Genomic DNA, 128345 nt, shown 5'->3' on the forward strand with positions numbered 1-128345 from the left:
TTGTGGGGACCCACAAGGATAGTAATACCAGTAGATTTTGACCTTGTGGGGACATTTCTTAGGTCCCCATGAGGAAACAGGCTTATAAATTATGCACAATGAGTTTTTTTGAGGAAGTAAAAGTATGCACAATCTCCTGTGAGGGCTAGGTTTAAGTGTACGTGTGTGTGTGTGTGTGTGTGTGTGTGTGTGTGTGTGTGTGTGTGTGTGTGTGTGTGTGTGTGTGTGTGTGTGTGTGTGTGTGTGTGTGTGTGTGTGTGTTTGTGACATATCAGGACACAAATTTGTGTAATAACATGGGTATGACATAGGTATTACAAGGAGAGGGTGACTTATGAGGACATTGCCCATGTCCCCACTTTTCAAAAGGCTTATAAATCATACAGAATACGTTTTTTTGAGAATATAAAGATATGCACAGTCTCCTGTGAGGGCTAGGTTTAGGTGTAGGGAAGGTGTAGGGTGATAGCAAATATCGTTTGTACAGTATAAAAACCATTACGTCTATGGAATGTCCCCACAATTCACAAAAACAAACATGTGTGTGTGTGTGTGTGTGTGTGAGACCCTGGACCACAAAATCGGTTATAAGGGTCAATTTAAAAAATAAAAATGATATAATATCTGAAAGCTGCATAAATAGGCTTTCCATTGATGTATGCTTTAATAGGACAATATTTGGCTGAGATGCCGGCATTTGAAAATCTAGAATCTGGGGGTACAAAACAATTTAAATATTGAGGAAATCGCCTTTAAAGTTTTGATATATTTACGGTAAGAAATTTACTAAATAACTTCATGGAACATGATACTTTACTTAATATTCTAATGATTTTTGGCATAAAAGAAAACTTGTTAATTTTAACCCATACAATGTATTTTTTGGCTATTGTTAGAAATATACCCATGCAACTTAAGACTGGTTTTGTGCTCCAGGGTCACACATAACACTAGAGAAAGAAGAACATAGAGCATTTAAATAAGTAAAAATTAAGAAAAAAAAAATAAAATAAAAATAAATGAAAAAAACAATAAAGTAATTTGCATTAGATCTGGCGGTTTATGCACAGACGTGTACGTTATGTACTGTATTTACAACTGTATGATTAAAAATATGTATTTACATATTACCTAATGCTACAAAAGCACTGAATTATAGTTTATGACAAAGAGCAGGTTGTAAAATTGGTGTGTTAGTTATTTAATGAATAGATGGCCTTGGGAACATTTTGGTTTCTAGATTTTTAGTGTTGTAGATCTGTAGCGTCTGCCTGAGGATAGAAGTGCAAAAAGGTTATGGCTTATGATGCTACCTGTCCGTTTCTTCATTCTGGAAATGCACAAATCCTGAAGGTTGGGCAGGTGCACACCAGTTATCCTCTCAGCTTAGTTTATGCTGTGACTGGCTAAAACTAAACATGATGAGTTCTTTAATTAAACATGACATTTAATTTCTTGGTAAATGTAATTTTATACCCTGTTTTCTCCAATATTTTAAGTATTAGTAAAAAATATATATATTCTCATGTCACCATGAACATTTTTCATGCATCCCGAGCAGCAGAGGACGCTGTATCGCTAGTCATTTGTTTAGACTGTGGAGGGAAAGTTCGAATCAGAGGAAGGATCTGTCAGAGAGCTGATACAGAAATCAGAATTGTCCGTGGCTTTTTACAGTAGCTATGAAATGTTAGGTAACGTTACCATTTGACTGCCTCTGTTTCCAGTCTTTGTCATGTCTTTCGTTCCCTGTTTAGTTGATAGGTGGAGTGAGGAGAATAACAACATAATTTTAACTTGGAAGGTACTGTTGTGTTGCTGAAATTAATATTTTGTCGTTTACAGTAATGTTAATCCGTTCGCAGAAATACTCATGTGTTACTGTTTCAGCAAAATGAACGAGGCCTTGAATCAAATCAGAATGTTCGGAAGCGATGCTGTTCGGAAAGCCTTAAACTGCTGCAGAAAATTCAAGGTATTTTCATGTTACTTTTAATGGCTTAGTAAAGCGATATTAGAGACTCATAACCTTATTTTGTTTACACAGGAATACCAGCAGCTACTGAACGACTTAAACTTGAAATGACGGTTTCATATAATACGTTTTTATTCTCGTTGAGTTTCTCCAGCTCAAGTGAAATAGAGGAAAGTCTCACCAATAGTTTATTAAGAGGTAAATAACTTTGTGTTATAATTCAATTTTAATATTATAAATATATGCAGTATTTTATACGAGTTTTATCTTTCCTCTGCCTTTCTGTTTTTCTGTAGCTTTAGAGGCTGCTGGATCTCAGGTTTCCTCTTCTGATCCGGTTCAATTGTGGGAGGCTGTTCTACAGACTTTTGGCACCTCAGTCTATGTGCCATATGTCCACAAGCTTCTGCTGATCCAGTGGATGCTGTGGCTCATGCAGTGTCAGTTAGAGAGGGTTCTTACTCTTCTGACGCAAACTAATCGCAAGGTATTATTTTTGTAATTTTTATCAAAATAATTTTAAGAATTATTAGGTCTCCCTTGGAAGTTTTCCGAAGGCTCCTAATGTTTCCCAGCCCTCTGGATGAGAAGTACTTTTTGACAGAACAATGCTGCTATTGAGGAATTGTGTCTGTAAAGTCAAACCTGAAATTGGTTTAGACACCTTTACCATTTCTCACATTATCACAGTTTATTTGCTATAGAGACAGAGTGACACACGTCATAATCTGAAAACCACACCCGCCGGGGGAAAAACAATCCAACGCTCTCCATTGACTTTGTATTGCGGGATGCTGCCATTTCTGATTTATAACAAAAATCAGAACAATGTCTAAAAACTGCTATGTGACAAGGTGTAGAGTTAAAAAGCTAAAAAAAAACACGACAAGCTGTCGACCTAAAAAACAAGCGTTTAAAGATTAAAAAGTAGAGCTGAGAACTACGCCCGCTGGAGGGAAATTTAAAGGCAACAGTAAACATTTATTATTTTTAACCATGTCAAAGGATTATTTCACCACCCTGAAAGGAGGAGATATATTGAGAAACTAAATTTTATTGGTCTATATCAGTGCTCATTTTCCTTACTTTCCTTTTGTTGGAGAAATGATCCAGCTGAACGGCCCAACGTAAAATAACCTGACATCTACAACTATCTATGTCCTTAAACACTTGTTTTTTTTGGGGTCGACAGCTTATAAAAACATAGTTGTGTTTTATTTAGCTTGTTTACTGTACACCTTGTCACATAGCAGCTTTTAGACATTGTTCTGTTTTTTGTTGTAAGTCAGAAATGACAAGATGTCAGCTTCCTGCAATGCAAAGTCAATGGAGAGCGTTGGATTGAGTTAAACTGTCAAAAAAATCTTGATAATGTCAGATAACTTTGATAGAAAGGTATGTAATGAATTATACTTAACCAAAAATTCAGACAACTGTTAGTATGACATCATTTACACAACTATCAAGACTTTGTTGACCAGTTTCCAAGCAATGCTTGTTTTTGTTCAGTCTGTGATGTGAAAAGGTTAAATTAAAGAAAAACATTTAAGCAAAATATGGTCAGATTAAAGTGTCTGAATAATATTTGATTCCAAATTTGTATCAGTTTTACTGGTAGTCCACTGTATGAAGAATTTTTGGGTATAATATGCCACAGTTCACTTTATTTTGCCATCCTCACTTACATAAATGAACTATAGTGTCCTGCACCCACTAGTAAAAATATCAAAAATTATAGCTAGTGTCTGAATAATTTTTGGTTTGACTGTATAATTTTGCACTCCTATTAAGTCCCCACCAGTCAAAATGAAAGTAAGGGCAATGCTTATCTTTTTGCCTCCATTTAAAGACAATTAAGTCAGGTCTCAAACCTGAAAAGTTCTGCTGTGGTTACACCAAATAAAGTAAAAATGACATAAAATAACATAACAGAGGTAATCACTAATTAGTAAATTCACCTCTATTGGGCCACTTGAGATAGATTGACCGCTTGCAAACAATAATGTCACAGTATTTTGGAGTTAAACAAATCAGATGTCAACATGAAATTGGGTTAGTAATGTGACCAAAGATTGGTTTATATTGTTCATGTAATACTGTTGTTTTTTATGACGTATATTTGACTGCCGTCAGTCTCATTTCCTCTCAGAGGGAGAATTTAGCACCTGTGAATCTACAGACAGAAACCCGAAACCTTGCTTTGAGCATGGAAGAAGACTCCTCGCTAATGGTTGCCATGGCAGCAAAGGACCTCAAGGATCTTTTGCACATCTGTACTGTAGTATGTCAAGGTACAAAATGGCTAAACTAAGATGTAGACAATTTGATCAAATGTTTATGTAAATATTTTTACATTATGTAGGTCCATATATTAATATCACAAGAAATGCTTCTTACATAAGAGTTGTTAAATGATAAAACACTGTATTAAAGTAAAAAGCAATACAGATCTTGTTTCTTTGCCATTTAAAACAATAAATAGCAGAACTGCCATTAATCGTAAAAATTGGTTTGCTGGTTTAGGGGTGGAGCAGATGAAGATGGAAAAATATTCTGAGGCCCTTGAAGCTTTTCAGGAGGCTAAAGGCCTCTCAAGTCCCAGGAGTCTCTTGGCACAGATCCACAGCCTTACAGGCCAGAGTTTTGCTAAGCTGGTAAGAAGCTCTGTTCTACAGTTCCCATCCAATGAACCCTGAACTAAATAGACCTAAATAGACAAAATCTTGAATCAACAGTTCCTGAAGAAAGTCCTGTTTATATTTGATCAATTTAATTAAGTGTGTTTGTTGCATTAGATTAACTGATTCGTGTGTGGTATGTAAGAAGTTCAATCACTCTCAGTGGCTTTGTTCCTTATGTTTCTGCAGGGCCAGCCCCATTGTGCTCTCCACTTTTATAGGATGGCTGTGGAGGTGGATTGCGCTTGCCATAGTGCACTTTATCAAAGTGCTCTGGTGTTCAGACAGCTTGGCAATCCAAAGGCAGAAATGGAGGCCTTGCATCTTCTTTATTCAGTAAGTACAGTCATTTATTGATTAATTTATTTATTTTCAATAACAATTTTTTATTTTCTGCAGTGTACCTTGTGCTTTACAGCATGTTTAAAAAGTGCATTTGCATACATTCATTAAAGTGCACCCAAATTTCAGTTTTTCCTGAAAATTTGCTCACCTTAAGTGTCGGATGAGTTTCTTCATCAGAGCAGATTTTAGCATTACATCATTTGCACCTCTGCTGTTAAAGGGTGCCATCAGAATGAGGTCTAACAGCTGATAAAAACATCACAGTAGTTCCAGTCCATTAATTAGCATCTTGTGAAAATTGTAATAAACAAATTCATCATTAAGACATTTTTAACTTCAAACCGTTGCTTCCAGCTTAAATGCAAGTCCTTTATCCATACTATTGCATTCCCCAGTGAAAAAGTCTCATCTGAATTAGTTACCATTTATAAGTCCAGAGCTGTTCCAAACATACAGTTGAGGTCAAAAGTTTACATACACCTTGCAGAATCTGCAAAATGTTAATTATTTTACCAAAATAGGAGGGATCATACAAAATGCATGTTATTTTTTATTTAGTACTGACCTGAATAAAATGTTTCACATAAAAGATATTTACATATAGTCCACATGAGAAAATAATAGTTGAATTTATAAAAATCACCCTGTTCAAAAGTTTCCAGGTGCTTGATTCATAATACTGTGTAGTTACATGAATGAATCACAGCTGATTTGTTTTTGTTTAGTGATAGTTCATGAGATCCTTGTTTGTCCTGAACAGTTAAACTGCCCACTGCTCTTTAGAAAAAGCCTTCAGGTCCCACAAATTCTTTAGTTTTTCATCTTTTTGTGACAATGACTGTTGACAGACTATTACAGAAGGTTCAAACGTTCACTGATGCTCCAGAAGGAAACACAATGCAATAAGAGTCAGGGGTGAAAAGCATAGACTGTAAAAAATATGGACATAGTGTCCGTGACGTCACCCGTAGGATTCTGAAGAGCGATTTTGAAGCCTATAGTGGGCGGGAGTCTGCCGTCGCCATTCTGGAATCGCGTCACCGCGCGTCACTCCCGGATAATCGAAAATGGCCAAAAAGGCGGGGCGTGGGTGGAGCTGGTTGCTGAAACCACGCCCGCCTAGCGTGACAGTGGTGACAGCAGCGGCAATCCCCCCGTCACTCAAGTGGCCACGCCCTTAATTATGCAGAACTTTAAGTCTTAATATAACTTAAACGGATGAGTTATAAAAAAAATTCACCCCCCTCACAGTTGACATGAAGGGCAAAACTAGCAATATAGACCAAAACCAATTTTTGAACCAGGCTGTAGACATACTTTTTTCTGCTGTAAAGTTGGGTTTTTTAACATGGGGAGTCAATGGGATTGACTCTCTTCTGCAGCCAGTCTCTAGTGGCCAGTCGTTGAATTGCAGTTTAAGTCACTTCCGTGTTGGTTTCAATAGCGAAACCGGGAGGTTGCCGCTTGGTGAAAAGTTATTGAATTTGAAGATCAGGATAAATTAAATTATTTTGTCTTCTGGCAAACATGTAAGTATCATGTAAGTGGATTTTGATGTGAGAGGACAACAGTGGGTGGACTTCATTTCTGGAGGAAATGTTATGAATTATGGACTGGTATTTTGGCCCAAAGTAACAGTTTAAAGTTAAAATGCCTTAATAATGAATCTTTTTCTTGTAAACACCCGCCTTTTCTCTTCACAAGATATAAATTAATCAACCATAGTCGTGTGAATTACTTGTGGATTATTGTGATGATTTTATAGGACTTTTATAGGACATCACCCAATTTACGGCAAATGAATGTTTCACATTCTTTTGTAATTTTCCAATGAATATATTTCCTGTATGTTATTTTTAAATGTGTTTGTTAACTAATGCTTTTCTTATGCTTTGTTTACAGGCAGTCCAACTGCAGTCTGATAAAAGTTCATCTAGTGCTTCACTGGTGTGTCCAGCCACGCTGCTTGGCGGTGAACAGATGACCTTCATTAGCAGAATCCCTTCCCCCTGTCTGATTCTGCACTCTTTGGCTCACACTTGTGTATTCAATGGCAGGCAAGTGATTCCACAACGATGACAAATGCTTGAATCATATATTAAATTTGAATACAGTATCAATCAGCATTTTAATCAAATCTTGAAAACTTGTACATCTAAACAAAATAAATACCTTATGTGGCAATCAGTATTTCAGATGGTGTTGAGTACTATCTTGATCTGTTGGCATCACTGCAGTCAGATGGCAAAGATCTTGTAAGGACTGTCATTTTTCCCCCTTGCATTTAGAAATGGTGCTTATAAAGCAATATAACTGATTCAGAATGACCTGTCTGTGTTCCAGATACTCACAGGGGATGGCATGTCTTTTCCCAGAATCCCAGTGGTCTACCTTGAAGCAGGATTTGCTTTATTAAAAGCTAAACGTTATAATGATGCTCTTGTGGTCTGTGAGGAGGTCATTACCAGTACTTTGGACTTTATCCCTGAGAGACTGTTGCTTGATGCTGAAGACAAACAAAATGTAGCTGACTCTGAAGTTGTTCTTGAAAATGTGGACTTTGTGTTATGGGCTGGTGCCGCTCATCTCCTTCAAGCACAAGCCCACCGGAAACTGAAGGACACCAAAGAAGCTATTACAAATTTCACAAGGTGCACTATCAGTGCCTGTTTCATTTAGTACCTAGGTGTGATGGCATGTTTTATGAAATGTGTCAAATAGTTTATGTTCTCGTTCTTTCCTTTCAGAGCGATTAATCATCTGGTGAAGGTGTTTATCAAACAGAAAGGTAAGTAATCTCTCTCAAGACTGTGTTCTTATTAATCATATCCGTTTTTGTTTGTGAAGTAGATCCTTGGAAAAGCAGACTTACAGATATATTTAGCTATACACAAATATTTTTATCTTGAGGCCTTCATGGGGTATCTATTAATAACAGATCTACTTTCAAGGGATGAAGTATGCTATTTTCCTCTTTTTAGCTTACTGGGGCAATGTCTAATGTAGTGCATTTGCTTTATGTACCACTTTTAGACTGGAAACAAAAACATCTTGGAAACACTGAAGCCATGGTTGAAAGAATGGGGACTTTGGAAGCAGCAAAAGGGCAAGCACTAGCTGGCAGAGGGCTCTGCTTTCTTGAAAGAGGTCAATTGAAGGAAGCCCTGAGAGATCTTCATCTGAGTCTCCAGATGACACCAGGTATTCACCTGATATGATGTTATTATAGTGAATTTGAGTGACTTGTTAGTTGTGGTTAGTCTGATACATTGCACTATCCATCTCAAATTTACATGTGGAATTTAATTTCACTAGGTTGTAAGAATATTAGGATGTGGCTGACTGAGGTCTTGTGGAGGCTTGATCGTAGAGAGGAAGCATCAGCATACTGGAGGGAAGCTCATAATACTTCAGATGCACCTAAGTCAGTGTAAGCTATTGGACAAGTCAATATTGTTCACTTGTGTGATAATATGCACTACCAGTCAAAAGTTTTTGAACAGTAAAATTTGTAATGTCTTTTAAAGAAGTATCTTCTGCTCAACAAGCCTGCATTTATTTGATCCAAAGTACAGCAAAAACAGTACAATTTTTACTATTTATAAAAACTGTTTTCTATTTGAATATATTGTATCGGATTTCAAAGCAGAATTTTTAACATCATTACTCCAGTCACATGATCCTTCAGAAATCATTCTGATTTGCTGCACAAAATACATTTATTATTATTATTAGGCTGAGTAGAATTTTTTTCCAGTTTCTGTGATGAATAGAAAGTTCAGAAGAACAGCATTTATCTGAAATGGAGATCTTTTGTAACATTATTAATGTCTTTATCATCATTTATGATCAATTTAAAGCATCCTTGCTAATTAAAAGTATTAATTTCTAAAATTTCTTTCCCAACAAAAATTTATTTCAGATAAATGCTGATATATGGATCTTTCTATTAATCAAAGAATCCTGAAAAAAATTACTCAACTGTTTTAAATATTGATAATAATAATAATAATAATATTTTTTTCTTGAACAGCAAATTAGCATATTAGAATGATGTGACACTGAAGACAGGAGTAATGATGCTGGAAATACAGCTGTGTATCACAGGAATAAATTACATTTTAAAATAAATTCAAATAGACAGCAGTTGTTTAAATAGTAAAAATATTTCAAAATTGTACTGTTTTTGCTGTGCTTTGGATCAAATAAATGCAGGCTTGGTGAGCAGAAGACTTCTTTAAAAAACATAAAAAAATCTTACTTCTGACTGGTAGTGTGCTCTTTTCAATTCATCATTGGAATTGAAAAGATTGTAACTGCTATGATAAATGTTCAGTAATCTTGTAACTTGTGTTTCAGAAACCTACCACTGTATTTGCAACTATGGCCAGATGACACAGCTTTTGACTTCAGTGACTTGAAGAAGAAGATGGAAGAATACGTTCAAGTCAAAACGACATGAGAAATGTCAGAAAGGATGCCCTCTATTAAATTTTACTAAATTGCACTCTAACTAGAACTACAAACAGAAAAGACAGGTTGTGTTGTCTAATTTCCTTTTCAGATGTAACCATGTAGCATTCCACTCATCAGGATGAATGCTTTGTGGGCTCAAGAGAATGCATTCAGACTGGTATCTTATGCTTGCCAATTTTTCTGATTAGCATCTTGTTTTTGAAAAACACATGAAACCATTTTATATATGATCTTGACAAATAAATAGTGTTTACAATGAAAAGGATTTGAAATGAATAAGCTCTTAAAAAACATTCAGATTAAAACTATTATATAACTTGGCTCTTATTTCAACCCAACAGAGTTACACAGCACCTGTAATACATTATATTATACCAGTAATAAATATGCATTTGCCACATTGCTCTGCCTCACAGCTCATTTAAATGATTAACGTTACACAGCATGTTCTCGAATACGTACATTTGGCGTTTAGTGTCTTTTTAAGATTGCCTAACTTGTTGGGAAACGTGGCCTATTTGGCAATAGACTTGCTGGTGGCATTTTGACACTTCGACTCAGCTGAGCAACAGTTTAATAAGAGCGTCCTGAGCCAATCCAAAAGAGACAATTCACAACGCAGCAGAAAATAAACCAATCACAAATTAACAGTAACAGCCACCCGGACCAATGATGTTTGCGCTTTACCACGCTTGGTCCGCGATTGGCCAATCCGTCAGCGCAAGAAATCACAACGCGTGCTCTGATTGGCTCGCCATTCAATGGGCGAGGAAACTTTTCCCCGCAGAGTTTATGTTAGCAAGCTAATCCAGTGCAGAGGTAAAAAGCTAGTGTGAAGGTTGGGGAATCGGTCACTCAAGAGAGCTACTCATTTTCATCAGCTATTTATATCTTTTTTCGGGAGAAGCAATATGGCTTCGGGTGGAGAGTAAGTACAATTTTAGTGATGTGATATTTAGTGAGGTCGTTGCTGTTTTGTTTTTTGCCGAGTGCCAGTTAGCATTAAAGCTAAAATACGAACGCATCATAAACGCTGATCAATGAAAAGTGCGAATTTAAAAGCCACAGGTCTCTCGTCCGAGTTCACACGTAATTTGATATAATTACATCCTAAACTGATACTAACCGTCTCATCACTCATTAATACTTTTGCGGGAGTTTAAATGCGACTATTAGCTGTGTTTAGCATTTAAGCTAACCGGACTGAGTCATCTCCGCAAATGATGGAGGCTTTCGGCCCACCGGCATCACCGGCGACTGCTCGGATAAACACGCACAACAATCCTAAACAGCCCGCATAACGCTTCAGAAATATAATCACCTTTATTTCTCTATAGCAGTGAAAATGTAAATGATATGCAACAAAGCGAGCTAAAGCGTCAAACTGGCTTTGTGTAAAAGCATATAACGTTAGCATCAAGTGATGATCTTTTAAATCCCGTGATCTGGGTATTTCGCCCATCAAACCCAAAACGATTGAGAGGATGTGAGGTTAAAACGTGAGATACTCGTTATACCAAACTCAAGAGATTTTACAACCCCTGAAATACTTGTTTTCAGCAGTTTGAGCTTCACATGTCACAGCAGCATTTGCTGTGTCATTGGCCACTTGGAGATGGCTAACAACTGCTAGCTCTCACATCAGCCACTCTGAGAGGAATATAAACCATACATCCATCCATCTGAACAATATATGTTTAAATAACAAATAACACTTGTGTGAGAGGTTTAACTATTTAATTAATCGTACAGTTCAGTAGTGTGTAAAGAGTTAACGTATGTTGTCTGTTAGCTATGAGGATGTTGTTAGCTTGCTCACACACACGCACGCGCTGGCCGCAGCCTATTCACGTCTGTCTAATAACCGTTTTAGATTCTTTTGTCTATTGTCTTTTAAGGAAAACCCTATAAACGGTGTAAAGCTTAAATTGTTGTGTTATGCGGGATCAACCACACCAAGGCCTTGCTCACGGCTGCATCCTGGCCTAAATCTAGTGGATCATTACGGCTTTTAGTCTAGTGTTTTGTGGAAAGCTCTAGAGTAACCTGAGCTTGACAAACGAGCAGAAATGCACTTATCCATCGACTCCATCACGTAATCCTCTCGGAGCAGATAGGATATGTAATGTTTCTTTTCTTTCTATATGAAACTACTACTAGATATATAAAACGTATCAATCTTTCACTTTCGTCTTAAGTGATACTGAAATACCTAAAATAGCAACTATCTGTCTCTGGTAACCACCTGAAAACTGTCCAACGATGTTATAGGGCTAATTCACCTGACAGTGAGAGTTGTCTTTAATCGCATTAATTTAATTCCAAACCTTTGAAAATGTTTTTTGGGGCACAAGTCAAAGTTTGTTCAATAACAATCTTAGTTACTATACATGTTTGTGTGTATATATTTTTTGTAAACATCATTAAAGTGAATTGTGACTCAGGTTGTCATCCTGAGGGTCCTTTGTTTCACAGAAGGGCCTCAGCAAACTTTCAGTGGGGCACTGGATTATTTCAAATTATTTAATTAAAAAAAATCAATTTGAAGGCTGAAAACCTTAGTTATAGAGTAAGCTGAGATCAGATTTCCCTTTCAATAGCTAATGTTTTTATGGAAGATTTAGCACTCCCTGTTTTTTATTTTTTTTTTTTATAAGCATTTGTGAACCAGCAGCATTGTCATAATTAAGCCATTTTACAGTATTTGTCCAAAGCCAGAGTTGGAAATGTCTGGAAAAACATCGTTTTCCAATGATGACATGTTTCGGTCGTGGGATAACACCCAAAAAACAAAGATTAGATTAGTTGAACTTTATTAATCCCAAAGGGAAATTAAATCCTCATGGTGAGATGTCACTACTGAAATGCCTCCAGATGTTTTGGTAGTGACAATTTTAGATGCTGTTGAACCTAGATCAAAGATTCTAATCAGTACATGGTTAGCTATCATAGTTCAGAACAGTGGTACCATATAAAACCTAAATGTTAAAGTGTGCTTAATTGCAGAAAAAAAGGTGTTCAGTAGGTACTTTCTCTAGTTACACACATTTGTCATACTTTTGAACACATTTACCTCAAAATGTCTACTCAGCATGTGGCTATGAGAGAAAGAGACCCATTAATATTTCCTATGGTCATAAATGTAGGGATGTAGTTAAAATCAGTCTCAGCCAGTAGACTAAAACACTGTTTTGGTAGTGACATAAATTCATTTTTTAAATAATTTCATAATTTACAAAGAAAATATTAAACAACAATCTTCACCAAAAAAATGCTTTTATAAACTACAATGGAAAAAAAATATTTCATTTCGTTTGCATAAGTTGAAATTTAGGGGTCAGGGTTCGGGACAGCCACCTCCCAATTGAGAATACCCAATAAATGATGACTTTTATTTATATATATATATGTACACACATTTAGCTTACTGATGTTTTAAATATTATTGTGGGTTTCAGTAGATGATAGAAGGTCTTAATAAACATCTAAGATTCGAATACTTAAATGCTTTTTAAATGTAATTTTTAGTTGTGGGACAGTAGTCAGTTTGCATCAATTCTGGCAAAATTACACTAGGAATACCAGAGGAAACGTTGTAGCCAGTGTAGGGGGTTATCTGAATATTGTATTGGACAATGAGTGATTCTTTGCCACTGCTTTAAAATCTTTATTTCTACACAGATCCAAAAATGATGATCTTTCCACTGCCATTCTGAAGCAGAAGAACAGGCCAAATAGGTTGATTGTTGATGAATCCATCAATGAAGACAACAGCGTGGTGTCTCTCTCTCAGGTACTATCTTCTGTTAAATTTTAAATGTATAAAATGATATCCTCCTCTTTTCACTGGTATGAAGTCTTCATGTGCCCATCTCATTTTCTCTGCTGTTTCAGGCAAAGATGGATGAGCTCCAGCTCTTTAGGGGAGACACAGTTCTGTTGAAGGGCAAGAAGAGGAGGGAGACTGTTTGCATCGTCCTATCTGATGACACCTGCTCTGATGAAAAAGTTCGCATGAACAGGGTGGTCCGCAACAACCTCAGGGTGCGCCTTGGAGATGTCATTAGGTGAGTGTTTTTTGTTTAAGCTTTCTTTTATATATGCTGACCGAAAGATCCTGGGAGTGTTGTTTCAGCAGTTTAAGTTATTCTGATTGATGGGGCTATAAATACACGTTATTTTAAAATGTATCTCTGAATATAAATAATAAATGGATTGTTTATGGTTTTCAGTATTCAGCCATGTCCAGATGTGAAGTATGGAAAGCGCATACACGTTCTGCCAATCGATGACACAGTGGAGGGCATCACTGGCAACCTGTTCGAGGTCTATCTTAAGCCTTACTTCTTGGAGGCTTACCGACCAATCCGTAAAGGTAACCATCTCAAAAATTTGTTCTTATTAAAGTAATAAGATTGTAAGATGTTCTTTTATTCTGTTCACTTTAAGGCAAACGTTTAGGGTCAGTAATTATGTTTTATACATTTGTTTTGATTTGGGGAAAGTTTTAATTTGGCAAAGATGCATTAAACTGATCAAATGATAATAGAATTTTATATCGTTACAAATGATTTCTATTTTTATTTTATTAATGGATGCTGAATGGATTCAGCTTTATCACAGGATTAAACTAAATTTTTAAATTTATTAAAATCAAAGTTATTTTAAATTGTAGCATTTCGAAATGTTTTTTTACTGTAATATGTTTTTACCATTTTTTGATCAAATTAATTCAACCGTGGTAAGCATGACTCCAAAAAAAAACTCCAAACATTTGTCTACATAATTTGATTTTATAAACCGTTCTGTTTTTCCTTATACACTAATAGTCAAAAGTTTTTGAACAGTAAGATTGCATTTGATCCAAAGTACAGCAGAAACAGTACAATTTTAAAATAATTTTTAAAGGTGAATTTTTTTCACGTGATTCTTCAGAACCCGTTATAATTGCTTCTCAAACATTTATTATTAATATGATGTAGAAAACAGCTAGATTTTATTTTTTTCTTACGTTTCCTTGAGTAGAAAGTTCAGAAGAAAAGCACTCATCTGAAATAGAAATTTTATGTAACATTATAAATATGATTTATTCAAATTGATGTTTCTATTCAAAGAATTCAGAAAAATTCTTTCTTGAACGGCAAATAAGCATATTAGAATGATTTCTGAAGGATCATGTGACACTGGAGAAATGATGTTGAAAATGTAGCTTTGATCACAGATATAAAACTAAACTATTCAAATAGAAAAGTTATTTTATATGGTAAAAATATTTTATAATTTTACTGTTTTTGCTGAGTAAACTGACTTAACTTTGTAAGCAGAAGATGCATCTTTAAAAAAAAAAAAAATAAAAAAAAATCTTTTGACTGGTAGTGTACATTTTTGCACTTCTGTGGATTCAAGTAAAATTGAACTGGCATGAATTCTGATTTGTCACCTGAATGTTTTGATATTAAATTTGGTTTGGCTTTATTTCCGTAGGTGATATTTTCCTGGTCAGAGGAGGTATGCGTGCTGTGGAGTTCAAAGTGGTGGAGACTGACCCCAGCCCGTACTGTATTGTGGCCCCAGACACAGTGATCCACTGTGAGGGTGAACCCATCAAGAGAGAGGTGAGTAGATTGACAAATGTTTCAGATTTTGTCATGATATGAGGTAAGGGTAGATGTATGATTGATTGTATCTGCACGGCTGTTTGCAGGATGAGGAAGAGTCTCTGAATGAGGTGGGTTATGATGACATTGGAGGGGTAAGGAAACAGCTTGCCCAAATCAAAGAAATGGTGGAGCTGCCTCTGAGACACCCAGCTCTCTTCAAGGCAATTGGAGTGAAGGTAATTACCTGTGCTCTGAGACTTCCACACATTAAAGTGTTGTGAGTTTGCAGTCTGAGGTTCAAATCATTTCTTGTTTGTTCAGCCTCCCCGTGGCATTCTGCTGTATGGACCCCCTGGAACTGGAAAGACTCTCATCGCTCGTGCTGTGGCAAATGAAACTGGAGCATTCTTCTTCCTCATCAATGGTGCGGATTACATCACATAATTGCTACTAATGTTTTTTTAAACACTAAGCGCATTCTGAAATTGACGTAATGATCTTGACACAAATGTTTAATGATCCTAGGCCCTGAGATCATGAGTAAACTGGCAGGTGAATCTGAAAGCAATTTGCGCAAGGCTTTTGAGGAAGCAGAGAAGAACGCACCAGCCATCATCTTTATTGATGAGCTCGATGCTATTGCACCAAAAAGAGAGAAGGTAAGTTTTCTGGGTGTTGTTCAGTCATTACAGAAGCTATTGTAGCAGTTGCTTTGCATAAATAACCACTCTGTATTTATCCATCAGTAAAGCATTTAATTTGTAACGTTTTATGTGTGAAATTAATTTTTAAAATCACTTTTTTGGCAAGAGCTGTTGCAGCCAAAACATTGTTACAAATTCTTGATTTCCCCCCGATCCCACAGTGTGAAAGACAACAATAAAACACCAAGTAGAGTTGTGCTGATAGACTGTAGTATCGTGCATCGACGATAGTCAAATGTTGCCTGTGGCTTATGCCTTTGATGTCAAGACAGTTATTTTATTTTTTTTATTATTATCATCAGGCTATTATTATCTAAGTATTATTAGGGCTTATTTATTTTTCCATGTTTTTACAGAATTGCACGTTATCTCACATGTTTCTGTTAAGTTTATAAATGCAATGGAAATGCAAATTCAGATATGAATTCACTTTACCTGATCACCAGTATTTTTCAATATTTCAATATTAAATGTTAATAAGAAATCAGCTCTGCTGCATTTTATTTTACAGTAACATCTTCTCTGGGATCTATGTGTATGAATGTCTAATTAAGGGTTATTTCATTAAATAGTTCTCATGTTTTCTCAGACTCATGGTGAGGTGGAGAGGCGCATTGTGTCTCAGCTGCTCACTCTGATGGACGGACTGAAGCAGAGGGCTCATGTCATTGTCATGGCAGCCACTAACAGACCCAACAGCATTGACCCAGCTCTCAGGCGATTTGGTGAGACCCCTTTTGCTCAAGTGTCTATTCTGAAGACATTTCCAGTTGACGTTATAAGCAGTGCATCCTAGAAGGGAACATCTTGTGTTGATGTTATGACTCTCTTGATTTCAGGCCGCTTTGACAGAGAAGTGGACATTGGCATTCCAGACGCTACTGGAAGACTTGAGATACTTCAGATCCACACCAAGAACATGAAGCTTGCAGATGATGTTGATCTGGAGCAGGTGTGTTTCTGAGCACTGAATGTTCTCAGTGATGATTCATGTTCAGTTAAACTGGGTCTCCTTAATCAGGCACTGGCAGAAGCATCATGCCCGTTTAATTCTGCCCCCTCAGAATTTTAAGCCAAGTGATTTACATTTTAAATGCATCCCTACAGAATAATGCCGTTTCATGTCTCAATTTTGTTCTGTCATTTGGTTGCATTTAGGTGGCAAATGAGACCCACGGCCATGTGGGTGCTGATCTGGCCGCCCTCTGCTCAGAGGCTGCCCTGCAAGCCATCAGAAAGAAAATGGACCTGATTGATCTGGAGGATGAGACCATCGACGCAGAGGTTATGAACTCCCTGGCTGTAACAATGGATGACTTCAGGGTGAGGATCTTGATCTGTTACTCTTAAAAACATGAGGAAATTGCATTTTGAAACTTGACATTTATTGATTTGTCACCCTCTTCTACCTAACAGTGGGCCCTCAGCCAGAGCAACCCATCTGCCCTGAGAGAGACAGTTGTGGAGGTGCCCAACATCACCTGGGAGGATATTGGTGGCCTTGATGATGTCAAGAGAGAGTTGCAGGAGCTGGTGCAGGTACTGAGCACACAAGCCTTGTTCTAATTTGTTCTGACAAAATGTTCTCACAGCTACAACCTTTTGATACATGCTTACCAAAATATTTTCTGTCCTTTTTAGTACCCAGTGGAACATCCAGACAAATTCCTTAAGTTTGGCATGACCCCATCCAAGGGTGTGCTGTTCTATGGACCACCAGGTTGTGGTAAAACCCTGCTGGCCAAGGCCATTGCCAATGAGTGCCAGGCCAACTTCATCTCAATTAAGGGCCCAGAGCTGCTCACCATGTGGTTTGGAGAATCAGAGGCTAATGTCCGTGAGATCTTTGACAAGGTATGTCATTTCAGTTTCTGACTTAGTCCTGTTTGTTAAATTTTCAATGTGTACATTGAAACTGAAGTTAAACTGCTTGTTGTTCTTCAGAAAAATCCATCAGGTACCACAAATTCTTTGGTATTTCATCATTTTTGTGTATTTGAACTCTTTCCAACAATGATTGTATGATTTTGAGATCATCATATGCAACTATTACAGAAGGTTCTAACATTTACTGATGCTTGAAAAGGAAAAACAATGCTTTTTTTTGTATTTTTTTTTTATACAGAATTTACTCACCCCCTTGTCATACAAGATGTTCATGTCTGTCTGTTGTAAAGACAGATTTTTTTTTTTTTTTTTTTTTTTTTGGAGGAAAACGTTTCAAGATTTCTCTCCATATAATGGGCTTCAGTGGTGCCCGCGAGTTTGAACTTCCAAATTGCAGTTTCAGTGCAGCTTCAAAGGGCTTGAAAAGATCCCAGCAAAGGAAGCAAGGTCTTGTCTTGCAAAACAATCGGATATTTTCTAAAAAAAAAAAAAATTAAGTGCAAATTGTGATTATTTTGCTAGATAAGACCCTTTCTCCTCGACTGGGATAGTTTAGAGCCATTTGAAGTGACATTTAAACTGCTATTTTTGGAAGTTTAAACTTTTGGGCACCATCGAAGTCCACTTTATGGAGAGAATTCCTAAAATGTTTTCCTCAAACATTATTTACAATTTAAGGATAAAAAAGACATGAATATCTTGGATGACAAGGGGGTGAGTAAATTGTCTGTACTAGAGGTCGACCGATGTATCGGTTTTGCCGATTAATCGGCACCGATAGTTGATTGGCCGAACTATCGGTTATCGGCAAAAATCCTTGCCGATAGTTTTTCCGGGTTGCGTTCTTTGCTGAAGCGGCTCACGCTCCGCTGTCATTGAGTATGAGAGGTTAAGCCCTAGACCAATGTTTAATGCCAGGATTGTTACCATATATTTGTATTGATTTATATCCAGCAGTTTATATTCCTAGCCAGCAAAGTTGCAGGTGTAAAGACATGAGAAAGCAAACTGTGTTCATTCAGCCGACAAAATCAGTCACAGCGCGCCATAGTTTTACATTACACATCTTTCCTACATCGTTCATAAAGACTTGACCCTGTGCTGGAAAATTGAGTATTGTGCATTTAAGCAAACTATTTGTATTTCTGTAGCTCTAATTAAGTCTGTATGCTTAATACAGAGCTATAATTTATGTTTTAGCCTTTTCTTCAGGCCGTTAAAGCATGGTGAGTTTGCATCTTGTTACGCACTTTATTTCACAATGCCATTTTCCTGTTCCTATTTGATTTTAAAAAATGATCAACAAAAATATCTATTAAAAATTAAGATAAAAATAATACAAAACGAAATTCGTTAAAGAAGGGATTTTCCACAAATAAAAACGTACGAAGTTGTCAAAAATTGTGTCTGACCCTCTCCAATTCTCCTGGCCTATTGCCGTCCAATTCATACCACGTCCTTTATGACATTTACAAATTACACAAACTTCTTTCGTAATTAACATATTAAACTGAAACAAAACAAAAACAAATAATATTTTAACATAAATGTAAAACAGAAAAGAAATTGTTTCTGAAATGGCTGCAATATAGATCGCACTTTCTCTTTCCGTTTCATGTTTAAACTAACCTTTGCCGCTTTTTTGATCATTCTTGAAGTAAACATTTGCCCGTTTGGTGATTAAATAAACTGTTTTAGATTTATGCTTGAACTATACAACGCGTCCTGTGTGTGTGTGATACCTGCAAGTTGTCCGCGCAACACAGCGCTGCACTTTTGTTAGGTTCATTAAAGGGTGGGTGAAAAATAGATTCTCCGACGCACCTCAATCCTCTCTTCAATGAGCGTGTGTTTTTCCCGCATATGGCACGCGTGCACGCCAGAAACGCGGCTGGCTTCATTGCACAGAATTTCCACAGTGAGCTAAGTGTATTGTTTGACAGTGTGAGCTATCAATCGCAGTTTTTGACTTTACATGTGCCTTCATTTCTGCCGTTTATAATGCAGTACTATTAGATGCACTGACAGACTTTCAATTGCTCTTTGTGTTTGTTCGTCCTAAAAAGCTTGATTGCAGATGCAGTTAAATGCACTTGGATTTTCAAATACTTTTATACGAAACTGATGTACACACAGTCAGTTATGTTTTCAGAGCAGGACAAAACATCTGATACATCGAAATAGATCTGTGCATTCGTTTGAATGCAGCCTGTTAAAGCTGCCTCTGTCTGATCTCATCTGTAATAATCAAACGAAAAAGAAAAAAACTATTTCTGTAAACTTGCCGACACTTAAAGAACACTAATTTTAAATAAGTAATTATTTTAAAAAGCAGCCTGCTTATATAATAAAAAAAATGTTAAAATTTAAAGATTCCCACCCCTTTACAATGAGCCCATTTGTAACATCAACTAAGATTGATGAAAGCTGTAGAAGTGTTGTTCCTTGTTAGAGTGTTAATTTCAACATTTACTGATATATTGTTAAATTTCGAAGTTCATTTTGTTAACATTAATGAACTATGAAATAACTTTAATGATCAATTTATAATTAATATTAATATTTTTATTCATTTACAAAGTATGGTTTAGTATTTATTTTTTTAAATAGTAGAGCACTATTTTAGTTGGCCTTCAATATCCATTTTCAAAAACTATCGGTTAATTAATCGGTATCGGCCAGCGTGGTCCAACCTAGCTATCGGTATCGGTAAAAACCAATATCGGTCGACCTCTAGTCTGTACATTTTTGTTCTGGAAGTGAACAAGCAGAATTTGAGGATCAGGGTATGTTTTGACTTCTGGGAAACATGTAAGTAGCTTCTGAAGGGCAGTACTAAATTAAATAAAAATAAGATATTTAGGCAAAATAAGAAATAACTACACATCTTTCTGTTCAAAAGTTTACACCCTTGGCTCTTAATGCATAATTCTTCCTCCTTCAGTGAACCTTTTGTAATAGTTGCATATCAGTCCCTCAGTTGTCCTCAGTGTGAAAAGATGCATCTCCAAATCATAGTCATTGTTGGGAAGAGTTCAAATACACAAATGCTGAAAAACAAAAAATTTGTGGAACCAGAAGGATTTTTTCTGAAGAGCAGTGGGCAGTTTAACCTTTCAGAACAAACAAGGGACTCATGAACAACTATCTCTAAACAAAAAAAAAAACAAAAAAACATGTTGAACAGGGTCATTTAAAAAAAAAAATCAATTATTTTCTATATGTAAATGTATGTTATGTGAAAGATCTTATTCGGATCAGTACTAAAAAAAAAAAAGAATTACATTTGTATGTTCTCTTATTTTGCTAAAATTAACATTTTGCACATTCAGCAAGGTGTATGTGAACTTTTGACCTCAGCTAAATTAAGGATGCATTTTTAAAATGGTTCTGCTGTCTCTTTGTCGTCCTCCAGGCTCGTCAAGCTGCTCCTTGTGTGCTGTTCTTTGATGAGTTGGACTCCATTGCTAAGGCTCGTGGTGGAAACGTTGGTGATGGTGGCGGTGCTGCTGACAGAGTCATTAACCAGATTCTCACAGAAATGGACGGTATGTCCAGCAAGAAGAACGTCTTCATCATTGGGGCCACCAACAGACCAGACATCATTGACCCTGCCATCCTCAGGCCTGGCCGACTGGACCAGCTTATCTACATCCCACTGCCTGATGAGAAGTCTCGCATTGCCATTCTCAAAGCTAACCTCAGGAAGTCTCCAATCTCAAAGGTAAAAGTGGATGTTTTTTGTTTTCTTTAAATGTTTTTTTTTTTTTTTTTTTCTTACTATTGGATATTAATGTATTCCTTTTTGTATAGGACGTGGACGTGGACTTCTTGGCCAAGATGACCAATGGCTTTTCAGGTGCCGACTTGACTGAGATCTGTCAGAGAGCCTGTAAACTGGCAATCCGCGAGTCCATTGAGAATGAGATCAGACGGGAACGTGAGAGGCAGACCAATCCTTCTGCAATGGTGAGATTTCAGTGAAAAGTTTAGAGAAGCAACCATTTGGACAAAGTTATTTAAGTGCAATCCTGAATACTAAGGGGTGATGCTTTAAAAACTGGCATGGTAGTTTGGATTTTCTAACATGTTGGTTGATTTGTCTTGTATATTCAGGAGGTGGAGGAGGATGACCCAGTGCCTGAGATTAGAAAGGACCATTTCGAGGAAGCCATGCGCTTTGCCCGCCGATCCGTCAGCGATAACGACATCCGCAAATACGAGATGTTCGCACAGACCCTGCAACAAAGCAGAGGCTTTGGCAGTTTCAGGTGGGATCTTAAATCATGTTTAGTGCTAGCTTTTGTTATGAAGGATGTTTTTTTTGCTTTTAGATGACAGTATGTGCTCCGAGGGCTTAAAGTAATAGGATAAGATTGTCAGGATGTCACTCAGGTGCTAAATGTTATTTTTTTTTTTTATGTAAAAGATTCCCATCCAGTAACCAAGGAGGAAGTGGACCAAGTCAGGGCTCTTCGAGTGGTGGCGGAGGTGCCATCTTCAATGAGGACAACGATGATGATCTTTATGGATAAATGTGATCACGTGGCTGACCCTCAAAGGCCACTCTTCATACAGGCCGCCATGTACAAAAGACAAAAAATAAAAAATTCCACATTTTTAGGACTGTGCTTTTTGTTTATTATTTTCCGCTTCTCTCATGCCCATTCCCCCTGTTTTTTATTCGCCTTGTTCTCCTTCTGTCCACCCCCTCTGTTGATAGAGAAAAGCATGTAGCTGCTTGTGTTTTGCTCTGGTTTGTGAAAGGATGATTTCTGAGAACTTTGATCTTAACATTCTGTGGGTGGGGGTGAATTTCAGTGACAACCATACACGATAGTGATTTCATTAACTTTTCACAAGCTATGTGAGCAGCTTTAGTGGTGGGGTTTAATGCTAGGCTGTTGGAAGGATAAAAAAAAAAAAGAAAAAAATAATTGCTAATGAGTTCATTTTTTTTATGAATGTAGCATATAATGTATTACAAGTTTGAAAAAATGTTAAATAAAATTCACGAAATGGACCTGGTGTTGTGGTGTTTAATTTGTAGGGGTTTGCATCTGTTAACATGTACAGATAATGGCATCAAGTGGTCTACTAAATGCTTTTTGAGAAATTGTGGAGAAAATAAATGCGTTTTGGATAGTATGTAATTACAGATTTTTTTTTATTTTTTTTTTTAAGGAAATGAACTACTGAGTCAGATGTCAATTAAAATGTGTGTCATCTTTATAAAAGGCTCATTTGTGCTTGTTTAAAAATCACCTAGTGATTTTCTCTAGCAAATAACTTGCTTTATAGTTTGAGCTAGAGTAGGTCTTAGTTGTTTGCTACTGTCATGTTTATTATACTCTAGATGTGGTCACCATAAAAATCATAAGAAACAAAATGATTTAAATCGTAGTTTATTTCAGTGAGTAACTACAAGACATGGCAGCTTCAATTCTAAGAGGTTTACACATTTTTCTATTGTATTTATCAATATGGATCACTGAAAGGAAAATGAGGGTGTTTTCCATCTCTCCAAACCTTTTGCCCATCTATCTGTGGAGTGAGACAGCAGACATAAGAAAACAATAACATACTTTTTTTTATTGACATAAGTATTTATACCCACCATTATAGTTGGAATGATAAGCCTCTCATTCCTGTTGAATGATTCGATCACCCTCATGTCTTCATCGGTTAATTTAAAATCAAACACCTGTGTGCAAAGGTGAGCGTTAATTATATTTACATAATCATCATTGGAACTCTTCATCTACAAATCATGTCACACCAGGTTTGATGTCAAATATAATTGATTCTCATGGCTCTTACCCGATCACACATATGAGCTTTGGAGGGGAAAATATGGACTAAATATTGACCTTAATTTCTTTGGAAAAACATTTAATTTCTGGGTGAACTTTCTCAACAACTTTGCCCTCTATCCCCCCTTGCTTTTCATTACAGCTCTTGTCCTCCAGGTGTCTCTATGTGCCCTGTCTTCTGTCGACATTCTGAATAAGCACTAATGGTGATTGACCTCAAGGAATTATTTCAGTCATGATTTAGTTTCATGGAGGCTCAGTGGTTAAATAACCTGCCAAGGCATTTAAGTTGAGATGTGAGATTTCAGGTGCATGTGCTGAAATGATGAGTCATGGAGGAGGAATGATGTTTTAAAGCTGAAGTGTAGAACTTCCGTCACAGATATGCAGGGCCGTCGGCAGAAAATTTTCATTGGGGGGGCATTTCGTTTTCATAGGGGGGCACACTTTTTATGATCTCATAAACAGACATTAGATGTACTATATATATATATATATATATATATATATATATATATATATATATTCAACAATAGCCGATCACAGACATGTCTGCTAATTGCGCAGCTGAGCAAATGGATAATTTTTTTTAAGGAATCGTGTAGGCTGTTAACATATGCACTGTCTAATATTTATCGATACATCACTATAATATTATATGCGACTATATACTTTGCTAAAACAATATTCTTGAATTCAACGAATTCATGACAATATTTTACATTAAACTACCCAAAAAGTTATAGTTAAAAGTTCCTTTAAAGCGTGTAAAGTTAAAAAACGTATTTACGTACTTACTAGTTTTAAAACACTTACTGCATGAATTTAAAAAAAAAACTGCTATACACATATCAGACAAAATTGTATTGTATTAAAAAAACAGTTGTTGTCGACAAATCCTTTAAATTTTATGGTAGCCTATTCAGACAGAAGAACATAAAAAATATGAGCAGCTACAAGATTATAGTACAAATTTATATATAAACATTATGAAATAAATCACAAATTATAATGGCATTCGTTATAAACACCATACAAAAGTCTAACCATATACGATTTTAAAGAGAAACTGAAACGCATATAGGCCTATGCATCTTTCTGCAAGAATACAAATATTTTCCACTTCTAGAGGCTCCAGCGCGATCGCTTAGATTTTTTTCCTTATAGCGGAACCAACATAAATCACCTAAATAAGAATAAGACATTATTCCGAACTGTAAAAGGTTAACTTCTATTTGCACTTACTATAAAAACAGCTTCTCTGTTTCCTTGAGCTTGCTACGCGGTCACTAAATGAACCAGAACTCAGTGTAGACATGTCGCACAGTTTTTTTTTTTTTTTTGGTTTGATAATATGTTAATTACTATAGCCTATGATCATTCTTGTATACAATAAATTACAAGCTTCAGAGCGCGCAGACAAAATGCAGTCATGTTATATTATTTCAGAGCCTGCTGTTTGGGAAAACAGTTCTGGGAGTTTATTATAACGAAGCACTTTGAGACATTTCTCAAGCATTTTAAAATGATGGAACTAGAATTTAAGATGCTGTGCAATGAGATCGGTCCTTTGGTTGGTCTAGTTACGCTATCACATCGCAAAGTCACGTCAAATTTTTGATGCGCATCAAGGAATGTATTAGGTAAAAGTGTTTCCATCGAGTTTATGTGCATGTTTTCTTACCGGATAAGAATTTTATCCTACTTAGCACATACGTTTTTACAAGCATTTTTAGAATTTATGCGCATCTTGGTGCTTCCATCCAGTGTGTTTATGCAATATCCCAAATTGTACATAAAAAAGGTTACGGAAATGATTATTTATTAGCTTCATATTAGTTTACCGTTGTAGAGATTAGTGCTCCTTTAGAGCTAGATAGTTTGTTTGGCAGTATTTAATGCTAGATCAATGTTTTTCGTTCTCAAAAGTAACCCAGCAAGCAATTTTGCGTTTAAAAGACGCCTATTAGCCGTTCAAACACTACACGAACGACTACATGTATATGTCTAATAGACAGTGAATATGGGTCTAGACTAAAACAAGTCTGAATTTGGGCTGTCAGTGAAAATTTAATAGACGTATAAACAAAGCCCAAGAATAGACTAGACATCAGTTAGACGACTATTGAACGACTACATGTATATGTCTAATAGACAGTGAATATGGGTCTAGACTAAAACAAGTCTGAATTTGGGCTGTCAGTGAAAATTTAATAGACGTATAAACAAAGCCCAAGAATAGACTAGACATCAGTTAGACGACTATTGAACGACTACATGTATACGTCTAATAGACAGTGAATATGGGTCTAGACTAAAACAAGTCTGAATTTGGGCTGTCAGTGAAAATTTAATAGACGTATAAACAAAGCCCAAGAATAGACTAGACATCAGTTAGACGACTATTGAACGACTACATGTATATGTCTAATAGACAGTGAATATGGGTCTAGACTAAAACAAGTCTGAATTTGGGCTGTCAGTGAAAATTTAATAGACGTATAAACAAAGCCCAAGAATAGACTAGACATCAGTTAGACGACTATTGAACGACTACATGTATACGTCTAATAGACAGTGAATATGGGTCTAGACTAAAACAAGTCTGAATTTGGGCTGTCAGTGAAAATTTAATAGACGTATAAACAAAGCCCAAGAATAGACTAGACATCAGTTAGACGACTATTGAACGACTACATGTATATGTCTAATAGACAGTGAATATGGGTCTAGACTAAAACAAGTCTGAATTTGGGCTGTCAGTGAAAATTTAATAGACGTATAAACAAAGCCCAAGAATAGACTAGACATCAGTTAGACGACTATTGAACGACTACATGTATACGTCTAATAGACAGTGAATATGGGTCTAGACTAAAACAAGTCTGAATTTGGGCTGTCAGTGAAAATTTAATAGACGTATAAACAAAGCCCAAGAATAGATTAGACATCAGTTAGACGACTATTGAACGACTACATGTATATGTCTAATAGACAGTGAATATGGGTCTAGACTAAAACAAGACTGAATTTGGGCTGTCAGTGAAAATTTAATAGACGTCTAACCATAGCCCAAGAATAGACTAGACATCAGTTAGACCATTATTGAACGACTACATGTATACGTCTAATAGACAGTGAATATGGGTCTAGACTAAAACAAGACTGAATTTGGGCTGTCAGTGAAAACTGAATAGACGTCTAACCATAGCCCAAGAATAGACTAGACATCAGTTAGACGACTATTGAACGACTACATGTATACGTCTAATAGACAGTGAATATGGGTCTAGACCACTGATCTATATAATGACTGGATTGCTCATTGCGTTCTAAACTGCCGTTAGACAGTGAAGCCACCGGAAGTGTTCGATCCGCCATCTTACTATTCCCTACCTGCAGAGAGCGCCATTGAGTCACATGTAAATTGCTGACCGAAAATCACCCAATTTGAAGCGTATCTTTCACACAGGATTAGTTTTTAGGATATGTGTATGTAAATTAATTTTTACTTAAGATGTTTTCTGGAATGTTTATGGTCTTTTTGGGCTGGATAAGCGATATATTGAAATCGTTCAGGTGGGTGTGTCAGCTGCGCACTTACAGAGACGGGTAACTGATCCAACACAAAATATATTTCTTTATGTACCTAATCATGCAGGAAATAATACACAGTACCATATATCTGGTATTAGTATCTGAAATTGATTTGATTATACAGTAAATAATACAATACAAGTCTCTGTTACTATATTGCTCGTTGTATTGAAATTCAAATCTTTGAAATAAAGCTTATGTCTTTAAGTCCGTACCATATGTAGTCAGCGGTGTTCTCCGAGTCATGGTGTGTATTTTTAATGTGCCTGATTGAGCAACATCTATTTCAGACTCTTCAGATCAGCAAATTCTGTAATGATTTACTAACATTACCGTTTCCATCTGAGTAAAATGCTGTGTATGTTGAATTAATTATTAATTTAACGAACAAATCATTAACGTTACCTGCTTCGAAATGAATAACGTTACTGTTAAGTATTGTTGAAACATGCAGTTAGTCTACTGTACGAATATAAACAACAAAACGACATAAACCGTGAATAACTGTACTAAGATCGTCCAATGTTTATGTTTATCTGATGTACGTGACTGTAATGTAGGCTATGAACGTACATTTTTAATAAGCAGAGGGAATTCCCGACAATAAACAAATAACCGTTTACATGCTTAGGACGTTTGCGTTGTGAAAATGTACAGTGAGACTTCAGATATCAAAACGCTGACTTGTTATGTGATGTTTTCTCAATGAAATCATATAATTTCCTATTCATTCAATAGAATGTATGCGAATACTAGGGAATACTAATATGGCGGCGCGGTGGCTTCACTTTTATGACGTCATGAGCAATCCAGTTCTCTATTATAGATCAGTGGTCTAGACTAAAACAAGACTGAATGTGGGCTGTCAGTGAAAATTGAATAGACGTCTAACCATAGCCCAAGAATAGACTAGACATCAGTTAGACGACTATTGAACGACTACATGTATACGTCTAATAGACAGTGAATATGGGTCTAGACTAAAACAAGACTAAATTTGGGCTGTCAGTGAAAATTTAATAGACGTCTAAGCATAGCCCAAGAATAGACTAGACATCAGTTAGACCATTATTGAACGACTACATGTATACGTCTAATAGACAGTGAATATGGGTCTAGACTAAAACAAGACTGAATGTGGGCTGTCAGTGAAAATTGAATAGACGTCTAACCATAGCCCAAGAATAGACTAGACATCAGTTAGACGACTATTGAACGACTACATGTATACGTCTAATAGACAGTGAATATGGGTCTAGACTAAAACAAGACTAAATTTTGGGCTGTCAGTGAAAATTTAATAGACGTCTAAGCATAGCCCAAGAATAGACTAGACATCAGTTAGACGACTATTGAACGACTACATGTATACGTCTAATAGACAGTGAATATGGGTCTAGACTAAAACAAGACTGAATTTGGGCTGTAAGTGAAAATTTAATAGACGTCTAACCATAGCCCAAGAATAGACTAGACATCAGTTAGACCATTATTGAACGACTACATGTATACGTCTAATAGACAGTGAATATGGGTCTAGACTAAAACAAGACTGAATTTGGGCTGTAAGTGAAAATTTAATAGACGTCTAACCATAACCCAAGAATAGACTAGACATCAGTTAGACCATTATTGAACGACTACATGTATACGTCTAATAGACAGTGAATATGGGTCAAGCCCGCTTTCCGGAAATGTCAACATATGAGCGCATCAGTGCACACGGGGCAAAAAGCGCCGTTAGAACACAGGTGCACTATCGCGCTGATGTGACCTGTCCGAGCCCGACCCGAACCCGAGCATCCTTTCTAAATATCTGTCCGAACCCGGGCCGGCCCGTCGGGTACCGTCGGGCTCGGCTCGGGTATCCATCCTCTAGTATGAATGTTACGTTTAACAGCTTGGGGGATGTATGTCCAAATGGATTTAGAAAAATAATTACTGTTTTTTAACAGGCTTCCTGGAGTCAGTGTTGAGGCTGTGATTGGATGGTCTGGATAATCATTAAGTTTTGCTGGCAAGAATCACAGGGCCTCATTCATGAAATTTTATATGTTATATGATATATTAAGTAGGGTGACCATACGTCCTCTTTTACCCGGACATGTCCTCCTTTTTGGCTATAAAATTATGTCCGGGGGGATTTTGTAAAATATCATAAAATGTCCGGGTTTTTTTTTTTTTTTTAACCTCATTAATTCAACACTTTAAATGCAGCCACTGCCCACTGGCATTATTCTGAGGTACCTGCAGGTATGAACTGGCCATCGGGAGCACCGGGACATTCCCAGTGGGCCGATCACCGAAGCGAGGGAGACCTCCCTCATATTAGGCGCTATTTTAAATTATAGCGCATTCAAAACCGCAAATAGCCGAAAAGTGTGAAGCAGTGGGATCAATCACCCGCACAGTGCTGACGAACGCGCGCTGCGCTTCTGCCACGATGTACAGTGATAAACAGTGTAAGTTGCTTGATCCATTCAGATAACACACAGAATTGTGTTATACAGTCATGGGATATGAGAACATTAAAGGATCTGTAAGTTCTGCTGGGCTGGCTGAAAACAGCCACGACACTGGATACTGCATGATGAAGTAAAGTGGAAAATGCCAATAAATAATTACTGTCAAAACAAAATTATTACAAATTTCATAGTTTATAATTACTATTTAATTTTATAAAACCATATAACTAATGTTTTCTTGTGACCACCGTCTTACTACTAATATTCTAATCAATAATTTCTTTTAATTTTTAGTTGTAATTCGTTTTAATTGGAGTAAAATGTTAATTCAATAAGAGCCTGATTAAAGAATTAAATATGGGTCTTATATAAATTAGGTGTTTACTATACATAATAAAGTTCTTAAAGGGACAGTTTACCCAAAAATAAAAATTGTCATCATTTACTCAACATCATGTAATTTCAATAATTTCAATCCTGTATGAACTTTTTTCTTCTGTGTAACAAAGGTAGATACTTTGAGAAATTCAAAACTTTTGTGTCTATAGAGTAGAAATCAAGGGTAACCAAATATGTTTGGTTACATTATACAAAATATCTTTTGTGTTCCACAGAAGAAAGTAAGCCATACAGTTTTGGAACGACATGAGGGTGATGATTTTTATTAATGAATGTTTTTTTATTACATAATTTATTAGCAACAAATTTCCTGCATTCTAGCTCAAAATCAATGCTTTACTGCATGCATTTCTCTGTGACAAAAATGTAATTAAGTTTGTTGAATTCAGCAGTATTTATCATTATTTGTTTAAATCCTGTTTTATTCATTCATGTACTCCAATTAAAGACCCTATAACCCTGCTGAAATAAACAGCTTAAACCAGCCTTGGTTGGTTGACCAGTTTAGGCTGGAAGTAGCTGGTTTTAGCTGGTCTTTTAGTTGGTGGTTTCCGAGCCTGACCAGCTAAGACCAGCCTGGCCAAGCTGGAAAAGTGGTCAAAACCCTTCTAAAACCAGCCTGCTGACCAGCTAAAACCACCCAACCAGCACAGGCTGGTTTTAGCTGGGGTTTTTTTTCACCAGGAAACCCAAGAAAACTTTCATGTGGAACTTGTGGGCTGGATGGGCTGAATTTGTCCAGGGCCGAATTTTAACCCCAGTCCAGCCCTGGGTACCTGTCTGATGACGTGAAAGACCCAATTGTCAAAACAATACAAAGAGGAACTGCGCTGCAAGAGCTGTGTGTCACTAACATGCCGAAACGCAAATGTAGTTTCACAGAAAAATTGGAAAAAAAAAAAATGTTTTACAAGGCAATTCTTATTTAAGCATTTTATGTATTATTTATGTTTGTATTAGGCCTGTATAAAGAAAAGACTAAGAGAGATGATATTTTTTACAGGGCAATACGGTTTTGATATAAGATTTAGTTCAAACAGAAAGAGAATTTAAATAAATGTGTGATTTCTAAAAGCGCCTTGGGTGGGGGGGGGGGGGTGTCCTCTTTTTGGATTCTCAGAATATGGTCACCCTATATTAAGTATATATAAGTATAGGCCTATATATTTAGCCGTGGATATTCCAAAATCTTTGCTACCAAAGCGTATCAGCTGGAAAAAGCTGTGCCTTCAAAGCGTTCACAAGCGCCACTAGCTGGCCGTTTTTAGAAGAGCGCCTGGCATTCTTTTCAGCTGGCTAAAAACGCTTTTGTGGACACATGGTAACTGAACATTAATTTTGGCATATGGACTATTTTTTTTGCATGTGTGCTATATACTAAACTCAATACGCAATTTGCATAACGTTAGCTGTTATTCATAGGCTGGGACTATAATTGTGAATAAGTGTGTACATTTGTGAATCGATTGTGAAGGATTGTTTTTGGTAAGGTCTGTTTTTATGGGCAAATTAATCTAAATTTACTCCTATATTTACGCATGTTTCAGGAATAAGGCCCATTGTTTGTATACTTTTTAGGAATGTTAACCCCTTATAGAGAGTTGCACTTGCATGACGATTTGTTCAAATACCCGGATGTGCGGCCTTGTTGGGTATACGCGGATGTAAACAACAGCATGGATTGCAGCGTTAATGTACTACTTAATATGTTGCTCTGCTAATTTATGCTGTCTGAATCATGGAAAAAATGCATGGAAGCTGCTAAATCATATAGGACTTAGTAAGCAGTAAAAGGGCGCAATATTTTACCAAACTAAAGTTAATACGTGGTAAAGATATGTAGGAGTAGTTCACTTTCAGAACAAAAATTTACTGATAATGTACTCACTGTCATTCAAGATGTTCACGTCTTTTTTTCTTCAGTTGTAAGGAAATTATGTTTTTTTGAGCAAAACATTTCAGGATTTCTCTCCATATAATGGACTTCTATGGTGCCCCCGAGTTTGAACTTCCAAAATACAGCTTCAAATGGCTCTAAACGATCACAGCCGAGGAAAGAAGCTTAGCTTATCTAGTTTATCTAGTTATTTTCTAAAAAAAAAAAAAAAAAAAAATACAATTTATATACTTTTTAACCTCAAATGCTTGTCTTGTCCAGCTCTTTGTGTACTCTGTGTAGAGATTAAAAAGTATGTAAATTGTAAATGTTTTTAGAAAATAGATAAGACCCTTCTTCCTCAGCTGGGATCATTTAAAGCCCTTTGAAGTAGGGATGCAACGATACCATTTTTTCAAAACCGATCCGATCCGATCCGATCCGATACCAAAAATTATGAGTATCGGCCGTTACCGATACCAGGCCGATATCTGTGGGGGTATTTTACCTTCAAAACTAAAGAATGTATACAATTCACTTTGTCATTAAGATTTATTTGTTTTAGGTAAAGAAAGAAATACCAAATCTGCTTGCACATTGTTGGATAAAAAAGGGGGGAAAAGAGAGACATGCATGAGTGCAATCAAATACATACATTCATATTAAGATTAATGTTTTAAAAAATAACATTTTGAAAACAGAAATATTACAGATATAAAATAACTGAACAGATCTGCCAGCAGATGGCGGCAAGACACTGATTTAATTACTGAATCATTTCATTGATTTGATTCATTCGAACGGATGGTTCATTCAGAAATAAAGCAAGTGACTCTCTGTTTGAATGGGAAATTGAATCATTTCACTAGATTAGTTTAAAAACGCACATTCATTCATAAACGAAACACCGCTGTGTTTGAGTGGAGATGCGCAGCGGCTCAGTTGTGACTTGTTTCAGACTACTTTTGACGACGAAATAGAGCAAAATCAGGCAATAGTGTTATAGTCAGACAATGAAAGTCATTTAATCATAACTTCTTATGCTGTATTAAACAATATCTCGCTTACAAAGTATTTACAATGAAAGTATTAAAAGCTGTCACTCGGTTCGCGAAGTCCTTGTGTTCTTTTGCGTGATGCTTTTGAAGATGCTTGATTAAATTTGTGGTGTTGTAATTCGAAACACTACTTCAACCTCTTGAAACTTTGGCTTTGCAAATATTACAATTTGCAGTGCTACTAGATGCTGTATCAAGATTAAAATGTTTCCAGAAGATCAGGGACATGTTTACCGCGCTGAGGTACAGTAGATGTTGCATGTGAAAGTTCCCTCTGAACTCGTCTCTCATTCATTCACGTCTCATGTGGTTGTGTAAGCAGCGCAACGTATTGTAAATGTATTTTATTTTTAAGGCAATGTTTTAAAATAATTGTGTTCTTGTATGAATTATTATAGTTTTTACAGTAGACCATTATTTCTTGCTATTTATTTAGTCAAACTCTGGTAAAGGTATCGAATTTGGATCGGTCACGCATCACCGATATCCGATCCATTCAAAAAGCTTGGATCGGCGTCGATACCGATCCAGAGTATCGGATCGATGCAACCCTACTTTGAAGCTGCATTTAAACTGCATTTTGGAAGTTCAAACTCGGGGGCACCATAGAAGTCCATTATATGGAGAGAAATCCTGAAATGTTTCCTCAAAAACATAATTTCTTTATGACTGAAGAAAGAAAGACATTAACATCTTGGATGACAAGGGGGTGAGTACATTATCTGTAAAGGATAAAAAGAAATTATAAAAACAAACAGGGACGTGTTTATGTAATGGGGTGTCCTAAGCAAACCTCTGGGAGGGGGCCCCGTAATCACGTCAAATAATCCTGAAAAAAATTAAGTTTTAAGACTTTTTCCAGTCTACCTCAATGTTCTGTTTGATCCTGGATGGAGTGACACTTTTGGGGATGCAAACGACACCTCTTTGTACGTGCCATCTATGAGTCAAAAACAAATCCAGAAGTGTGTAAAGGACATATACTCGAAATCACACTTATAATACTAACATAAAACTTGTGAAATGAGGAATCCCTACTTAGCAGACAATGCTGGTCTATTCTTAGATCTGCTGACCATACTAACCTGATGATGACCTGAGCAGGAGTCTTGTTATAGCGCTTGGCCAAACCGACCACCCTTGGGTCATCCAGCAGATGGGCTTCTCCAGATGTAACCCATGGGCGATCAGGAGATCCCAGAGGACTGTAGGCTGTTACTGCTAGCCCTCGACTCCAACAGTGACATACCAGCTGAGTCTGAACCAGGTATGGATGGCACTCCACCTGAAAATATTTTGTAATGAAACTTAAAATACTTAAAATAGTTAATAGATTTACATTTGTTTATTCATTCATTTGTTTAAATAAACAAAACGACAGAATAGTTACAATGGTAAAAAAAAACATGTGATACCACATACAAAGAACCAAGTTTTTGGACAGTAAGATTTTTATTGTAAAATTGTACAATTGTGATTTTTTATTTTATTTGGATATATTTGTAAATGAAATTTCAAAGCTGAATTTTTAGCATAATTACTCCAGTCACATGAGCCTTCAGAAATCAATTTATTATTCTGATTTCTATTCATCGGATAATCCTGAAAATGTTTTAAATATTGATAATAACAATAATAATAATAAATGTTTCTTGAACAGCAAAGCAGCATATTAGAATGATTTCTGAAGAATTATGTGACACTAAAGACTGGAGTAATGATGCTAAAAATGTAGCTTTGATCACAGAAATAAATTACGTTTTAAAATGTATTCAAAAGCAGTTATTTTAAGTATTAAAAATATTTCACAATATTATTGCTTTTGCTGTATTTTGGATCAAATAAAAGCAGGCTTGGCCATACAGACCATACTGATCAAAAACTTTTGACCAGTAGTGTAGGTAAAGTAGTTGTACAGTAATACCTTTATTTAGTTGTTAGTTACCATTAGTTGTCAATGGCAAAATAACACAAGGACAATCCAGTATTACAGTCTTTGCATACCTGGTTGACCACTGGCTTGTGTTTAGCAATGCTGAGAATGTCATCAATCTGTCTGGCATTGAAGTTTGACAAGCCAATGGCTTTTACCAGGCCTTGGTCAACTAGCTTTTCCATGGCTGCCCATGTGTCTCTATAGTGAGTGTCATCATACAGAATGGTGCCATCAGATCGCCTGGGCATCAGCTCATCTCCTCTCCTGGAAGTATTGAAAACACATTAGTTATAATATTTTCTGGTAAACTTGAAGTTTTGCAGTTTCAAAACATTAATTCAGCTAAAATCATTTGGTTTCGTAAGACACCTGTACAGCCTGATTACACTGAAACTTTTGCAGCACAGCAATATATTTTATCCTACTGAACTGATTCAAAAAGTCTGGAGTCAGTAAGATTTTTCTTACTGAAAAAACACCTTTTTAAACACTTTTATTCATAGAGGACATTAAATTGATCAAAAGTGGCAGTAGAGAATTTTATAATGTTACAGAAGATTTGTATTTCTAAAATAATATTTTGAACTAATCAAAGACACCTAATAAAGTATCACAGCTTCCACCAAAATATTAAGCAGCACAACTGTTTTCAACACTGATAATAATAGGAAATGTTTCTTGAGCAGCAAATCAACATCATTAGAATGATACAGATGAAGTCAAAGGTTTACATACACCTTGCAGAATCTGCAAAATGTGAATTATTTGACCAAAATAAGTGGGATCATACAAAATGCATGTTATTTTTTTTATTTAGTACTGACCTGAGTAATATATTTCACCTAAAATACATTTACATATAGTCCACAAGAGAAAATAATAGTTGAATTTATAAAAATGACCCTTTTCAAAAGTTTACATACATTTGATTCCTAATACTGTGTTGTTACCTGAAAAATCCACAGCTGTTTTTTTGTTGTTGTTTGTTTATTGAGTCCCTTGTTTGTCCTGAACAGTTAAACTGCCTGCTGTTCTTCAGAAAAATACAGGTTTTCACCTTTTTTGTGTATTTGAACTCTTTCCAACAATGACTATGAATTTGAGATCCATCTTTTCACACTGAGGACAAATGTGGGACTCATATGCAACTATTACAGAAGGTTCAAACACTCACTGATTCTCCAGAAAGGAAACAATGGATTAGCTTCTGAAGGGCAGTACTAAATGAAAAAATTTGATATTTAGGCAAAAAATGAGAAAATTGTACACTTCATCATTCTGTTCAAAAGTTTACACCTCTGGCTCTAAATGCATCATGTTTCCTTCTGAAGCATCAGTGAGGGTTTAAACCTTCTGTAATAGTTGCATATGAGTCCCACATTTGTCCTCAGTGTGAAAAGATGGATCTCAAAATCATATAGTATGTTGGTGTAATTCATTTAAATTGCTCTACTATCCAAGAGCTTGATATGAAAACCCAAAGACTTACTTAAAAGCCATTGGCCAGTGCATGAGATACAGGTCCAGATAACTGAGCCTCAGATCTGACAAAGACTTTTTGCAGGCCTCTTCCACATCATCTGGATGGTGCTTGGTGTTCCACAACTTGGAGGTCACAAAAATGTCTTCTCGCTTCAGAGGCTATATGGCGTTTGTAACAGTACAAATTTCATGTGTGTGATTTATTAATGATTTAATAGTAAAATGTCTTGGATGCATTTCATGTATAGTTTTATCTACAAGTACCTTTCCTGCTCCAAGTCGTTCACTCAGGGCCTCTCCGACCTCTCGCTCATTGCTGTAAGCCGCTGCGCAGTCAATGTGCTTGTAGCCACAGTCTAAAGCTGCCAGTACAGCCTGCTTCACCTACGGTAATGCACAATCCAGTTCTGCCTCAATTAATCAATAAACTAATACGTACAGAAATAAGATACATTGGAGACTGTACAGTACAAATTTAGGGCTGAATGAAACTCTTTATCAGCTTGTGTTTAGTTTGTCTGACACACCTGTCCTGGGGCACTTTTCCATGTTCCTAAGCCCACCGTTGGCATTTGCTTACCCGTGGAGAGAGTGATTGTTGCCATCATGGTTTACTTAGAGCACGTTTTCCTATATAAAAATAATAATAATAAAATAATAATAATAATAAAAATTCAGATGAGTCAAACTACACAAAATACAGATCTGAATAACTAGACTAACTAACAAAATAGTGATTCTGATAAATGCATTGTTAATGGGTCTGTATTTTCATTTAATTTGCTGTCTAAAATAAAAAAGTGTATCTATAAAAGCTCTTTGTGGTGTAATTTTAGTTTAAGCATTACTAAAATAAAAAAAATCACATCAGTCAGTGTAAAATAGTATTACAAAATCATGTTTTGTTTCAAAGTACAGCAAAAACAGTACAAATTTAAGGTATTTTTACTATTTAAAACTATTCACTATTTAAAATAACTTTTCTATTTGAATATATTTTAAATTGTAAGCATCCTTACTTACGTCAAATGATCCTTCAGAAATCATTCTAATATTCTGATTTGCTTCTCAAAAAACATTAAATTATTCTGTTATTATTGTTATTATGTTGAAAACAGCTGAATATAATTTTTCAGCTCTTTGATGAATAGAAAGTTCAGAAGAACAGCATTTATCTGAAATAGACATTTTTCGTGACATTATAAATGTCTTTATCATCACTTTTGATTAATTTAAATTTATTATTATTTATGCTAAATAATATTAATTTCTATAATGATTTTTTCTTTATCTTTACCAAAAAAAAAAAAAAAAAAAAAATTATACTGACTCAAATCTTTTGAATGGTATAGTATATAATGTTACAAAAGCTTTTTATTTCAAATAAATGCTGATCTTTAGATCTTTCTGTTCATCAATGAAATCCTGAAAAAATGTAATCAACTGTTTTAAATATTGATAATAATATTAATAATAAATGTTTCTTGAACAGCAAATCAGCATATTAGAATGATTTCTGAAAGATCATGTGACACTGAAGACTAATGATTCTGAAGATTTAGCTTTGAACAGAAAAAAATAAATACATTTTAAAATATATCAAATAGAAAGCAGTTATTTTAAATAGTAAAAATATTTCACAAGATTACTCCTTTTGCTGTATTTTGGATGAAATAAATGCAGGCTTGGTGAATTTTTTAAAACACATTAAAAAACTTTTGACTGTAGATAAAGTAGTTGTGCAGTAATTTAATTTAATTTAATTTAAGTATTTGTTAGTTACCATTACCATTCCTGCTCTTTTCCAGAGTTTGCATAACACTGAATATTTTCAATTTTAAATTAGACTGATTATTTCAGGTTTAATTTGTTTAAAATAGAACCACTGAATATTAAACATCATAAGATGAAAAAATAGAGATAATATTTTTCTGAAATCCCCAGAATGACAGATTTAGTTCATATCTTACCTCTGCTCCAGTATGCCGACTCAGACTGACACAGTTACTGAGCTTTTATATACTCAGGTCAAAGTCTTTGTTTACTTATTTCCTGAAAAGCTGAACAATAACCAAAAGCCATCCACACAGCTACAGCTATCTGAGAAACGTCATATGACAAGAGCATTCAAACATATTTTATATTTATACTGAATGCTAAACAGCATTGGTGTCATCACTTGTCAGAGTGGCTTTGGGGGGAATGGAGATAATGAAATGGCTTGGGTCAGGAAATGGCATCTGTTTATTCTGGATGTGTTCACAATGGAGCCGTATATCAAAACAGTTTAGAGTCGGTCACATTCTCACATGCTCAGGTTTAGTTCTCAGCTGTTATGTCCCTCCTGCTGGATAAATATAGAGCCAGCGAATCACTACTGTCCGAGTGTTGTGACCTGGCAGCGCGCTCGGCTCAAGGTCCACTCCACTTCCCTTATGTGGTCAGACTGAACGATTTAGTCACCTCACAGAGGGGGAAAAACCCTCCACAGCCCTGAAGAACATTCTTGATTGTGGAGTCACTGGCAGTCTAATAGCACCAATGGCTCATTTTAAAGTGAGGGTACTCTCAGAACACTTGTAATATATATCAATATATATCTGCAGTAGTTTGGCGGAAATCAGATCATTTCCATCCCAATGTTGTACTGGATTAAAAATTTAAACTACTGACTCTGCATACTATAGAAGCCCCTTTCTGCCACTGAATAAAACATTTAAAATAAACATAGTTATTACAACTTTTTATCTTACAGTTCTGTCCTATAAGTTATAGTCTAAATTTAAGGGGAAAAAGAAATGTTTCCAGAATTGGTATATCTCACATTTCTGACTAAATAATACAATTATTTATTTACACTATTATTATTTATTATACTTAAAACAAAAAGCCACAGTTGTGAGATATACACTGGCAATTCTGAGAGAAAGTCAGAACTGTGAGTTAATATCTTGCAATTCAGACTTTTTTTCTCAGAATTGCGAGATACAAACTTGCAATTCTGACCTTTTCCGCAAATGTGAGAATTGTGTGATATAAACTTGCAATTGTGAATTATAAAGTCAGAATTGCGAGATGAGACAGAATTGTGTGATATAAACTCGCAATTGTGAATTATAAAGTCAGTATAATCTCACAATTCTGACTTTTTCTCAGAATTGCGTAATATAAACACAATTGTCAGAATTCTGACTTTTTTTCTTACAAATGCGAGTTTCTATCTGGCAATATTATTTCTGGCAATTCTGACTTTTTTCTTAGAATTGTGAGATATAAACTCTCACTTGCGAGTTATAACGGCCAATTTTGAGGGAAAAAAGATTGATATGTTCCCAGAATTGCAATCTCGCAATTCTGACTTAAATCATATATAAAGGTAGAATTGTGAGATATACTGTAAGCTCCCAATTCTGTGAAAAGTCACAATTGTGAGATATAAACTCGCAGTTCTGAGAAAAAAAAAATCTGAGTTGTTTATATGTTTATATTTTGCAATTCTGACTTAATTTCTCAGAACTGCAGGTTTATATCCCACAATTCTGACTTTTTTATCGGAATTGCGTGATATAAACTTGACTTTTTTCTTAAGAATTTCGAGATATAGACACAATTCTATAAACTTGACTTTTTTCCTCAGAATTGCATGATATAAACTTGCAGTTGCGAGTTATAAAGTCAGAATTGTTAGATAAAAACTCCTTTTTTCTTGCAAATGTGAGTTTGTGTCTTGCAGTTCTTATTTCTTATTTCTCAGAATTGCAAGTTTATATCTTACAATTCTGACTTTCTCACAATTGCAAGCTTATTTCTCAGAATTGCGAGAAATTGGTAAAGCAAACTTGTAATTGCAAGTTATAAAGTCAAAATTGTGAGATTCAATTCTGACTTTTTTTTTTCTCGCAAAAGCACATTTGTATCTTGCAATTCTGACTTTTATCTCAGAATTGTGAGATATAAACTTTGAGGGGGAAAAAGACTATGTTCCCAGAATTGCAAGTTTATCTCAAGCTTATCTCACAATTCTGACTTAATAACTCGCAAATTGAAAATGTATTGCTATCTCACAATTATAAAAAGTCGCAATTACTTTTTCTGTTCTTGTTCATTGGCAGAAACGGGCTTCCATAGTATACAGTGTTTATATTTATATAATTTTTAGTTTTTAGATCCCCACGAACAAAATACCAGCAGAATGCCTCAGTAATAATTTTTTGCTTAATTTACTTTTTTTTTCTTCATGAATTTGTATTCTGGTATTAAACAGTAAGGGCCATAAATCTCATGGGTGACATCGGGCTAGAGCATTAATGAGGCAGCAACACTTCTGGGAGCACAAACAAAAATAAATGCATTATTCAGTTGAGGAAATGAGTGTTTCAAAAATTTGAAAAGGGGAAAACGTTCCTCCAAGGGGCATTACAGACCCAGATTTCTACTTCTAAATATTAGTGACGCTAATCTGAATATCGGAGGCCTTGTTTTCCCCTGAATGTCTTTGGTTAGAGTTACAGACCTACTTTCCAACTCAACTGAAAAAACTGAGTATTTTCAACAATGTCAAATAATTCAGATGAAAAAAGGGGACTTTCATATGTTCAGGTGATAGTGGTAAATGCACCAGTGACATCTTTGCCAGCCAGCCTTGGAATCTTGAGGCTTATTTATTTATTTCAATTTGTCAGTGCTAATTTCTCAGATCATATAGTCAGCGGCAGATCCATCAGAGGAATGCAGTGCAGTTAATAGAGCTGCCATGTCTGACACAGATAATCAGACCCATCAAGACACACAGTGAACCATGAAATGTTCTGCTATTTTTAATGATCACTAAGAGAGATAGAGACTTCATTAGCAGTACATCTATCAACTGGACATTTGTACTTGTACTTTATGAAGAAATAATTTAATTAAAACCTTTAGTTCATTTAACTTGTGAAATAATGTTTTTTGTATGACTGAGGCAAATGCTCTTGGTGACTGAGAATGGTCTGATTCACAAGTTAATTTCAGAGGAGGGATGAGGATCATTTCTGAGTCAAGCGATGTGGCATGAGCCATTTGTCAGACTTATCCGCATAATGAAAGCGTTCTCCATTCATGTCACGTAGACTTTACATAAGGTACTTAAAATAGATAGAAGCAAACGTTTCCCCCCAAAGATTATACATCTCATTTTGAGAGGGAAAAAAAGATTGATGTTTCCAGAATTGTATGTTTATATCTTGCAGTTCTGACTTTTTTTCTCAAAATTGAGTGATATAAGCAATTCTATAAACTTGACTTGTTTATATCACAAACTGCAAGATTAAATTGGAATTGCGAATTATAAAGTCAGAATTGCGAGATGCAATTCTGAGAAATGAATTCAGAATTTTGTGATATAAACTCGCAATTGCGAATTATAGTCAATTGCAAGATATAAACTCACAATTCTGACTTTTTCTCAGATTTGTGTAATATAAACACAGTTGTCAGAATTCTGACTTTTTTCTTGCAAATGCGAGTTTCTGTCTCGTAATTCTGATTTTACTTCTTGCACTTCTGACTTTTTTCTTAGAGTTGTGAGATGTAAACTCTCACTTGCGAGTTATAAAGTCAGGGGGAAAAAAGATTGATATGTTGGTGGTGGTATAAACAATTCTATAAACTTGACTTTGTATATATAAACACAATTGAGAGAAATGAAGTGCGAGATACAAACTTGCAATTCTGACCTTTTCTCACAAATGCGAGAATTGTGTGATATAAACTTGCAATTGCGAATTATAAAGTCAGAATTGTGAGATAAGACAGAATTTTGTGATATAAACTCACAATTGCGAATTATAAAATCAATTTATAGAGATATAAACACATATATATAATATTTATATGTAAACACAATTGTCAGAATTCTGACTTTTTTCTTGCAAATGAATTCAGTCTTGTAATTCTGACTTTATTTCTCGCAATTCTGAATTTTTTCGTAGAATTGTGAGATTTAAACTCTCACTTGCGAGTTCAAAAAAAAAAAAAAAAAAAGATTGATGTGTTCCCAGAATTGCAATCTTACAATTCTGCCCTACAAAGCAAAAAGGCAGTAACTGCATTTTTGGTCAAAAATGAGTTATTATCATTTTCATGACATTCAAGGCATCTTTTGTTATGTGACAAAATATCTTATCTCAAATGTGTGTGATTTCGCGGCATCCTCATGGGACGGTTTTAACATTGGATCACAGGCTGGATGACAGGATAACTTTAAAGTAATTTTTCTCAGTTCTGCACTCGGCGTAGTTACTGCCTTTTTGCTTTGTAGGGCAGAATTCTGACTTAACTCTAGTCGTGTATTGTAAAGGTAGAATTGTGAGATATAAATTCCCAATTCTGTGAAAATTCACAATTGTAAGATATAAACTCGCAGTTATGAGAAAAAAAATCTGAATTGTTCATCTTTCGCAATTCTCACTTAATTTCTCAGAACTGCAGGTTTATATCTCGCAATTCTGACTTTTTTTTATCAGAATTGCGTGATATAGACACAATTGATTGGTTAACCTGAGTTTTGGTTACCTTTTGTGCCCAGTGTCGTCATCTCATTTGGACAGCTGCCAGTATGCCTTCTACTGTACATTTCATTCAGTCTGAAACACAGTGATCCTTATTATTTTCTTTTCTGTCAAGACTTGTTTTATTTCTTGTTCTTATAAATTATTCATAAAGCACCAAAAATGTATACTCTAAGTGTACTGAAAAGTTCAGTAGTACTTCACACACTCTTCAAGGCCTGATTCTCTCTGAATCACAGGAAACTAACACACCACTTGCATTCTGCATTGATTTATCCTCCCAGTGGGCGCAGGGAGCTGCATTTAATACATGAGGACATAAGTAATAAACATGAGACTTTTCAAATTTGACAAATTCAAAACAGAAGTGGCTGGATGTCCAAAAGTCTCTTGAGTACAATGGTACAATATTTCAAACATAGACCAGCACATAATAAAACATCATGACACCAGGCCTTAAAAAGGGTATGTTCCTCCGTACTTTCCTTTATCACCAAATACATTAATGAATAAATGACAAAGTTATGACTGAATCCTAGAAGGATCCCTATATATGAAAATTGTTGTTTATATAGAAAATACTGTTACTTAAAGGCTGCTGTTACTGTAGAAAGATGGTACATCACAAATCGATTAAAAGGGAGGTGTTGCACTTTATATAAATCTAAACTAAAATACAGAGAACTATTGCAGATTATTTCACATTGCACACACTTTAAAAGTGTGAAATACAGTATACTGAAACGGTTGTAGTAAAAAGCTGTTCAAAAAACAATTCCCTCATAACTTCGTAAAAAAGCTATAGCTGTGCTTACCGAACAATGAAGACCTGTATTTCAAAAAAGAAACAACTTGTAACATCACAGTTCTCAGTTTCACACGGGTGAGCATCAGATCAATCGTCAAACACTTTTATCAACATGACGTATCATACTTTCTTTAACCACTTTCATTTTTTTCATATAGCCTACGATTATAAATGGTTGCTTCGACTTGACTGAGACTGCGACTGTCATGCTGTACTTGATGTGCATATTAAAATAAATGAATGACCACATTCCAATAGCTATTTGCTTCAAATATTATTTAAAACTTACGTTGCTCAGATGATGTTATTTTTCCATGTAACACAAAAGATGTTGTTTAGGCTGTTCATGACTATGAGGGGTGCCATTATTTCAATGATGTGAAATGGTTGTACTAAGTGAGCTACTGGGGCTACATGTTGCTATTTTTACCACAACACAACTCGGAAAATAAAATACTGATACGATGACCACAGCTACTAAAAGAACTTACAGGTGGTGATGGATAAAAGCATAGGCTTAAACTAAATGCCGTAACATCGATTTTTCCCCACAAGGAATCTAAACGCCCTGGATATCGAGTAAAATCCTTGCCGAGAAACTCCTTCAGTGGCTGCGGTGATTTACATCCTGCCAGAATGGCATCTAGCATTTTTTTCTCTGCCGTTTGTGAGCTCTTTCAGTACCTGTGGTCTACTTAAAGTCTCAAAGGCATCAGGGCTAAAGTGGAGAGAACAAAGACGCAGGTTTTTAGGAAATTTTATTGTGCAACTTCTCATTCTTTTCTCCTTATCTCTAGGAAAAGCAGCAAAGACTTACATTGCTTTTCTTGCCCTTTGACAAAAAAATTACATCCAAAGGCCTCACGATGTGGCATCTTTCAGTATTTTATTTTCTGAGTTGTGTTGCGGTAAAAATAGCAACAGGTAGCGCCAGTAGCTCAGCGAGTGCAAATATTTCACATCATTGAAATACTGATGCCCCCCATAGTGCAAAATATGTATAAAACCATGTGGATTTTTAAAAACAGCATAGTTTTTTATGGGTTTTCTACTACAAGACATGATTTTTGTTGTATTAAGCCATACAAGTCCTTTAAATTAAAAGACGGAGAAACTTTCCTACAATAGAAAATAGTACTTTTAATCTTTTTAGCCATCATCTTCTTTTCATTGTCTGGAAAATCCACCTAGATATTCTCCCAGCTAAAGGCCTGTCCACACCTAGAATGATAATGATAACTATAAAGATCTAGAAATCGTTTCAAATTTAAGAGAATAGCAGAGTTCATACCACTACTAAAACGATAGCGATACAGGGGGACAATATCGTTGGGATCACTTTCAGAACGTTTTTTTTTTTTTAAAGCTGATGAACGATAAAACACTGACAGCTAATCAGACTTCATTCAAATTGAAACGGTGTGTGCATTTTAAAAAGCAGGCCACATTGCAGAGAAGCACACTGACATTGCACAGCAAACAGAGAAACATAAAATATAAAATTACCTCAGGAATTCAGCGCTAGTTTGGACATTGACTACGTTAGAGATCAGATAGTTTATGCTAGATTCATTGATTAGATGCATTCGAAACATGCATGCTGAGGACATATAGTGGTTGAAGTCGTGTAAATGCAACAAAAACAGACAGCTATTGTGCAAATGTAGTTATTGTTGTATTTATAGTTTATCGTTATCGCTCTTGGTGTATCCAGGCCTTCTCATGTTTCACAGAAACAATAACATCATATGTTTTTAGCAACATGAATTTGACTACATGACCAAATTATCCTTTTTTGAGTAAACTATCCCTTTACTGATGGTTACTGCCATACATTGTTTTTAGATAATCTAGTTAGAGTATTTGTTTCAATAATACTCTTAATTTCTGCTAATGAAAATAAAAAAGCTGGTTTAAGCCACATTAAGGCACTCAAAATTTCTGTGACCACCAAAGGTTTGCCATAATTGCTAGTACCTGGTACTTCAAGAAGTACCAGAAAGCACCTGTAGACTGTTGAAATGTGTGAGGGAGTGGAAATATATCAAATAGTTACCAAATGGCTCTGCTGGTGCTCAAAAATCCTAAAAGTCCAGACGTCTCCAACACTTACACAGACCACTTCTTTTAAAGGCTAAGCTCACTTACAGAATAAAAACTTTCTGATAATTTACTCACCCCCATGTCGTCCAAGATGTTCATGTCTTTCTTTTTTCAGTCGAAAAGAAAAAAGTTTTTTTGAGAAGAATTTTCCAGGAATAGTGGACTTCAATGGTGGCCAACGAGCTGAAGGTCCAAACTGCAGTTTCAGTGCAGCTTCAAAGGGCTCTACACGATCCCAGGCAAGGAATAAGGGTTTTATCTAGAGAAATTATTGGTCATTTTCTAAAAAAAAAGTAAACATTTATAAACTTCTGTAAACACTGGGTCGGTCACGCATGTGTAACTACGTAATGAGTGAGTTCGGGCTAGTGCAAGACAAGCATTTGTGGTTAAAAAGTATAAACATTTGTATTTTTCTAAGAAAATCGATAGGTAAGACCCTTATTCCTCTGCTGGGATTGCGTTGAGCCCTTTGAAGCTGCATTGAAACTGCAATTTGGACCTTCAACCAATTGGCTCTTGTTGAAATCCAGTATATGAAGAAAATGTCCTGGAATGTTTTCCTCAAAAACTTTCATTTCTTTTTGACTGAAGAAAGACAGAGATGAACATCTTCGAAGACATGGGGTTGAGTAAATGATCAGGAAATTTTCACTCTGGAAGTGAACTAATCGATTATGATTATTACAAGGAAAGGGAATTTAATCTGCTACAAAACAACAGATTCAGATTCAGAATAAATAGCCAGTTGTTGTTGGATTGTTTTCATCTCCATCATTACACCAGAAATATTAACCTTCCATTCAACAAATCAGTCATTTTGTCTTTCTTTTGTTTGTCTTCAACATGTTGATAAAGAGAATAAAAACTGCTAAGGGGAAATAACAAAAAAAAAGTCCTGGTTGTAAGCCTCAAACTACTCCACCATCCCAAAAAAATCAGATAAATTGATAATAAATTAAGTAAAACTGTAACAAAATATCAAATGAGCCTCTGGTCCTTACGACATATTTGTCCCTCTTCGAATTCAGCGTCTGTATTTTTGGGGAAAACGTGTGTTTGAAAAACGTAACCGCACAATGTATCCACTGATGTTCCTCTAAGACTGTGGTAGGTGCTGTTTGATGATCTCTCTGGACTGGGGTGGTATTCTGTCTGGGAAGCGCACCTGGAACTCCACTATCAAATCCCCACGTTGAGATGGATTTTTTGGGAAAGGTAGGCCTTCTCCACGCAGTCTCTTGATTGTGCCTGGTTTGATGATATCGCTGCAGGGCAATGTGATCGCTCGGTTGTCAATGGTGGGAATGTTCACTGTACAGCCACACAATGCCTATTAAAAAAAAAGCAAAGTGAAGTCAGCGCGAGAGCCGTTGATGGTATTTCAACACTTAAGCACAAACTCTACATGGCGACATAGAGACCTAGTGTAAGATGCCTCTATGATGTTACAGGCACAGGGAGCACATGTACAGTATATAGTTTATATAAAAATTGTATGTGTATACACTACCAGTCAAAAGTTTTTGAGCAGTAAGATTTTTTATGTTTCTTAAAGACGTCTCTTCTGCTCTTCAAGCCTGCATTTATTTGATCAGCAAAAACAGTAAAATTCTGAAATATTTTTACTATTTAAAGTAACTGTTTTCTATTTGAATATATTTTAAAATGTAATTTATTCCTGTGATCAAAGCTACATTTTTAGCATCATTACTCCAGTCTTCAGTGTCACATGATCGTTCAGAAATCATTCTAATTATCGATATTTAAAACAGTTGAGTACATTTTTTTAGGATTCCTTAATGAATAGAAAGATTCAAAGATATACCAATTAAAATATATATATTTGGGAATGAAATTATAGAAATTATTACTTTTATTTAGCAAGGCTGCATTAAATTGATAAAGTTATGATATTTCTATTTTAGATAAATGCTGTCCTTTTGAACTTTCTATTCATAAAAGAAACCTGAAAAAAATCTACTCAGCTGTTTTCAGCATAATAATATTAATAATAAATGTTTTTTGAGCAGCAAATCAGAATATTAAATTGATTTCTGAAGGATCATGCATGTGACTGAAATTCAGCTTTGAAATCACAGAAATAAATTACATTTTAAAATATATTCAAATAGAAAATAGTCATAATAAATAGTAAAAAATAGTTCAAATTTTTACTGTTTTTGTACTTTGGATCAAATAAATGCAGGCTCAGTGAGCAGAAGAGACTTCTTTCAAAAACATTACAAATCTTAATTATTCCAAACTTTTGATCTCCAGAATGAAAATAGTTTTATGATTATTCAAGTAGAGTTCAAATAGAAAACAAATAAACAATTACATTCAATATATTTCAATTCACATTTGATTAAAAACTTCATGCAAGAGCTGTGAAGTTTGGACTTGGATTGTGTGAATGTGGGCAAGCATGTGGGGATGTCCAAGTGTGTGTGTGTGTGTTATGCTACAGAAGGGGTAGCTGAGTGCACAGAAAGCTAATTCTGGCCACTGCTCTCATTTCACAGAGCTAATGAAGCAACTTAAAAAATCAGCTGAGGACATAAATTACAAGTCTCAAATCAGAAGTTGCCATGAAACTAAAATTAAATTCCTTCCACAGATGAAACATTTTCAAATCGTTGGAGTAATTTTCAAAACAAATAAGCAAAGCATAATAACACCATAGTAATGTCCTCATTTGTAGGTCGCTTCGGATAACAGCATTTGCTAAATTAATAACTGTAAATCACATGGAAGATGAAGCAACTCTTAGTTTAATGTTGAGAATATTCTCATTTCATGGTACTTGCGAGTATTGCCTTCATAATGCTAGCGAGACGCTGGGGCCAGTTGCATAAACTGATTAGACTAATCTTAAAAAAGTTAGTGATATATTTTTTTCTTCAAGACTGGTCATTAACTTTTTTATTCAGTTACAAAATGGTAGATTGGTCTCATTTGAATCCGCAAATTAGTTAACAGCAAAAATAATTACAGAATTCATGACTTCACTGGTTCATATAATCCTACAGTACGATTAAAGTAAACAGATTCGTCACACTTTTTATTACAGGGCTCCAGCTCTAGGATCCCCCCAGACCATCTGATAACAGTATAAATAGATCACATTTAGAAAAACTAATTACAAAAAATACAGGTTGTAACACTGGAAGGATTGTCACTGCAGTGAGGGAAGCAGCCACTTATAAAAGCTTGAAATTTACAGGATTAGATGAACAAAATCCTCCTACACCACCAGTCAAAAGATTTTTAATGTTTTTTAAAGAAGCCTCTTCTGCTGACCAAGCCTGCATTTATTTAATCAAAAAAAAAGTACAATTTTGAAATATGTGTACTATTTTTTTATTTGAATATATTTTAAAATGTAATCTATTCCTGTGATCAAAGCTAAATTTTCAGCATTATTACTCCAGTCTTCAGTGTCACATGATTCTTCAGAAATCATTCTATTATGCTGATCTGCAGTTAAAAAAAACATTTATTATTATTATTATTATTATCATCATCATCAGTATTCAAAACAGTTGAGTACATGTTTTTCAGGATTCTCTGATGAATAGAAAGAAAGATCAGCATTTATCTGAAATAAAAAGCTTTTGTAACATTATACACTACTATTGGTAGCTTGGAGTCAGTATAACTTTAGGGGGGGGGGGGTAAGTTATAGAAATTAATAATTTTATTTAGCAAGGCTTTAAATGAATCAAAAATGATGATAAAGACATTTATAATGTTACAAAGATTTATATTTCGGACAAATGCTGTTCTTCTGAACTTTCTATTAATCAAAGAAACCTGAACAAATTCTACTCAGCTGTTTTTAACATAATAATAATAATAATAATAATAATAAAGATATATTATTAGAATGATTTTTGAAGCATCGTGTGACTGGAGTAATTATGCTAAAAATTCATCTTTGAAATCACAGGAATAAATTACATTTTAAAATATATTCAAATAGAAAACAGTTATTTTAAATGCTAAAAGTATTTCAGATTTTTACTGTTTTTGCTGTACTTTGGATCAAAATAATGCAGGCTTGGTGAGCAGAAGATACTTTTTTTTAAAAAAACATTAAAATTCTTACTGTTCAAAAACTTTTGACTGGTAGTGTATATTCACTTCTGGAACTTCATATAACTTTATTTCTTTCTCATCTTCTAATAGAGGGGATGTTTCTCTGTGTTAAAGTGATAGTTCACCCAAAAATGAAAACTGCATTGACTTCCATAGTATTTTTTTTTCCCATACTATGGAAGTTAAGTGGGGTCTGCTTCAGCGACCATGTGGACATCTCAACCATCTGAACATGTGGACCAGTTTGGTTACTCACATTCTTTAACATATCTTCATTTATGTTCACCAGATGAAAGAGAATCATTTAAGTTTGTAATAATGTCAGGGTGAGTAAATAATGACATTTTTTTTTTTTTTTTTTGGGTAAACTATTCCTTTAAACATCAGGATAGCGAATAAATCAGGAGCACGAAATGGATAAATTCAAGACTTAAAGATTAAAGCTTGGAGCCTGCAGTTATTGCATGTGAGCTTATGCTGGAAAAGCTTCTCGTGAACTTTCTGCGAATACCAAGCACAAATATTGCCAGACAGCTCTGCTTAGCAGCTGCCTCAAGGGATGAGAAAATGTGTTTGCAATGACATCAGCTCCTTCCTACAGACAGCAGCGGTGTGGGTTGGGGGGATGGGAGCCATGGGATTCATGGAAAGAAGGGAGTAGCAGATACTCTCACAAAACAGTTGACCATGACAAGTTGCCAGGCATCTCCTCAACTCTGGCTAATGATGATGTTTCCCAAAGAGCAACTAGAATCAAGCAACCAAAGTTCTTGTTAGAACTACTGCAGAATTAAACAAAGACTGCTGGTGAACATAGTCTTGTTAAAAGAGATTGAAAAAAATGTTCTGGTCCACAACTAGGTCTGACAAAGAGGTTTGTCATTAAGCTGGACACCAGTACAAACTAATAACTGTATTCTAACAACTGCTGTGAAAGGCATAGGTTTAGCACAGTGTACGTCACGTTTGCACACATTAAAGCTGTATTCAGTAGTTCAGTGCTAATTTTAAAATGCTGTACACGTTAAGAAATAAACTTATTTTATCTTCTGAAGGGCAGTACTAAATTAAAAAATATGATATTTAGGCAAAATAAGAAAAATGCTTTTTTCTTCTGGAGCATCAGGTAAACATTTAAACCTTCTGTAATAGTTGCATATGAGTCCCTCTGTTGTCCTCAGTGTGAAAAGATGGATCTCAAAGTCATACAGTCATTGTTGGAAAGGGTTCAAATACACAGACATGCTGAAAAACCAAAGAATTTGGTGGACCTTAAGGATTTTTCTGAAGAACAACTTTTCAGGGCAATCAAGGGACTCATGAACAACTATCACTATACACAAAAACACAGCTGTGGATCATTCACCAACACAGTATTAAGAATCAAGGGGATGTAAACTTTTTGAACAGGGTCATTTTTATAAATTCAACTATTATTTTCTTTTGTGGACTATGTGTAAACATCTTTTATGTGAAATATCATATTCACGTCAGTACTAAATAAACAACATGCATTTTGTATGATCCTTAGGGCTGCAACTAACGATTATTTTAATAATCGATTAATCTGTCGATTATTTTTTCGATTAATCGATGAATCGGATAAAAAAAGGATTTACAACCCTTTATTCAAAAACAGAACTAAAATCTTTAGAAAGTGCACGAACATGTTGCTCCTTGAACTGTTATAATAATAATAATAAAATAAAAATGGACTAACACAAAAAACATACACATGTATGCTTTACATCTGCCAAATATATAGACTAAATAAACTAAAATTACTATCCGTCAAGACAGCGGCTTGCTGTGGTGTACATGCTGCATTTCCCTCAAGAAGCCTCTCAAATTAAATTCCTCAGTGCGCATTAAAAAAGTCATGTGACTTTGCACGCTGGAACGGGATAACTTGACTAACTCTCTGCTACATTCATTCTGCCATGGCGGTGTTTAGTGTCCTGCCATCAGCAGCGACCAGCTGGAAGAGTTCCGCATTCAAATGCACGCAAAACTGGCCTCAAAGCCCCAGCAAAAGTAATTACCATGAATGTGTCAAGGCAAAAATTAAGAAAATATTCGAATTACTTATTAATAAACTAGTATTTTCTGATTCAGTGTTGCAAAGATGAAATTGACGATCCTGCCATCTGCTCATTAATGCCTAATGCATCTTTATGGATTAGCTAATGAAAGAGTTTTGTTTTCGATTTTAATTATTTCGTTTTATAGTAAAATAATAATTTAAAGCTTTCTATAGATATTGTGTTTGTGAGGCAATTACCTGGGTTTCGGTTAATTATTGTGAAGCGCTCCTGTTTAAACCAAAGATATCAAGCGTATTCTGTTTGTTTTCTTTAAGAGCACATTTTGTTGATACTGTTAGTACACACAAACTAAGGTAGACCCTTTACAGTTCCGGCCCGGGTGGTAAATTACTCTTACCTTTATGAGCAAAAAAGAAATTCCACATTGCACTGGAGTCTCCATGCGCTGCAAAGCGCGCTTCTCTCCGCACAAACTTTGGAATTATCTTGATTGAATGATTAAACTAATATTGTGATATGTTTTAAGTTTTTTATATCAATGGATTTTAATTTAAATCGCGATGAATTAAGCAGGCTTTTGATCTGTCTGCCGCTGTTTGCTAGGTATAACTTTAAAAAACAAAAACTTGAATTTAACAAACAAAAAGGGTTCCAAATATATCTCTAAATTAACTTTATAAACTAAACGAACGAAAAAAAATGTAATCACTTTGCTATTAAAAACAGCAGCTGTGTAATGAGGAAGAGAAAGAGAAAAAAAGACGGCCAAATTCAGTCGGCCAAAAATTGATGAGCTGTCTGACATTTTTACAAGGAATGTTTGTTTAATAGCCTATTTAATACTCTTAGGCTACTTTCTTAATTAAATATATTATTTCTTTGATTTATTTTAGCGTTTTTAGGCTGCTTGTTTGCTGACTGAAGTGTAGGCTATATATAAAAAAACAACGTGCCACCGTCACAGCCCTATTCAAAACTGAGACGATTTCACCTCAGCAGAGCTCCTCTTTCTCCTTACGGTTGTGGTATGTTTTCGACACATTATACAGACAGACAGTGTTACAAAAACTATAGAAGTAGTTTTCTCCATCTCCACTGTCCAACGACCCGTACAGCAGCTGTTTTGCGATCGAGCATTGGCTGCTGTGAAAGTACGCTAGCCAAAGTAGGCTTAAATATCAAACATGTTTGATATAAATCGGGGCAGCATATATATATAATGTAGAAACGGTGCTTTATGCTCAGATGTTCCAGTTTTGCGCATAAGTTAAATTCGCATTTTTGGATGGAAACAGCTTATGAGGTGCCGAACTCTGCTGGCATCAGTGCGGGAGAGAGACTGAATGTGTCCACTCCGCTCTGCGCTCAATTTTTTTTTAAAAATATATATAATAACAACCAAATGTCTCTGCGTCGCGCGACACAACGAATCGATTATGAAATTCGTTGCCAACGCTTTTAGTAATCGATTTTTATCGATTTTATCGATTCGTTGTTGCAGCCCTAATGATCCTTTTTATTTTCTTAAAATAATTAACATTTTGCAGATTCTGAAAGGGGGGTGTAAACTTTTGACCTCAACTGTATATGGCGCAGGTCACCTCTCAATGTATTTCACCATTTTGAAATGACCTGACCTGCTGTGTTTCACTTACAATGTCAATCCAGCCCCAGTCACATGTTCTTGGTTAAAAAAAAACAGTACTTACACTATCAGAAAAAGACAAAATATATATATTTTATATTTTAACATTAACAATGTAATCAATATTCTATTTATTAAAGTCAAGTAGGAATCAATTAGTTGGTATTTTTAAGCATTTTACATTTATTCCAAAATAAAAACTCAAGGCAATAACAATCTAAACAGTATATTCTATTTGTGAACTTATGTTCGTTTAACTATTTTAGAATTTTTCGGATCATCTGGTCACAGACACCGAGATTTACTTTAAATTTCACCAAGCTGATTGCTCATTAAAAACTCCCACAGATGTTTTCGTGACATTTTAAGTCTTACTTTGACGTAACAAAGTGATAATATCTAAGTGTGCAGGTTGTTTACTTACTTTTTTAAATTAGTTTTCCCAGTAACTCCATTTTATTGTTCATTCAGACTGAAATGCAAATGTGCAACATGCACCAACACACAAGGCGGGATTTATCGCATGAACCAATCACAGCCTAACAAAACCAGTCATATCCAATCATATCGCGATGGAGCCATTGCCTTCTCTCACGTGCCTTTCCCTCATTTATTTTCAAATACCCCCCACTAAACCCACCACATGCTTTAATTTCTGTTTGAAAATGTTTCTGTAGAAAAAACAAGTGATTTATACACTTTTTAATGTTATATTTTGTAATATTGGTGTCGTTTTTTCTCATCCTATATTTAGAAGAGGCACTGCCTCCCTCGGAGAAAATCCCATCGGCCAGTTGTGTAGTTTGATAATGGGAAAAGCAATGTATTATCGTGTTTTACCAGCTTATTATTTATTTTATTATGATGTTTATTAGCAGAAAAAATGGAGGAATTAGTACCTGTATGACCGAACAACAAGAAACACTCATAAACAAGGTAGAAAGATTTGATTACAAAGAAAATCCTGAGCAGTGATGGCCAAATAATGTCTATTTTTGTTGGACAGGTAAGAGAATGTATTATTATGTAGATTCCTCTAGAATTACAGAACTAGTATCAGTGTAATTTACATAAAACTCAGAGATGATCAAACTGATCCACACTGATAGATGGCAGTGTAGCATCTACCACCATTGTGCCATTAGTACTTAAAGTAAATGAGAAACAGCAATGCTAATGTATGCTGAATGCACCTTTAAGACACTGTGCTCACATTAACAAATTAACTTCACTGATGCGAGATCACATTTGGAGCTGTCTTGAATATTTCAGCGTCATCATACAGATAGCATCATGTGCCCCCGTGTTTCCTCAGCACCACTGCTAGGGCTCTGTAGTTCTGCTGATGAGTAATTACTAGGTGAATGGGTTTGGAAATTACCAGCAGACAAGGACCTTATAGCTGTCTTGCTCTTGTACAAACCCATGGTCATTACCAGCATGCAATTAAAGCAACTCTGAGCTCTAATTAAAGCAAGTGCCTTGGGATCATCCAGATCATCTCTAAATGAAAGGTGATATTGAAATGAAGACAATGTGCCCCTGAGAACCGTCTAGATCCATGCTAAATCTGTCCTCTGAATGTGTCTACAATAAACAGGCAGATGAAAATTTGTGGGGCAAGTTGCCATCAGTATGCATGAGATGGTACCAGATGGCAAAACAGTTTGTGATGTTCACTGCCACTTATCAAGTTTCATTCTGGGCATCCAATGAGCGAGACCTTTAAAAGTAAATCACTGCCCTGAAAACACCTCAGAAACTATTAGCAGACAGATCAAATAGGCACTGCCAATGTAAAAGTTGTTGAAAGTAAAGTTAACAGAAAAAGACGTTTTCACCGGTGCTGCTCTGAAACACATCATGCTCACTCAAGACTGACATTAAGGCTATTTCTGCTGATGTCACTGATGTCAGTATTAACTGACAGTGGTTTTCTAGGTCACTAGACAAACAGAAATATATGCAGTTACTGTAGGCTCTAGTTATTATCCTCAGTGGGTCAGCCCATGAAAATCCCATTACATCTAGGCAACATCAATAAAATATTGAAATTATTGCTTTGATTAAAAAATTCATCAAATTTCAATGTTTGATGACTTGAGGCAGAATTTTCTGAGCTTTACTGAATCCCCTCAGGCCAGTACTGCAGCAGTGGCGCTAAGAGCGGTCATAAACACCTAAACCTTTATAATTAATTCCATGCTATGAAACAACAGATATATAATTCACAGGAATCTAACTTTTCAATTACAGTTGTGATATTCACCTGCTTGTGTAGGACTGGGTTTGGACTTCTGATTCACAAGCTTGCATTAGTTGAGAAAAAAATTCTCTCAACTAATGCTGTAAAATATACATGAGAGTCAGTTGGTACTACATTACTATTACAAACGCTTAAAATACACTCAATTAAGTTTTTATAATAATAAAGTTACAGTTACATAATTATATTTCTAATCCAATTAGTTTTTTGAAATTTAAACATGATGGCTGTCATAAAAACTTGACAAATTTATTCATACATAAATTAAACACTGAAGAACAGTAAACAATTATAATAGATTTGTTATATGGTGCATGTATTTAGAAAAATACCCCACTCTAGAGTTCATTTTTCTAGCTGACTAAGAAGTTTAGTCACCAAATATGTTTTTTTCTGAAGTTTTTCTGAAGTAAAGATTGACTGACTGACAGGATATGGATTTCGGTAAGTTGTACTCTTTCTTTTAATATACCTTTGGATGTTTTTTCATGTTAATTTCAAACTGAATCTGGTATTAAAGCAGAGGAGACTATCAGTTCACATGTACTTCGCGCTGCCGCTTCTATCATTCTACATAAACAGCGCCAAAATGGTATGTACTGTTTAAATATTTTAATAAAATGGACAGATTTAAAAATTTGAGACTTCATATCAAAAGTAACAAAGCACAAATCTTATTGCGATTTATTGGGAGGCGCGTTACAAAGTTCTGTGTTTTAACTGAAAACAGGCTAGACTAGTAATTAATAATGTTTCATAAAAATGAGGACCGATTAAAATTGAGAAATCTATATTTTTTTTATCCAGGCCTATTTATGTACGAAGAAGCAAACTGTATAATCAGTAAAGGTGATGTACTCAGGGCAACTGTTTGAGCAATGTTGCCAGGCAACTTTGGGCAATGTTGCCATCAATTGCAGCCAGGTGATACACAGGGCCCAATCTCAATGGAAAAGTGCCCAAGCAACACTGTTAAAAAAAGTTGCCCAGCAACATTGCTCAGAAAAGTTGCCTTGTGTATCATCACCTAAATGTATCATCTTATTTCAGGCAAATGAACATTCCACGTGCAACCTGAAAAAACACACTTGGTTCAGTCACATGACAATTTTATCGCAGTTTAACTCTGCAGGGCGAGTTCAACTCGCTTTTTCAAAGCAAGAACTCTGCTTTGGCGTATGACACCGCACCATGACATTCCTGTGCTCTCACACTGAAGTGGGAGAGAGAGTAAATCAGCAGTGACGTTGAGCCATGGAGGGACACTACAGTCACCAGGCATAATGTGCCCTATTAAGTCCTATAGCAAGTCCTATATATTAAGTCCTAATATGTATTGCAGAGTCTGCAAAATGGTAATTATTTTACCAAAATTAAAAAGAATCATACAATATGCATGTTATTTTTAATTTAGTACTGACCTGAATAAGATATTTCTCATAATAGACGTTTACATTTAGTCCACAAGAGAAAATAATAGTTGAATTTACAAAAATGACCCTGTTCAAAAGTTTACATACACCTGATTCTTAATACTGTGTTGTTACCTGAATGATCCACAGCTGTGTGTTTTTTGTTTAGTGATAGTTGAACAGTTAAACTCTCTCCTGTTCTTCAGAAATATTCTTTGGTTTTCCAGCATTTTTGTGTATTTGAACCCTTTCCAACAATGACTGTATGATTTTGAGATTTATCTTTTCACACTGAGGATAACTGCAGGACTCATATGGAACTATTACAGAAGGTTCAAACGCTCACTGATGCTCCAGAAGGAAACACATGTATTAAGAGTCGTCTTGTATGTTAAATATCTTATTCAGGTCAGTACTAAATTTAAAATGGCATGCATATTCCATGATCCCTCTTATTTTGGTAAAATAATTAACATTTTGCAGATTCTGCAAGGTGTATGTAAACTTTTGGCTTCAACTGTAAATTTATCCATATATACACACATAATAATGTTATGCAATAATATGTTTCCTAATGAAATGGCAGGGCACAGAAATTGCAGGGATAATGTAGGGCAATAAAACCAACAATGGTTTGCATGGGGAGAATAATGCAGCCAAATTTAGCAGCTGTGCAGGTAAACGAGGTCAGCACTTATTTTGGACTCAGTGGGGTTGATGAAGCCAAATGAAGCCCATTAATTTACCCTGTAAGTCCATGTGAATGAGGGCACAAAGGCCAAAGGGTGGTCTAGTGTTGAGACTGCAATAAACCTGTCTAATCTAAGTCTGGGTCTGTCTATTCTTGGGCTACAGAAGCCAACTGATAAAACAACCCAGTCTGCTTTGACGGCCAGTCAAGGAATGTCAAGAAAGCACACAGGTGCAAAAACTGACTATTATCCTGGCCAATAACCAACACTGTGTCTAAACGATAGCACATACCTCCTTAAGACCGATCTTGGCTGTGTAAATGATGTTGGATCCATCCCTTTTGAAGAGTGGGTGCCCTTTGTCTTTGAGCACAAATGCTATATCAGCAGGAATGTTCTCAGGTGTCTCATCACCCTCTTTGGGGAAGGTGATCTTGGTCCCTTCCTTCCAGCCTCTCTTGATGACAATGTTAAGGATCTTGTCCTCTGTCCTCATTGTCCTTCCATCCGGGTTCAGTCGTCGGCGAGTGATTCGCATCCGCTTGGTACATCCATGGAAGATCTCCTCCAGAGACACTTTAAGCTCATGTACCACCGGAGGGTCCTGTAGTTTCCTCCGGCCGCCGTGAAGGGGCTCGTTACGATGCCTTCGACCTCCGCCGTGATGAAAACCATTGATACCATTGAAGCCAAAGTGGCTGAAGGAACTGAAAGGATCATCATCTCCATCCATGTCAATGTCCATGTCGTGATCGCCACTATGATCATTAGTGCCATTAGTGGTTCCCCGCTGGCGTCCAGAGCCAAAGAAAATATCAAAAGGGTTGGAGCCTCCAAAGAAAGAAGCAAAGGTGGCATGTGGATCCCCATGGAAGGTGTAGTGATATGTAGTCCCTTGTCCAGCAGATGAGCCTGTGCCACCTGTTTTCAAACCTGGATAGAAACAGACAGGAGGAACAAATGCATCAGGGTTTTCAGTATTTACAAAGTTATTTTAAGTTCTGCTTAATTCCACAGGTGAGCATCTTCTTTGACAGTTTCAGGTTAGCAAGCTTTCTCTAGCTTACAGTAATGATATCCAAGTTTTTAAAAAATTATAGCTTTATGTCATCTCATAAGTACACCAAGGATTGATGCAGCCATATTAAGGGCATCACCAACTTAGTGAGTCTGCCACAGCTGTGCGAGAAAAGTGGATTTAGGACTTTGCTGGCCTTGAAAAGTCAATTCTGCTTGAGACTGATAAAACCTAAGCCTACCAAAATAGGATGACTTCTAACTATTATGGCCTACTGCATTCAGTATTTTAGGAAGTGTATAAATGTAGATTTCTCAGTGTAAAATTACTTTTTTTCTCAAAAGAAGCAAGTACACTACCAGTCAAAAGTTTTTGAACAGTAAGATTTTTAAGGTTTTTAAGGTTTTAGTCTCTTGCTCACCAAGCCTGCATTCATTTGATCCAAGGTACAGCAAAAACAGTAAACTTGTGAAATATTTTACTATTTAAAATAACTGTTTTCTATTTGAATATATTTTAAAATGTAATTTATTTCTTTGATTTCAAAGCTGTTTTTTTTTTGCATTATTACTCCAGTCACATGATCCCTCAGAAATCATTCTAATATTCTGATTTGCTGCTCAAAAACATTTATTATTATTATTATTAATATGTTACAGCTGAGTAGAAATCTTTCAGGTTTCTCTGATGAATAGAAAGTTCAGAAGAACCGCATTTATCCAAAATAGAAATCTTCTGTAACATTATAAATGTCTTGATCAATTTAAAGCATCCTTGCTTGATAGAAGCAATAATTTATATAATTTATTTCACCAAAAAAAAAAAATAATAATAATAATAATAATAATTTAGATAAATGCTGATTTTTGGATCTCTCTCTATTCATCAAAGAATCATGAAAAAATACTCAACTGTTTTAAATACTGATAATAATTATATAAAGGTTTCTTGAAAAGCAAATCAGCATATTAAAATGATTTCACTGAAGACTAATGATGCTGAAAATTTAGCTTTGATCACTGGAATAAATTACATTTTAAAATATACTCGAAAAGAAAAGAGTTATTTTAGAGAATTAAACAAAAACATTACAAATCTTATTGACTGGGAGTGTACATTGACACACAGTCCAGCTGGAACTCTTTATCAAAACCAACAGATGCCAACTTCCAAATTATTCCTTGACTCATTCCCTGTCCTAGTTAGAGGACACTCTACTTTATTGCATTACATTATTTGAAAGAGCCAAAAAACTCTCTCTCTATGACCTCTATTTCTATCTGTTTAGGGAAAAAAGAAAAACTGACTGCAACTTCTGAATTATTATATTAACAACCCTACAAACAGACTCACTATAATTGCCAACTGAGATGTTAATTCTGAAGTCCTGCTGGATAATTATCAAGTGCTAGCCTACTCCATGACGTAGCATGGAATAGCATTTGATTTAGTCTGCAACTGCTCACACATCACCATTTTGGGGTGTAAAGCTCAACAGAAGACGTGCCAAGTGTTTCTCTATTTCTTTTCTCCACCCCCGCTCAGTTTGGTTACAAATTCAAATCGCTGGACAAAGAACAGGAATACGCTCTTAAACAACCAGGGTACTTAATTTCTATTATTGTCCCTTAGCTGGCTTCTCTTAGTGGCCTGGTTATGAAAACATATTTTGGCAAGAACATGGAGTACAAATCCTGAGCAAGTGATGATCCTGTATGACTGAGAGACCAAGTGGTAGCTGACCTGTGTTTTGAGGTTCACTGCAAAACTACCTTCTTCACATTAGGATCAAACAATCATTTATTTTGTGCTTTTCACTTCTGTTAAAAACCATTAACACCCATGTGTTATGGTGGCTGATTGATGGCTTGTAACAAATGCACTCCTTCTAATGATCGCGACACAAGCTGACTCATCTTTCAGCTTCACATCTTCAACTCTTCAGTCTGCATACTTAATGCAGACATCTTATAAAACATGTTTCCAACTCATTCTTTGCAACTTCAATGAACTCCTCAGGCCACAACAACTAACACACTTTGATGATTGTTAAAGTGGGTCATTTGGTAATAACTGATTTAAATTTCTTATAATGCAAATTTTAAAAAACATAATACCTGAGTGTGAATCTGTGTTAATAGAGCCAAATTAGCTTGCTGCTGCCACAGCCTTTTGAGTGAACCTAATGGCTCTTTTTGCAAGCATTATGGAACAACGCTGCACTGATGCAAGGACCTGAAGCAAAGACTCTAAAAACAAAATTATTGCTTGAAAAAATCAGGAGTAAAGGAGGAATTGGCAGGTGAACCAAGTATAAAGACTCTTATTTTGGCATCTCGCCTGGAGTTGTGTTGTGTTGGCATAAGTGGGAACACTCGTCTTTGTTTCAGCAGACATTTTTCTTATTTTGGAACAGTGCCATGTTTATAGTCCTTGCATTTGTCAAAGAACTTTTCTGCATCATCCAGCAGTGTGAGGGAGTTATTTTGATTGTTGGGAAAAAGCAGAGGTGGTAAAGCTGCATTGACATTGTATAAAGAACAGTGGTCCAGCCACGTGAGCCACGACAAAGATTCTTTTAAGGACTGTCCTATTTGGTATTAAACAGAACTGTGCCTGGGTCCATTAAGTCTGGTTGGTATTAGCATGTATTGTTTTATTACAAAATATATGTTGGAGTACTTATTATGCACTATTTTAGACTGTAAATATGATTAAAACACCAATTGACCCTTTGCAGGGAGTTTGATTGACAGGCGATCTGACCAATCACAACGCAGAATCTGACATTTTTTGTCCGACAAACAAATCAGACAAGAGAGCAGATTACAGTTTTTTACAGACGCTAGGACACATTTCTCAATACTTAGGTCACTTTTGCAAAACTCTTCACACAGTGAGCACAACAGAAGTCTATGTGGGCTAAACTGAGGATCAATTATCATTGTTTTGGCACAAAATGCATTCAGTGACTACATCTCTCATATTTCATGAAATCTTTTCTCACTCAGACACAACAACTGCCAAAAATCTTTGTACGTACAGGACATTTTGCACGTGCTTACATACTGTTTTCAAAACTGTTAAACTTATGTTCAAAACAATAACATAATGCAAAACTGAATAAGACAGCAAAATTCAACAGTGATATTTTATTGAAACATATTTCAAATCTAAAAATGCAGTAGATTAGCATTACTATTGTATATGTATCAGTGGATGGTGTGTATACAAATTCTTGTATTTTGGAAAAAAAAACAACAACATAAAATATTGACGAATTCTGCATGTCTGATTCATTCCAGTAACATATATTGCAGTTCTAAACAATATATATTGCAGAGATGTGAACAGACAACAGAGATGTGTCCTTGTTTTACACAAGAAAACACTGTGTAATGCTACATGTTGTTAGTGTTTTTTAGGTCATTGTTTTGTGGGTGACAAAGTGTGTTTGTCGGCTGTCAACCTTTGCTAGTGTTCTGGAAGAATGAGTTTATTTGAGACCTGAATAAAGTGTTTTGGTAGTTTTAGTGCATTTTGAATGTGAAATGAACTGCTTTGCCAAGCTGAAAGTTAGTTAGGAGAATTGTGTGAAGAGTTTTGCAAAAGTGACCTAAGTATTGAGAAATGTGTCCTAGCATCTGTAAAAAACTGTAACGTCAGTGGATTTAAACTTGAAAAATAGTTTGTTTTGAGTCATTCTGTGGTTAAAACAAGATACCTTCTGATGCTTATTCATGTTTATTTCATGCTATAACTAGTAATAAACTTTCACGGGCTGCCTGAACTGAGGCACTAAAGTGATCTGTCGCGACACATTAAAGAGCCACAAAATAGTATTTATTATTTGAATTTCTTGAAAAATGACTAAATTTGAAAGCTGAGACTTTGTTTTATACATAAAATAACCTGCTCTGTCTTGTCTGTCTGCGTGTTACTCTGCAATGTATTTTTCACTGAATCCTGGGTTGTTTCATATTTCACACCAGACTCACAGTTAACCTGAGGTTAAAAATGAATCCTGGGTTTTCATAATCAGACATTTCACACTATATATTCCTTAAACATAGGTTACTATACAAAAAACTGTATTGCATATGTGACCCTCTACCACAAAAGCAGTCTTTAGTAGAACAGGCATATTTGTAGCAATGGCCAAAAATACATTGTATAGGTCAAAATTATCGATTTTTCTTTTATGCCAAATCATTAGGATATTAAGCAAAGATCATTTTCCATTAAGATATTTTGTAAATTTTCTACCATAAATATATCAAAATTTAATTTTTGATGAGTAATATGCAGTGCTAAAAACTATTTTTTTTATCCGTATCTCGGCCAAATATTGGTCCTAACAAATATTGGTCCTGTCCTAACAAACCATACATCAATGGAAAGCTTATTTTTTGACAGATTATGACTGGTTTTGTGGTCCAGGGTCACATATGTGAAATTTTCTTCTACCCAGGGTTGAAAGCAGAGTTTACAACAAAGATAACCCAATGTTAAGCACACTGTAAAAAGATATAAAGTTTAGTGTGTCCACAGCCATAAATAAACAGAAAACTGGCTAAATACTGATTATCAAAAGACAATTTCGCAGAAAGCTAATTATGGCCCAAGAATGAGTCTTAGAATCTGATAAGGTTTGGCTGTGGTTCTTCTGTAAATGGACCCAAGCATACTTACCATCCTCGCCGTATTGGTCATAGATGACTCTCTTCTTTGGGTCACTCAGAACCTCATAAGCCTCTGCTATCTCTTTAAACTTCTCCTCAGCATTAGGATCCTTGTTTTTGTCCGGATGGAACTTTAGGGCCATCCTCCTGTAGGCCTTTTTGATTTCATCCTCATTAGAGCCTGAAGGTATGCCAAGGATCTTATAGTAATCCTTCCCCATGGCTTTGATTTACAGATAGAGTCCTTCCAGAACCACCAAATTCTCTACAAAACAACGCAGAAAATAAGCAAGGTGAACAATAAAGTAATAAAAACACATTCAGGTTATACTGAAGATTCCTTTAGGTGTCAACATAAAAATAACAAAATTTTCATTCCGGTGTGGTGAGAAATTGAATCCGCCCTGGAATACAATGATGTAATTATACTATAAAAAGTATTTCAATAACTTATAAATGTGTAATTATCCACAATGATTTCTTTATTGAAAAAACTTATTTAAATGCTATAGCACTATAACGTCTGATAAATAATGCACGAGTAAATCAATTTCTAAGTGGTTTTAATTATCATTTGCTGTATATCTTGCCTCAGCATTGCTTCTGTATATATTCTTTCAGTTAGGAGACGATATGAAAGATGAGCAAATGCTAATTTATTTATAATATATCCATTGTATTTATGTTAAATGTATATTCAGAAAACGAGAATAATTCACTTGTGTTGAGTTCAAATGTTTATCCCACAAAACCAGCACGTGGACTAATAGGTAACAAAATAATTGCATTTTTAAATGTAAAATTTGCATGAAAATTAACAATTACTTAAAGGAGTAGTTCACTTTCAGAACAAACATTTACAGGTAATGTACTCACCCCCTTGTCATCCAAGATGTTCATATCTGTCTTTCTTCAGTTGTAAGGAAATTATGTTTTTTGAGGAAAACATTTCAGGATTTCTCTCCAAATAATGGACTTCTATGGTGCCCCGAGTTTGAACTTCCAAAATGCAGCTTCAAATGGCTCTAAACAATCAAAGCTGAGGAAAGAAGGGTCTTATTTAGCAAAATGATCGGTTATTTTAAAATATATATATATATATATATATATATATATATATACTTTTTAACCTCAAATGCTCGTCTTGTCTAGCTCTGTCTGTACTCTGTGTAGAGATTAAAAAATATATAAGTTGTAAATGTTTTTAGAAAATAACCGATCGTTTTGCAAGATAAGACGCTTCTTCCTCGGCTGGGATCATTTAGAGCCCTTTGAAGCTGCATTTAAACTGCATTTTGGAAGTTCAAACTCGGGGGCACCATAGAAGTCCATTATATGGAGAGAAATCCTGAAATGTTTTAATCAAAAAACATGATATCTTTACGACTGCTAAAAGAAAGACATGAACATCTTGGATGACAAGGGGGGGTGAGTACATTATCTGTAAATTTTTGTTCTGAAAGTGAACTACTCCTTTAAAGTTTTGGTTTGTTTTTGTAACACAGAAACAACTTAACTCTTGTAACACTGTTCTATTATGTTTTAAAAACATAATTCTACTATGCAATTTAAAAGACATTAATGCTCATTATAACGAATTTTTAACTATAAAAAATAACGTGATTTCGCAGGTATTGTAATCAGGCGCTAAAAATAATACCCATTAAAAGTCAACTGAACCAATAAGATCACTTTGTGTCCTAATGGACACCCGATTCCGGGTGGGGACTGGATTTCTCATGACACTGACAGAGCCAGTCCTGAAGTGTTTGTGTTTGCAGCGCTCACTGTGAAGTGTAAAATGTAAAATCCGAAGCGGATCTACAGTAGAAAGATTCCAAAATGCTTTGAACTCGAGGAAACTCTGTCGCTCCAATCCACTTGATTTGTTCCACTCCGGGTTTCTGTCTCCGTTGACATTTTAGAGCTTGAAGCTTTGCTTGTCTTCTTCTTTTAGAACTATTTTCATTGACATGGCAGAAATATGCTAATTAATTTGCCAGTTTGTGTATTAAACGTAAATTACTTGATATTACCTCCTTGTCAAGTAATATCACACTCACAATCTTTGGCATTTCAGCTGTGCTGACATAAAAAACAGTAAAATTACTTGTGCCTAGAGCTTCTGCTGCAATCAGTCAGTGCTCACGATATCCATAGGAGAGAAGAACCAGACAAAAATAAAACACCGTAAAATTCGACAATTAAAGAGTGTTTTACACAGCATCGTGTATTTAAAACTAAACTGTACGGAATAGCGTTGAGAACATCTAGATCATCTGAGCGTGTCGTTTGGGCGGCACTGCAGACTGGAGAGAAACACTAACAAAGACTTGATGTTCAGCATATTATACAGAGCAGTTTCGATTTAGACATAAACACACATGCATTTAAAAGAATGGAATATTGCAGGCTTGTTTTTTTTTTTAATCTCTTTTGCGTTTGACTAAAAACGCTGTTTAAAATACACACACTACCATAGAGGCATTCGCCAGATCAGAGTCAGTAAAGCTCACCAGTTACAATATCTGCAGAACAATGATGCCGGTTTGCCGCATCCGACAGGAAATCCTCATCGCTATATCAAAACCTCTGAGGTCTCCCGGTATTCCTCTCCGGTATTTAATGATGTCATGGTGACCACCAATGAAAAAAATAACGGATGACTGGTGACTGAGTGATATCTGACTGACGTCAGTTAGACAAGCCTGACCTCTTTATGTATTCTTCGCATAAAAATAGATGTTTGGATTATCCGCGTCTGCAGCAGCAAACAGCTATAAAGGCTCTCTCTGCAGAGTGTGCACACCAGAGTGCGATTAAATTAGACGCAAGCAGAGATGAAATCAATCCCCAAACCTTCCGAGCTGTCTAAGCAGAAGGCAGTGAGGGTTTGAGACATGCACTTTTATAAAAGTAAAGATCACCATAAAGATCTAAAAGCCTGATGCTGATTACAGTCTATAATCTGCTATTATCATATGTTCAGTATTGTATCAATATCAATCATCACTAAGAATTCATAAACCCACACCGTATTTTTGTGTAATAATTCTCGGTGAGCTACTCAAGTTGTCAAATTCCAGTGAGAACCACTAAGGCTTTTTAAAATCAGACTAGCTTTAAAAATCTCACAGTGAAATCAAAAGGGGAAAGATAAAGACTGTCAATCGCATTTGTATTTTGGAAGAAACACAAAATAGAAAACAGAGCTTACCGTATGAAAGTATCCTTTAGCTGTCTGCCGGTTCGAGCTGCATGACATTCTACTCCATTCGGTAAGCCACGCCCCTAATTTGCATAAGGACAGCCCTGTACACTCAAATAAATCACTTCAAATACATTCCACGAAGCCAGTACCATCTTTAAAGTCATAACTGCCTCCACACATATGTATACAAATCTATTGTATATTATTGTGTGTGTGTGTGTGTGTGTGTGTGTGTGTGTGTGTGTGTGTGTGTGTGTGTGTGTGTGTGTGTGTGTGTGTGTGTGTGTGTGTGTGTGTGTGTGTGTGTGTGTGTGTGTGTGTGTGTGTGTGTGTGTGTCTTTGGGTCTGCTTTTAACCTTGAGAAAATATGGGAGTGTATGCATATAAGTGACTTAATGCAGTATCCACTGTGATTTCTATTGCTTATACCTCTTTTTACTTCCCAGCATGTGCTCTTCACTCAAACAGAACCTCAAACTTGGCTAAGTGGGCTCGATACAGCTGTCTGGCCCTGGATCAGGCTTTAACACGGCAGGGGACGAGACTCTCCACTGATGTCTGGAATCTTACTCTAAGGTCACTCCACAGTTAAAAGGTATTTCTACATTCAGCCTGCTTTGTGTACAGACTTTATTCAGGAAGGCTGTTATGTAAGTTATGTAAGCTTTTAGATTTCAAAAACTAGATATTTACACTTAAGTCAATGTTATGCAGTGCTCTGAGAGTTAGGTATAAATTTGTACATTTTGTGCTTCTGCATTCTAAAAAATGCTGGGTTACAGTTGAAATCAAAAGTTTATATACATCTTGCAGAATCTACAAAATGTTAATTATTTTACCAAAATAAGAGGGATCATACAAAATGCATGTTTTTTTTAATTTATTACTTACCTGAATAAGATATTTCACATACAAGACATTTACATATAGTCCATAAGAGAAAATAAGTTGAATTTATAAAAATGACCCGTTCAAAAGTTTACATATACTTGATTCTTAATACTGTGTTGTTACCTGAATGATCCACAGCTGTGTGTTTTTTTTAGTGATTGTTGTTCATGAGTCCCTTGTTTGTTCTGAACAGTTAAACTGTTCGCTGTTCTTCAGAAAAATCCTTCAGGTCCCACGAATTCTTTAGTTTTCCAGCATTTCTGTGTATTTGAACCTTTTCCAATAATGACTGTATAATTTTGAGATCCATCTTTTCACACTGAGGACAACTGAGGGACTCATATGCAACTATTACAGAAGATTTAAACACTCACTGATGCTTCAGAAGGAAACATGATGCATTAGGAGCCAGGGGGTGAAAACTTTTGAACAGAATAAAGATGTGTACATTTTTCTTATTTTGCCTAAATATCGTTTTTTTTTTTTTTTTTCATTTAGTACTGCCCTTCAGAAGCTACAGAAGAAACATGTTTTCCAAAAGACAAAATAACGCATTGTGTTTTTTTCTGAAGCAGTTATTTACTGTAAATATAATGTATATTTTACTGCATGTTTACTATATTGTTAAATATGATTACTTAACAGTATAGGCTACTTTTCCCTTAACAAATTTGTCTCTCTTTTTTTTTTTTGGATAAAAAACTCACTCTATTAACATGCAGATGAGTCATGCTAAATTCAGCGTCGTGCTGTATCCCATTTATTAGTTTGTTCGAGTGAAATGTCATTGCAAAATCCTCATGTCTTGGTTATTTGTATAAAGTTAGCTTACATCTTTAAATAGACAGAATTGAAGAGCGGGCTGAACGAGGTGGACTGATGGGAATAAATGCACCTGAATCATCAGAGCACTTGAGTGTGGAGGAGAAATGTAAATGATTGAGTGACTCAGAACCTCCCACAGGTGACAACTTAAGTGCAGTGACTTTGCCATATTACTGATAGTCATTTAACCCCTTACATGCAGTATGAGAAGATGGGTCTGAGCAAAGTAATTATTTTTATTATTATTTAATTGCAAGTTGTAATGGCAGATATAACACTGGTGTGGTTTCCTCATCAAAAGCCCCAGACCAGGCTAGTCCAGGACTTCCCTAAAGACACCACATCATCCAGAAATACCCCCAACCCACAGTTAGAAAAGCATCTCTATGGTAACCTGCCCTACAGACTGTACCTCCACTGTCCATCCACCTCTTCAGCACTTCACATGACTAAACGACTAAATGACTTAATAAACAAATAAATAAAATCCCACTCACATGTCTAACTGAATGATTTCTTGCAGTGCAGGGGTGGCATATACAATTCCAAAAACCTATTTCTCTTTGAATACAATAGCACCTGTATGACACAATGTACGTCATTCTGTGGTCACGCATAGTGGGAACACTGTCTGTACAAATGGGGAGAAGAGAGAGAGAGAGAGCGAGACAGCACGCTGTGTTTGAACACTGGGTAACAGAACAAATTTCACACACAAAATGTACCTCGACACCAGACAGCATAATGGTAGCCATGACAACTGGACCCAGAGCTAGACAGTGCATCTATATCTCGACGCCTCTGTCAGCGGCTTCTGATACCACTGACATCTGTCAATACAGAACAATACGTAACAAAAGTCTGTTTCATTAGGGAGATTAGAGATGACAGTTTAGTGTAATTGATGATGTTCTCTGAATTCCATCAACTAATAAAGGGGGACATTGAATGCAGATAAATGTGTCTTAGCAGTGTGTGGACACAACCACCCACAATGATAAAAATCCATTCACTTTTCTCTTTTTTTAATTCCCAAAAAATCTAAACAGTCTCAATTATCAAGCCGTTTTGATTTTCTGAGCAGTATGATGTCACACTGCTCAGGCTCCGCCCACTGCCACTGACAGACCGTTCTGTATTTGCATATTTCTGCCATTAGCCAGTTGTATGTTGTCCACCATTTTTGAGAAATAAACTCAGAATAGCAAGTTTATATCTTGCAATTTACTTTTTTCTCAGAATTGCAAGTTTATATCTTGCAATTGTGACTTTTTTACTCAGAATTGCGAGTTTATATCTCACAACTGTGACTTTTTCTCTCAGAATTGCAATTGTGACTTTTTTCTCAAAACTGCGCATTTTATCTAGCAATTCTGACGTGTTTTCTCAGAATTGCGAGTTTATATATCACAATTCTGACTTTTTTTTATCAGAATTGAGTGTCTATCTTGCAATTGTGACCTTTTTTCTCAGAATATAAAGTTTATATCTCGCAATTGTGACTTTTTCTCAGAATTGAACATTTATATTTTGCAATCGTGACCTTTTTTCTCAGAATTGAAAGTTATATCTTGCAATTGTGACTTTTTTTCTCAGAATTGAGAGTTAAGTCAGAATTGTAAGATGGACTGTCCGGTATTTGCATATTTCTGCCATCAGTTGTATGCTGTCCGCCATTTTTGAGACATAAAGTCAGAATAGCAAGATATAAACTCAGAATAGCAAGTTTATATCTTGCAATTTACTTTTTTCTCAGAATTGCAAGTTTATATCTTGCAATTGTGACTTTTTTACTCAGAATTGCGAGTTTATATCTCACAATTGTGACTTTTTCTCTCAGAATTGCAATTGTGACTTTTTTCTCAAAACTGCGCATTTTATCTAGCAATTCTGACTTTTTATATATCGCAATTGTGACGTGTTTTCTCAGAATTGCATGTTTATCTCGCAACTGTGACTTTTTTTCTTAGAATTTAAAGTTTATATCTTGCAATTGTGACCTTTTTTCTCAGAATTGAAAGTTATATCTTGCAATTGTGACTTTTTTTCTCAGAATTGCATGTTTATATCTCACAATTGTGACTTTTTTTCTCAAAATTGAGAGTTAAGTCAGAATTGCAAGATGGACTGTCCGGTATTTGCATATTTCTGCCATCAGTTGTATGTTGTCCGCCATTTTTGAGACATAAAGTCAGAATTGTGAGATATAAACTCACAATTCTAACTTTGACTCCCAGAATTGCAATTCTGACTTAATTTCTCAGATTTTGACTTCAGAATTACGAGTTTATATCTTTTATGTCAGTGGCAGAAATGGGCTTTCATAGAACAGAGCTGTTTTTGACAAGGCAAAACAACCATTGAGGAATTTTAACCAAAGTATGTTGCAGACATTTCATGAAGACCCTAAAGAATCATACCAACTTGTTGAAAATAGGCAACCGATGTCCTCTTTAAAGGAACAGTCCATCCAAAACTGAAACATCTGTCAGCTTTTCTTATGCTCATGTTATTCCAAATCAAAATGGCTTTCTTTCTACTATAGAACACAAATGAAATAATTAATCAGAATGTCCAAGCTGCTTTTTCCATACAGTAAAAAAAAGGAGCTGCTTGAGGACAGAATTAGCCTTTTTGAGTCAGTTTACTCTCATATTCCAAACTATCCTTATAACTCTATATAAGAATAGTTATTATAAAATGCGTAGTATATAATGATAATTTAAAGGTGCCATAGAATGGAAAACTGTGTTTACCTTGGCATAGTTGAATAATAACAGTTCTGTACATGGACATGACATACCATGAGTCTCAAACACCATCATTTCCTCCATTAATCTGGTGTTTGCAAAAGACCACTGAAAAATAGGCTAATCCTAACATAACAGCGACTATTATGTATGAGTCGCGATCATAGTTACGCCCTCAACATTTGCATAGCCCAATCATTAGAAGCTCTGCAGCTAGGCTATTGTGAAAAAAACAAAGCGAGGACAATAGCGAAAATGGCAGATCACGGGAATAAATGTTATGTTCCAGGTTGTGCAGGAGATGTTAAGTGCAGGGATGGGTTGGTGTCTGTAACTTACTCAGAAAGGCAAGGAAAACAAACAAGGCAAGCCACTGAAGAGACATGGTTAGCTTTCTGCTAGCAGTAGCCTGTTATATTGTTGTATGTAAGATTTCACTCATCACATAAACGGAGAGCTTGGAGAGATGACTTCGCGGATCCAGATCCTGAGCATCACTAACAAGCATCTAAACTTATGCGGTAAGTACTGCCGCTGCAGTATAACGTTACACAGAGCACATGTGATCACAAAAGTCAAAGTAAAATGATCGTGCATTCAGAACGGCAGTTTCAATAAACCGCATATTAATAGCGGCTCGAGCTCCGTGATTAAATATATATTTTCCTCCATGTGCCAGCTACTTAAATGAGCCACTCTGTGAAACAGCAAATCAGAGCAGAGCTCATCATTATTATTCATGAACCTTCCAAATAAGGCAATAACAGACCATTTCATTCTAACAGACCACAAATCCTAGGGTTGTAAATGGACTTGTAAAACCGTTTCTGGAGAATTTTTGCCCTTACCTAAGCCTTATACCTTCTATGTAGATATCAGAGAACAATTTAAAATATTGTATCAATGCATTTTATGGCACCTTTAATCACTCAATATACAATAAAACAAATCCTGTTTAATAAATCTAAATATCTAATATTTCCTGAAAATTGATATAGCACTTGCACAGAGAAAGTACTTTTTGACTCAAAAGACATTTCTTAAGTACAGCTAGTCATCACTCAAACAGTTCTGTGGGCTGCAGACCTAAAGGTTAGCATGACATCTATTAGCATGATTCAGCTGAAAATGTGGTGCCGCAGGGACGGAGAGATTCTTGTCCCTGTCATTATCAAGTCTATGAGAAATATAGACACAAATACAAAATCCTACTTGTTTTCTTGGCGGCAGATGTAACTGAAATCTGTTCACTTCAGAAACAAGTGGATGACACAACTGGTGCTATCTTTGATGCTGGTATGTTCCAGCTGTAAATATATGTGGGTAGCAGAATATCTGTTTCAAAACACATTTATAGAAGTACATTCTGTCTCTATGACGTGAGTGTCTGCTCATATAACAAATTGTGATGGAGACCCCCTTATTTGATAGCTCATGGGGATTTAACATGAAATCAACAGTCATGGCATGTATATGTTATTACCTTGTCACTTCTTCATGCCATACTCATCAGATCATTTCAGTATACACCAAGTTATATAGTAACTAATATTAAAGTCCGTACACAAGAAGGTAATCTCTGATAATAATATATACAGTGTCATAGTAGAGTGGATGTCCCATAATTACTAATGGAAATTCTGAGCCATGTTCTCGCTCTCAGTCACGGCGCTTTCCCTCTGGTAAAACATGCAGCACGATGACTCACTCTCTGCTCCTGTTCAGGCTCACTGGACTGCACTTTTCCAACTCTGTAAAACTTTCATTCAGTACACTCATAAGATAATCACTGAGAAACAATTCTTCAAAGAGGGTTGTGTGAATACCCATAGAAGGAAGGCTTTTCTTAATAAAGCTCTTCAGAATTAGAAATGTGGCAACTAATGTTGGCTGATATATTAAAAGAGATCCATCACTAACAACTGTCAGTTAATCCTCATAAGTCAAGTGTTTCATTAGTGCTGTATTGCAGATAGGATCTCCCGTCTAAGTGCAATGCACCGCCAGCACTCGCCCAGTTTTCAGCGCAGGATTTATTGTTTCTATAATATACTGGACTATTTACCAGTCAAGTAAAGTCTTTGAGGCATCAAATAAAAGCTCAAAGTCTCTACAACATGTGTGACCACAGACCACAAAACCAGTTGTAAGTAGCACAGATATATTTGTAGCAATAGCCAACAATACATTTTATGGGACAAAATTATCGAGTCTCAGAATTTAAAGTTCATATCTCGCAATTGGGACTTTTTTCTCAAAATTGAGTTTATATCTTGCAACTTTTTTTTGTCAGAACTGCACTCTATCTGGCAATTGAGACTTATTTCTCAACATTGAAAGTTTATATCTCGCAATTGGGACTTTTTTGTCAGAATTTAAAGTTTATATCTTGCATTTGTGACCTTTTTTCTCACAACTGCACGTTTATCTCACAATTGGGACTTTTTCCTCAGAATTTAAAGTTTATATTTCGCAATCGTGACTTTTTTTTCTCAGAATTGCGAGTTTATATCTTGCAATTGTGACTTTTATTCTCAGAACTTCACGTTTATCTCACAATTGTGACTTTTTTCTCCAAATTAAAAGTTTATCTCAATTGTGACTGCACGTTTATATCTCACAAATGTGACTTTTTTTTCTCAGAGTTTGTCGCAATTCATATTACTTTTGTTAGAATTGCAAGTTTATATCACAATTGTGACTTTTTTCTCAAAATTGTGAGTTAAGTCAGAATTTTAAGATATAAACTCGCAATTCTGAGAACATATCAGTTTTCTTTCCTTTAAAATTATACTTTATGAATCGCAATTTCAATTTTATATATAAGATATAAACTCGCATTTGCAAGAAAAAAAGTCAGAATTGAGAAGAAAAGTCTCAATTACCAAGCCGTTTTGAATTTCAATATCAAAACTTAATTGTTAATTAATAATATGCATTGCTAAGAACTTCATTTTGGACAACTTTATTGATTTTCTCAATATTTAGATTTTTTTTTTGCACACTCAGATTCCAGATTTTCAAATAGTTGTATCTCAGCCACTTATTGTCCTATCTTGTTAAACCAGAGGTCAACGGAAAGCATATTTATTAAGTATGACTGGTTTTGTGGTCCAGGGTCACATATGATTCTGTGTATATCACATATTTCACCTTAAGTCAAAAAAGCCCAAATTCAGTTGTTGAAGGCTAATACAGAGGCCAAACTCTTCATCTGCTGTTTTAGAAATCTTTTGATGCCACAGAATCAGGGTGAAATAAGATAACTTAGATGGCTGTTCAAACTGCAGAACAGAGTTTTTTTGGGTTAGGATGAGGTCAGTTTATTAAAGTCTCAGCCGCACAGACTCACAGCCCTTTAGCGCTGCTGATGTTCACCACTAACACACTCTAGAGATGGAAAATGGACCAATGAGCCTCATACACTGTAGCACCGGAGTATTACAAACCCTGAAGGAAAACAAAATGTATCATAAGATCGAATTTGAGCTTTTCATTATCTGAATAATATTTTGATGTAACTTTGAATATACTGTATAGACAGACATTTAATCTAAGTCTAATCCAATAAATTCTTTAATTAAGCAAGGACACATTAAATGGACTGACAGTAAAGAATTTATAATGTTATAAAAGACTGTGTTTTTGAACTTTCTATTAATCAAAGAATCCTAAAAAAAATAATCACCATAAAAAAATGATTAAAAACTGCTTTCAACACTGATAATAATGTCTCTTGAGGAGCAGCTTAGCATATTAAAATTAAGAATTCTGAAGAATCATGTGACACCTGAGACTTATATTACAACTTGTAAAATGGGGCATAATATGTGACCTTTAAGCCATCATTCATAAAAAGAAATGTGTTGTTTTGATATAAGGCTGCAGAGCCCAGCTACATGACTTGGAAAAATAAATAAATTAAGTGAGATATGTAATTAAATGTGGTAGACTGTGGGAGAAGTGTCAGAATATCGAGCTGGCACTGCGTTAGATACAAGCTTTACAAGTTGATGGCACATGGTCAGATCACCATAAGCTGCTTTTTGTTTGTATCAACATGTTTTTGAGGACGAAAACATCCCTGAGTTATAGCAAACTTCAGATCTCACGTGTTAACATTACCGCCAACCCACAGGGAGCTGATGCAGAATTCACAGCATATGCATTTTTGATTCTCTTCTGTTTACTTCTCTAATATGTGCATACCTGCTGCCGCACAGCTACTATTCACAGATACTCCAGCGTGTCGTTCTGGCTCAGATGTGACAGAATGTATAAACAGCTAAACATAAGAAAAGACACTGGCATGCCACATCTCAGTCTCCCATCTGCTGTCTGGGTACCCTGATAACACTCCCTCTGTACCATCTATTAAAGTGGATGAGATCGCCATGGCAACTGCCATATCCTGGGATGTGGCAAGTCTTACACTTGTGACAGCCTGAGAAGGGTAAGACTGACCAATACTACTTTGGCACAATAATATGGCCTTTACTTAAAGGATTAGTTCACTTCCAGAATAAAAGTTTCCTGATCATTTACTCACCCCATGTCATCCAAGATGTTTCTTCAGTCAGAAAGAAATGAAGGTTTTTGAGGAAAACATTCCAGGGTTTTTCTCCATATAGTGGACTTCAATGGGAACCAGTGGGTTGAAGGTCCAAACTGCAGTTTTAATGCAACTTTAAAGGTCTCTACATGATCCCAGCCAAGGAATAAGGGAATGATTACGTAATGCGTGAAGACACGGACACGCATCGCAGAGCTTGAGCATTTGTGATTAAAAAGAATATAGTCAAGCCCAAAATTATTCATACCCCTGTCAAATTCCGACTTAAAGTTACTTTTATTCAACCAGCAAGTTTTTTTTTTTGACCGGAAATGACACAGGCTTCTCCCAAAAGATAATAAGACTATGTACAAGAGGCATCATTGTGGAAAAAAAATATTACTCATCTTTTATTTACATTTGAACAAAAAGTGGCATGTCCATAATTATTCATACCCTTCTCAATAATCAATAGAAAAGCCTTTTTTTTGGGCTATTTCAGAAATCAAACGCTTCCTATAATTGCTGACCAGCTTTTTGCAAGTCTCCAATGGTGTTTTTGCCCATTCATCTTTAGCGATGAGCTCCAACTCTTTCAGGTTGGAGGGTCTCCTTGCCATCACCCTGATCTTTAGCTCCCTCCACAGATTCTCATTTGGATTTAAGTCAGGACTCTGGCTGGGCCACTGCAAAACGGTAATGTTTTTGTCTGCTAACCATTTCTTCACCACTTTTGCTGTGTTTTTTTTTTTTTTTTTGCATTTCATGCTGAAATGTCCACTGGTGCCCAAGTTTCTCTGAAGACCGCCTGATGTTTGCTCCTTTTTCATGGTGCCGTTTACTGTGATTAGGTTCCCTGGTCCACCGTCTGAAAAACACCCCCAAAACATTAGGTTCCCACCACCATGTTTGACAGTGGGGATGGTGTTCTTAGGGTTGAAGGCTTCTGCTTTTTTACGCCAAATGAAGGCTACATCATTGTGGACGAACAATTCAATTTTTGTTTCATCTGACCATAAAACAGAAAACCATAAGTCTTCTTTGTCTAGACCAGTGGTTCTCAATCCTGGTCCTGGGGGACCCCTGCTCTGCACATTTTGCATGTTTCCCTTATTTAACACACCGGATTGAGATCATCAGCTCATTAGTTCAGTTCATGGATCTCTCTCTTAATGAGTTGATGATCTCAATCAGGTGTGTTAAATAACATGCAAAATGTGCAGAGCAGGGGTCCCCCAGGACCAGGATTGAGAACCACTGGTCTAGATGAGCATGGATGGCCTTGGTGGTGATCCTTGGATTCAGATATGGTCTTATAGCCCTTTCCTGACTTGTGGGCAGCCACAATGCGCAGCCGCAGGTCCTCAGTGAGCTCCTTTGACTTAGCCATGACTGTCCACAAACCAACAGCAGAGAGTTTCTGTTTTTCACCTGTTGATTTGATTAAAACAGCTGTTCCCAATGAATCAGGGTAATTAGGATGCTTTAGAACAGCTTGAACTATTTGGAATGGTATAGAACTTTGGATTTTCCCATAGACTGTGACAGTTTGCAAAGTGTATGAATAATTTTGGACATGCCCTTTTTTGTTTAAATGTAAATAAAAGCTGAGAAATATTTTTTTTCCACAATGATGCCTCTTGTACATCATCTTATTATCTTTTGGGAGAAGCCTGTGTCATTTCCGGTCAAAAAAAAACGTGCTGGTTGAATAAAAGTAACTTTAAGTCAGAATTTGCCAGGGGTATGAATAATTTCGGGCTTAACTGTAAATGTTTATTTTCCATTTACAAAATGACTGATTGTTTCGCTAGATAAAACTCTTATTCCTCGGATGGGATCATGTAGAGCCCTTTGATGCTGCATTGAAACTGCAATTTGGACTTTCAACCCAATGATCCCCATTGAAGTCCACTATATGAAAAAAAACATTAATTTCTTTTCAACTTAAAGGAGAAGTCCGGTGTGATTTTGACCTAAAGTGTATTGAATCATGATACCGAGTGTGAACGTACCTTGCATATCTCATCTCGGTTTGTGTCCAGCAGTCCGAAATCTGGGGTCAGTTAGCCAATGCTCACAACAGGTTGTCAATGAGAGTCAACAGGGCATCGGAATAGCCATGTAAATAAATCACTGTTTTACGCCATTTACGAGGCACAAAGTAGCTCCACACTTCATTGGTAGACTTCCAAGGGCCCTGACATTTAAAATGAGACATTGAGAACTCAGAAAAAGCACCGGTAGTTTATTTACAAGAAGATTTATACAGACAGCACCTGGAAAAGAAAATCCGGTCGCCGCCATCCTGAACTTAGTCATGATAAGTCGAGTGTCGAGCACCAAGGAATTTATCAGGTTATCAGCGTATCAGGTTGTAGTTTCCTTCGTGCTCGACACTCGACTTATCGTGACTAAATTTAAGATGGCGGCGACCGGTCTGTTCCTGGTGGAAAATGTCTGTATAAATCTACTTGTAAATAAACTACCGGTGCTTTTTCTGAGTTCTCAATGTCTCGTTTTAAATGTCAGGGCCCTTGGAAGTCTACCAATGAAGTGTGGAGCTACTTTGTGCCTCGTAAATGGCGTAAAACAGTGATTTATTTACATGGCTATTCCGATGCCCTGTTGACTCTCACTGACAACCTGTTGTGAGCATCGGCTAACTGACCCCAGATTTCGGACAGCAGGACACAAACCGAGATGAGATATGCAAGGTACGTTCACACTCGGTATCATGATTCAATACACTTTAGGTCAAAATCACACCGGAGTTCTCCTTTAAGAAAGAAAGACATGAGAATATTCTGAAAGTTAACTGTTTTTAAGTCAATACCATGATTATTTAACAATGCTTTTTAAAAATCTGTATCGAAAAGGAAGGGGATTAAACCTTTTGACATGAGGAAATCACATACACACTTTTCCTTTGATTTTCAGTATTATTGACTTTGATTATCATTTACATTTCCATGTACACAACATATAATTTGACACTGTATTTTGTAACAGATGACAGAAGAGCAATTATGGCACATGAGAAAAATATTACATTGAAAACACAACTTAAGGCAAGTCATGTTCTGTACAACATTAGACATTTTTACGCTGTACATTTATACAAGTGTCCAGGTTATTTTAATAGTTCAGTGTTGTGCTTGTTTTTATAAGTGTCTTTTTATACGTCTGACAATATGCACATAATGCTCATTTCATTTTGGGATTTAATTATGGTTAATGTTTGAGCACATCTGTTTGCTTGGGGAGGATCTAAACAGTTATTATTATGGAAGTATTATGGAAACCAGTGAATGCTGTGGTATGAGGAAGGATAGAAAATGAGCTCTGACTGTATTATAAAAGCATGCAGTGAATCCCCAGAGGGGCTGACCTATAATCTTAAGTCAATAAAACTACAACCAAATATAGACATACCACGCTGGCAATAGTACAGCACAGATATAGATTTTCTCTAATTCAAATTAATATTAGATCTATATGCAACTAAGCAAGCACATTCATTTAATCTTAAATGCCTGTATAATATAAAACCATTCCTCTTGCTGTGGAGAAACAGAAGGTTTTAAAAGAGGAAAGGAATGTGTGATGTCAGAATTGTGACGAGCACTTCTGTGAAAAAAAAACAAAAAAACTAAGTGCACTTAACAGGCAGATCACATGCTGGAGCAGTTCATATTGTTTGGACATTGTTGGCCAGATCAAAACATTTTGTGCAACACTTCCATACAAATAATAAAAAAAAAATACAGTGAGAATGATATTAGTCTCTAAAAAAGCACTTCTTCACATTGAACATGTAGATGTCCAGCCATTGGTTTATTTGCATGAGCTCATAAAGAAACGTACTTTGTAAAAAGCACATTACAAAATCATCTATTTTAAGAAAATGAACTGGAAATGAAATATATTTTGCAATTGTGCAAATCAATCAAAATCATGCTATGAGGTATATTTACTCTGCGACTGTGATTCAGTGGATTATCATCAGATATCACCAAAACTCCCCCAACATGGGAGGTCTAAAACATCCTCATACATTTTTCATAAAATCTCACCATTCTAAAATAAATTATATAATGACAGCATGAACTGTATGGACATTCTGGTTTAAAACACTGGAGATTTGAAAACCTTAAAGGGATAGTTCACCCAAAAATGAAAATTCTGTTATTAATTACTCATCCTCTTGTCGTTCCAACTCCGTAAGATCTTCGTTCATCTTCAGAACAAAAATGAAGATATTTTTGATGAAATCCAAGAGCTTTCTGACCCTCAATATACAGCAATGTCACCGACATGTTTAAGGCCCAAAAATGTAGATAAAGATAAAGTTGTTATTTTTGTTTTTTTTTTGTGCACAAAAATAATTATGACAATAAAACCACTGATGTCACATGGACTATTTTAATGATGTCCTGTCCTTACTACCTTTCTGGGCCTTGAAAGTGGTAGTTGCATTGCTGTCTATGCAGGGTCAGAAAGCTCTCAGATTTAATCAAAAATATCTTCATTTGTGTTACGAAGATGAACAAAGGTCTTATGGGTTTGGAATGACATGAGGGTGAATAATTAATAACAGAATTTTCTTTTTTGGGTGAACCATCCCTTTCAAGAAAAAAAGAGGGGCAAGTGTAATATTAATGTAGTAAATTAGCGTACTTTTTTTACTTTATGCACAGTTTAAAAAATAACTACTGCTTCATTGTCTAATCTCATGATTTTAACACCTCTCTATTCTGTCCTCTTCCAGAAAACACCTTTGTCTCATCTGGAGTTTGATCCGTTCTCCAGGAGTTTTTGGTGGGAGGAGTTGACTCTGGTTTTGAAGTTATAGCTAACGGATGATATCTAGGTAGTGAAGGTCAGTGTAGAGTGCATTGACTAGCAGGGTCAAAAGACAGTTGCTCTCACGCAGGCAATGACCTGGGTACTTGATGAACTGAATGGCCTGGTTCACAGAAACATGCAGCTCTGAATACTGCTTATTACTCAGCATTTGCTCCAGTACAGATAAGGCCTGAAAAAAGAGAGCAGTTTTCAAGGTACAGCACAATTTACATGCAAATTTGTTTTTGCTATAACACATTATCATCAAATATCTAACATATCCCCACATCTAATCATCTAAAAGCAACAGTCGCAATATGATGTACCATTCTTTTTCTGAATTTAAATTTTTTTAATTCATCATAGGAAACCTTGTCCTGTTTCTGTTTAGTCAAGTTAGTCACATTTTCGACATGCTGCATAATGGTTAAACTGATTAAAATACATATATATTTTTGCACAATTATAATCGCAATGATTGTTGTCATTTGAGAAATTTATTTTTGCATTTAAGGTATTGCACTTTCATCAATAAGCACAAATCCACAGAGTTGCCAGACTGCAAAAATTAAGCAAAACACTGGGCAAAAAATGTATCCTTTTAACAGTGAAGCTCTGATCTGGGGATTTGAACCCTTGATAGACTACTAGTCAAAAGTTTTTGAATAGTAAGATTTTTAATGTTTTTAAAGAAGTCTCTTCTGTTCACCAAGCCTGCATTTATTTGATCTGAAGTACAGCAAAAGCAGTAAAAATGTGAAATATTTTTACTACTTAAAATAATTGTTTCTATTTGAATACATTTTAAAATCTAATTTATTTCTGTGATCAAAGCTAAATTTTTAACATCATTACTCCAGTCTTCAGTGTCACATGATCCTTCAGAAATCATTCTAATAATGTTTTTAATGTTTCTTTTTTTTTTTGGGAAAAGAAATGATAAACATTAATACTTTTTTTCAGCAAGGATGCTTTAAATTGATCTAAAGTGATGATAAAGACATTTATAATATTACAAAAGATTTCTATTTCAGATAAATGCTGTTCTTCTGAACTTTCTATTCATCAAAGAAACCTGAAAAAATTCTACTCAGCTGTTTTCTAATGTTTTATGAGCTACAAATCAGAATATTAGAATGACTTCTGAATGAGCATGTGACTGGAGTAATGATGCAAAAAAAATTGAAATCACAGGAATACATTTTAAAATATATTCAAATAGTAATTTTTTTAAATAGTAAAATATTTACAATATTTACTGTTTTTTGGATCAAATAAATGCAGGCTTGGTGAGCAGAAGAGACTTCTTTAAAAAACTTACTGTTCAAAAACTTTTGATTGGTAGTGTATCTGGCAACCACACACACGAAGTAGAGGCATGTACAGCAGTCCGCAATAATATTTTGTCTACTTTTTCCATGAAAATAAAGAGATTTATTGGTATTTTTTATTTATTTTTAAAAATACATTTTAGTCTTGACTTTTATTGTCAAAGATATTGCATGTTGATATAGTCACTGTTATCATTTATTGACCTTATTGTTGTCTCGTCATCATCTCATTTTGTTCATGGGGAAAAAGCTCGCCAACAAACATTTTTCTCATCATAGCTTTTGGCATTAACACTAATTCATTTTGCATAAAAAATAGAAAATATTTACATCTTGCCTGTTGATTATGCTATACCTTTATCCCATTCCCTGGAAAATCTTACCTGTTGTGCTTTAGCTGAAAGCTGCAGCTCTGTGCCTTGATGAAGACGCAGCTGATTCTCTGAGGGCACCTGGACCAGCAAAAACGCTGACATGCTGCGCGCCACAACTCGAAATCTGAAACACAGAAAGAACAGAAATTGTGAGACATTCATGCAATTCACACATCTGGACATCTAATCAAAACTGTAGTTTCAGCATTTTTTCAACAACTCTCAATCTTCTCTCACCTGCTAGATAGTGGGGATTTCCTCCCAAGGCCGATAGCTCCCAAGATGCCTGAATTCAGTCTTTCCTCACCAAGCTGGGCTAGACGGTTCTGGAACGCCATTAAGGTGACAATCAGAGTGTCAAGTGCGCAGGTGTCCTCTTGATCCACCTGGATCTGCAGCAGCTCCAAGAATTTATGCCACCATAAAAACAGCTTTGCCTCATCAGCTGGACCACTGCAGGAACACACAACACACTCGCTTAGGGTCATAAATACTCACACAATAAGCACTAAATGTAAAAGTGATGTTATTTACTAAATCAACATAGGGCTGCTCGATTCTGGCAAAAATCATAATCACGATTATTTTGGTCAATATTGTAATCACGATTATTTAACACGATTATAACTGGGTCCAAAACTTTATATTAGTGATTAATTTAAAGATAGCAATACAGCATTAAAAAACTGTTAAAAAAATACTGAATACTTTTATGCAAGTCTAAAGTAGTCTAACAATACTACGGAAATTGAATGTAATTATTTTAATGTAAAATAAAACAGCGTCTTCACTGTGATAGTTAAACATGCTTTGTTAAAAACACAACATCAAAGAAACATTAATAAATCAAGCACGTCCCGTTTTATGAAAGTCACATTACATGATTTTGCTGATTTGCATGTGAAATTAAGCTTTTACGAAGAAGCGAAAGCACACCACTGGTAAGGGGGCGGAGTGGGGCACAATAATCGTTTCATCTCGCTTACTGCATTTTCATGATCGTTTGAAGCAGAAATCGAAATTGAATTGCATAGCCCTACTTCAACATACGAAAGAACACACTATATGTGATAAAGTGTATGTTACTACCTAGGGAAGACCTGACTGATCCATGTGTTGAGCAGCACTAAGGTCTTCTTCTCATTCAGGAGGGTTTGCTCCAGGTTCAGCCTCTGGAGGATATAGACGTACAGAGTGAGATAACTCCCCAGGTTCAGGCTTTCCTGGATGAAGTCCTCAACAGTCAGTTCAGGAACCTGAAGAGAGACCAGGATGGGCCCCCAACCAGAGTACTGATCAGCGCATCCACCTGAAAGAAACACACAAGATGTTGTGGACATTTAAGACAAATTTATGATGTACTAAAACTCTACAAGTACAGTTTCTGATTCAGCCCAGATGTTTGCTTTTATGGTCCTTACAATGTGATTAGGGAGAGGAATAATTCCTGAAGGCTTACGCAGACAGACTGATTGAAATCTGTGACTAAGCCCAGAACAAGTACAAGCTATTATTACCATCAGTGAAGTAGGAGAGAATACAGGCCTCAGTGGTGCGTGTCATATGACGCACTGAGGCCAGGCATCTGCATGCAGCGGTTAGCAGGGGGAGCACCAAAGGACCGCGAGCTCGCTTTTCCACCCAGGAGTGGAGTTTAGTCCCAAGTCCCTCTGCTGTGGATATGCCAGCTTCATTCAGCAGAGTCAGCATCTCAGCAAACAAACTGCAGGTGGCCATGTGTCGCTGCTGGAGGTCTGTCTCTGAATGTGAGGATGAGACACATTAAGATCAGTTCATTTAACAGCAGGAGAGATATTGTTACTGTCGGTTTTGCTGAGTTAACATGCGGCATTGATGCGTTTAAATAAACTTTTCTGTTAATAAATACTTAACTGAAACAACAGTAGTAGTAAGAAAATATAGAATTGTGACTTTATCTCACAGTTACATATATTCTCTAGACATGTAACATTACACATTAATTTGCAGTAGTGTTTGTATCTTGACTCTTTTTTTTTTCTCTTTCTCCACTCTTGGCATTGTTCTGATGCCTTTTTTATTACTATAGCGACCAATATACTGGGTACTAACTCAACAAACTGCTATGGTTTTGTCAAATTCTAAGAAGCACAAACAGTCAATCCAAAAGATTGGATCTAAAAACAAACCAGAAATGTAAGCAATGTGAACAACTGCTTTCAGTCTTATAAAATCCAGTGGACAGAGCTACAAATTATGCTTATGCAATATTCTTAAAGGGCATGCTGAGGGACGTGACAACAAAATTAATGTGAAAGAGAAATGAAACATTCTCCTCACCAGGAGGGTTGAAAATGACAATGTACTCCAGTAATTTCTCCATTTCTGTCTCCAGAGATGCCAAAGCGATGTTCCCATTTTGATCCAGAGAGGTTAGGAACTGTACCATCAGGTGAAGGAAGGCTTGGCACTTTAAAGTCATGTCCTAACAGTCACAGAACACACAATGCTGTTAAAAAGTTGTTGGTTAATTTACAGAGTATTTGATAATAGTGTGTCATCTAACCTTGTGATGTAACGTTTGTGTGGTTGGCCCAAATCCAGCAGCCATTCTAAGCAATCTGATGACATGTTGTGAAGAAGTATCATGGCTGAGAACAAGGGACGCTGGGTAATGTGTGCTGACGTAGAGTGTAACATTTTGATAAGAAGGAAAATCTACTAAGTGCCAAGGCAGAGAAACTGACTGGTCCAGGAGACTGAGGACAGAAGACTCCTGTAGAAAGAAACCACAATAGATTAACAAATAGGCACCACTGAAGAGAGTTAGGATAAGCAGGTGACCACTCACAGGTTTGCTGAGATCCTCTTTAGCCAGAAACACCATCAGATAAAGGACAGAAACCACCATCGTCTGAGCTGAGGGGTTCAGCTGGGGACTGAGACAGTCACTCAGTACACTGACCCAGTTCACCTCACACAACAGCTCTCCCATAAACAGGAAACAACTCTTTGGGCTTCCCCTCTCCACCTGAATAGCATGAAATTTGAATAATTTACTGACAACCATCTTTTAAAGGGAAAAAAAAAAAATCACCCAAAAATTTTAATCCAAACCTGTAAGACCTTCATCTTCAGAACAGAACAGGTCTATCTAAAAAAAAGGCTTGTCTTAGTTAGTATTTTTGTCTTGTTTCTAGTCGAAATATCCAATTTTTTTTAAAATTGAGTTGCATTTACTAGATAAGAAAAATGATGGGGGGGGGGGGGGTTAAATTAAGTAAGTTTGGCTTAAAACAAGTAAAATCTGCCAGTGTGGTAGGTAAAATATTCTTAGAACTTGTTTTAAGAAAAACACACTTAATTTAGTTTTCCCTCCTTGAAACAAGACTAAATATCTTGCGTCATTTTGCTTTATTAAATTAACCTTAATTTAAGAATTTTTGGATATTTTGACTAGAAACAAGACAAAAATACTAAGTAAGACAAGCCTTTTTTGCAGTGGGAAAGCTCTCAGATTTCATCAAAAATGTCTTAATTTGTGCTCCGAAGGTGATTGAACATCTTATGGGTTTGGATTTTCATTTTTTTGGTGAACTATCCCTTAAAGAGTTCTGTAAGTCTCTCACATTGAAAAAGAGGTTCATCAGTGTTTGATCCGGATGCAGGTCCTTCCATGGCAAACGGCCATACTCCGTGTGGTAGGTGTACAGCAGGTACTCTGGCATTTTGGGAGAAGTGCAGGTCTCACAGTAATGCATGAGATGAAGCCACAGAGCTCCTCTTTGTCCTGGCAACAAGCGATCTGCAGCAGAAACATTATGGATTTAAAATGCCATACTGATCACATGGATTTTGAACTGAACATTTATTTCACTGGCTGAAAATGACTGAGGAGAAAATGGCTGAATGAATCACAATATTTGTGCATTGTTCTGTTCTCAGAGGATGTTTACCTTTGAATCTCTCATGTAAAGTCTCCATCAAGCGTGCATATAAGCTCACTAAGCTCGCTGCAGCTGCGGCATCTGATTCAAGCCATGGAGAACAGCGAGGATGGCTGTGACACACACACAAGAGAGCTGTTACTCATCACTTCTGTCATCAGTGTTATAACAAGCAAACCGCTGAGCCACATCAAAACATACCTTGTGTTGTCAGTGTCAAGAACCAGAATCCACGGTTCAAAGAGTTTGGCCATTTTTGCATGCAGGCTCTCAAGAGCTACATTAAGGAGAATTTAACATTATTAATTTAACTATAGAAATTGTTGATATGCATATATATACACACACCTGTTTAAATTTTAGCGTCTGTAGGATTTGTTCATGTTTTTCAAATTATAATTATCAAAGAATTTATTTAAACAGGAATATTCCAAAATATGATTACCATTTAAAATAACTGTTTTCTATTTTAATACATTTTAGAATGTAATTTGTTAATGTGATAGTAAAGTGACTGTGGAAACTGTGATACATTTTTACTGAAAATCTTACTGATCCCAAACTTTTGTCTGCACTATGAATATTTGGCTGCTATGCATAACAGAGAAATATAATAATATTTGTACCTTTGACCAGTTTTGGACTTCCCACTGGTTCTTTGCTGGAATTGTTTAGTTCCAGATCAATGACATAGGTAATCAAATCTTCCCAAAACATCTTGACTTCCTCAATGTACGGCCCCCATTTTGAGAGCAGACCAAAACTTCTGAAGTCACTGTTGGATAGACGAAGCTTCAGGAAGTACTTTGAAAGCCATTCGATTGTTTCATCCACCTAGAATACCAAAGTACAATTGTAATTCTCTGGCTTCATTTGAAGTATTTAACAATAATAGAACATGTCAATTAAAAAGTGTTTTGCATTACCTGTTGAGGGGAGAGGAGGATGGAGCGAGTTTTGTTTGTCTTTATCTTAGGATGAGGAGAACAGCCCAGCACTCTTAGTGACGTTCTCCAACACTCTGGGCTGAGAAGCTGCTCAGAAGAGCCTGCAGGAAAAAGTGGACACAGTTCATTTTTATGAGCAAAAATAGCATTTTAAAAATAATTTCAAGTACACTTTCACTTATGGCAAAACTATTCATATACACTACATATGTAGTTTTTGGAATTTATATTTATTGTTTATACCACACCACACTAAACTAACACAACAGGACAAAAGATGGCAGATATTAGACATGAGAGATTTAATACTGAGCATAACATCTAAGTACATTTACTTTTAAAAAAAAACAAAGATTGTGACCCAAAATCTGAGGTCTGCAAGTAAATTAAACAAGACCTATTATGCCTCTTTTTACAATATGTAATATAAGTCTCAGGAGTCCCCATAATGTGTCTGTGAAGTTTCAGCTCAATATCCAACAGATTACCTATTATTTCATTTTGAAAATGGCTATTTTAAGTGGAAGCAGAAATGAGCTACTGCTCCCCGCCATCTTTTCCAGAATAGGGCTGTGCCTTTACAACTCATACCTTAGATACTCTGCCAAAAAACATGTGTTTGGTTTTGATTATCATGTCTATTCCACCGAAATCATGTGTTTTAAACAATATTAGTTCTCTTTCATCTCTTATTGCACTTAAACTGTCAAATACACACAAGTTTGTGTTAAAAACACACAAGTTACAAAAACAGTCGGTTATGTCTGTGAAGGTAAACAGGTGGAAAAGAAACCACGTTTATATTAGATCTGTGTGGCCGCAGTGTAATATACAGTAAATAAATCAATAAATCCACTGCTTTCTTGTCTCCTTTGAAGCTGGGACTCTACATAGTGTTCTGTGCTCGTCTGTGCAGCCAATGACAGAACGGTTAGCATGCTTTGCTCGAGCTTATGCCATGGCGTTAGAACTGGTACACCGTTGTCGCTTGCGAAAAAACAGAATGGCTGTACAGTGGGTGGAAACATGCAGATTGAAGGAGTAGTTCACTTTCAGAACTAAAATTTACAGATACTCACCCCTTGTCATCCAAGATGTTCATGTCTTTCTTTCTTTAGTCATAAAGAAATGATGTTTTTTTTAAGGAAAACATTTCAGGATTTCTCTCCATATAATGGACTTTAATGGTGCCCCCGAGTTTGAACTTCCAAAATGCAGTTTAAATGCAGCTTCAAAGGGCTCTAAATGATCACAGCCGAGGAAGAAGGGTCTTACCTAGCGAAACGATTGGTTATTTTCTGAAAACATTTACAATTTATATACTTTTTAATCTCTAAACAGAGTACACACAGAGCTAGACAAGACAAGCATTTGAGGTTAAAAAGTATATAAATTTTTTTTTTTTTTTTTTTTTAAATAACTGATCATTTTGCTAAATAAGACCCTTCTTTCACCGGCTGTGATCATTTAGAGATCTTTAAAGCTGCAATTTGCAAGTTCAAACTCAGGGGCACCACAGAAGTCTATTATATGGAGAGAAATCCTGAAATGTTTTCCTCAAAAAACATAATTTGCTTACAACTGAAGAAAGAAAAACATGATCATTTTGGATGACAACGGGGTGAGTACATTATCTGTACATTTTTGTTCTGAAAGTTAACTACTAAGGGGCAGTACTATTAAAAATAAGACCCCCTTACGAGCAAAATCTGATGCGCTTGTTTTTTTTTCAAAAGCTTGCAGAGAAAGGCTTACCAAAAAATAATCATTGGTTTGTTATGATAAGTCACCCATAAAATAAATTAACCATTATTCTGAGTTGAATAAATGAGGGTTTCATTGTGACAATTTGACATAGAACCAATCAAATCAGAAAAAAACTATGGATGAGTCTGGGTCAGAGAGAAGGAAAGACATACTCTGCATGAGCAGACGAAGAAAGTCACTGTAGTGGTCTGGAAACTGGTAAAGCAGCAGTTCAGTCCAGTGCTTGCAGAAGATATTAAAGGGCATGAGGACTTCTGGCTCAGGTTCCAGTCCACAGGTGCACAGAGCCTTGTGGATTATGTCCATCAGTCGGCTACGCTCAGAGAACTGAGGCTGCGTCACTGACAGCCACTGTGTCAAGTCAAACTAGAAACAGAACAGATTATTTGATTACATTTTCAAAAAGTTGCAAACATGAGCTTCACATTCAAAAGCAAAAAGTAGAGCAAGTCTCAGAAAGCCATGAGAAAGATCCAGCGGGAGGTGGTTAAGGAGTGCTGATTGTCCTGTAAATTTAAATGAGATTGTTTCATTGTTTTTATGTTGCAGCTATTTCTGCACTAAAATCATCCTTCTGCTCTGAGGGTTTTGATATGGGAATATACAAATAAAAATGTGATGAAGGATATGACAGCAATGCCTCACATAATAAAAACAAACCAGTGAATTCTTCTCCACATGGAACAAAAAAAACACTGGAAGAATTTTTTTTTAACTCATAATGCTTTCAATTGCAACCTATGATGAACATTTACAGCATTATTCAATAAAGGCAAATTACTTTTGTGAGGAGCATGAATATGACATCACCACTGTCAATGTGGAGGGTGTTGACCACTTCCTCGTACAGAGAGACCAGCTCTGCAGGAGAGGCGTTTGGGGTGAAGTAGGGTGAGAGAAGGTTACAGAGGCGTCTATTGAGCAGGATGGTCTTCAGCATGTGTTTACATTCTGTTTGGATGTCCCGGATGAAGACCTACAGTCAAAAATACATTTATATAATCTTAAGACAGAGCTGTGAATATAAAACTACAGACACGTTTAAACAGGAAAAGAAGAGAAAGCATCATATTTGATTACAATTAGTGCTGAAATAATTAAAAAACAATACCTGACCAAGGATCTCTATACAGGATGTGAAAAACTGGCGGGTGGGTGGATGTCTCTGTGTGTCCTCACAGACAAAGGACACTATCTGATAGAAAGCAGCGATGCCCACCTTCAGTATGCCAGGGGAATTATTTAGTTTGTAAGCATTAACCAAGGCCCTAAACAAGAAAACATGATGTTCACATTTAGTGGCGCAAATATAGAAAGTGTAGAAATTTAATTCAGTGGCTAGGCTACTGACGTGATGAAGTTTTCCGTGTGCACAGCCGCCTCAGCCAGACTTTGAGGAGGAGCTTTGATTCCATCAGCCTGTAGCTGTTTAATATCACTCTTCAGGCACTGGATCTGATTCTGCACTGGATCCAGTTTGTGCATTCTTGAGTACTGCAACACACAATGAGAGACAAAGAGAGAGAGAACTCATGAAAATGAAGTAATTGTGAGGGGTTGCCAAAACTGTTTAAAATATCAACGCAGAGAAGACAGGAATTTAGTTAGGGTTAGGGAATGGGATTTGGACACAGGCCGGATTCTATCATCATAGTTCAGTGGGTCTGGAATGGCTTGTGCGAACTAGGCCACAGCTCTGACTGGTGGATATTAAATTAGTGTGTGGCAAAACCAAAAATTACAGCACTAAACAAAACTCCAGTGTTGTTTTGGTATTATCTATAAACGTTTATTTTTATATTTTCATTTTAATTTTTATTTGATGTCTCATAATGTTTTTTATGTATGCATTTATTAATATTAACATTTAGTTTTAATGCATTTTTATTTCAGTTTTAGACATTTTAGTACTTTAAATCAAACTTATTTTATTTCAAGTAGTTGCCAAGACAAAACTTAAATTTTTTTTTTGTTTGTTTATTTTATGTTATTTCAGTGAAATAATGCGAGTCATCTTGGACGCTGACACCTAGTAATCCACACTACTATTATTTTACAAAAAATATGTGAACATTTTAGAAATGTGCTAATTGTAGTCAGTAAATAAATGTACCTGTAATCTATTCCAGTTACTGAAAAAGTGTAATTAAATTACAATTACTTATGAAAATGTTAATGATTACAAAGGGGGTTACATCTGAATATTTTCACACACATACACAGATTTCATTGATTTCTTTACAAATTTGCATTAACTGCTCTAAAATTTAGGGTTGTGTATTTGCTTTGATTTTAAGGCATTGTTAGATGTGTTTCTTTCATAGCTATGCAAAGATTTGATTTCGAAAATGGCTATTAAACTACTTCCTGGTATGATTTTAAATCTGTATTTAACCTCAGAACAATCTCAAAGTAAAAAGAGGTGCTAAAGTCTGATTTTGTGATGGCTGTGCTTTAAAACTAAATTAGTATTACTATCTTAATTAAAGTGATGAAGGATTTTGAAACTCTGACAATAATCAGTGTTGAGTACATCTGTAAGGTTTAAGAGTTTAGAAAATGTAGAATACAATTAGAAATTTAAATTAAAACAGTAATCATATGTAATCAGTTACATTACTTCAATAAAGTAGCTGAAATAGTTATTACATTTTAAGTAGGGTAACTTGTAATCTGTAGCCTATTACATTTCCAAAATGATTTATGTACTGCACAAGCGAATAGTATTCAGAAGGTCATGTGATTACAACCTTGCGCCCCCATTAGGCGACCCACTCCATGTCCAATAAAATAAGTTTTATTAGGCTCCAGAAGTATTCATCTCATGTGAGTGTACAAAATATTAAAAATGTCAAAATAAGTGTACAACTAGCACGGAGTAGATAGATAGAAACTGCAAATGTTCACCTTAACAGTGATATGTGCGGGACCCTGGCAGGGCTGTCCGCCTTTGCCACGACACTCTAACTGCATTGAGAGCTGGTCTTCTCGGTTTATGTAAAGCTGAGGCAACACCTCCAACAGTTCATTGTCTAGAGCGACCTGCTGTGTTTCCCGGAGAGTTGCCAACCTGAGAAGAGGACACAGTCTTGGTTTACAACATCATTCAGCACATACAGAGATGCAAATACAGCACTACAGCTGATCATTGAGTCATTTGAGAGGCACCAGTTATTATTAACGGCACTGAAGACATACTTAAAATGGACTTATGGACTGTGAGTGAGTTTTGACATCGGTTTATCAATCAATATATGCTTCAAAATGAGAAAGAGTAAGTGCTCATGTATTAAGTCTTACTTGGCTTGATGCTGGAGCTTAGCAAGGTCTTCCTGAATTAAGGCAGTGGCGATTTTCTCATCAGACAGGCTCTCAGTGGGAATATCAGGCACTGGAGCTTTCATAGGCACAAACAACAGTGCCCCCTGGGGAGCATCATGCTTTCTCAGATGAGTGAGAATACGCTCCCTTGCTGTAAATAAAGAGATGAGGAATATATTATTTAGTGCAAAAAGTAAAATCTGCAATCTGCAAACTGCAAACTGTAACAACCACTAAGCTCTAAATATCCAACAGCCAAAAAGACATGTTAATATCTTTTTATTATATAAAACTATAAATTGAACATGCCGAAAAGGGGCATTTTTGACAAAAATGCAGTCATGCAAGTTTTAATTAAATGTGCCTGAAGCAAACAACTGTAACATTCCTAAAGAGTGATTACATTTTCATATTTTGACTGTTAAAAATAAGAGAATCCAGACATCAGAGTATGATAATCATTGAAAGTGGGTTTATTACCAGCTAAAGGATTGATGAAGTCAGTGAAGATGGAGGAGCTGGTGTTCTGGGAGAGCGCAGGTTCACTCTTGACCTTTGACCACAGATTGAGCACTTCCTGCAGCTCATGCTGGACTCGCTCAATGTCCACATGCTCCATCCACACCTCCTAAAGATCAAGTGACACATAGACATTTCATCAATTCATATTTCATAATGTTTTGTGTCAAAAACGTCTTCAGTATCACCTGAAATATGCATCTGAATAAGAAATAAAATAATGAGCATAATTTCACTAAAGGTGAATATATAAACGTGACATTTATCCAAAAAGTTGTGATGCATTTTCCATAAATTGCTAGGGGTTTAATGCAAATGACGTGCAAATGACAAATGCAATTCTTCTTACATCAGATTACATAAAGTATGTTTAATTTTAAATGTTAGCTGTTTAGTTTTAGCATCATATCTTGTGAAATTATTACAAATGTGGAAAAAATTTCCAAATGTCCAGAAAAAGTAATTGTAAAATATATATTTATAGAAAAATCAAAGTTGGCGCACCACAGTTCCAAAAAGTAGAAAAATATTTATTATGTTCTCACCACAGGTAACATTTCAAGCCTAAATGAAGAGCTTATGGGCTCAAAATGTTACCTGGGGTGAGAACATATAAGTATTTTTCTACTTTTTGAAGCTGTGTTGTGCCAACTTTGATTTTTCTGTGTGCAGTTTTTTTTTTGTGGTTGAGCACCCACGTGTCTGTTGGATGCACGCACTTTGATCGTAATCTTTGTAAAATATATGTTTAAACAGTAATACTACTGTTTGAAAGTTCAAACGTTTGAGGTCTGTAAGTTAAAAAGTTTGAGGCCAGTATTTTTTTCGAAAATAAATAGAAGATATACTTTTATTTAGTACAGGCGCATTAAATTGATTAAAATGAAAGTAAAGACATCTTCATAAATGCTTTATATTCATCAGAAAATTATCATCCACAAAAAAATTAAGCAACTGTTCGCAACACTGATAATACTAAGAAATGTTTGTTGAGCATCAAATCACTGAACACTCAAGTAATGGTTGCTAAAAATTTAGCTTTGCCATCAGAGGAATAAACTTGTAATAATACTCACAATATTACTGCTTTTACTATATGTGACTCTGGACCACAAAACCAGTCATAAGGTACGATTTTTTTGAGATTGAGATTTATACATCATCTGCAAGCTGAAAAATAAGCTTTCCATTGATGTATGGTTTGTTAGGATAGGGCAATATTTGGCCGAGATACAGCTATTTGAACATCTGGAATCTGGGTGCAAAAAAATCAAAATACTGAGAAAATCCCCTTTAAAGTTGTCCAAATTAAGTTCTTAGCAATGCATATTATTAATCAAAAATTTAGTTTTGATATATTTATGGTAGGAAATTTACAAAATATCTTTATGGAACATGATTTTTACTTCCTAATGATTTTTGCCATAAAAAAAAAAATCTATAATTTTGACCCATACAATGTATTGTTGGCTACTTATGACTGGTTTTGTGGTCCACGGTCACATATTTTTAATCAAATGCAGCCTTGGTGAGGATATGAAAATACTTTAAAAACACTTTTAAAAAATCTAACCAACCCCAAACTTTTTAAATATTCATTTGTTGAAAAGACAGCTTGGCATTTTATGTTTAAATAGTAAGGGACTGTTTTAAATTTTCATTCAAAATAATCTACTAAAACATTTTGATGTCTCAAACGTCTCAAAAATAAAAAGATAAAGAATGCACTCTGCTGGACTCAAACACACTCTCACCTGCTGGCGCTGCATGATTTTGGCTAGGCGATGAGTGTCATATTGCTTTGGCAAAGAGGGCAAGTAAATTTCCTGCTTCTGAAGGTTTTCATCGTCCAGCCATAAAGCAAACACAGTGAAGAGCCTGAACAATAAGAATTTGATGTTTGAAAATGCATTTTCTGTTCTAACATTATGGTTGAATGATAAGGCTTCTATTTACAAATGAAATGTAACCTAAAATGGTCACACTTTATTTTGTGTCTAACTTGAGAGTAATATAAATGAAGAACACATACACTACATTGCCAAAAGTATTAGGACACCCCCTTGTAATGAATAGGTTTGACTACTTTAGCAATTTCCATGAGTACAAATCTTAGTGTTTAAGCATATGATGATATTCTAGAAAATTTTCTATTCTAGCTTGACAATGCCTCTGTGTATAAGGCAAGGTTAAAAAAAGAAATGATTGATTCAGTCAGTGTGAAAAAACTTGACTGGTCTGCAGAAAGCCAAATCCTAATCCCAGCTGAACACCTCTGGTGTGACTTTAAATGCAGACCTAGAGCCAAAAACTCATCACCAAACACCAATGACTTGTACATATGGCTACAGTCATTTTAGACACTTCCAAAACTGTTGCAACAGAGATGGAAATACAATTTTTAAATTCATGAATTGTGCCTTTTTCTGTTCTAAAGAAGGGGGTGTCCCAATACTTTGACTGAATGATTGATTGACTGAATCAATCATTTCCATATAGTTTATGTACAAGTCACTGGTGTTTGGTGATGAGTTTTTGGCTCAAGGTGACACTGACTGAATCAATCATTTCTTTTTGAACCTTGCCTTATACACAGAGGCATTGTCATGTTAGAATAGAAAAGTTTTTTTGTTGCTATAAAAATAGAAGCACACAATACCGTCGAATATCATTATATGCTTAAACATTAAGATTTGTACTCATGAAAATTATTAAGTATTCAATTCATTCGAAGGGGGTGTCCCAATATTTTTGTCAATATAGTGTATGTACACATATTTTGGAAACCGTATCAAGAATGTTTCTTTTAGATGACCAAACACTGTATAGTACTCAACAGTAAATACAATAATGGTTGCTGAGAGAACAAAACTCTGGACATTACCGCACAAGCTCAGAGTGCAGCTCAGGAGAGGTCATGTACTGGGTGATGGGTGTCCCTGGGGTGAGCAGACCATCACTGGATTCGCCGCTTGAGCAGGGCACTTTCAAAGCCTTGCTAGCAGCGTGGTGGAAATCAGACACTTCAACCAGCCGCTGTCTAAGGCTATTTAACAAGGAGATATGTGCCGCACTATGGAAGTAACGCCTTCCAATACAACCTTTCACCTCCAGCCTGATGGTGTGAAATGAAAAAAAAAAAAAAGAAAATCAGGCAAGGGTTCAGAAATACCCATAATCAAACAACCACTGTACCACACACACTCTAAGTAATGTACAAGACAAAATATACATTCCTTTGGTCATTACTGCAAAATAAACCTAGAGTGTGTCTTTAGAACCCTGAAACAGACTATTACCCAAAAATATAAAATAAATAAATAAACAAACAAACAGACAAAAAATATTGTTGTTATTTTAAATGATTAGTTTACTTCCAGATTAAAAAATTCCTGATAATTTACTCATCCCCATGTCATGCAGGATGTTCATGTCTTCCTTTTATCAGTCGAAAAGGAATTAAGTTTTTGAGGAAAACAATCCTTTTTTTTCTCCATATAGTTTGCTTCAACTGGAGCATTTGTGGTTAGAAAGTATATATATATATATATATATATATATATATTTTTTTTTTTTTTTTTAGAAAATGACCAATTGTTTCGCTAGATGAGACCCTTATTCCTCGGCTGGGATTGTGTAGAGCCCTTTGAAGTTGGACCTTCAACCTGTTGGCTCCCGTTAAAGTCCACTATATGGAGAAAAATCCTGGAATGTTTTCCTCAAAAACCTTCTTTCCGACTGAAGAAAGAAAGACATGAACATCTTGGATGACATAGGGATGAGTATATTATCAGGATTTTTTAATTCTGCTTCAAAGGAAAGGGATTGTAGAGTTCAAGTGTTTCAGAGTCACGTATAAAAAAAATCATATTGTGCAGATACAAAATAACAACATACTGACAAACCTAGGATATGAAATGCCATCTGACATTATGTTCAATACATTACAGGCAACAGAACATAGAAGTTGTGTAAGTTAAAGAGATGGAACATTAGTCTTGTGAGTCATCAGCACTGCTACATTAAGCTTAGAGTAAAATCTGGTGAAACATGAAATGACTGAAATCATCAATAAGGAGTACAAAAAGGAAAATGAGGGGGAGGAAGAAAAAAAAAGAAAGAAAGAGGAACAGGGTGAACATCTTCACTTGAATATAGCATGTACAACATGTACTTTGAATCCAACATTATGTAACAACTGCACTTTAGTGAAGTGAAATAGCATGATAATATATCTAAAAAGTGTGGAAGGGTTCATTTTAAAGAGCCAGATGCTAAAAATAACAACAACAAGCCAAACAAAGACAGAATGTTCTATGTTTTACGCACCCAAACTCTGGTCCAGGTTGACGGAGATAAAGTTGGAAAAATTTCTGCCAAACCAAAGGAAGGATTGGATGATCTGCAGGGGTAGCTAAAGCTTGTTGAGCCCAGCGATAGATCATCAGTCTCTGCAGGGACGGGACGACTTGAAGCTTAAGGCGCACCTGGGCTTTCTGACAAAATGAAAACAAACAGGCTAATGAATTGCACGTTTATTGTAAAACATACCCGATTTTGGCAAAAATCATAATTACGATTATTTTAGTCAATATTGTAATCACAATTATTTAACACGATTATGACTGGGTCCAAAACTTTATATTAGTGATTGATTTAAGATAGCAGCAATACAGCAGAAAATAAAAAAACAGTGCTTTAAAAAAAATATATAATAAAATATATTTATATATATATATATATATATATATATATATATACTGAATACTTTTATGTAAGTCTAAAGTAGTCTAACAATACTACAGAAATTGAATGTAATTATTTGAATGTAAAATAAAACAGCGTCTTCGCTGTAAACATGCTTTGTTTCTTATTAAAACTACAAAAGTCAACATTCAAGAGCAGTGAGTGATTTTTCTCTTTGCATTTTTACAATTTATTAATATTAAGCACAGAGACGGCAGAAGTAATATTTGTTGCCGCTTTAAGAGCCACACGGACCCAATATACTGTTACACACGTATTTTCATTCTCAAACGTTTATGATCATTTAAGACATAACTGACAAGGATTTACATGAACAATCACTAAGTTTAGGCGCGCACCTTGAGCTAAAAGATAACTTTACATGTCCGTGTGTTGCTTCATCTCTGAGCGCATACACAGAACAGTGCAAGTTTTCTTACGCGCTATTAAAAACACAACATCAAATAAACATGAATAAATCAAGCACGTCCCGTTTTATGAAAGTCACGTTACATGATTTTGCTGATTTGCATGTGAAATTATGCTTTTATGGAGGAGCGAAAGCGCACCACTGGTAAGGGGGCGGAATTGGGCGCGATAATCGATTCATCTCGATACCCAAACCTTTTAACCAATTAATTTCTATTATCTTTCCATGATGTATAGTTTTTATGATTAATGGATACATTGGGCCGGATTCACGAATATCTTCTTAAGAAATAAATTAAGAAATTTCTTAAGATAAATTCTAAGAAGTTCGTAAGAATGTTCTTAAGTGCAATTCTTGAAAAAATCTTAAGATATTCTCAAATATGTTCTTAAGAACATCTTAATTTCTTTCTTAAGAAAAAAAAAAGATACATCTACCTGAGTGAATACAAGGCTGAAGACGCATTTATAAACACTTCAACGTCTTTTTTGCGGTTTCTGCAGATTATCCTAATAATCATAAGCACGCACATTTTCGTCACGACCGTGTCTGGCGCTCGGCTTCATGTTTTTAATGCGCCGTGTTTTTGAACTGTTACTTTTAAAGGGTCTGTCTTAAGCTTTGGCGATCAGTTTATTCACTTTTGTGTTGTATTTTGTTGCCTCGTCTGAATGAACACTTCCGTTATGTGTGTGCGCTGCTACAGCAAACGCGTCCTGCACATGCGCTAAATACGTCCAAAGATTATGTCGTATTTTTATTTATTTTTTTATTAAATCTCCCTATCTGACTCGATTTTGTCGAGTTGCTACTAAGTTTTGATGACGGCAAAAAGTAGGGTCATACACAGGCTAATCATGACAGATCATTGTTTACATTATCAGTCATTGCTGTCACTTCAGCGAACTCTTGCTCATCTCTAATAATAGTCCTACTATGTATTATATGTAGCTAGTAGTGTTGCAATGCTTAAATATAACAGTTAATTTGAAATAACCCAATCAATTAATTAAATAATTATTACTATTTGGGATTTAAGACAAGTCTCGGGCTATCCTAACTTTAAGAAGTTATTTACGATGGTTTTTAAGAAGATTCTTTTCAAGAATTTGAATTTTCTTAATTTTTGTCTTAAGAACAATCTTAAGTAAAAATATAAGAATATTCTTAAGATGATTTTTTTGGGAATACAAAATATTCTTAACTTTTTTCTTATTTTAAAAAATAAGAAGAAAATGGCAGATAAGAAGAAATTTCTTCTTAAGAATGTTTCGTGAATCCGGCCCATTGTTTTTTTTTATCTTTGAAATTACTTAATTAAAAATACCACAATAAGGCTAAATACATAGCCACCTAGAGAACATGGGACATGAGTTGGGAGGAAAAAGTATGTTTATTTGCTCACAAAAGTGTATTACAAAAAATAATAATTCTTCCTCACATCTCATGTTTATTTCATCGCCATGTCTTCTTAGGGGTTTCATAACGAAAGGACTGATATATCAAGTAGATGAGTTTTACTCTCAAGAATCATCCACAAAGTGAAAACCTCAATTTCAGATGTGCTCAAAACGTTCTCTTTGATGTAACTGCACATGATAATTGTAATAGATAAGGAAAGGTACGAGCAGAATTAAAGTGTACCTTCAAAGCCTGATCAGGTGTGTAAGCAGGGTTCGAGAGGAGCTCATGCTCCACACAGCGTTGCAGCTGAGAGTCTTCCTCGAACATTGTCTCCATGTTGAGGACCAACCAAGCAAACCACACCTTAAGACAAAAAAAAAAAAAAAAACACACAGAGTGAAATATGACATAGTATTTAGATCTATATGTGACCCTGGACCACAAAACCAGTCATAAGGTTAACTTTTACAAAACTGAGATATATACATCATATGAAAGGTCAATAAATAAGCTTTCTATTGATATATGATTTGTTAGGATAGGACAATATTTGGCCGAGATACAACTATTTGAAAATCTGGAATCTGAGGGTGCAAAAAAATCAAAATACTGAGAAAATCACCTTTAAAGTTCTCCAAATTAAGTTCTTAACAATGCATATTACTAATCAAAAATTACATTTTGACAGGTTTACAGTAGGAATTTTACAAAAAATCTTCATGGAACATGATCTTTACTTAATTTCCTAATGATTTTTGACATAAAAGAAAAATCAATAATTTTGACCCATACTATGTATTTTTGGCTATTGCTACAAATATACCCCAGCGACTTAAGACTGGTTTTGTGGTCCAGGATCACATATGTGCTGTTTAGGCAATGACCTCCACATACCTCTCCTGTGAGAGAACTGCCCTCAATGAAGGATGGAGTAACATTTCCTGCCACTATCCAGCCCATAAAAGATGACAGCAAACCTTTGTCTCCATGATAACCTAAAGCGCTCTGAAAGGCAAATGCAAAAACACATACAAAACCATTTCTAAGTAATTTGTTTCAAGCCATTTGTTAAAAGAGGGCTGTTTAAACATCAGCCAAGAGTGAAAAACCTTATGATGTTGGTAGAGAAGTTTCTGGAGACATTCTTCTTGTTGGTGAAGAAATGCAGCACGGCACAGGTGATCCACAAGGTAGAGAACAGCTTTGTCTCGATGCCACAGGTTCTGTTCTGTCAAAACCTGAAGCCAGAACTCAAGAACAGCTACGGCACCAACACATCCAGGCCTGGAGCTCTCCACAATATGAGCCTGAAGGACGATAAGATCTTCCATTTACGTTCAGGTTTTAGCTTAATTTAAATATTTTTATTTAAGCAAAAGTTTAAAGCGAGTAAAATTTGTTTTTGAAATAAATGAATACATTTTTTTCAGCAAGGATACATTACATTGAACAAAAGCGATGGTAGACATCTACACCACCGTTTAAAAGGTTCGGGTTTTTAAAGTTTTTTGAGGAATCCTCTTATATTCATCAAGGCTGCATTTACTTGATCAAAAATAGCAAAAACAGTAATATTGTAAAATATCATTACAGTTTAAAATAATTTTTTTCCATTTTAATATACTTTTTAAATGCAATTTATTCCTGTGATGCAAAGCGGAATTTTCATCAGTCAGAAATCAGAAATCATTCTAATATGCTGATTTATTTACTTTTATTACAGTTGTTTTTAACAGTTGTGATGCTTAAAATTTTTATGGAACCTGTGATTCTTTTTTTTTATAATTCTCTTGTAAATACAGTTTAAAAGAACAGAAATCTTTTCTAACAATATATTTCTTTGCGATAACTTTTTATCAGTTTAACACATCCTTGGTATTATTTTCTATTTTAAATAAATGCTGTTCTTTTTCAACCTTTTATTTATTAAAGAATCCTAAAAAAAAAGTATCACAGGTTCCAACAAAATATTAAGCAGCACAACTGTTTCCAACATTGATAATAAATCAGCATATTAGAATGATTTCTGAAGGATCATGTGACACTGAAGACTGGAGTAATGATGCTGAAAATGTAGCTTTGCATCACAGGAATAAATTACATTTTAAAATATATTCACATAGAAAACATTTATTTTTACATTGAATAATTTTACAATTTTACAGTTTTTTTCTGGATTTGTGATCATATAATGCAGCCTTGATGAGCATAAACAACCTTAAAATCATACTGATCCCAAACTTTTGAATGGCAGTGTACAATGTTACAAAATATTTCTATTTCAAATACTGTTTTTTTAACTCTCAATTCATCAAAGAATTCTGAAAACATCAAGTCGGCATATTAGAATGATTTCTAAATGAATATGTAAAACTAAAGACTGCAGTAATGACTTTACCACAATTTTAGAGTTGTTTTCAATTATAATAATATTTCACAATATTACAGCTTTCACAGTATTCTTGATCAAATAAAAGATTCTCAAAAGCTTAAAGATTTATACCGATTGTAAACTTTTGAACGGTAGTGTGTATTTTTTAATGGATTTGGATCAAATATTAAATAAAAAAGAGCAACAAATGCCTAGTATATATGGAAAATAATTTAACACATTTCAAAATCCCACCTGGATCACACTGTTTAGGAGTTTGATGTTTTCACACGTAGATGCGCCAATCAGATGCTGGGCCACCTTTTGTGTGACCTGCTGGGTCACACCCTGAGTCCCACTATCCAGCTGCAAGAAGAGCTGGATACAGCTCAGAAACCTGAATAACATTTGGAGAAATGCATTGGTATTGCTAGCACACATACAGCAATATATAAATTCAATATTTATGCTATAAATAAATAAAAACACATCCCAGGGAAAGTATAACAGATGTTCTTAACTGTTCATTCTTGAGCAGGTAAAACTGGCAGTGGTAGACCAGAGGAAGAATGTTTTCCAGTATGTGCACTACAGCTTTGAGATGACGGGACTGAACAAGAGTCTTCAGCAGAGATATTCCATCACTGCAGAACTTCTCCAAACTGTCAAATGCGAAACATTGAAAATGAATTCATGGTCGCTACACTTCCATCTATTAGAATGAAAAAAGTGTCAATATTCCCACCTGTGCCCAACGGTGGTCATGTCAATAGCCAGAAAACAGCCGATGGGGATGCCCGCTTTGACTGCTTTGAACACTGGGTGCATGGTGGGAGAGTCTGTGATCTCAGGCACACTGGGGGCGCTGGAGGAGGGAAGAGGGCACCAGGCATCCTGAGGACTTATTTCATTGGCGTGGAGCTTTAGCCTCAGAACAAGGTCCCAGGCCCACTGGTTAAAGGAGGATTCTGGAGTCTGGCCGAGCCGCACTACGTTAGCCAGGTAGGACACCTGCAGAAAGTTATCATGCAGAAACTGTAAGCTGATAAGTCATTCTTTGAGGAAACTTGCTAACTATAATGTGCAGTGAACCACTGCAAAATAGACCTTTTACATTACGGTCTGTATTAGCTTCATTCTTCCCCAAACCTCTATCCCACCACACAAAAACAAAGCCATATCAATGCTGATGACAATCGATGTTGATTAAAAGCCTAATTTCAGTATGTGAAACATACCTGTTTGATGCCTTCTGATAAGATGCCACCATATGGTTTGTCTGTGAGATATTTTTGATATGCCTCAATCACCAAAAGTGCTATTTCACTGTGCAAAGATGCTGGTAGAATGAGGCAACCATTCTGTTGGTGAGAGAAAAAGTCAACACTTCTTATTGTGAATATATACAATACGAGTCAAACGTTTTTGAACTTAATGTTTTTTAAAAAAAAGTATCTTCTTCTCACCAAGCCTAAAATATTTTTACTATTTAAAATAACTGTTTTCTATTTGAATATATTTTGAAATGTAATTTATTCCTGTGATTTTAAAGCTGTATTTTAATTTTAAAATTATTACACATTTTCACTAGGCTGGAAAAAATCCAGATCCTAATCTATTAAGATTAAGGGTCTGGCATCGAGCAATGAAAAGGGCCTAACTCGAGGGGCAGCACCAAGCATGCATTTGAAGCTCTCACTGCACGCAATTGGATAACGCCACGACCAATCACAAGCGGAGCGGAGCTAACTGATAGATTAAACTCTTGCCGTATCCAGTTGGCAAAACAGCAAAAATGTCCTTCTTGCAAAGGAACAATTCGAGCGCGGTTTTCTGTTCCTCTTTTATATGAAAAGCCAAGTCTTGTTCATTGTAGCGGCCAAAGCCGTTTCAAACAACTGGTGTTCATCTGTAGTCATACAGATCAGTTACTAAATGATTCCGGACATCGCAGTGCTGTCGTCATCAGCTTATCTTGCCTCTGGCCCACCTACATCAGATACACCGATTTGATTGGTTCCCAGAACTGCTTACGTATTGCAGTAACGTGCATCATTGCTCGATGCCAGAGTGTCTTGCAGAGACAATTCAAATTGTGCTCTCGCAAGACCTCTGGATTTCCAGGGTACATTTTTACTGTTTTGCTATAATTTGGATGAAATAAATGCAGGCTTCGTGAGCAGAAGAGACTTCTTTAAAACATTAAAAAAATCTTACGGTTAAAAACTTTTAACTGGTAGTGTACAACACTTAAAAAAGGCTAAATTAATGGTCAGATTAACCACATGAGAGATTCGTTTGTATCAGGCCTATCAACTCATCAGGGAATATCAAGATTTAGCACAAAAGTACACTATCCATGAACACATCTCAGTTAGACAATAAAGCAGCACTTATCTATCCATATTCATGACTGAGACTCACAGACTGAAATCCCCAGTTGAGCCCCTCTAGTATGATGCAGGCTAATCTGTTCTCCACAGCAGTGAGACTGAAGTTCAACAGCCAATCTCTGATCAACCCCACCTCAACTTGAGCTGGCATCCACAAGTGAAGGGGCAACTCTTTGAACAGGTACAGTGACACCTGGAGAGATAATTATTACCAGGGTAAAGAATAGAATAATAGAATGTATCAGTATTTGCTGAAAAACAAAAAACAAATAAAGATCATTCAAAGACTGTTGAATGGGCAATACAAAAGAGTAGAGGTTTAGAAGTCAATATATTGTTTGTTTTGTTTCTATATGATTGAACAGAAGCCTATCACTGGCCTAGAAATCTCACTTACAATTAAATGACTCTTAAAACAGTTGACTCTTAAAACATGTGTATGGTGGAGTGATGGATGTTGTAGTTTACTCACCATGCCCACTTTCTCTATGGTCTCTCTCAGTCTCTCCAACAGCACAGAGATGATGTGAGGGTGGGCAGTCGCTATAGCCGCAAGCAACTCCCGCCCAACTTTAGAAAAGATCTCACGGGTGGTGATACTAACATAGGACACCTTAAAGGAAAGAGTAATCAATCATTTATTGAATTTAAAACACTGGATGATGTTATGATCGGATGATGGATCTTTAGTAAAAGTTAATGAAAAAAAGTCAAATCACCTCGTATATCTCCAGCACTATGTTCCTGACAAACTCAGGGTCTACGTTGGTACGCCTGGGCTGGGCCATGTGTGCAAATGTGGTCAACAGGCAGATTCCATCTGAGCTGTTTATCTCTGACAGCCAGTGGTGAAACTTCTCCTGATGGCTTGGTTCTGGACATGTATAAACACACGCTAAACCAGTGGTGCTCAAACAGGGGACTGGGATCCACTAGGGGGCCTCAGTACACTTCTAAATAATTTAAAATAAGCTAAAAGAGCTACAAATCACGACGCAACCTGGCATATAAAAATTTATTCAAATAAAAGTTAAGAAACTATTATTTTTGTGTTCACCAGAATCATATATGCTTGGTGTCTCACCTCTAAGCCCCTGTATACAGTCCTTAGCACTCAGGCTACAGCTTAGCTTCTCCAGACCATCCATCTCTGCACACTGCATAATGTAGAAGATCTTCCACAGCATGGAGCTGGATAACGTACCATACGGCATCTCAGACATGAACAGCCATATGCCCAGTCTGTGAACCAATAAAGTTTTAGTTAAATAAATAGATGTGCATTGTAAAGCATTTGTATTTGACAGCAAACATAGAGAGGAGAGAGGAAGTTATTTTGTGAGACAGAGGGCTTAATGTCTGGAGCATGTGCACTATTAGTTAGGCCCCAGATCTAAAATTATTCTATACCTTTTAGCCTTGAGCACATGAAGAACTGCTCTCAAGAAGAGATGGTCAAACTCCACCTGCAGCTTCTCCATTGAAAACGACTGTTCCTGCATTGTGGTCCTACTCACACCTGTTAGGCTGATGTATTGCGCCCAGTGGTCACTAACATAGCAAAGCGTCATCCTAGAATAAGGGGAAAAAAGTACCCTCAAATGTCTATTCTGTAAAAATGTTATGTCAGATGGTAAATTAAAGGATTAGTTCATTCCAGAATAAAAATTTCCTTATAATTTTTTTTCCTGAAAATTTCATGTCTTTCTTTCTTCAGTTTAAAAGAAATTAAGGTTTTTGAGGAAAACATTCTCCATGGATTGGACTTCAATAGGGACCAATGGGTTGAAGGTCCAAATTGCTGTTTTATTGCAGCTTCAAAGGGCTCTACACGATCCCGGCCTAGGAATAAGGGTCTTATCTAGTAAAACAATTGGTAGCTTCCTGCATTGAAACCGCAGTTTGGACCTTCAATCTGTTGGCTCCCACTGAAGTCCACTACATGGAGAAAAATCCTGGAATATTTTCCTTAAAAACCCTCATTTCTTTTCGATATGGGGCATATGGGGAGTGAGTAAATTATCTTTTTTAATTATCATTTTAATTTAGGAGTGAACCAATCCTTTAAATATGACTGAAAACTTACTGAATAGTTTCTAAAAATATAAAAAATGTATATACATTCATAATAATATCTGTAGTTTGTCAGCATTACAGAAGATGGACATTTTATAGTATTAAATTGATAAAGATTACAAACCGAATCATGTAGCCAATTCTCTTCACAAATTGGCGATAGCGTGCTCTGTTGTATGTTTGCAAGCCGATTGCAAGCAGTTCAACCAGTGAAGATGCAAATGCAAATATCTTCATCATCTTTTGACTGGTGGTGGCTTGAGGCTGATAGTCACCTGTTTTGCAAGATTTAACAGATCAACTAATTAGAATTGGCAAACAGTACTATTTAAATAACTGTCTAAGGATATATGTGTTAAGTTTTTTTTTTCATTTTGGATCCCCACTCAGTTACATTATATAGACAAAAATGACCTATGCATATTTTTGTATTTCTTCATTAGTGTTCTATGGGAAAAGTCACAAGAGGGTGAGTAAATAATGACAAAATTTGCCTTTCAGGGTGAACTGTCCCTTAAATAAGCAAGTTAATACCATACAATTTAATGACCAGTAAATAAAGGAGAGCCAGATGTACACTGAACATTGCATGGCTGTCTCAGTTGATTTATGGGCATGATGACAGTCTCACCTGTAGAGCAAATACCGAGTAAATGTTTGAAGAGCTCATCAAAGGAAAATTGAGAGAACAAAGAAACCAGATCATCCTCAGACAGCAGCATCCAGCTTGTTTCTGGGTCTTCATCCTGAGAAAGTTCACAAGAGTGTTACAGTAGGCATCACATGCGAGTATGGTGTACAGTCATAACAAACACAACAAAGGCTTTGTTGACAGTTACATAAGAGCCACAAAATATTGACACTTTCAGTCTGCTGACAGAAGTCAAAGTCAAACTTAAGAGATAGTCTAATCAGAAGTTAACTGATTTCTGACGACAATATATGCAGTGAGGTCTGAAGCTATTAACAAAAAATAAAAATGCTTCTGTTTTTCATTTTCATATTGAATAATAATAGTAAGAAATTAGCATAACAATTTGAGTTCAGACAATCTCTTATAAAGCATTGTCAGTTTCATAATGGAACCTCACCTCTTCTCCACCCTCATCCACTAGAGTCCAGTTACCAGACGCAGGCCCTGTAAGACTGTTGTTGCCCTTCACGTCACTGGGCTTCATGTGTCCCAGGAAGTCTGCACGGTGCCTGAATGTCAAACACACAACTTCAACTTCATATTCATTGAAATAGACAATGCAAATACAAAATATCTTGGTCTCTAGTTTCTTCTTTTAGTTATATATTTTTTTAAAGTAATTGCTTTTCGAGTCAAACTCAGTGGTAATGATACAATGATATTAAAGTACAAAATTCTATTAATCTTGAGCTCGATTTCCAGTAAAGCTAATATTTACCTCGCTGGAGACATGAGGATGGCCAGGGCCTGCATGAAATGATACACTCCAGATGGGTTATCCAATACTTTGATCTATAGAAGAAAAGGAGATCCAATGACTATTATAAGACGAGCAGATATTTGAGATTTTTTAAAACATAAATTTTAAAATTTCTCTGTTTAAGGGATAGTTCAATTGAAAATGAAAATTCTGTCATTAATTTTTCACCCTCATAATTGTTCCAAACCCGTAAGACATTCGTTCATCTTTGGAACACAAATTAAGATATTTCTGATGCAACCCAAGAGCTCTCTGACCCACCATAGACAGCAAGGGTTCTACCACATTTAAGGCCCAGAAAGGTACTGTAATTTTGAACGTGGTAGAACCCTTGCTGTCTATGGAAGTTCAGAAAGCTCTCTGATTTCATAAAAAAATATCCTAATTTGTGTTCTGTAGACAAACAAAGGTCTTTCAGGTGAGTAATCAATGACAGAATTTTCATTTTTGTGTGAACTATCCTTTTTCTAGGATGTCATTGTTGCAGCTCACATCAACGCTCCGCTTCAGTACCTGTAGGAATGGCACAGCCCATTTCCCCACACCTGCAGGACAGCAGAGCAGGTGATTTAGGAGGAACAAATGATCTCCTTTAGAACCGACCTGATGCAGCACAGACACCTGGATGGAGAAAAGCAGATCTTTTAAACTAGCTCCTTTTATCTCTATAGTAATGTAAGGGCGTTAATATTGCAAGCTTATCTTGCACTAAATAAATTAGTGAACATCAGAATAAAACATTTACAATATTTCCAAGCTATTTATAGCTACTAATTAGGGCTGTCAATCGATTAATTTTTTCTCTCGTGATTAATCACATGGTTGTCATGAGTTAACGCGATTAATCGCACACTTTTTATCTGTTCTAAATGTACCTTAAATTAATACTTTTAAAAGTTTTTAATACTCTAATCAACATTGGCATGGACAAATATGGATGCTTTAAACAAATATGTGTTTATTATTAGTGAAACCATACTCGACATAGAGCATGAAGACTAGACATGTTTCAAAGGTCATAGATGTTTTTCAAATAACTTGTTCATGTCTATTCGACACATGAAAAAAAAAAAGAACATAGAAATACCAGGTTCCCATTACTTCTCTTTCTTTGCACTGAGCAATTTACTTACACAAGCCTGTTTACATTATTTGCAGGAAAGGGCAGCTCACTTCTTCTCAACATGCAAAATGTACATTTATTACTAAATTTGTTTGCCTCTCAGTGCCCACATACTGTCATTTGATGCAGCCAAGTTCTCAATAAAACGGTTTCCATTGTTATATTTTAGTGTTTCTGTTATCAGACACCCAAAGTAATATGAAATAATGACTGAAAAAAAAAATCCTGAATTATGATCATGATTCAATCGCTGAAAAGAATCGTTTACCGGCATCTGGACATAAGGCACTTTTCTCTGCATTATTATTGTTGTTTTTAACTTCCTATTTGAATGCCTTCACGATCCTTGGACTTTTTAGGAGTTTACCCGTTTAAAGTTATGTGATCGCAAAAACCTGCTTCTTTTATTTTTTTTAAGGTATTGTTTTCATTATAATGTACAGATTCGAAAGCCCGGTCTCATGAAAATGCGTACTAGTAGCACAATTTTCTGTTTCTATTTGGCGTGCTATTAATAAGCTGAAATTAACTTTGGCGTGCATATGATATACATGTGTTTGACGTGCATATAATACGCCATTTTCGCTTGCATACTCGTATGTGGCTTTACGCATCAAACCCCACAGCACCAATCCTAACGTAGACCGACTCCGCTTGCATGCATTCAGTATGGCAGAAGTGCCGGATGGAGAAAAAGTGCAAGTACGCAAAAGGATCAAATACAGAAGTGCCTGCGTACCGGCCCACTTCAAGCACTGGAAGCAACATAATATCTGGTTTAACTGAAAGCGCTGCTCCTCTGCCGCTCGCTGATCAGTGCAGACGCAGATATAAAGAGAGGGAGGTGCGTGCGCATTGGGAGACCTCACGCTCGTTCGGCAAAACCAGAGAGCCTCGGAAACTATATTAGGTTTGTCCAATTATGTTTATGTATTGTTGCTAGACGCTTTTCTCTAGGTTGGCAACATTGTGCATCCATTTCTTTAACTATAGGCTAGGTAGTGGGTCAAACAGAAAATGCGCGCTGCATTAATCGCGCACGTTAATAAAATTAGTGCCGTTAAAATGAATTTGCGTTAACGCGTTAATTTTGACAGCCCTACTACTAATTTATCATATAAATTAAATATTACAAATACATTATCGTTCAAAAATACATTTTATGTTTTCTTATGCTCTTATACTTACCAAGACTGTTTATTTGATCAAAAATACAGTAAAAACAGTAGTACTATTGTGAAATGTGACCCTGGACCAGTGGCGGCTCCTGACAAATATCTCTGGGGGGGCAACTGTTCCGATTTTGGCAAAGATAACCGCTTTAATGGGTAAAATTATGATAAAATTCAGATAGCCAACTTTACAGCATTACATTACATTGTTTGATTTGGTTTCCCTGTTCCTAGATGGCAACATCAGGCATGAATTGTACAAACTGTACAGTATTTTGAATAGCTATATTAAATTTATCGCAATGGTCTCAAATACACTGAAACACTTCCACCATGGCCATCAAGAGACACATTGTCATCAACTAGTTTGCCCTCTAAGAGTAAAAAAAAAAAAAAAAAAAAAAAAGCCATACTGCTTTACAATTAAAGACTTTTTATTTCTCATATTAAAACTGTAATTAATGAAATCTTTCCAGAACATATTCAGCATAAATTTGGCTGCCAATATGCAATCAATACAACTATTTAAAATTCAACATTTGGAGAATACAACATTTAACATACAAGGCCGTAACCAGGGTTTGAAAATTAGTGAGGTGTTAAGAATTGTGCTATAATAACACCCACAAATGCACTACATATAGCCTAAACTTCAAAATAGACAGACATGTAGATGATTGTGAAAGATTTTTTATTCAGTATAATGTTTTACATGGAAAGTTCGTTTTTTTTAGCTGAGGGAATTTTTATTTTATAACAAGTTATAAAAATAACGTTAGAATAATGACACTGACATAAAACTAACGTTCAACTTTCCACTTTATAAACGTCCCAAAGTGTCACACTAAATTGGACAAACGAGTCAAAAAACACGTATAATAGGTGGATCTGGCAACAAACGGAGGCTGCACCCGCGCTCTCACTCAACGCGTTCTCAAGCCCCTTTCACTGCGCTAGCTTCTCGCAGCAAACACTCATGTGATATGAGGTGGTTTAAACGGCTAAATAATCATTCAAAGAGCTTGACATTTTATTTTTGAATATAAAAAATGACCGAGGTCCGGACCACGGTGACCTCATAGCTGGCTACGGCCGTGATAACATAAACAATTCACCATTTAATAACACACATCACTTGTATTGAAATTTTGATCGCCTCTCTTTTAAGCAGGCAAAGTGATCAATTACCCTCTCATTAAAATCAGGCATGTTCCTGACAAGTTCCCTCTCCATTGAAAGCATGGCCAATGCATTCAGACGTCTCGCTACACGCGTGCGTGCTGTACATCTTCGAGCACGCATCAGTGCGTATTACGAAATCACGTTGGGGCGAGCCCTCCCGGTGCCCATTGAAATGTATTGTAGGGTTCAAAATTTGAAAAAAAAAAACATCTCACAATATAACTCTATGAGACCGGCTGGGGCGATTTTCAATCTGACTGAGATCGCCCCAAGGGGGCGGGGTTTTAGGTTGGAAAGTGACATTCAGGCTGTTGATTGTACAGTAATATGCAGACTAGGACTAGCAAAATAAGAGTCTTTTTCTCCTCTCTTTTTTCGTGTGGCTCAAGGAGGGCGATGCACTTTCGCCCACCATGGGCCAGCCGCCCCTGCCCTGGACCACAAAAGTAATATGCATTCCTAAGAATTCCTTTTTTTACCCTCAGATTTTAGATTTTCAAATAGCTGTATCCTAACAAACATACATCAATGGAAAGCTTATTCAGTTTTCAAATGATGTATACATCTCAATTTAAACAAAAAAAATTACCCTTATAACTGGTTTTGTGGTCCAGGGTCACAAATTTTATTATAATTTAAAATAGCTGTTTTCTTTTTGTTATATATTACATAATTAAATAATATTATCTAATGTTATGATCTCATGTTATGATAACTTTGCGATTTTCCAGTTTATTAGCTGGTTAATGGAGGTCATTACCAGTCTCTGAAGCCACAGATGGATGTCAGCCTGAAACTGTGAATCATCAAGGACCCGTCGGGTAAAGATGAACAGCACGCTGATGCTCTCCTTCAGCGGTTGCAAAGAGGAGGGCTGAGACCTTGGACTCACTGAGAAATTCAATACAAAACAAACCACACAAAAATCAATAGACGGCATGATATTCAAAATCACTGACAGAATTACTTTCCGCTGTACCGCTTGTATTTTTCAATGATGACTATAACCAGACAAACTAACTAAATCTTTTGATAAACCAATATTTGGATAAAAGTTTCTGCTGGATACACAAACACAGAACAAGCAAAATCCAAAGAGTATCAAATTTAATATGACTCAAATTTACTTTTTACTAATTATAATTATTCATGTAATTTGCCTTAAAATTGTCAGAACAAACAACCAGTGTAATTGAGGAACCCTGACAGTCATTGTACTCATTAGTAAACAGTGTAAACTAACCAATTATTTGTGCTTCATGTACAGTCTAGACTTCTCAGTGTGAACTTGCCTGAGCTTGTATCTTGCACAGCCACACTCTTGGTGGTGGGGTTACTGCTGAGCAGGCGGTAGAGATAAGACTCCACTTGTAGACGGGACAGGATGGAGGTGTATGAGTGCAGAGCTACTGTCTGATGGAGAATTTCTGCTTTTGCAGAAAACAGATGCTTCAGCTCTGCTAATGCTGCCTCGTTCAGTGTCACCTGCTGGTAGCAGTGGTAGCCATACACCTTGTTCTGGTCCGCACATACACCCTGTAAAGCAAACAGGTGTGTTTGTGATAAATAAAATAGACCAATGCATTGCATTTTTATGGTAAAGGCATGGTGTGACTTAAACATAGAAGAAAAATTAAACAAAAGCACGCACATCAGTCTCAAATGGGTGCTCGACTAAAAAGCAACAAGTACAAAATAAAGTGTAAAGTTGGCAACACCGAAGCTCCAAAAATATCAAAAATATTTATTTTTAAAACAACTTTCGCATAGCGTATGTGACGTTTCAAGCACACAGGCTCTTCATCAGACAAATTGAAAACTAATGTGCCACTCTTTATAGCTCCAGGTGATCCATATCACTTTACACTTTATTTTGTGACTTCAACAAACAAATGGGTTTAGAGTTTTGACAAGGACATACAATAAAACTTTATTAGACTAGAGATCACGCCAAATAAAGTCATAAAAAAAAGACACACAGAGCTGATCCGGTCTGTGTATCATTCACCAGTTCCTGAAATTGTATTAAATGAGACTTGAGGTAAATTTATATCTCGCAATTCTGACTTTATAACACACAATTGCGAGCTTATATCTCACAAATTTGAGAAAAAAAGTCATAATTGCAAGAATAAAATCAGAATTGCAAGATAAAAACTCACAATTCTGACTTCTTTCTAGCAAAGGCAAGTTTATAGCACGTAATTCTGAGAAAAAAAGTCAGAATTATGACAATTCTGATTTCATTTTTCAGAATTGCAAGTTTATAACACGCAATCGTGAATTTATATCTCACAATTTTGAGAAAAAAAGTAAATTTTCGAAATAAAGGCAAGCGTATATTAGACAATTCTGAAAAAAAATTCTGAATTGTAAGATAAAATGTTACAATAACATTTTTTATTTTTATTTAAAGCGTTTGCGAGAAAAAAAATCAGAATTGCAAGATAAAAACTCACAATTTACATCACGCTATTCTGAGAAAACAGTCTGCTTTATGAGTTTATATCTCGCAATTCTGCCTTTATTTCTCAGAACTGCAAGTTTATATCTCACAATTCTGAGAAAAGAGTATGAATTGTGAGTTATCACGCAGTTCTGAGAGAAAAAGTCAGAATTGTGATATAAAATAACCTTTTTTATTTTTTATTCTTTATTCAGTGGTGAAAACGGCTTCCATAGCTTTAAATACTGAAGAGAGGCTTATTTTTTTTAAAGACTGTCTTGGCGTTTTACAGTTTATAGTCTATATTAAGATAGAATGATGGACAGAAAGATAGATTAAAAAACAACCGATAGATAGACAGATACACAGGTATGACAAACCTAACCCTAACCCATCCTTGAAGCTCCACAGGCAATTCTGCACATTCATATTGCTTTATATGGAAGCCCTTTAATTGCTGACTTCTGCTGAATTCTGACTTTTTTATTAAAAATACATTCAGAACTGCAAGACATAAACTTGAAAAAAAAATTGCAATTTTTACTTTTTTTTTTAGAATTTCTTAGAGTTTTTATCTTGCAATTCTGACTTAATACACGCAACTTTGAGTTTATATCCCCCAGTTTTGAGAAAAGTCATAATTGCGAAATACTAACTTGTGTTTGCGAGAAAAATATCAGAAATGCGAGAAAAAATTTTCTTACAAAAAAGTATGAATTGTGAGTTTTTATCATGCAATTCTGAGAGAAAAAGTCAGAATTGTGATTTAAAATGTTGCAATAACCTTTTTGGCGAAAACGGGCTTCCATAGCTTTAACTACTGAAGAGAGGAAAATTTTTTTTTTTAAAGACTTTCTTGGCTTTTTAGAGTTTATAGGCTTTAATAGATCTATATTAAGATAGAATGACAGACAGAAAGATAGATTAAAAAACAGCTGACATTAAAATAGATAGACAGATACACAGGTGTGACCAACCTGTAACGAAAGCCTTTCATCCTTGAAGCTCCACAGGCGATTCTGCACATTTTTGCAGTCTGAATTGGCAGCCTGTAGTTCAGTCTGGGCCTGCGTCAGCTGCTTTCGGCACCTCCAGTAGCTCAGCAGCAGCTCGTACAGCTCATGTCCTTCTTGGTGGGCTAGACTTTGAAACTCCGCTTCATGAATCTCCACGTTTTCCAACCAGGAACCGGGTTCCCACGTACGTAGCTGCTCACTAGTGAAGGGCTTCACAGACTGACAAGTCCGGGGCAGCTCTGGGTAAAGCCTCTCCCTAGGTCTTTCCACGTCAGCAACCTCCACAGGAACCAAGCTGGGCGGAGAGGATTCTTGGTTGGCCAGAGGAAGAACAGCTGGAGCTACTTGTCCATCAGAAGCCACTGGCATAAAGGAAGCATCCAACAGTCCATAGGTGTCCTCTGAAAGCTGAGGCTGAGAGTAGGAGGCTTGGATAGATGGATATATAGAAGGGACACTAAATGGCTCAAGTTTAGCATTAAGAGGTTTGGGATCACTTTGAACAGGTGCCAAAACTTGGTCCACCCAAGGTGCCGTGTCTTGCGATGATGTCTCTTCATTGCAAGATGGTTTATTCACTATTTCAGTCGTATCTGACAAGAGAACTTGGTCTCTGTCCTTTTCAGTCTTGTCATTATGGTCTAGTGAGGTCTGAGTGGTGGGTGGTTTCACATCAGGGGCTGGAGGCACATGAGGAAGGCAAAGGGGGATGTCAGTAAACTCAGGAGCTGGTGCTGGCTCATTAACTTCTGTAGAAGGTCCTGGAGGCTTTCTAACACTCTCTGGCTGTCTCTCCTTTCTTACCTGTTAATGCAGCATAGATATATATATAGGATTATGAGAAATGAAGAAGAGTCAAAATTTAAAGTGTAGTATATGAGTAAGTTTTCACCTGTGGCTTCCCACTGGATTTGGACTTTGACTTTTTGGGTCTCACAGCCTCCATCTCCACACAGGCATCCACATTATTGTTATAAAATTACTCCATTCCTCTAGACCCACACAGAACCTGCACCAGAAAAGTCATGTAGCTTAAAAGGAGAGATGCTGTTTAAATGTACAGTTTCTGTTTTGAAACACAAAATTGATTAGAATCAGAATCAGAATCAGAATTCTGAAAATGAAAGGTGACTGAGACTGTCATTACATAACATTCAGCAACATTCCTTCTGTGTTTCACATAACAAAGAAAGAACGTTGTATGGGTTTATAACAACTTTCTAAGGCACTACAATACAATCTTCTACGATAGATAGATAGACACACAGATAGATAGATAGATAGATAGATAGATAGATAGATAGATATCTGTCATCAGTGATTCACTCAAGAAACACCTAACTGTTCCATCAACATGTAAACAACTGAAGGCAACTGACAGCAACAAAACATTGAAGAGCAGAAATGTAGTTAATATCAAGCTGTTTCAAGTCTCTTTCTATTCTTAAAAGTGAATTAATGAGTTGTCATTTCCACTAAGAACGCTGCTATTTTTAATAAAAAGTAAATCGAGATAAACAACTGCATCATAGGATGGCAGGGAGGAGCGGCTCAACCCACATAACCCCTGCTAACATTGTTGATTCGCTCTCTTAAACGCAACAAAACTATCTCAGAATCATCCCGTGTGGAAGGAAGATTAATATAACTCACCGAAATGATATTACGTGATATTTGTCTTTTAAACAGCAGCTGTCAGTCAGTCCTAAAGCTTTAGCGGAGCTGTCAGCTCCTCAGTTTGTTTTGTTCCTGGACGCTATCGCAATACAGATCATGTGATCCTCCACCCTCCAATGGCGAGCAGGAAGGGACAAAACGCGAAGGCAATAACAACAACAGTTTCATAATATTTCATAAAACGTCATATGCATAATAACAATACCGTGCTAGCTTTCAAGGGACTGATACATATAAATTGTATGTATTTGATATATTCTTCTGAAGTAAGTAAATATAACGCTGGGCTATCAGTTAAGGAGGGATTAAAGAAAAGACAAAATATATTATCTAATGAGGTCTATAGTAGAGAGAGAGAGAGACATCTTCAGGTGATTATTAAAAACAATTCCTGCTTACACAACTGTGCAAATATCTTAGGCCATTAGTTTTTCCAACAAAAACAAAATGGTTTTAAGCCAGCTATTTCTATCCATTTCTGTAATGTGTCAGTAGGAAACGTAGGTTTACAATTCCAAACATTCATTTAGTCATTAGTTGGCATAATTAAGTGAGATTTCTTTGTCTGACAACAGCCAGTGCTCCAAACAGAGATCTGATCTCATCACCCAGTTTGTCTGGAATGGCATGAAGAAACAGAATTAATTCAGATGAACTGTGGCAAAGTCTCTGAGATGCTTAAAGAAAACTACCTACAAAATCACCTGAAAAAAAAAAAAACTATGTGCAAGTGTACCTAGGACAAAAGCCATTTTGAAAGCAAAGGATGGTCACACCAAAACCTATTTGATTTAGTTAAAAGTTAATTGAAAAAGAAAATCTATTTATGATACTATTTTTGAAAGCATCCTTATTTTACAGCATTTTTACAGAAGTACCTAAAACCTTTCAAAGTACTGTAGCTTTTATGAAAGGTTTCTTCAATCAATTCTTCTGGATTGAGTCTCTTGTCAGAAACTGGATTATTACAATTACTGGAAAGAAACATGTTTGGAATTTTTTTTTTTTTTTTTTTGCTGTTGTTGTACAGCTGCTTTGAAACAATTTGTATAGTGAAAAGCGCTATACAAATAAACTTGAACTGAATTGAAATGTAAACTGGTATTTCCTCCTGACAAACTACAGCAAAAGATTGAAATATCTGACTTTTGTTTTTGGTGAATATGGCCAAAACACTTTTGCATAACAAGTAATTGACATACAATTCTTTAATCATTTGAAAAAAAAAACAAAAAAAAACACATTTCAACCATAAATAAGGCTAAAGCAACTCATCTTGAAAGATTAAGGATTTTTTATTTCATAGATACAGAAGCAGCACAGGAAAAAAGTCACATCATCAGAAGATTTTAGGGCCCTCAGCCCCAGAAGTCAGCTGACTCCAAACTGCTCTTGATGTTGTTAAGATTTTCTCTCCTATCCTTGGTCACCAGGTTGGCTTCACCCTTCTGTAGACGTTTTCTCTGAGCGAACTTCTGCTGTTTCGTAAGCTGTTTCTTCACTTTTTGCCTGATGACCTCCTGCATTGGGAGACATCCAACTCATTTTAATACAACAACATAAAACTTGCATCATGAAACCAAAAAGACTCACTTCATCATGTTTTTGTGAAAGCAGAGGCAAACTTTTAACCCTAGAATTAATATACTAGAGGGTTGTACTCACTGGTGGTATGGTAGAACAACTGCCAACACTGCCAAAGCTCATCTCACTGGTTGTTCTCCTCCTGTGTTCATTCTCAAAGCTCACTTGGTCTCTGTGGGATCACACGCATCACATCATTAAATGTAAGATTAAGGGTTTTATATGAAGGAATACTTCATAAGGAATACTTTAAGGAAAACACTTGCTGTCAAGCATCAAATATAGGGGGAAAAAAAACTTTAGGTCATAGTTCATGGACAATCTTTGTTTCCCCAGCAGCTCAAAACAATTTTGTCGTTTACTTACCATTAGGGCTGCACAATTAATCAGAATCTGGTTTCGATTTCTGCTTCAAACGATCTTGAAAATGCAGTAATCGAGATGAAACAATTATTGCACCCCACTCCGCCCCCTTACCAGTGGTGCGCTTTCGCTCCTCCATAAAAGCCTAATTTCACATGCAAATCAGCAAAACCATGTAACGTGACTTTCATAAAAAGGGACATCCTTGATTTATTAATGTTTCTTTGATGTTGTGTTTTTAATAGCGTGTAAGAAAACTTGCGCTGTTCTGTGTATGCGCTCAGAGATGGAGCAGAACACGGACATGTAAAGTTATCTTTTAGCTAAAGGTGCGCGCCTAAATGGTCAAATACATGCAAAAATATTTCAAAACGAGGCGCTTGGTGATTATTCATGTAAACCTTTGTCAGTTATGTCTTAAATGATCATAAAGGTTTGAGAATGAAAATACGAGTGTAACAGTATATTGGATCTGTGTGGCACTTAAAGCAGCAATAAATAATCCTTCTGCCGTCTCTGTGCTTAATACTAAAGCATAAAAATACAAAGAGAAAAATCACTCACTGCTCTTGAATAAAGAACTTTTGTAGTTTTAATAAGAAACAAAGTATGTTTAACTCTTACAGTGAAGACGCCGTTTTATTTTACATTTAAATAATTACATTTAATTTCTGAAGTATTGTTAGACTACTTTAGACTGTCCTTAAAAAGAAGTATTCAGTATTTTTATTTTAAAAAGCAGGTTTTTAAAATCTTTTTTCTGCTGTATTGCTATGTTTAAAGGAACACTCCACTTTTTTTGGAAATAGGCTCATTCTCCAACTCCCCCCGAGTTAATAAGTTGATTTTTACCGTTTTGAAAACCATACAGCCGTTCTCCTGTTCTGGCGATATCACTTTTAGCATAGCTTAGCATAGATCATTGAATCCTATTAGACCAATAGCATCGCGTTCAAAAATGACCAACGAGTTTCCATATTTGTTGTATTTAAAACTTGACTCTTCTGTAGTTATATTGTGTACTAAGACCGGTGGAAATGCAAAGCTGCGAGTTTCTAGGCTGATAAGATTAGGAACTACACTTCCATTCTGGCGTAATAGTCAAGGAAGTTTGCTGCCGTAATATGGCCGAAGCAGGCGGAGTATTATCAGAAATGAGTTCCCAGCTAGTTTAGCATTTGCACATGTGCTGCGTGGTATTACTGCTCCTGCTTCGGCCATATTACGGCAGCAAACTTCCTTGACTATTACGCCGGAATGGGAGTGTAGTTCCTAATCTTATCAGCCTAGAAAATTGAAGCTTTGCATTTCCACCGGTCTTAGTACACAATATAACTACAGAAGAGTCAAGTTTTAAATAGGACAAATATCGAAACTCGTTGGTCATTTTTGAACGCGATGCTATTGGTCTAATAGGATTCAATGATCTATGCTAAGCTATGCTAAAAGTGATATCGCCAGAACAGGAGAACGGCTGAATGGATTTCAAAACGGTAAAAATCAACATATTAACTCGGGGGGAGTTGGAGAATGAGCCTATTTCCAAAAAAAGTGGAGTGTTCCTTTTAAATTAATCACTAATATAAAGTTTTGGACCCAGTCATAATCGTGTTAAATAATCGTGATTACAATATTGACCAAAATTATCATGATTATGATTTTTGCCAAAATCGAGCAGCCCTACTTGCCATCATATCGTTTTGATATTATATTTGACAGCACATCAAATGATAAACAGAAGCTTAACTGTACTTGCTTGATGTGCAAGAACAAAACTCTTTGGGGTGGTTTAAAGATGACAGTTTTAATTTTTGGGTGGACTATGCTTTTTATAATACAAGTTGCTATATGAACAGTTGCTTTATAGCAGTATGAAAATGTCATGCATGTAAAAAGCAAGTTACGATATAAAAAAAAAAAAAAATTCTTTACCTGAAAGGCCTGAACTCTTTGTTGGATGCTGATAGGTCAACCAAATCAGGACACTCGTCCTCTACCTCATTCTCCTCTTCCTTCTCCAAGTCTTTTGAAATGTCAGTTTCTTTCTGAATGTCCTCTGACAGGATCTCCTTTTCACATCGAGCTCCCTCAGGCTCCTCTGTGTCACTCTTTTCTGTTGGAGTGTCCTTACTAATTTTCAGCCCTTCCAGCTCAAGCATGGCATGTTTATATTCCTCCATGCTGATAGCGTCCTCTGAAGCTGCTTGATGTGTGTCTTCAGTAGACTCCGGGATGTCGTCATCATCTTCATCTTCATCTTCACTGAGTCCCTCGCCCTCTGGACCTTCAGGGTGGAGCAAACGGTCATCCTGCTGCAGCTCCTTGGTGTAGCCACTAGCTGAGATCTCCACATCGAGCGAGCAGGCTCTTCTGTATAGAGGAATATGTATTTAGTCTAGACTATTTAAAATCTGACTATAACAAAGCAAGCTTTTGGAAAAAATACCTGATATCTTTGAATGTTGGATAGAGTTCGCTTTCATAGTTGTATCTTTTAATGAAATAATCTCGAATACACTTGACATCTCGATCAAAGTACCTTTTAGAAAAGAATAAAATTTTAGTGCCAGTGCTTATTACTGAATAATTATCATTGTCAGGTTAGATAGTCACCATTCTGCATTCATGTGTGAGGTGGAGACCATCTGAGGGAAGTCAATCATTGTGACGTGGTCGTTGTCATCAAGCATGAGGTTAAATTCATTGAAGTCTCCATGGATCAGGCCATGATTGGCAAGTTTGACTATTAGCTCCATGATTTCATTGTACAATGCAGCAGGGTCTTGAATTTCTCGAACCTGACACCTGTGTGAAGAATACAGCAACATTTAATACAACTAGTTATGTGTTAAAAAAAAAAAAACTATCTAAAAACTAAAGTGTAATTTATGGAAGCCTGTTTCTGCCACTGAATAAAATAAATAAATAATCGGATATAAGCTCGCAATTGCTAATCATAAAGGGAGAATTGTGACAAACTCAACTTTTTTTTCTCAGAATTGTGTAATATAAATTTGCAATTGCAAGTTATAAAGTCAGAATTGCCTGATATAAACTCACAATTCTGACTTTTTTTGTCAGAATTGCGTGATATAAACTTGAATGGAATTTGTATCTTGCAATTTTTAAGTTTATATATCTCACAAATTTGACTTTTTTCACTCAATTCTTAATTTATCTCAAAATTGATATAAACTCACAATTGCGAGTTATAAAGTCAGAATTGCAAGATATAAACTCACAACTCTGACTTTTTTTTCTCAGAATTGCATGATATAAACTTAGAATTGCCTTTCACAAATGGAAGTTTATATCTCACAATTCTGCCTTTTTCACAGTTCTTATTCTCTCAAAATGTATATAAACTCACAATTGTAAGTTATAAAGTCACAATTGTGAGATACCTTGCAATTCTGACTTTTTTCACAAATGCAATTTGTATCTTGCAATTCTGACTTTTTTCATGCAATTATGACTTTTTCTCAGCATTGTGAGATATATACTCGCAATTATGAGTTATAAAGTCCAATTTTCAGGGGAAAAAAAGACTGATATGTTCTCGGAATTGCGGGTTTATATCTCACAATTCTGACTTAACTTGCAATTGTGTGTTTTAAAGTCACAACTGTGAGATATAAACTTGAAATTCTGAGAAAAATCCACAATTGCAAGTTTATATCATGCAATTCTGACTTATTTTCTCAGAATTGCGAGTTTATCTCAAAATTCTGAGAAAAAAAGTCTGAATTGCAAGATGTAAACTTGCAACTGCAAAAACATAACAATAAAAAGTCACAATTAACTTTATTTTTTTTTTAATTCAGTGGCAGAAATGGGTTTCCACAGAAATTTCTATGTTCTTTCTATTAAACAGTGGTACAAAATAGATTAATACAGCACACCACTGCACAGTTTAGCAGTTGTCAAAGAACTTTCTATACAAGTAAATATTTAATGCAAGAAAAAGTCTGATCATCGAAAGCAAAGGGCAGGTAAACTCACAGCGGGTAACCATTAATGAGCTCCATAACCACAGCATGCCTGTTGTAGTCCACTGGCTTTGGAACAGGAAACCCTCGATCATATAACGCCTGTAGAAACACAAGGACTCTTAAAATAAATCCAGACAAACATTTGCATGCTCAAAAAAATAGCTGTTTTCTGGCTTATTTGATTAAATTTTACTTTATATACTTAATATATCATTAACATACAGTGATTTATGTTTAAATTATTTCAGAAGAAAATATTTGTATATAGCACAATGTAGTACCACAACGCATAGTGTGCTCCTGACATGGAACATGCATGTGGTAAGTGACTTAGAGGAGAAGAATTGTTGAATGTTATAAAAGTTATTTTTGTTTTCTTTACACACAAAAAGTATTCGAAAAAAAAAAAATACGGTTGAAACACTGATGTTAACTGGACTGTTTTACAGACATCCTTACTACATTTCTGGTCCTGGGAACATTTCAGTTACATTGCTGTCTATACAGGGTCACAAAGCTCTCGGATTTGTAACAAAAATATCTTAATTTGTGTTCTGAAGACGAATGGTTTTGCGGGATTGGAACAAAATGAGAGTGAGCAATTAATGACAGAAGTGTCATTTTTGGCTGAACTATGCCTTTAAATAGTCAAAGGCTATCTTCATATTGTCACGTGTGTCTTTGTTTATAGGGTACAGAAATTATCCTCTTGAAATATTTGTATATTACCTTCATGTATGCATACTCTTTCATGGCAGAAAGCCGGGACAGGTACAGCCATGACATATTGTGTCTGTGCTTGTGGTAATCTCTCTTGTTCTTCAAGTTCCTGAAGGATGTCCTACCCAGTCTGTGAAGCTTCAGAGCAAACTGCTGTTCCTCAGCATTTGCAACAATGTAAATATCTAAAATATAAAACAAACATTTTAGATCTGGGGGGAAAAAAACTCCTTTATGACAAGTGCAAATATTTGATGGGGTAAAATTATTAAAGGTGCCATAGAATGCATTGATACAATATTTTAAATTGTTCTCTGATATCTACATAGAAGGTATATGACATAGGAAAGGGCAAAAATTCTCCAGAAACGGTTTTACAGGTCCATTTACAACCCTAGGATTTGTCCCTAGAATTAAATGGTCTGTTATTACCTTTTTTGGAAGGTTCATGAATAATAATTATGAGCTCTGCTCTGATTGGCTGTTTCACAGAGCCGATCATTTCAATAGCACATGGAGGAAAATATATTTATATATTTAATCACGGAGCTCGAGCCGCTATTAATATGCGGTTTATTGAAACTGCTGTTTTGAATGCACGATCATTTTACTTTCACTTTTGTGATCACATGTGCTCTGTGTAACGTTATACTGCAGCTGTAGTACTTAAGGCATAAGTTTAGATGCTTGTTAGTGATGCTCAGGATCTGGATCCGCGCGGTCATCTTCCAGCTCTCCATTTAAGTGGTAAGTGAAATCTTATGTACTGCAATGTAACGGGCTACCGCTAGCAGTAAGCTAACCGTGTCCCTTCAGTAGCTTGCCTTATTTTATCAGATCGACTTATTTGTTTTCCTTGCCTTTCTAAGTACAGACACCAACTCATCCCTGCACTTAACATCTCCTGCACAACCTGGAACATAATTTATTTCCGTGATCTGCCATTTTTGCTAACTGCAGAACTTCTGATGAATCCGCTATGCAAATGTTGGGGGCGTAACAATTAATGATCACGACTCTTACTTAATAGTCGCTGTTATGTTAGGATTAGCCTATATTTCAGTGGTCTTTCGCAAACACCAGATTAATATAAAGAGGAAACGATGGTGTTTGAGACTCACTGTATGTCGTGTCCATGTACAGAACTGTTATTATTCAACTATGCCAAGGTAAATGCAGTTTTGCATGCTATGGCACCTTTAAACATGTGTCTTCCTAATGCCAACAAATAGATTCTAATTAAAAAATGACTCAGACCTGACTCTTTGCCGACTCCCATCTGGTTTCCAACTGACACAATAGCATCCCTGGATGAAAGCGTCTTCAGTGCCAGGTAATCATAGCCACCGTAATTCAGCCGATACCCCTGCACAGCTTCAGAGAGGAAACACGGTCAAAAGCTGCACTTATTCACAGAAACATTACGGAATGGATCTTTATAACGGATTTACTTTTGGTGCGTTCATAGGCCAGTAGTTTGTGTTTGACCAGCTCCCGCAAAACCTTGTTGCATCCTCCATGTTTGAGACTGGCAATAGACGCAATCAGACTTACTGGGACGATCTCGTGGTTCTTCATGCCCATTTCCACCTGTGCATCCCGGAGAAACAATTATAAAAACAATTTTGATGAATCATAACAAGGTCTTTTAAATTAGGCTGACATTTAACTAGCATCAAGTTTACATAAACAGAACGTGAACAGCTTTATGCCATGATAGACACGCATTTGACAGTTTGATATGCTTTATATAAAGGGCGAATGTTTCTTTTTAACCAGTCACATGGTTGTTCATAATAAAGCTAGAGAAAAAGTTGATGTAAACAGATATGCCTTCTTTAAAATGATACATACCGCTGTGAGGACTCTAAAATCATCCCTGGACAGATACCTCAGGATAACGACGTTTAATTTGCCCATGTTGGCAAACCCGTTGCTTCCTGATTTTCAGAAGATTTCTATTTTTTGCAAATAGCTTTGTAATGCGTGGTTAGTTCAACCAGCCATTCCACATGTTCGGTTCAAACCGGAAGAGCGTAGCATTCTGACGTTTACATTTCTGAAGCACACGTGTTCTGAGCTTCTCCTGGCGGCCTGGAGTACAACTGCATGTGACGCTTCTCTGTCTTCTGATGTAAAGGTGCATCTCAATAAATTAGAATGTCGTGGAAATGTTCATTTATTTCAGTAATTCAGCTCAAATGGTAAACTCGTGTATTAAATAAATGCAATGCACACAGACTGAAGTAGTTTAAGTCATTGGTTCTCATCAAACCCACCAATTCAATATCTCAACAAATTATAATATGCTGACATGCCAATCAGATAATCAACCCAAAACACCCTCAAAGGTTTCCTGTGCCTTCAAAATGGTCTTTCAGTTTGGTTCACTAGGCTACACAATCACGGGGAAGAATGCTGATCTGACAGTGTCCAGAAGACAATCATTGATACCCTTCAGAGTGCTGTATCCAAGCATGTTAACAAAAAGTTGAGTGCTGATTTCATTTTTCCAGCAGGATTTGGCACCTGCCCACACTGCCAAAAGCACAAAAAGTTGCTTAAATGACCATGGTGTTATTGTGCTTGACTCGCCAGCAAACTCACCAGACCTGAACCCCATAGAGAATCTATGGGGTATTGTGAAGAGGAAAATAAGAAACAAGAGACCAAAAAATGCAGATGAGCTGAAGGCCACTGTCAAAAAACCCCTGGGCTTCCATACCACCTCAGCAGTGCTACGGACTGATCACCTCCATGCCACGCAGAATTGAGGCAGTAATTAAAGTAAAAGGAGCCCCTACCAAATATTGAGTACATATACAGTAGGCCTAAATGAACATACTTTCCAGGGGCCGGTTGCACCAGCTGTAAGTAAGTTACAACTTAGCCTAGTTGCGACGTAAATGGACACTAAGTTACAACAACTTACGCACTACTAAATATTTTTGCGTTGCACCATTAAACTTAGTTTCAACGTAACTCTACGTATAAACTAAATATTTACGGAAGCGCTGGTCAGGAATAACGGTTGGAATAAAATAGCAGACTGAGTGAACTGCATCAATATGCTCTTTTTTTAACCGACAAACTTCAATCATTTAGACATATATGATGCTGCTGACATTTACACTCACATACATATTAAGAGAGTGAACAATATGTGAATAAACGTACTCGTTTCTTTTTAACGCGTCTTTAACACCCCATCTACAGTGCGACTCTATGCACTTTGTGTTGCGCATGTCAGATAAAATAATAAATAAATGGCATTTCTTTTTTTCTTTTTTTATTGATCCTTATTTATTTGAATTAGTCTCTGAATGTTATTTACAAATGTGACGCTGGACAGAAAAAGCTTACATATAAACTAATGTTATTATTGTTTCGTTTTTAATGGAAACTTGTTTTTATCGTTAGTATATGAGAGGGGTAAGAAGTTAGAATGAAGGATAAATTACAAATCATAGTTCTGCTCGTGTGTTTTGAAGGTTTCTATTGGATGATTTATTGTAAGCGTCATATTATGTAGGGTGACCATATTCTGAGAATCCAAACATTTTCCACTTTACTTCATCATGCAGTATCAAGTGTCGTGGCTGTTTTCAGCCAGCCCAGCAGAACTTACAAATCCTTTAATGTTCTCATATCACATGACTGTATAACACAATTCTGTGTGTTATCTGAATGGATCAAGCAACTTACACTGTTTATCACTGTACATCGTGGCAGAAGCGCAGCGCGCGTTCGTCAGCACTGTGCGGGTGATTGATCCCACCGCTTCACACTTTTCGGCTTTTTGCGGTTTTGAATGCGCTATAATTTAAAATAGCGCCTAATATGGAGGTCTCCCTCGCTTCGGTGATCGGCCCACTGGGAATGTCCCGGTGCTCCCGATGGTCAGTTCATACCTGCAGGTACCTCAGAATAATGCCGGTGGGCAGTGGCTGCATTTAAAGTGTTGAATTAATGACGGTCAGTGAAATGAGGTATAAAAAAAAATATAAAAAAAACCCGGACATTTTATGATATTTTACAAAATCCCCCCGGACATAATTTTACAGCCAAAAAGGAGGACATGTCCGGGTAAAAGAGGACGTATGGTCACCCTATATTATGCGACTACGCATTACTTTACGGAGAGCTTACGAACTACTAGCTAAATCCTGCCTTTTACGAACAACTGGTGCAACCAAATAATGTATAGATTTAGTTACGAACTAGCTAGTAGTTACTAGCCTCTAGTGTGGACTTTACGTTCCAATTTAAGAAAGAACCTATGAATGGCTGGTGCCACCCTACCCAGAAGGCTAACAATTCACTAAAAATGTTTTTTTTATTGGTCTGATGAAGTATTCTAATTTGTTGAGATTGTTTTTTTTTATTTTTTTTTTTTAATGTGAGCCAAATCATCACAATTAAAAGAACCAGAGACTTAAACCACTTAAGTCTGTGTGCAATGAATTTCTTTTTTAAAACACAAGTTTCACAATTTAAGTTGAATTACTGAAATAAATGAACTTTTCCACAACATTCCAATTTATTTAGATGCACCTGTATGTTCATTTACTGTATATGTACTCAATACTTGGTAGGGGCTCCTTTTGCTTTAATTACTGCCTCATTTCAGCGTGGCATGGAGGTGATCAGTCCGTAGCACTACTGAGGTGGTATGGAAGCACAGGTTTCTTTGACAGTGGCCTTCAGCACATCTGCCTTTTTGGTCTCTTGTTTCTCACTTTCCTCTTGACAATACCCCATAGATTCTCTATGTGGTTCAAGTTTGCTGGCCACCAAAACACCATGGTCATTTAACCAACTTTTGGTGCCTTTGGCAGTTTGGGCAGGTGCCAAATTTTGCTGGAAAATGAAAGCATTTTTAAAAAGCTGGTTAGCAGAAGGAAGCATCAAGTGTTATCTATATATTTTGCTTATTTAGTAAATTAAACTCAATTTAAGAATTGTTAGATATTTTGACTAGAAACTAGACAAAATGCTAAGCAAGACAAGCCTTTTTTGCAGTGTCCAAATGAAATACAAAACTTGCTCTCATCTGAAAAGATGACTTTAGACCACTGGGCAACAGTCCATTTCTTCTTCTCCTTAACCCAGCTAAGACACCTCTGACGTTGTCTGTGGTTCAGGAGTGTCTTAACAAGAGGAATATGACAACTGTAGCCAAAATCCTTGACACGTCTGTGTGGTGGCTCTTGATGCCTTGACCCCAGCCTCAGTCCATTCCTTGTGAAGTTCACCCAAATTCTTGAATTGATTTTGCTTGACAAGTCTCTCAAGGCTGTGGTTCTCTCGGTTGGTTGTGCAT

General features: G+C 36.0%; 6 protein-coding genes across 6 annotated transcripts; 2 read left to right on the plus strand and 4 right to left on the minus strand.

The window, feature by feature from the left end:
• The first annotated feature begins 1651 nt into the window (after window positions 1-1651).
• Window positions 1652-9876, plus strand: fancg (FA complementation group G). The gene is made up of 14 exons (XM_073841330.1): window positions 1652-1804; window positions 1891-1975; window positions 2048-2173; window positions 2272-2462; window positions 4125-4266; window positions 4499-4629; window positions 4843-4989; window positions 6901-7055; window positions 7187-7253; window positions 7342-7649; window positions 7746-7786; window positions 8032-8199; window positions 8314-8428; window positions 9358-9876. Exons 1-14 carry the CDS (start codon window positions 1736-1738, stop codon window positions 9458-9460), a joined length of 1848 nt encoding a protein of 615 aa, XP_073697431.1. The 5' UTR covers window positions 1652-1735; the 3' UTR covers window positions 9461-9876.
• Window positions 9877-10254: 378 nt separating this feature from the next.
• vcp (valosin containing protein) lies at window positions 10255-22688 on the plus strand. The gene is made up of 17 exons (XM_073839454.1): window positions 10255-10402; window positions 13156-13267; window positions 13369-13541; window positions 13707-13849; window positions 14959-15089; window positions 15179-15310; window positions 15396-15498; window positions 15600-15733; window positions 16368-16503; window positions 16618-16730; window positions 16937-17101; window positions 17195-17317; window positions 17420-17632; window positions 21081-21389; window positions 21479-21634; window positions 21782-21936; window positions 22095-22688. Exons 1-17 carry the CDS (start codon window positions 10386-10388, stop codon window positions 22198-22200), a joined length of 2421 nt encoding a protein of 806 aa, XP_073695555.1. The 5' UTR covers window positions 10255-10385; the 3' UTR covers window positions 22201-22688.
• Window positions 22689-23054: 366 nt separating this feature from the next.
• On the minus strand, window positions 23055-38281 carry akr1a1a (aldo-keto reductase family 1, member A1a (aldehyde reductase)). The gene is made up of 9 exons (XM_073839400.1): window positions 38262-38281; window positions 36819-36921; window positions 36556-36675; window positions 36299-36450; window positions 34878-35073; window positions 33959-34158; window positions 33741-33813; window positions 23283-23369; window positions 23055-23209 (listed from the first exon to the last, which is right to left on the minus strand). The coding sequence occupies exons 2-9, from the start codon at window positions 36897-36899 to the stop codon at window positions 23144-23146; spliced, it is 975 nt and encodes a 324-aa protein (XP_073695501.1). The 5' UTR covers window positions 36900-36921; window positions 38262-38281; the 3' UTR covers window positions 23055-23143.
• Window positions 38282-45872: 7591 nt separating this feature from the next.
• On the minus strand, window positions 45873-66368 carry dnajb5 (DnaJ heat shock protein family (Hsp40) member B5). Its single transcript, XM_073839399.1, has 4 exons — window positions 66128-66368; window positions 63622-63876; window positions 58204-58844; window positions 45873-47083 (listed from the first exon to the last, which is right to left on the minus strand). Exons 2-4 carry the CDS (start codon window positions 63830-63832, stop codon window positions 46850-46852), a joined length of 1086 nt encoding a protein of 361 aa, XP_073695500.1. The 5' UTR covers window positions 63833-63876; window positions 66128-66368; the 3' UTR covers window positions 45873-46849.
• A 13290-nt stretch (window positions 66369-79658) lies between these two features.
• On the minus strand, window positions 79659-115632 carry epg5 (ectopic P-granules autophagy protein 5 homolog (C. elegans)). The gene is made up of 44 exons (XM_073839961.1): window positions 115579-115632; window positions 114648-115490; window positions 112513-112760; window positions 111985-112111; window positions 108261-108368; window positions 107706-107779; window positions 107385-107496; window positions 106925-107039; window positions 106418-106568; window positions 105628-105789; window positions 105302-105459; window positions 104937-105091; window positions 104690-104830; window positions 104249-104410; window positions 103063-103185; window positions 102570-102835; window positions 102346-102486; window positions 102080-102221; window positions 100563-100760; window positions 100348-100458; window positions 99694-99816; window positions 97203-97369; window positions 95758-95988; window positions 94628-94751; window positions 92835-92982; window positions 92334-92505; window positions 91941-92103; window positions 90385-90527; window positions 90145-90301; window positions 89815-90009; window positions 89186-89399; window positions 87246-87367; window positions 86946-87153; window positions 86521-86596; window positions 86329-86432; window positions 86002-86177; window positions 85224-85403; window positions 84939-85148; window positions 84713-84857; window positions 83911-84153; window positions 83483-83702; window positions 82631-82846; window positions 82403-82517; window positions 79659-80878 (listed from the first exon to the last, which is right to left on the minus strand). Exons 1-44 carry the CDS (start codon window positions 115630-115632, stop codon window positions 80696-80698), a joined length of 7626 nt encoding a protein of 2541 aa, XP_073696062.1. The 3' UTR covers window positions 79659-80695.
• A 2001-nt stretch (window positions 115633-117633) lies between these two features.
• Window positions 117634-125037, minus strand: riok2 (RIO kinase 2 (yeast)). The gene is made up of 10 exons (XM_073840783.1): window positions 124877-125037; window positions 124474-124612; window positions 124280-124396; window positions 123032-123207; window positions 122313-122401; window positions 120924-121115; window positions 120757-120849; window positions 120243-120680; window positions 118029-118119; window positions 117634-117883 (listed from the first exon to the last, which is right to left on the minus strand). The coding sequence occupies exons 1-10, from the start codon at window positions 124940-124942 to the stop codon at window positions 117722-117724; spliced, it is 1563 nt and encodes a 520-aa protein (XP_073696884.1). The 5' UTR covers window positions 124943-125037; the 3' UTR covers window positions 117634-117721.
• Window positions 125038-128345: the final 3308 nt, after the last annotated feature.

The sequence above is a fragment of the Garra rufa genome, chromosome 5 (genome assembly GCF_049309525.1).
Source record: "Garra rufa chromosome 5, GarRuf1.0, whole genome shotgun sequence".
In the NCBI taxonomy this organism is placed as follows: Eukaryota; Metazoa; Chordata; class Actinopteri; order Cypriniformes; family Cyprinidae; genus Garra; species Garra rufa.

Bases quoted from the DNA above. Each gene is read 5' to 3' on its own strand.
- fancg (XM_073841330.1), top strand. From the start codon at position 1,736: ATGTCTTTCGTTCCCTGTTTAGTTGATAGGTGGAGTGAGGAGAATAAC. The intron at 2,174-2,271 runs GTAAATAACTTT...GTTTTTCTGTAG, and splicing joins CACCAATAGTTTATTAAGAG to CTTTAGAGGCTGCTGGATCT. The intron at 4,630-4,842 runs GTAAGAAGCTCT...ATGTTTCTGCAG, and splicing joins GCCAGAGTTTTGCTAAGCTG to GGCCAGCCCCATTGTGCTCT.
- vcp (XM_073839454.1), top strand. The intron at 13,850-14,958 runs GTAACCATCTCA...TTATTTCCGTAG, and splicing joins TTACCGACCAATCCGTAAAG to GTGATATTTTCCTGGTCAGA. The intron at 15,734-16,367 runs GTAAGTTTTCTG...ATGTTTTCTCAG, and splicing joins TTGCACCAAAAAGAGAGAAG to ACTCATGGTGAGGTGGAGAG.
- akr1a1a (XM_073839400.1), bottom strand. From the start codon at position 36,899: ATGATGGCAACAATCACTCTCTCCACGGGTAAGCAAATGCCAACGGTG. The intron at 36,451-36,555 runs GTACTTGTAGAT...AACGCCATATAG, and splicing joins AACGACTTGGAGCAGGAAAG to CCTCTGAAGCGAGAAGACAT. The intron at 34,159-34,877 runs GTATGCAAAGAC...AAATATTTTCAG, and splicing joins ACAAGCCAGTGGTCAACCAG to GTGGAGTGCCATCCATACCT.
- dnajb5 (XM_073839399.1), bottom strand. From the start codon at position 63,832: ATGGGGAAGGATTACTATAAGATCCTTGGCATACCTTCAGGCTCTAAT. The intron at 58,845-63,621 runs GTAAGTATGCTT...GTTTCTATCCAG, and splicing joins TGACCAATACGGCGAGGATG to GTTTGAAAACAGGTGGCACA. The intron at 47,084-58,203 runs GTATGTGCTATC...TTTTTTTAATAG, and splicing joins CCAAGATCGGTCTTAAGGAG to GCATTGTGTGGCTGTACAGT.
- epg5 (XM_073839961.1), bottom strand. From the start codon at position 115,632: ATGGAGGCTGTGAGACCCAAAAAGTCAAAGTCCAAATCCAGTGGGAAG. The intron at 99,817-100,347 runs GTATGTGGAGGT...TTTTGTCTTAAG, and splicing joins GCAGTTCTCTCACAGGAGAG to GTGTGGTTTGCTTGGTTGGT. The intron at 86,597-86,945 runs GTACAAATATTA...TCCTTAATGTAG, and splicing joins AAGTCCAAAACTGGTCAAAG to CTCTTGAGAGCCTGCATGCA.
- riok2 (XM_073840783.1), bottom strand. From the start codon at position 124,942: ATGGGCAAATTAAACGTCGTTATCCTGAGGTATCTGTCCAGGGATGAT. The intron at 123,208-124,279 runs GTCTGAGTCATT...TTTATATTTTAG, and splicing joins GGGAGTCGGCAAAGAGTCAG to ATATTTACATTGTTGCAAAT. The intron at 121,116-122,312 runs GTGAGTTTACCT...TTCTTCACACAG, and splicing joins CTCATTAATGGTTACCCGCT to GTGTCAGGTTCGAGAAATTC.